The sequence below is a fragment of the Papaver somniferum genome, chromosome 7 (assembly GCF_003573695.1).
Source record: "Papaver somniferum cultivar HN1 chromosome 7, ASM357369v1, whole genome shotgun sequence".
NCBI lineage: Eukaryota > Viridiplantae > Streptophyta > Magnoliopsida > Ranunculales > Papaveraceae > Papaver > Papaver somniferum.
Window position 1 is genome coordinate 88,853,977 of NC_039364.1, and position 144,179 is coordinate 88,998,155.

Consider the following 144,179-nt stretch of genomic DNA (forward strand, 5'->3'; position numbering starts at 1 on the left):
TTTTAATTAGCTTAGCGTTGTCACCAGAGGAACGGACTTAACTAATCAACTTGTTGAAAGAGTATCAAGATATCTTTGCCTGGACATACGAAGAAATGCCTGGTCTATACGACAAATTAGTTACTCATCATCTGCACATCACTCCCGGCTCCAAAGGCGTCAAACAACCTCCTATGCAATTCAGACACGAAGTCGAGGAGAAAATCAAGATCGAGATCCAGAAGTTACTAACAACAGGGTTTATCAAACCCATTCAGCATCCAACATTGCTGGCGAATATTGTTCCTGACAAGAAGAAAAACGGTCAAATCAGATGCTGTGTTGATTTCAGGAACCTGAATAAATGCTGTCCAAAGGATGACTTTCCCCTGACCAATATTGATATGCTCGTCGATACAACCAGTGGTCACGATATGTTCTCATTCATGGATGGTTACAACGGATATAATCAGATCAAAATGTACGAACATGATGCCAACAAAACTGCATTTCGTACTCCCATCAGGAATTTTCACTACACTTTGATTCCCTTTGGTTTAAAGAACGCAGGTGCTACTTATCAGCGGGCTATGACGGCCATATTCCATGACATGATGCACAAGCAAGTGGAAGACTGTGTTGATGATGGTAGTAAAGTCGAAGACTCGAGCATCCCACCTGGAAGTCTTGAAGCAAGTTTTTGAAAGATGCAGAGAATACAAGTTAAAGATGAATCCTCTGAAATGTGCCTTTGGTGTCTCCTCTGGAAAGGTTCTAGGATTCCTGGTCACTGCAGAAGGAATCAAAGTCGATCCAGACAAGACGAAAGCCATTACTACCATGCCTCCTCCACGCACTGTGAAAGAACTTTAGAGTTTTATGGGCAAGGAAAATTATATTCGACGCTTCATTCCTAGACTGGCTCAACTCATTGCTTCGTTCACCCCTCTGTTGAAGAAAGGAGCAAGTTTTACATGGGAAACCGTCCAACAAGAAGCATTCCAGAAAATACAGCAGATATTGTTATCACCGGATGTCATGAAATATCTAGTGCAAGGACGACCACTAATACTTTACACAACTTCCGGTGATGCCGCTATCGGGGCACTTCTTGCTCAAGAAGACGAAGAAGGCATCGAATGTCCAATTTATTACTTCAGCCGTACAATGAGAGACGCTCAGCTTCGATACCCAAAAGCCGAAAGAGTATGTCTAGTGTTGGTACATGCAATCCAGAAATTCAGACACTATTTGCTATCCAACAAAGACGTGCTTGTCTCCAAGGCCGACCCTATAAAATTTCTACTATCAAAGCCATCCTTGATGGGGAGACCAGCAAAATGGCTACTGCAGATGTTGGAGTTTGACATAACATGTGTGCCACCCGAAGAAATCAAAGGACAAGAGGTTGCAGACTTGCTTGCTGCTTTTCCAGGGGAAGATGCAACAATGTTACATGAACATGTGCCCGGCGAGTTTCCAGAAATCTTAGTCATCAAAGAAGAGACATGTCTTTTATACTTTGACGGATCCGCCACCCCTAGAAATGATACTGGAGGAGCGTGTGTGGTGCTAGTATCTCCATCTGGTGAAGTCTTTTCACACTCATTCATGCTGGATTTCCATTGCACCAACAATTCAGCAGAATATGAAGCTTTTCTGCTAGGCCTGTCCTTGGCCAAGCAAGCAGTAGCAATACACCTTGAGATAAGAGGAGATTCAAAACTATTGGTCAATCAAATGAATGGTGTAGGATCAAAATCTCGCAACAATGATATCTTAGCGAAATTATCAACAACACAACACAACAGCGTCGCAGAACAATTTCAGAAATGATATAATAAACGACGTCAGCTAAAATCATGAGAAAGATGTGATGGTCCTGCGAAAATTAGAGAGTTTGCGAGATTAACATTTGTAAGGTTGCGAGAATGTCACAAGCCATATTCGAAAATAATGGACAGATTAGCTGTCATCCACTATATACTTCCCTATAAATAGTCGTTCAGTTGTAAAGGAAAAGAGAGATCTTTTTGAGTAAGAAACAAGTAAATAGGAGAGAGAAAGTCTAGAGCAGAGATCATTCTTGATTCCTTTATATTTTCTTGTAAGAACATTCAAAGATTGATCAATAAAATTAAGAGTGTAAATCTAAAAATGAATTGAGTAATAATGAAATCATATGAGGGGTGTAGTGTAGGATTTCCTGCAACTACATCAAAGGAAGAATACATAAACGAAATTTTGAAGGAAGGAAGGTTATGGCGGTAGAAAAGACATCACCCTTGAAAGATTGGGAAAATCAAAAAATTACATTCATGGCGGAAGAAATACCAAAAGAAAATTTGAACCACACATCTATGTTGGTTATTACAGTGCCTATTGCGCTAAAAGAGAAGGAGACAACAACAAAATCCATGGGAGAATGGATGTTGAACAGAACTTTAATCGATACAGGAAGTTCAGTGGATATAATATTTTATCATGCATTCCGGGGAATGGGATTTAAAGATGAAGAAATGTCCAGTTCAACATATTTTGTTCACGGCTATGGAAAATCCATAACAAAACCTAAAGGAGAAATAGTGGTACGAATTCCACTTGGAAAGATCGAAACACACGTAACACTGTGCGTGGTGGATATGGAATCACCATATAATATGTTATTAGGAAGACCATGGATACATGCGATAAAAGTTGTACTATCATCGTTGCCTCAATGTATTAAATTCCCCAAACCAAATGGAATAGGTGAAATCAGAGGAGATGTTGACAATGCGAAATTATGTCATCAAATTGAAGTAAAGCATTATGAAGGACAAACAAAAAAAGAAATAATTTCGCAGAAAATTGGCAAAGGAAGCAAAGAAAGAAGAAAAATTTAGAGTATATATGATAAGGGCAAAAAAAGGCAAAGGAATACCCAGCGAAATTTCGGAGGAAGGAGAAGGACCTGTGAAAACAATAAAAGAACCAACACCGATGGGAGAACCTAAACCCAGTTACACTGTCGCAGAACCAACAAAAGAAATAAACGTTGGGACTATAGAAGAACCTCTAATATTGAGAATTGGAACCAAAATGGATGTGGAAGAAGAAGAAAGAACTGTTAACCTGTTGCGAGAATATAAAGATGTTTTCGCAGGAAGCATGGATGAGATATCGGAAATAGATCCATCAATTGCATGCCACAAGTTGGAGATTAACAAAAATGTGAGACCATTTAAACAGAGAATAAGAAAAATTGCAACAACTTACCATTCCCAAATAGAAGAAGAACTACAGAAAATGCTTGATGCGAGAATCATAAGAGAAGCTAAATACCCAGAATGGATAGCGAATATGGTCATTGTCCCAAAGAAAAACAAAGGAATCAGGATTTGCATAGATTTCACCGATTTAAACAAAGATTGCCCCAAAGATAGTTTTTCGTTACCAGATATTCCTCAAATGGTGGAATCCGCAGCGGGAAACAATAGAGTATCATCTTTAGATGGGTCCAAAGTTATAACCAAATCCCTCTGAAGAAGATCAAGAACATACTGCTTTTTTCGCCCCTAGAGGTTTATATTGTTACACGAAAATGCCATTTGGTTTGCGAAATGCGGGAGCGACCTACCAAAGAATGGTAAAGAAGGTGTTCGCAAAATGGATACACAAAACATTAGAAGTATACGTGGATGACATGTTAGTAAAGAGTAAAGAAGCTAAAGACCATGTACAAGACCTGAGGGACATTTTTGAACAAATGCAGCAATATAACATTAAATTGAATCCTGAGAAGTGTACTATTGGAGTTGCATTCGTGACATGCCAACACCAGCAACAATAAAAGATGTACAGAATTTGAATGGGCTCCTAGCTTCGCTGGGGAGATTCATTTCGCGATCATCAGACAAATGCAAATATTTTTTCGATATACTCAAGAAGGGTGCGAAATTTAAATGGACTGATGAATGTGAAAAAGCTTTTCAAGGGATCAAAGAACATCTTATGAATACAACTATTTTACAAAAAGCATAATCAAGAGAAGAATTATTGATCTATCTTGCGACGACGTCACATGCATTAAGTGCTGTGTTATTGCGAGTAGACGCAGGAGTGGAGAAACCCATTTATTACATTAGCAAAACTTTTAATATTTTCGAGAAGAATTACTCAAAGATTGAGAAGTTAATCTTAGCATTAGTTTATGCATCGTTTAAGCTCCGCATATATTTTCAGGCGCATAAGATAAAGGTATTAACAAAAGTACCAACTGAATCAGTGATGAAGAATTCTAAAAGATCAGAAAGAGTGGAGAGATGGAATGCACAAGTAGGCCACTTTGATATTAAATATGAAATTTTGTCTTCACCAAAGTTACAAGTTGTTGCAAATTTCTTGGCAGAATTTCCTTTAGAAGAAGATGAAGCAGTAGAAGAAATGATGGATATAGAAGAAGAAAACGGAGATCCAAAAGATTTACTAACGGAACCAAATATATGGGAGATATTGGTAGATGGATCATCAAATGGAGAAGGAAATGGAGTTGGAATTGTTTTAATTTCGCCAGAAAGAATAAAGATGGCTTTTTCATTCAGATTGGAATTCGCATCCACTAATAATGAAACGGAATATGAAGTTGTTATACATGCCTTAAAATTCGCAATAGAAATGAAACTAGAAAATGCCAGGATCACTAGTGAGTCGCATCTAGTTATTCGCCAAATAAAGGGAGAGTATACTGCAAATGAACTATCCTTGAAGAAATACAAGAAGCTCGTTGAATAATTGTCAGCGAAAATCCCAAAAATAAAATGGAGGCACATTTCAAAAAAAGATAACAGACTCGCAGACGCATTTGCTTTCATCTCAAGCATGATGACAGATCCAACTGCGAGATGCATAAAAATACAAACACTTTTGTCACCATCAATCAATAAAGAAGAAGAAGAAGTGGACGTGATGATAATAGACAATGAAGAAGAAGAACAAACGAACAAAATCGCAGACTGGAGAATGGAACTTCATGCATATTTGGCGAAAGGAGAAACACTAAGAAATAGATTGGAAACACACAAATTAAAAAGTCGTGCAACGAATTATGAATTAAGAGATGGGTTGCTATACCGCAAATCCTTTAATTGACCACCATTCAGATGTTTGACACGAGAGGAAGGAGAAAAAGTGCTAAAAATGTTACATAGTGGGGATGCTGGCAATCATAGCGGGGGAAGATCTTTGGCACATAGAGCAAAAATGCAAGGCTATTACTGGCCATACATGCACGAAGATGCCAAACAAATATCAAGACGTTGCTAAGATTGTCAGCGGCATGGAAAGAAAATACATGCACCCGTAGGACCACTATCATCTTCAACCAGTGTGTGGCCTTTTGAAAAGTGGGGTTTAGATATTGTGGGACCATTTTTACCAGGTTCTTGACAAAGAAGATATTTAATAGTTGCAACAGATTATTTCACAAAATGGACAGAAGTGAAGGCAGTACAGCATATTCGCGACAAAGATATATTTACATTCATATTCGAAAATATCATTTGCAGATTCAGAATTCCTGCGCAGTTGGTATCTGATAATGGGAAACAGTTTGAAGGACAGAATATAGAAATGCTACTTAATGCATTCAAGATAAAATGTGGAAAGTCTACTCCTTTGTATCCACAAGCTAATGGGCAGGTAGAAGCAACAAACAAAACAATTGCAGATATATTAAAGAAGAAATTGGAAGGACATCACAGAGCATGGTACGAACAAGTACATAATGCAGTATGGGATTATAATACAACTAGAAGAGAAGCTACTGGAATGTCACCTTTTTGTTTAACATACGGAGTTGAAGCGGTGTTACCAACAAAAGTTGTTATTCCAACAACAAAAAGAGAAGCTTGGGAGAAAAATATTAGTGCAGGTTTGATCTTAAATAAACTTGATGAATTAGAAGAAAGAATAGAAAAAGCTTTACAACATATGGAGAATTATCAGCGAAGATTAGCCCGATAATATAATAAACGTGTCAAAGTACGCGAATTCCAACCAGGAGATTTAGTTTTGCGAGAGACACCAATATATCAGCGAGAAAATGGTGGAAAATTAGCGAAAAAATGGGATGGACCTTACATCATTAAGGAGATAGTTGGAACAGGAGCTTATAGATTAATGGATTCAGAAGGCAGAGATGTTGGTCATAGACTTGATAGACCAAGGAACAGGTTGTACTTAAAAAGATATTATCAATAAGAAGCTTTGAGAAGTTATGGATTATGAAAGAATAATTTCAAGATTTTTCATATCAAAACAAGACCATGATGTGCGAAATTTTCGCAGAGATAATCACAGAACAATGACATAAAAGAAAGGGGAGAACCTTTACGGCGTACACCCTAGTTCGGGAAAAATTTCGCAAGAGGAAAATGTAAGACCTAAAGTACGTCATATTAGGGGGTACCTGTTGCATGGCTCAGGGAAAGGCTACACCGACACCGGAACCTGAGTCATGGAGATTTGGGGTCAATAAATCCCATCCGGGAGAGGCACCTTAGATTCTCTGCTTAAGCATATGACTTGGGTTGGGCGACTAAGGTAATAAGGACTCTCCCAAGGAGTGCATATCTGATCAAGGCACCGAGGTACACGGTTGAGTCAAGAATGCCAGGGACGTTTGAAGTGTACCTTGCCATTCTTGACCAGTCTTGGCTTATACTGCACTCGGCCCGAAGAAAACCCCACTTAGGGTGCAGTCTCGTAACCATAAGCCCTATAGGTAAAAGGGATAAGAGGCTGCAAAACAACTGGTTGTTGTTAAGATTGGATGGGAGGAGCTAACCTTGTATGGTAGAAGTACGCCTCCTTGAAGGGGCAACCAGGGGGAAGATAAGGGCGGCACCCTCCATTAGGGAGCTGATAAGTGTCTTAAGACGCAACTGTCATGAGGATTTTTATTCGAAAGAGTATTAAGGCTTGTCATATTTGTGCAACAATCCTGAAGAGGCAATAATACAAAAGAAAAAGGTAAGACGAGGTCAATGGGTTTTCGCATGAAAGTGCGAAGACGTCCTGCGATTTCGTCACAAGACGGCAATGCCATGGGGCTTTATTTTCGCAAGAATATTTAGGCCTGTCATATTGTTACAACATTCCTGAAGAGGCCATAATACAAAAGAAAAAGTTAAGGCAAGATCAATGGGTTTTTGCATGAAAGTGCAAGGACGTCCTGCGATTTTGTCGCAATGACAAGAGGTGGCATAATAAGACCTTCAATTAGGAAGGAAAAATAAGACCACATGATAAAACAAAATATTTATAAGTATTCGTAACAGATTAGTTTTTGCAAGAAAGATAATGAGAGGCAAGTATGGGAATCAAAAAACAAGAAGCATTATCTTTCTCATCAGCAAAATACTAAAAGGAAAAATTGATTCCAAAGTTGGTTGAAGAATATTATTCGCAAAAGTGATAAAAGTAAAACAATTCAAGAAGATAATTCGCCAATGTTCTCAATATCGCAAGCCTCTCCTTCATTTCGGTTCTGATCTTCGCCTTGACTAGCACCTTGATTATCGCCAGCAATTACTTCTTAAGAAGAGATTTCTTTCTCATTTTGATTAACACCAGTAGATGCTTCCTTAGAAGGAATTTCTTCTTCACTTTCCAAGAGATCATCCTCTGCCCCACTTTCATAATCATAATCACTATCAGCAGGACGAGGAACTTCATCATCATCTACTTCCAAAGGTTCAATTGATGTAGGAGAAAGATATTTGGAAAATAAAATATCATTTACAAGGACTTCATCCCGGAGATGAACTTGACGAAGAAGAGCTCTCTGATGATTCCTATCTTGAATATCCTTAAAATAAGCAAGATAATCAAGTCTTCTTTCTGCTCGGTCGCGAGAACCAGTAAGGGAAGAGACGAGCAATGCATTTTCTTTGCGAATTTTGGCATATTTAGCCTCCAAAACAGAAATTGAGGAATGAAGATTCTTCTCAGACTCTACGAAAGGTAGAATACAAAATTTCAATAAGATGAAGAACTCAGAAAAATATGACAAAGAAAAGATAGTTAAGGCAGTCAAAATATTATGATTACCTTCCTTTTGCGAAATAAGGTGTTGAATCAAGGACAGACAACTATTCTCCCAACGGTCCATTGCGTCATCAAATTTATCTCCAACTAAACCTTTAAGTCGAGACTGAAGGTTTTTCTCTTTAGAAATAAGAAAGACATTTTTCTTCGCAAGAAAAGAATAAGATTCTTCTAATTTGGAATATTGTTCTTTAAGTTGATTCTCCTTTACACTTAAAGTTGTTCTACCTTGAATAAGTGTATCTCTTTCAGCGATAAATGACTGTTACTTCTTTAAGTTCATTTCTCAAAGAGCGAAGAGATTGCTCTTGGTCATCACATACTTTCTGAAGAATGCTAAGTTGTTGCGAAGATATCGCTATCTTGTTTAAACAAGTTTGCTTCTTTTGAGATAAGGTTTAATTCTCATCTCATAAAGTTTCCATCCCTAAATTAGCTTTAGTTAAAGAATAAGAAAGGCGAGATACTTCATTACTTAATAAATCTTGTCTCTGAACTAATTGGGTATTTTCATTGGTAAGATTATTTATATGATCAAGAGAATATGAATAGAGGTTATCTAATTGGTTATATTGATCCATCAAAATTTCTTTATCAACACGGGCTTCTTCAACAGCAGATTCAAATTGATATCTCTCCATTATTCGTTTTTGATTTAAGGCTTAACATGCGAAAGAGGGATTTCAAAGATAATTAAATATGGGAAGGATAAAACCATTAAAAAGGCAAATTGAAGACATGGGTAAGAAAATCATACCTCGCAATTCATCATTCTTCTTGCAAAGATTGTCACGATCCAACAAAACATTCTGAAGCTTTTGATTTTCGAGACGAAGAGCATTACACACTTTTTCCAAAGCTGACTGCGAAACAGCTCTGTCAGAACCTAAATGCTTATAGGATCAATAGAAGACTTCTTGCCATCATCCAGGACTTCAGATAAAACTTTAAAAGCAATATCTATTCCTTCCACGGTTTCTTTCGAAAGAGGAAGAGACTCAGGTAGAGAACTGGAAGTGATAGAAGGTTGAGAAACATTCTCAATAGAAAGAGAAGAAGTTTCATTCATAGAAGGATCAACAAGGGGGTATTCAATCATTGAAAGGTTAGCTGAAGAAATGAAGTCTGAGGAAGCTTTTTCGCGAATGGGAGATAAAGGTTTATCTTGCGAAGATGTCGCATAAGATTTAGAAGAGATGAGTAAGTGGAATGGAACGGAAGTTGGAACACTTTTAATGTGGCGAGATTTCTTGAGAGGTTTATTGACATCCTTATCACCCTGCGAATTACAATCCATATAAGAAACAGAGGCAACAATATTGTTATTAGAAAAGGATAGTGTTTCTTACTACCTTCTCATTCGCAAACTTTCTTTTATGTGCAACAACCTTATGCTGAGATTTGGGAATATTAGGGTTCTGAACTGTAAATTTAGTATTGGAGGCGCTTTTGCTGAAATAACAAGAGTATGGGAATCACATAAACAACATCAAATAAGGCAATAAACAAGATCAATTTCAGCAAAACCCATAAAGAAGAAAAAAGAAAACTAACCTTGATGAATCCATGGAAAAAAGTAGCAGGAATATTACTTCGAAGAAAATTACGAACGATGAAGATCTGTAGAAGAAATAGTATAAAGATGAAGAAGAACTTAAAAAGATTGAAGAAGAAAGAAGAAAAATTGCAATAACGGATTTGAAGAAGAACGATGAAGTTGCAGAGAAAATAAAAAGAAAGAAAAAGAGAGTGAGAAAGAATATATATAGAGGGAATTTTTCCTCGAGAAGATAAACACGATTAATACGGAAAAATATAAACGATTAAAAAACAGCGGTTACAAAAGACGTGTCAAGAAACAGATGGAAGAAAGAGTACGTGTGATAAATGCAGAATATGAAGAAATGAACAACTGCGACATTTCTCACATCATTCTCTACTTCGCAGAAAAGATATGAGAAGAGGCAAGATGTAGGATCAGAATCTCGCAACAGTGATATCTTAGCGAAATTATCAACAACACAACACAACAGCGTCGCAGAACAATTTCAGAAATGATATAATAAACGACGTCAGCTAAAATCATGAGAAAGATGTGATGGTCCTGCGAAAATTAGAGAGTTTGTGAGATTAACATTTGTAAGGTTGAGAGAATGTCGCAAGCCATATTCGAAAATAAAGGACAAATTAGCTGTCATCCACTATGTACTTCCCTATAAATAGTCGTTCAGTTGTAAAGGAAAAGAGAGATCTTTTTGAGTAAGAAACAAGTAAATAGGAGAGAGTAGGTCTAGAGCAGAGGTCATTCTTGATTCCTTTATCTTTTCTTGTAAGAACATTCAAAGATTGATCAATAAAATTAAGAGTGTAAATCTAAAAACGAATTGAGTAATAATGAAATCATATGAGGGGTGTAGTGTAGGATTTCCTGCAACTACAAACGGAGCATACTCTCTCAAAGAAATCACACTCGCCCCTTTCAGAGCTGAAGCTCAGCGGGTATTAGATCATTTTGCTGATGCAACAATTGTTCACACTGGACGAACTAACAACAAGCATGCTGATTGTCTAGCAACCCTCGCTTCCAAACTACAGTTCGAAGGAGCAGAGAAAACGATCACAGTACAAAGGCGCGCCGTGTCATCTACTTGGCTCGCTCAAGTCGAAGACATTCAAGCAAACGATTGGAGGGCGCCTATTATTCATGAACTGAGCAATTCTCTTTCAGAAGGGAAAGTCAGTCTCAAGGAACTAAAGAATTATTTCTTGCTTCATGGGGCGCTATATTATCGGAATCCTGATGGGTCTTTATCACGATGCCTTGGAAGCGACGAAACGGATGAACAACTCAAATGCATACATGAAGATATCTGCCGACAGACGTTGGTGGTAACACTTTACAGAAAGCTTCAAAGGATGGGATACTATTGGCCTTCCATGGAAGATCAGTCAAGAACTTTGCAAAGGTCTTGTCCCAATTGTCAGACGCCTCCTCATCACTTAGAAGCTTTTACAGTACACCACACTGGGGACTGGAGGGAACCTTACATCAAGTACCTTCGGGACAACGAGATGCCGTTGGAAAAGAAGGAAACAGTCAAACTCATTCAGAGAGCTAAAAGGTTTTCCTTTCTTGACGGAATCTTATACCACAAGAGCTTTGGTGGGAAGTTACTGAGATGCTTAGCTGAGCATGAAATCCCAACAATTTTAAAAGAAATGCATGACGGAGAACATCAAGGAAAAAGAAAACCATTTCTCCAGATTCATGATAAGTACTATTGGCCAACCATGGAAGACGATGCAGCTGCGTACGTCCAGAGATGTCACAAATGCCAAATCCATGGTAATCTCATCCACACTCCTTGTCTGACATTGAATTATGTTAATAGTCCATGGCCTTTCTACAGCTGGGGACTGGATATCATAGGAAAAATCAATCCAGCGTCTTCAAAACAGTATGAATACATCATCACTGCAACGGAGTACTTTACAAAGTGGGTTGAAGCTATCCCTCTTCGGAGCACCACTGGAGACACGATTGCAGCTTTCATCAAGGAATACATACTATGCAGGTTCAGCGTTCCTAAGCATATTATCATTGATAATGAAACTCCTTTTGCCGACAAACACGTGACAGAATTGCTCGAGGAATATGGCATCAAACAAGTTTTATCCATGTCATACTATCCCCAAGGAAACGGACAAGCAGAGAGCACCAACAAAACTTTGATCCGAATTTTCAGTCGAACAATTCATGATAATCCTCGAACGTGGCTTGAATAATTGCCTATGACTTTATGGGCCTACCGGACTGCACCAAGGAGTTCAATCGGAACTTCACCATACTCTCTTGTCTATGGAGCTGACGCCATACTCCTAACATAAATCAAGATTCCTTCAGCAAGGATCGTCACATCCATTGGAGTATAATGGGATGAAGCGGAAGTGTCCAACTCAAGGATCGCCGAACTGGACATGCTTGAGTCAAGGAGGGCTAAGGTAGAAAAATATGTGGAAGCATACAAACAAAGGATCTCCAGAGCTTACAACAAAATGGTAAGACCTCGAACTTTCCAAGTAGGAGATTTGGTGCTAAAGACAGCAAAACACATTCAACAAGATATGTCTGCTCCCAAGTTCTCTCCAAAATGGGAAGGACCATATGTGATCATCAAGGCAGTATCCAGTGGATATTACAAGATCTTAGCCGTTGATGGAGGAGTGGAAGGAAATATCATCAATGGTAAATGGCTCAAAGCATATTATGCCTGATCCACTGAAAACCATTACCTTTTCATTATTTCAAGCATTTCTCAAAATGTAATTTATATTCCTCCAAAGAGAATTAAAAAATACTCCTTTGTTCATTAAACATTTCATAAATGAACAAAAAATTCTTTCCATGATCAATCATTCTACCTGAGAAAAAATCCTAAACTTATTGGAAAATAACAATCATAAATGCTCACTCAGAGTAAGCCATCCAGCAAGGAGTAATTCTTAAAAACAACCATGTCAAGATTCTTTTGAAAGTTTCTGGTCTTCACTTTCAAGTCCTGGACATCCTTCTCGACTCTTGTTGATTCCAAGGCAAGTGCCTTCTCCTCTTCCAAGAAAGCAGTTGTGGTAGAAATCCCATCAGCAACAGCAATCGCCCTGTGAATTTTGATCATCTCAAGCCGACGACGAAGTCATCCTACGTTGAACCGCAAGGTTTCACAGTTTGAAATCATTTCATCTCACCTGTGCAGTTCATGATTCTTGACATCTCGCAGATTCATCTCGTTCATCTCTTCAATGATCGGTAACAATCCGGAAACCATAGTCAGAAGGGTTGGAAGAAATCCTCTCCATATTTCCGTCGTAGCAATGTGCCCATACCGTCTCCAAATTTGGTATACAGCGGTACGTGACATTTGGGAATGACGAATCCACTGACCACCTCATTATTTGGGGAAGTATTAGTCATGGGAGCTTCAAAGGGGAGTCCATCTATTGGATACTCATGAATGTGAGCTCTAACCCCAGCCTCCACGGAATCAGTAGAGTCTTCAACAACATGGTTGCTGCTATCGTCAACCACGACCACATACTTCCTATTCCTCCTCTTTCTAGCATCAACAACAACATGCACATCAACCTGCGATAAAGAAGTTTTCAATTTCATAAGAAGATTGGATAAACCGTCGAGTGAAGCTTCAATCAAAAAATTACTCACAGATGTGCCGGCTTCAGTATGAGCCGACTTATACCGGGAAGGGGCTCTAACAGTCCGCTTGGGTCTCGAATTATGAGAAGAAGAGGGATTCTTCTGATTATCCTGCAACAAATCATTTTCCTATGATCAATAACTCTGATCAAATGGAGATGAAGAAAATATACAACTTACTGAGATGGACGCTTCTACTTCATGCTTCGACTGAGGTTCGTTTCGAGAAGACATACTACTGCTGGACATAGCGATGAAAGGTATGATGATCAAAATTTCCTCTGCGCGATGAAACCAACTCAGGATCGGCAGAAGTATTTGCGTAAATGCTAAACCCTAAGTCTTAGAGATATATATGAGATATTATGCTTAGCTTCTGTGAATGGTCAATTTAGTTACGAGTTTTACTAAAACCCGAAGTTTCAAACAAGATCAATGCTAGAGACGCGGAGGAAAATAACGTACTGGGGACTGACCAAAGTTGGATACGATCAGAAAGCCACACGGTCTTGTGTGTGTTACATATTTTCTCAGTATGTGCGGCATATCCTAGTATTTTGCAGATGGAAACCGCCAAGGCAAGTCAAAAAGGATCATGATGGATTTTGGCGCATGAGCATTAACTCATTTTGGTTTGATTCAATCAAGAAGAACCAATATTAATTAAAGGGTTTCTCATTCAAAAGGAAAATCTTAATTATGAAGTGAAGTTGTTCAAATAATCAAAGAAAATGTTTACTACGAAGACTAAGAAAACATTCAAATGTTTAAACAAGATCAGGAGCAAAGATACTCGTCGGAATCATCAGAGTTGTCGGGATTATCAGAATCATCATCATTCTCTGTCGCGGAATCCTCTTCAAATTCTTCATCGGAATTACTATCAGGGCTATTGATGAAGTCTGGATGAATTTCAGGATCGCTGTACAAGGAATCCTAATACTCTTCTTTTTCACGCTCAGCTTCAAGGTCAGCTTTAACCAGTTTCTCGACCTCCCTAGTACGCCGGTCTGGCTTAATCTTGAGATCTCGCGGCACCCACACGGGTTCATCTTTTGAAGCATCAGAGTCAGAGGGTACACCGTCATCTCGAGATCGAAGTTTCTCCTCAGCTGTTAGCACTCTACGCTGGACCCGGTCCCTTCTTCGTCGATAATCATCCATCCTGTTATCCTCGGCTTTTCTATTAAGAGGCGCACTAGGATTTGCTTGATTCATCTCGGCTCGTGATTTGGATGCAGAAGATTTAAAATCCTCTTCAGAAGAGCTGGAAGAATAGCTATAATCATAATCGCTGCTGCTGGAAGTCACCATTTTCTGGAACCAGGAGCATAGAATCACAGATGTGCTGATAATAAATCCACTACAAAAATGGTAATCCTAAAATCTTACCTCTTTAAAATTCCACTAGCACGGTGATTGTGATATAAGTGTTAGCACTCCGAAATTGGTTTGTTTTTTGAAACCCGCAGTTTCGAACAAAGCCTTATCATTTGAAAATCGAAGTTGATTTTCATAAAATCATGAACACAATTTTCATAGTATAAACATCCACAACTGGGCTATGAAATTTACACCAAGGCAATATTTCATCATAAATAAATTTTCAAATTTCGAGGGTTACTCAAAACCCATGTTTTGATTTTACGAAATAATAATTAACGTGAATAACTCACGTAAATTTTCAATATTTTTTATCTAACGTGAGCAAACTCACGTAAATAAATATATGGCATCATATTTTATATAATATTTCACGGTTTCATAATAAAAAAAGAATATTTTCCTTCGTGTGAGCATTTTCTTTGAAACGAAGGTTTATTCCGGTTTTGTGAAAAGTTCACACCTTTTAAAATAAAGTTTTGGTTTCCATGAAAGCTCATAAAAAAAAATTTATCACTGGACACATGTCTATTTCAAAAGAAAAATCTCTCTAAGGTTAGGGATTATTGCTAGTCTCTTGAACTAATGATCGAACGAACATATGTTTAATAAAATAAGGGTTTTCAACAAAACTCACACTCATATATACACATGTATATAATTTTAACATGATCAAAGCATGAACATCTCATGAACTCAGCAAAAAAAAAAATAATAAAAAATAAAATAAAAAATAAAACTCACTTGGTCGGTGCCAGACGGTGGACGGACGGCACCGGCGATCAACAGCTCCGGCGAAAATCTCCCTTCTCTCTCATGTGCTCGGACGTGAGGATGAAGAAGGGATGAAGGTGGTGGACGGTTGTGTGGAGGAAAATTAAAAAGAAGGATTAATTCCCTTTTATATCAATTTTTATTTCCAAAACCTAATTTCACAAGGATTTCCTTATTTGGGCCCGACCCGCGAATCCTAAACCGACCAAGGTTCCACCATCAAATCAGCGGTTCTACACCGATTTATACTCGTTGGGTGACGCTCTATTATGAGGTTTTCATTCAAACCATGGTTTGCTCATTCAATCAAAATCCGGTAACGTCTTATCTTATGACTAAGTTCAATTACTTATTTTATTTGTAACTGGAAAATCACCATTTAGTGCTGACTGAGGAACATGACTGTCCCTCACTAAGCAGGGTACTTAATGTAGATGGTGTATTTTTGACAAGGTTTAAAATCGTAAACCATAATTATACATGCTCCTGATCCGGCAATCAGATGAGTATTGAGGCTCATGTCTCTCATTGAAGCATGAAAGCTCATGCCATAAAATCTCTGACTGAGAAGGCTGTCTCTCAGAGTATATGTAGATGTGTAGTCTCTCAGCTGAGGCAACGACACATCTCATGAATACTGAGCAATATCAGTAATTATTTCTATATAGAATCGAAAGATTGGACGGCTCCTAGACAGCATGCATGCTAGTATAGAGCAACAACGTCTTCAGGATGCAACAACGTTTTCCCTGACTATATAGGAGAGAAATGACGTTTCAACAAGCTCATATCTCTCAATCTTCAGATAATTAATGCTCCTAGACAGCATGCCTGCTAGTATAGAGCCATCAGTTAACTATCTATAATCGTTAACTGAATATTCAACAATATTCTACGATTCTTAATAATATTTCATCACTTCAATTTGTGGTTCTTCCCAGCAGAATTCCATGGGTTAGTGATAAATATTCAACTTACAGGCATCTGAGCAGCTATTGAGTAAGCCCTGATTAAAATGGTGCAATTGTACTTAGCAATAATGCACAAACGAGCACCTGAATGCGCAAACGAGAATTCCAAAACACGAAGGAATGATGAACCTATGCAAAATAGGAAGAAAACATTAAATATTAAAATATTAATTGAGGCGCTAGGGGACTGGGCCCACCGGCCGCCCGGTCGTGATGTGGCCAGTCCCACGCTCAATTTTACATTTTTATCATATTTTCATTATTTTCCTTGATTTCATGAAAATATCTTCATTTGAGCAAATATCCTTTGTTTCATGAAAACTTCCTGATTTCATGATATTTCCCTAAACCCGTGAAAAATAATATAAAATTAGGGAAAACTCATGGGACTGGCCCCTAGCCGGGTGGTCACGCCCTAGCCTGTCTCACACGTCCCTTACTTTATTATTATTATTATTTATGTTTCCCTCATCTCATGGAAACTCCTTGGTTTTATGATATTTCCCTAAAATCATGAAAAATATTATAAAATTGGGTAAAGTGCCTTGGGACGGGCACTTTGGCCGGCCGGCCATGCCTTGGCCATAGCAGGTCCCACACTTCATGACTCCCTAATATTTTATTATTATTTCCATGATCTCATGGAAATTCCCTAACTTCATGAAGTTCCGCAGTTTCATGATATTTCTCTCACATCATGAAAAATACATAAAATTATATAAAATTGGGAAATGTGTTGCGGGACTGAGCTTGCTAGATGGACGGACATGCCCTAGCCATGGTCGGTCCCACACCTTGCAATCCCTTATATTATTAATTATTTTCATCATCTCATGAATTTTTCCTAGTTTTAGCAAAACCCTGAATCCTTCATATTTTCTCGAAATATTGCTCAAACGTGAATCAGAAAATATCGAAACTCTCATGACTGAGACACTGACATTATGGTGACAGGGCATGTCTCCTTGACCGACCAAGGCCGGCCCTAAGGCTTTCAAATAGCCGGTCCCATATGTTTTAATAATTTTGACCTAATTTGCTCAATTGCTCATATTGGGTCCAAACTCTTCTCAAACAAATGGGAGTTTGCTCAAACGACCATCAGCTAGTCCCACGACCACCAAGAGCCGGTCCCATGACCCCTTGGTCGGTCCCTCATCTTTCCATAATCAGGTTTTACTACCTAACGCTCACACGAGCATTATTATAAAAAAATGATTAAACCAGCATTTAATCATCCTTTCACCAACTGGTCTTCAGGAGACTTTGGTATTTTGCTCATCCGAGCATCTGGGCGTTACATGGTCGACTCGTCATCCCGTGTAGCCGGTCCCTCCTTCACTCTGTGATCGATTGTCAATAAATCATCAATTGATAAAAATTAGGGTTTCAAATACAGAGCTCGCAACAACATAATTCTGAGCAGATTCAAACACTAATAATTTTATGTTGATCCCGTGATCAACACCTTTATTAATATTATGCTCGGCCTAGCCACCAGTATTTTAAATTAATATTTTATTTTGTCATGACATCAACAATTCATCTGATGAGCAACATTTGCTCAGATGAGCAATATTTCCTCAGACTAGCAATATTTACTCAGACTAAGGAATATTGGTTCAACTATCAATATTCAACAATTCAGCAGCACAGTTTGCTCGTCTTAGGTTATCAACATTTATTCAACAATGAAACCTTTGTCTCAACAGACATGTTCAATTATTGAGTCTCAGAACATTTCAAATCACGTTCAACTCAACAATACAAGGACTCATCGTCCCATAAAGTCACAACTGACTCCACAATCACGAGATGTCAATCGTGTCACATGGGGGATATTAATTAGGGTTTTTCCCTGGCGGTCTACGGCACGTGTGTTCATACACATGACGAGAATGTGAGCAAGTCGTGCAATCAGTTGGAGGAGTTAGCGAAGTAGTGGGTGGAAAATTAACCAAGTCTCTGCACGATGAGCAACTGGTTTTAACATGGTTTCCCACTTCCATACTCTTTGACTCCGGAAACTGTCACACTTCATGGGATCATGGTGTTTTCAATTCAGCAATATAAAGGCCTTTGAATTATGATTGAAAGGGACAACATTCTTCTACACAAGAATTTCTCGACAAGTTCATACAAACAATCTTTCGTCTACACGTACTCACCGTGTGACTACTCGTTTTCCCGTATTCTACTTAATGTATACAGCTCAGAGAATCAGATGCTAAGTAGTATCGATACCTCTGTTGAACTGATAATGGTAAGTAGTAAAAGATATTAAAGATCACAATAATAACAAAGAACTCAAATATAATGTAAAAGCTTCTAAGTTATCATGAGACACAAGAGATTACGTGGTTCGACATTTGTCTACGTCCACGGGGTAATGAGTGATTGTTTTATATTAAGTGTGGTGGTTACAAAGATCTTAAATGCTTCCCAAAGTAATAGAGAGAACTCAAGTTGAAGTAAATACTTAAGTTCTAAACATTAAAGAGGTATAAGCTTAAGACTAGATTTTCTCTCCTAGATATTGAATGCCTCTATTTTGTTGGTGAGGCTTGGTATTTATAGCCCCTTCTGCTCCAGGTATATCTTTGCTGCCTTTGGGTCCATCCTTTGTTGATATACCTTTCGTACACATTGTACCTTCGTTCACCGCTCTCCCTATCCAGTCGAACCTTGCCACCTCAGCTGACCCACGTTCCTTCGGGAACTCCCCAACCTTAGTATAGGTTGTACCTTCGTTCACCGCCAGCTTCTACCAATCGGGTTCTTCCACATAGTCTCTCTCCACGTGCTTTGGTTATGCGTGTAGATAAGGGATTTGGGAATTTAATGCTGATTAGATATCCCATCTACCTTTGTCCCTTCGCCAGCTTCCTCCTTGTACACTAGGCTTTTACTCTTCTGATCTCAACCGTCGAGGCATCCTTCCTTGGGACGAGATAAAGTAGATCTACGAAGGTATAGTTTGTAACTCAGGCTTCTCTGTATAGCGAGGGCTACACAGTTAACTTCTGAATGCGGCCACTAAGATCGTGACACGTGCCCTGCAGAATATTGGTATTCACAGTTTGCCCTTTTTCTTTCATATTCTACCGTTTAATAGGATTGGAAGAAAACTTCCGTTACGCCACCATTTTGTACGTACCGATTGGGTGGTCCCTTCATGTCCCTTCATGCAATAACTTCCCCTTGAATTTCGGGACATCCAAATTTTTGGATTCTTCAGCCGCCTATAAGAAGGAAACAAAGAGAAGGAATTTCATTAATTCCTTTTCTTTTACGTCGAACTGTCGCTCTCCATCTCTTTCACTGAGATTTTTCTCCTGCTGCTAACTGACCCATCTTCTCTTTGATTTCTCAAGACTCGGATTTAGCCTCTGGTTATACAAGTAAGTGATACTTTCTTTCCACTGTTGCCCTCATATTTATCCATGCATGATTCTGTTTCTCCTCTTTTAATTGTTTGGTGTTGCTGTGGTGCTTGCATGTAAGAATTGTAGTTCCCTTCCCTTTGTTCATGTTGTATGAGAACTTGGGTTTCATCCTGTTTCGCGTTTTGATGATAATTCTGCCATGATCGTTTTTCGTCTTCATCTTTGATTATGTGATGAATTATCTTCGATTTTGCCCTATGACGGGTTTAAATTTGCTTCCCTTGGTTGCTTTAGTAAAACCCATTCCCAAAGTACGCTGGTTTTTCCCCCCAATTTTCTTTTTAGTCGACTGTGATTTTCCATCCGCCATTGATGATGAACTGTTTTCCCTGTTGATGTTAGGACATATGAGACTTCCGAAGAAGCCTACGCGCAAGGGTCCGAGTATTGTGCCGAGAGATTCATATTGTTCCTCAAGGAATTCCAGGATCCGGCATCAGAAACGAAAAATAAACATTCAACGAAAGCTAATCCACATAGAACACACAAGACACAGAGATTTACGTGGTTCGGCAATGGCCTACGTCCACGGGCAGCAGAAATTCACTTTATTCATATATCGGAGAATACACAATTCATATGACACTCAGCACCCGTTCTTCTTCTTCACATTCTCAACCCTCCTTAAAATCTCCCCCAACTCTCCCATCCCCAAAGCCATGAGAGGATCTACATCTTGCTAATGGAGAGATTACTTCTCTTCTTTGTGAGGAAATGTCTACAACCTAAGGGTTTAGACAAGATTTATGTAGATGATGTTGATACCTATAACATAAGACTTATGACTTTATTTATAGGATTAAAATACTTCGATTAGGAAACCAAGATTTACTCTAGTTTAGGAAACCTAAACTAGCTAAGATAGGAAACCCTTGTTTAAATAGAATTCTAAACATAATTCTAAAAATCAGTCAAACCTGATTTAGGAAATCACACTGATGTTTCCTAAAATCGAGCCAATATCCAACAATTCTCCACCTTGGCAAGATTTTTAGGACAACTTCAACTTCACCATTCTCTGATTTCTCCACCTTGGCACGAAATCTCGACATTCACCTTCCACGCCTTCATACTCTACTACCTTTAATCACCTGAAGGTGCCAATCATCCGTAGATGCTTCAATTCCACTAAAGTACTTCAATACTTCACTCACCCGTAGGTGTCAATCATCCGAAGATGTTTAAATCCCTCAAAGGGCTTCAGTTCTCCAATCATCTAATGATGCTTTCATACTTAAATCATCCCAAGACGCTACAATGGTACAATTTCCAAAACCTTTGTGTAAGATTCGAATGTGTCAACTGACACCAATACACTGTATGGTGTTTCAAATTCCTTTTAAGGACGCAATGTGCTTCACAAATTCAATCCCATAGTAGGGATGCAACCGTGTCTTAGAAAAAACACCAACATACTAATGCACCTAAAGATGCTGCAAACGTAAGTCATTGATTTAGTTCAAGATGGCCAGTCCTAAAAATCACCAATTCTTTCATAACTTTGCTGATTTTTCATCAATTCCAGTTATCTATGAATTCCTGACGCGTCTTCGACTTCATAGATTTTCACATGCACATATTCTTCAAACTTGCAACATTCAATTCTTTGCACATTTACTTAAACTTGTAGGATATAGTCGTTGACTTCAACTTACCACTGCACTTGTCAAATTTGAACTCTTCCTCCATCATACTTCTTCAAATTCCAACACTTCGTCTTTCAATGCGGAGTTCAATATTTCATCACATGCAAATGTATAGTGTACCCCTATACCTACGAAGTTTTCTTCAAAGATGAAATAATTCACACCTTACAAAGTAAGTTCCCAAACATCTGTGTGAACACATTCCAGTATTCCATATGTGGTGATATTCATGATATTTTCATATCTTCATAAAACTAGAACTTTCTACTCCAACTCTAAGCTTGATTCTTTCTCCAACTTCATACAATGTTCACAAAATTCTAAACTGCGTGATTATACGTTCTTTAACTTCATTCCTTAGTTGCATGATTTAGTCTTCAAATGTATTAGCGCACTATCTAATACTTTTACTTCCATATTCAGCAATACAGATTTCCATTCTTCAATCCTTTCATCATTGCAACTGCATTGTAAAACTTCTTCAATACTCCACAGTTTAAACAACTTTAAACCCCACGGAGTTAAATGGTTCTAATGATTTCAGATTCTTATTCAAACTTTGGTACACACCGAACAACTGCAAACTTCTCGAGTTGCACCTAAGTACTTCAATCGAATGCTTAATATCTACAACTTCAAACTCCAACTCCTAAAAGTCAGAAACCATTCCCTAGAGGATGCACATGATATACAAACATTCAAACACTTAAAATTCCACATCCTCACTAGATCTGTGTTTTTCAATGTTCACGTCTGAACTTGAAACTTCATTCCTTATTTTCTAATGTGTTTCCTTATGACAAAAGGCAATTCAATTCACATACCGCGTTTTTCAAATAGTTATAGATTTATTCGCCTAACTATATACTTCACATGTAGTATCGTACCTTACGGTTGTGAAATGCCACAATGATACTTGTTCCTTGCAACTGAGTTTTCACCTCAAAAAACGAAAACATATCTTCAGGACTGTTTATGGGTGAAAACTATTTCTACTGGTTTTGGTAATTTGGGGTGTGTGGATGAGAAATGAATCTAAACCCTAAACAAATGCACTGCACGGGAGTGCTTTTGATTCAAGAAATCAATCTGTACAATTATGGCCTAAACTAAGAAATGGCCGTTCCAGACTTGATTCGGTCACAAAGTGAAGGAGATGGGGTTGATCTTAGGGAGGGAAGCGAAGAAGGTGTTGAGAATGTGGAGGTGTTGACTGTTTATGACTTGTATCAGAAAACTGAACTGTCTTGCAGAATGTAAGCTATCAGTTCTGGTGTTTGGATACGTTGTATCAACATTTGGTTTCTGTCTTGTCTTGTCTTGAAAAATAGGGAGGAGAACCTACTTATACAAGTCATTAAGCCTAACCCTCGTCTCTCGTGGGAAATAGAGGAAGTGGAGTGATTGAGTAGTGGAGTTGCGTGTGTTAGTGTCACACGATTAGTCTTGCCCACTTCTCCCATCATCACTAATCGTCCATGTCTTCTTGACACGTTCTTGTGATGGCGCGTTGTGCGCTGCACGCTGTAAAGCGCCAGACCAATACCCCAGTATATATGTATCCCCCAGTTTGTGACATGATAAATGTCTTGAGTGTGTGGATCGTGGGACCCACAAAAGGTAGCATGTGATTCTAGATTAAATAACTAAGTTATTTAGGAAGTCGATATTTGTGAAATATCGTGTGTATTCTATGCAGGTAATGCATCGAGTATAATCAGCATGTGTGAAGCATCGCTGTTTTAAGGCTTAACGGAGTAAGTCACGATTAAGCGTCTTAAAATAGATGCATGTCTAGCCATCTTCGAGTGATCGTTTGGAGGCTGTACATGTAATACTTGTCCGATCACTTTGTGTCGAGGTGGACGGTGATCCTGGTGATGCCTCACTGGTCGCCTAACTCCTGTCTTAGGTTGTCCGTCCAAGCTGGTGAAGTTGGACGGACGAGATTGCGACCCACATCTGCGACTGTTGGATTAGGGTTTAGGAGGTGCTCAAACACCAACCTTTAGCTTGGTCGAATCCAAAAATGGGAGACATATTTGGCAGGGCCGATCAGGCATGCGTGTAGACGACATGCTGGTGTAGGCGCCTATACCTCACTGTCTCATGAAGGTGCAATCTAGACCACTGAATTTGTCAGGCAAAGAGGAATGGCTGAGATTGATTTGCGATAGAAATCTCATGCCGCAAAGGCCGCGCGTCATGCCTACTTCGGGCGCGCGTTTCGAGACGACCAAGCCTAGTCGGTTTTGTCCGATCAGTCAGGCGTGCAGATGGTGGGCTGGTGTACACGTCTGTACCTTATTTTACCATAGAAACGTGATCTAAGCCACTCAATTTGTCCGGCGAAGTTGAGTGGTCGAGATTGGTTCGCAATTGGGAAGTGTGACCACGCCTAGTTTGGGCATGCGAATCGAGGCAACCAGCCATGGTATGGCTTGGCCGATCGGATGTGGAGATAGGTGGGTCCACAGTGATCGTGTTGATACTCACCGAACCTGCTTAATCTATTGCTGGACCCTCCATTCGAGCAGGAGAAAATGGACGCTCGTGATCGATTTGCGACACAAAACCCTAATTAGGGTTTTTGGCCGGCCGCGTGTTAGCTAGTTTGGCTAACCGAAAATACGTGTTATATACCTCACCTGGAGAGGCCGATTGTGTGGGGCACTTATTAGGCCGGTGCTGAGTGCGGTGGTATGTTTCCGACCATCTTAGGGTTAATCTAGGCCATCCAACCATGCTGGTGAGATCAATGCTCCCCCTCTGCGTAATCCAATTAGTTGTGATAAACTAAACGAATTACAAGAGGAGTTTAAATCTCAGCTTTTTGAGTGTATCACCTCAAACCATGAATTGATTCGTTGCTTAATTCCTAATACTTCCTATCAAGATAGTAGTATTGTCTTCTTTTATGAAGAATCTAGGACGTATCTTTTTATCAAAAGAGTTTCCCTTTGCAGTATTAAAAACTATCTACAGAAACTGTTTTTATAAGTTGGAAAACAAGAAATCAGAAACACAAATCTTTTTGGGTTCTCTTTAAGTTCTTCGATAGACTTATAAAAACAGTTCCTTGGGTGTTTCTCAACACTACAAGATTTAAGAGTTGTTGGAAAGAAACTCTTTCACGGTGCCATGGTGAGCAAGACATTGTTCACCTCAACATAACTTGTTTGTGTTGAAAGTGCATCCTCACCAAGAAATTCCCTGCTATGTATACGGTGAGGGAAGCACAACAATTGGGGCGCACAAATTATATTCGGTCGTCCTGTCCTTGGAGCATGTCACGTTCAAGAGGCGTATAGGCGAGCATTCCCCTAGCATGATGTCAGTCTTTCCTGCTTCGATCGACCTTGTTATGCCTGCTTCTGTCGAGAGCCTGCTTCGTCCTTGCTCCGCTCGAATGTGGGGCTGCTGTGGCTGCTTCGTTCGTGGGAGTACGCCAGGGGTGACGAAGAACTTAGTGGGACCGGTTTCCTTATTCGGGTATTCGAGCCAAGAAGGGAATATAACTTGTATGCTCCTCTTCCCATAGAAAACTGTGTATGTAACCATGGACGGATGTGGACCCCACCATGTATATGCTTCGACCAAACGTCACCTTGGTGCACCTGTTTGATAGGCATGTGGGTCCTCCTACTTCGCTCAACCGTGGGATACTCATCATGCGCCTGCTTGATCGGACGTGGGCTTGTTGTGCCTGCTTCGGTTAAACGTGGGTCCACTTTGTGCCTGCTTTGGTCGAATGTGGGACCCTATGTAAGCATGATTTCTTCGAACATGGGCAGATGTGCATGCTTCGATCAAACACGGGTCCACCGTGTACATGCTTCAAACGTCGGCCCTGTGCTTCGACTGAAAACCGGCCCTGCTGTGTGCGCCTACTTCATTCGAATACCAGCCTTATGACCTTGATCAACACCGGCTTCGTAGACTCGACCAACACCGGCCTTGTTTGCTGACGTGGCCCAATACCAGCCTTGTGACCTTGATCAGCCTTGACCAATACCGGTTTGACGTGACCCAATACAAGCCTACTTGCGTGACATGATATCAGTCTTGCTTGCGTGACGGGATATTAGCTTTGTGATCTCGACCAATACCAGCTTCGTGGACTTGAGCAACACCGGCCTTGTTTGCTGATGTGGTACAAGCCTTGCTTTCTTTGCCCGTACGGTTTATGTGCTTGCTCGAGTGTCATCCTTGCTACTTCGACCAAACACCGACCCAGCTAGCTTGACCAAACACCGGCCTTGCTGCAATGTGGGACTCACCACGTGCTTGCTTTGCTTAAAAATGAACTTTGTGTGCTCAAATGTGAATGTGGGTCCTGTAGAGAGCGTTAAAGAAGCTTCTGGAGTGAACGTGGATGCGGCTCCTGGAGATAGCATTGAAGCAGGATTCTGAAGCGAACGTGGGTCCCGAAGAGAGTGTTGAGGCGGCTCCTGAATATACCATTGAAGCAGCTTCTGATGGAGGGAGCGTTGAAGTATCTTCCTTTTCAATTTGATTTACCCTTGCGAATTCCATGTTTCTTGATTGACCATCTCTCTCGTGTTGAAGAAGTCCTTGACTGTCGATGAAGGAACTTCATGTCGAGCCTCAGTCCCCAAGCGTGGTTTACATGGTTTGTATGGTCGGTGGGTTTATCATAAAGATATCGCCATCTTGCCTCCGTAGATCTATTACTTCTCCATGGGAAAATAAAATATGCAGAAGTTCGGATTACCTATGTTCGTAGTAGTTGTTGATGTGGTGAAGCTCGTGCACTGGTATCAACAAACGACCAATGGTTCTTAGCTGCAGTTGTGATCAGAAGAGACTGGCAGGAAGAGGCGTGACAGCTACGGGCACGAACTTGGCGGTCTCTCGTTATTAGAGGGAGAAGCATGATGGAACCGATAACTTCTTGATGTTCATCCTGGAATGAAAAAGAGGGAGACAGTCTCCTGCCCACGAGTATCCACTGACCCTTCGACTTGATAGATGTTGTCACACTGGTTTCATGAGGCCGTTTTTACTAAGTTGTGTTTCATAGACATCTAGGAATATCACCGATCTTTGGCAATACGCCTGTTCTCTTGAGTGTATAATCGTATTTGAACATCTTGGAATCATAATGATAGCGTGCTTGCATCCATATTTGAAATGGACAACGCGCTAAGAAGTCCTCAGCCACACTCCTTTGGTAACGCAACTACTTCTTCTTTGGGAGACTGAAAGCGTCTCTTAATGTTTCTGTCGTCGATAGAGATATGGAATATCTTGGACGTTGTTTCATCATTATGGCAGTCGTGTATCCGGTACTGGAGTTGGAGTTGGCGTGTAGGATGTTGTATCTCGGTGGTTTTCCTCTTACTGCTTCAGCAAAACTGGTTCTTTCTAGCAAGGCAGATGCTGTTGTAGATGAGCGTTCAACAGCTCCAGAGGATGACCAAAAGCGCAGATTCTCCAACATAGCACGATAGACATGCACCACTGTCTTATAGAGTGACTCACCCGGATCTAGATCGACATGACGCGTGGACATCATTATCTCCTTGAAGCTGCTCCCTTGAGTTATCGGCTCCAGTGGAAGATTGTTGTTATAGAGCGTTGATACGTTGCACCGGCATTTTTTAAACCAAATGGCAGTACAGTATAATAAAAATTCCCGAGAGGAGTTCGAAAAGCTATCTTACTTGTGTCATGCTCGTACATCCTTATCTGGTTGTAGCCGCTACATCCATCCATGGAGGAGAACATGTCGTATCCGCTGGTTGCATCTACTAACATGTCGATGTTAGGTAGAGGAGGATCGTTTTTGGGGCAGCATCTGTTCAAGTCTCTGAAATCCATACAACACCTGATCTGTCCATTTTCCTCGTGTCTGAACTGCAACTGTTTAACCAGCTTGGATCCAGGTATGACATGTAGATGATGGGTGACCAATTTTCATCTAAATCCGGTATTTCTTCATACCTCCAAGAGAATATGTCCCGGTACTCTTTGAGAAGTTCCACGAGCTTCGTGCGTTCATCCGTACACAAGGTTGATCTGATGGAGATAGGCCTAGGAGATTCCTCAATGATTTTAATCTCATCAGTTATGGAGTTGGCGCCATCTTGCAGCTGTTGTGGAGCATCTAGCACTTGTTCTTGTGGTTCGTTGCTGTTGTAGCATTCCATTGGGTGGATAGACTGGGTAACAGTCTCTCCTGCTAATTGATAATGGTAGTGTCGGTATACCATTTTCCCTTTATGGTCACGACTCTCCACAAAATTCGTTCCCTCTTGGTGTGAACATGGGTTTCGGCTTCACCGCATGAAGAAGAATGTTTCTTCAGCAAAGATGCGTCGTGGGGCTTATCCCTCAATGATGCGAGTCGGTCCTCCTCTTGGATTGATGCCCATGTGGGGAGTGGGATGCAATGGTCCTTGTCTGATTCTTCATGTGGAGCCTCCCTCGGTTCGAACAGTTCCACCCCGCATATTGGTGCGTATGGAGACGATGATGTAAGAATACAGACGACTTCTTCATTCAACATAGTCTCCAGGCATTGGTGATATGTTGAAGGGACGATCCTGTATGTGCTAATCTGGTTTCCTTCAAAGTCTGTCATTGTGGTAGGATGTCTTACGATCTTGCATGGGAGGACCTTGGTTGTACTTAGAGTCTTGAAGGTAATCACATTCGAAGACGCTCCTGTGTCGATGGGGTCTCTCTTGAACTCTGAATCCTTGATGCGTGCAGTAATATGTAGGGCCCGGTTGTGACCTTCCTCTGGTTGATTGCAGCAAACGTCTCCGCCCGCTGATTCTTCGAGAGGTGTAAGAATTCGCATAAACCTTCCACTGAAGCCGCTTCCTGATCCACCGGTCTCTGGTTCATAGTGAAACTATTGACTTTAGGAGGATCGTTGTAAGGATCAGTCCCCAGTGTATGAGTCTCCATGACTTGACCGCTCAAATCTGATGTCATCTTGATGAGGAGATCGAGTATGTCGTTTATCGCTTCTTTGATCAGGTCCATGTAGGCTCGCGCCGCTGAAGTACCTTCTCCGGGTGCGTTGAATGTGTTCCTTGTTGGCTCCAGGGGCTATCGTGGCTCTTGTGGAAATCGATCAGTTAATTCTTTAAGAAAAGTGAGTACCTCTTTCTGAGTTGTAGTCATATCCGTTTGAGTCTTAGAAAGAACTTCCTGCCTCTCCATCAAGTCTGCGATGGTAATGGGAGATGGTCCTCCTCTCGTCCCTTCGGTTCCTTGTCCTGATGATGAAGGAGTAGAAGTTGTTGCCCTGGTGACTGCCGGAGGCGTTACACTTGAGGAGATGCCGGGATTTGTTGCTGCTCTGGCTCTGGTGATAGGAGGTGTTACACTTACAGGAACATCTCCTGCTTCGCTGGCATTCGTGGTAGAAGAGACGACTCCACGGATGTATTGACCACAGTAGCTCCACTGACAGGTACATCGATACCAAGAGTGTTATCCGCACTAGCTCCATCGGAATTGATTGCTTATCCTGACCTAAGTTCTACCATCTTGAAACAAGTTGATGATTGAATTGAATCTAAGATCTACCCCTTCGAAATTCATGAATTTGAATCGGATTTTGAAGAAATTGACTTTACAACCGAGAGATTAACCTCCCACTGTGGTCGCCAATTGTTTATGGGTGAAAACTATTTCTGCTGGTTTTGGTAATTTGGGGTGTGTGGATGAGAAATGAATCTAAACCCTAAACAAATGCACTGCACGGGAGTGCTTTTGATTCAAGAAATCAATATGTACAATTCGTCCTAAACCAAGAAATGGCCGTTCCAGACTTGCTTCGGTCACAAAGTGAAGGAGATGGGGTTGATCTTAGGGAGGGAAGCGAAGAAGGTGTTGAGAATTTGGAGGTGTTGACTGTTTATGACTTGTATCAGAAAGTTGAACTGGCTTGCAGAATGGAAGCTATCAGTTCTGGTGTTGGATACGTTGTATCAACACTTGGTTTCTGTCTTGTCTTGTCTTTAAAAATAGGGAGGAGAACCTATTTATACAAGTCATTAAGCCTAACCCTCGTCTCTCGTGGGAAGTGGAGGAAGTGGAGTGATGGAGTAGTGGAGTTGCGTGTGTTAGTGTCACACGATTAGTATTGCCCACTTCTCCCATCATCACTAATCGTCCATGTCTTCCTGACACGTTCTTGTGATGGCGCGTTGTGCGCTGCACGCTGTAAGCCGCCAGATCAATACCCCAGTATACGTATCCCCCAGTTTGTGACATGATTAATGTCTCGAGTGTGTGGATCGTGGGACCCACAAAAGGTAGCATGTGATGCTAGATTAAATAACTAAGCTATTTAGGAAGTCGATATTTGTGAAATATCGTGTGTATTCTATGAAGGTAATGCATCGAGTATAATCAGCATGTGTGAAGCATCGCTGTTTTAAGGCTTAACGGAGTAAGTCACGATTAAGCGTCTTAAAATAGATGCATGTCTAGCCATCTTCGAGTGATCGTTTAGAGGCTGTACAGGTAAGTCCTGACTTGGCCGATCACTTTGTGTGGAAGAGTGGTGGACGGTGATCGTGGTGATGCCTCACTGGTCGCCTAACTCCTGTCTTAGGTTGTCCGTCCAAGCTGGTGAAGTTGGACGGACGAGATGGATTGTGACCCACATCTGCGACCGTTGGATTAGGGTTTAGGAGGTGCTCAAACACCAACCTTTAGCTTGGTCGAATCCAAGCATGGGAGACATATTTGGCAGGGCCAATCGGGCATGCGTGTAGACGGCATGCTGGTGTAAGCGCCTATACCTCACTGTCTCATGAAGGTGCAATCTAGACCACTGAATTTGTCAGGCAAAGAGGAATGGCTGAGATTGATTTGCGACATAAATCTCATGCCGCAAAGGTCACGCGTCATGCCTACTTCGGGAGCGCGTTTCGAGACGACCAAGCCTAGTCGGTTTTGTCCGATCAGTCAGGCGTGCAGATGGTGGGCTGGTGTACACGTCTGTACCTTATTGTCCCATAGAAACGTGATCTAAGCCACTCAATTTATCCGGCAAAGTTGAGTGGTCGAGATTGGTTCGCAATTGGGAAGTGTGACCACGCCTAGTTTGGGCGTGCGAATCGAGGCAACCATCCATGGTATGCCTTGGAAGATCGGGTGTGGAGATAGGTGGGCCCACAATGATCGTGTTGATACTCACCGGACCTGCTTAGTTTATTCCTGGACCCTCCATTCGTGCAGGAGAAAATGGACGCTCGTGATCGATTTGCGACACAAAACCCTAATTAGGGTTTTTGGACGGACGCGTGTTAGCTAGTTTGGATAACCAAAAATACGTGTTATATACCTCACCTGGAGAGGCCGATTGTGTGGGGCACTTATTAGGCCGGTGCTGAGTGTGGCGGTATGTGTCCGACCATCTCAGGGTTAATCTAAGACATCCAACCATGCTGGTGAGGTTGGATGGTCGTGATCAATTTTAGGTTTTTAGTGGACTTTTCTGCGACCCTCAATTCTCCACGCTGACCCAACTTCGGACAATCGTATATTGCAATCTGGTCAGGTTAGGGAAGAGTCGGTCATGCAGGTAGGAAGAAGGTCCGCCGGTGTACAGGACAAGCTTTGCCTAACCGGTCATGGGATAATCTACGCCGTCCAACCATGCTGGTGAAGTTGGACGGTCATAATGAATTTGAGACTGCCATATGCGGTCTTGTGCGCACGAGATTTTCCAAGATGCTCCACACCAGTCTGGATATCCCATTCTGGGCCGGAGTTTGGTAATTATTTTGTCAGGAGTGACTTTGCACCTATGTGGCCGACTTGTGTGGTCGTGATTATTTCCAAGACTGACGTAGACAGTCCAGATGCTCGATCGGGTTAGTATAACACTCCGGGAATTGCATCCTGTACGGGTATTTCGTATATGCTTCATTATTAACGCTTGGAGATTCGTGTTGCTCTGCTGAGAGCAACACTTAGTCGTCATGCCGCACCAATAATGAGAGTGGAGCAGTACAGAAAATACAAGGCTGGTCATGCATTAGTTGATAATGCTATAAGTTTATAGTGAGGAAGTATTCACCATTTTATCAGTGGCTTTATCCTTTGCAGGATGTTAGCGCATAATTTCAGCCTTTACAATTTTAGGCCTGAACTAAAATCCGCCATCAACAACGACCTATCTGTTTTTCCACCACGGTCTTGCACTTCTTCACCTGATGACTTCAAAAGGTAAACACCATAATTTTGTTTTCAACGGTACCAAAAAACTCTGCTCCTACATTGTTGTGTAAACAACAAAAGCTTGCAGATATCCAATGCTCATAAGCCTACAAGTAAGCTTCAAACTCAACACACTCAAACAAACCCCTTTTCAATCATATGCCCAAGATACATATGCCAAAAAGTGTGTTGACTTCATCTTTAATTTCTTCTCTTCAAAACATAATAAGAAACTACAGCTCCACCACACACAATATCTCCATATAGGAAATCTAATTTACCAAGTCTCTTCAATCGATCATCAACAAAGCAATATGCTTATAGCCACTTGCCTCAAGCACTTTTTCGTGAAATCAAACTCTTCAACCATAATTTATCAACCTTCCACCAGTGCTCTCACAACACTAAGATATTCTAATAGTCGATAATTCTCACATGAAACCTACTAATACGTTTCTGCAATCGTCACTACACCATGCAATTGACGCAAACTTGAGTTTAACTTCTTCTTCAATTCCTTCGATTAAGTCGAGGGGACACATGATCGAACTAATGACAACTAGTAACATTCACAATTGTTCCCCTTGGTACTTCGAACAATTATAAGGATCTTTGCCGATTCAACTTTGCATCTTTACCCTTTTCAACGTACAAACATCCAACTTGTACTTCCAACACAAAACTCTTGTTTCTTTGCAACTTGACTTGCAAAACAAGCACATTCAAACGGAAAACCAACAAGTATTCCCAAACAGTCCACAAAAGTCTCAAACAAGCGAGGTAAAGACCAAAAACAACCAAACACCTTTATCAAACTAGTTAATAAGGTTATGGAATTACTTACCCAAAGCTATGCAAAATACATAGGGTTTATGCCTCAAGAAGTATGCTAACGTCAAATCCTCCCTTCAAGTAGAGCTTCACCTTCGAAAGTGTATCAATCAACAACCAACGAATATGAAACACTTCAAATATATTCGTTTATGAGTAATTGATACTTCAAACGGTGCTTGTCAAATCAGAAAATACACCTCTTCACCTTTATGCAATTCGAACGACCTTGTCTACAAGATTCTTCATATGAGGCTATACAACGACTTTCTGAATTCCAACTTAATTATGATCTTCAAACCGACATAACTTGATTCTACAACATGCCTATTTATGCATCTTCTTCTACGATTTTAATTCAATCTCCATGTATGTCTTCTTCCACAAATCCACTGCTAATTCAATACACCACGTTTTTCCGACGGAATGGCTGCAGCCTTGCACCACAGTTTCAGAACGGTACCAATCTTCACCACACTTATCAGAACTGCTACGATTCTTCTACCACAAATTTCAGTCAAAAAATTTCACCTTGTCTTTGTGTTCTTCTTCAAATTTTACATCTTCTTTGATATCTTCACATACCGTTTCTGACCCAATCCAAACGAGCAAGCCCTAGATTTCAAAAACCTAGACCTAAGCTCTGATACCAGTTTGTAGTGGCGAGAGGTTCATATTGTTCATCAAAGCATTCCAGGATCCGGCATTAGAAACGAAAACTAAACATTCAAAGAAAGCTAATGCACATAGAACACACAAGACACGGAGATTTACGTGGTTCGGCAATGCCCTACATCCACGGGCAGCAGAAATTCACTTTATTCATATATCGAAGAATACACAATTCACATGACACTCAACACCCGTTTTTCTTCTTCACATTCTCAACTCACCTTCAAATCTCCCCCAACTCCCCAGCCCCAAAGCCATGAGAGGATCTACATCTTGCTAATGGAGAGATTACTTCTCTTCTTTGTGAGGAGATGTCTACAATCTAAGGGTTTAGACAAGATTTATGTAGATGATGTTGATACCTATAATCTAAGACTTATGACTTTATTTATAGGATTACAATACTTCGATTAGGAAACCAGGATTTACTCTAATTTAGGAAACCTAAACTAGCTAAGATGGGAAACCCTTGTTTAGATAGAATTCTAAACATAATTCTAAAAATTAGTCAAACCTGATTTAGGAAATCAAACTGATGTTTCCTAAAATCGAGCCAATATCCAACACCGAGGACCTATTCGTCAATTGATCCGCCTCCGCGGATGGATCATCCTGATGCTACGCCATCTCCGCCTCCTGAGGACACTGAGATACCTGTTGGTACGGATGTGGCTCTGATTCCTGAGGATGCTGAGGATCCTGGGGTTGAAGAAGTTGTTGTTGAGGACCTTCCGGCTCCTCCTCCTCATTATGATCTTCATAGGCTTCAATTGTGTGACAAGGATATCTTTGCTCATTTGTACATAGCCGAGATCACCAAGTCTTTTCGTCTTCATAAGTTCGAGATCTCCTTTATCGATGGTCCTGATGTTCTCACCGATTCCTTGATCCGGAGTTTTCCTTATGATGAAAATAACCTCCTAATCAGTGTTAGTCAGTTGGATGATGGTATGCTCCTCCCTTTGTTCAGTATAAAGGATCCCTTCTACTATGACGTCTTGTCTTCCAGGGATGACTCATGTCCGAGGAGTTATGCAGTATAATAGAAATTTTTGGCGTACCCTTCGCGAAAGCTGGTACCGTAGCAAGGGTAAAACAACCCTGGAGTCCTATGATCCCTTTGCTGAGGGGAGATCTAAGCGAGAGGATTATACCCCCGCCAACTTCAATGCTACGTATGATGATGCTATCCAGAAGAGTAATCTTCTTCCTTGGAGTGTTGTCCCTCTTCGTATCCATGTTACTACCAGGAAAATCCGGGAAGGCAATAGCCTTCGTCTATTGGAAGAGATTGATAAGACTGGTTTGACTGTCATCCCTTACTCTGCCAAGCTACCTCTGCCGAAGTCTGATCGCATTCGTCTTAACCATGATGATCGCTGGGCCCGTACCCCTCTTCGTGTGGTGCGTCCCTGGACCTATGGTTTTACTACTGCTGATCGCCACGTTCCCCGCACATCTTTCGCTATACCCGAGAAGTATGATGGATATCAGACTTGGGTCTTCAACTCTGCTACTTCTCATGAGGTACCCTTCGTTTCTTCTTGAAGATTTTTGCTTTTGAAGGTTTTTTGCTTTAATAACTTTGCTTGATTTTCTGATGGCTTTCTTTTGTAGTCTTCCCCTACTGCCCCTGCTCCGTCTGCTGGAACTGGTCCGGGCTCTGCTGGTAACTCCGTGGCTACCAGGACTAGGAAGAGGAAGGCTTCAGTTGACGCATCTACACCAACACCTGTGGAGGTAAGGATTACTATCATACCTTTGTGCTTGTAAGTTCCTTAGTATCTTGACCCTGATCCTTAGCTGTCGCATGTGTTCTTCTATAGTTTTCCAAGAGGAAGGGAAAGTTGAAGGCTGTGATTGATTTTGAAGCTTCGGATGAGGATCTCAAGGCTTCCGCGGGGGTGCCGGAGAATGAAGTCATGGGGGATATTGAGAATACCGGCCTCAGCCCTCATTTGGATGATATTGAGGAAGATTTTTCCAAGGATATCCTCAGTCCTGTTCGTGCTGGTTCGGTGGAGGATATCCTAATTCCAGTATCCGGCATCAGAAACAAAAACTAAACATTCAAAGAAAGCTAATGCACATAGAACACACAAGACACGGAGATTTACGTGGTTCGGCAATGCCCTACATCCACGGGCAGCAGAAATTCACTTTATTCATATATCGAAGAATACACAATTCACATGACACTCAACACCCGTTCTTCTTCTTCACATTCTCAACTCACCTTCAAATCTCTCCCAACTCTCCCAGCCCCAAATCCATGAGAGGATCTACATCAGGCTAATGAAGAGATTACTTCTCTTCTTTGTGAGGAGATGTCTACAATCTAAGGGTTTAGACAAGATTTATGTAGATGATGTTGATACCTATAATCTAAGACTTATGACTTTATTTATAGGATTACAATACTTCGATTAGGAAACCAGGATTTACTCTAATTTAGGAAACCTAAACTAGCTAAGATGGGAAACCCTTGTTTAGATAGAATTCTAAACATAATTCTAAAAATTAGTCAAACCTGATTTAGGAAATCAAACTGATGTTTCCTAAAATCGAGCCAATATCCAACACCGAGGACCTATTCGTCAACTGATCCGCCTCCGCGGATGGATCATCCTGATGCTACGCCATCTCCGCCTCCTGAGGACACTGAGATACCTGTTGGTACGGATGTGGCTCTGATTCCTGAGGATGCTGAGGATCCTGGGGTTGAAGAAGTTGTTGTTGAGGACCTTCCGGCTCCTCCTCCTCATTATGATCTTCATAGGCTTCAATTGTGTGACAAGGATATCTTTGCTCATTTGTACATAGCCGAGATCACCAAGTCTTTTCGTCTTTATAAGTTCGAGATCTCCTTTATCGATGGTCCTGATGTTCTCACCGATTCCTTGATCCGGAGTTTTCCTTATGATGAAAATAACCTCCTAATCAGTGTTAGTCAGTTGGCTGCTGGTATGCTCCTCCCTTCGTTCAGTAGAAAGGATCCCTTCTACTATGACGTCTTGTCTTCCAGGGATGACCCGGTAAATAAGACTCATGTCCGAGGAGTTATGCAGTATACTGGAAATTTTTGGCATACCCTTCGCGAAAGCTATTACCGTAGCAAGGGTAAAATAACCCTGGAGTCCTATGATCCCTTTGCTGAGGGGAGATCTAAGCGAGAGGATTATACCCCCGCCAACTTCAATGCTACGTATGATGATGCTATCTAGAAGAGTAATCTTCTTCCTTGGAGTGTTGGCCCTCGTCGTATCCATGTTACTGCCAGGCAAATACGGGAAGGAAATAGCCTTCGTCTATTAAAGGAGATTGATAAGACTGGTTTGACTGTCATCCCTTACTCTGCCAATCTACCTCTGCCGAAGTCTGATCGCATTCGTCTTGACCATGATGATCGCTGGGCCCGTACCCCTCTTCGTGTGATGGGTCCCTGGGCCTATGGTTTTACTACTGCTGATCCTCACGTTCCCCGCCCAACTTTGTCTATACCCGAGAAGTATGATGGATATCAGCCTTGGGTCTTCAACTATGCTGCTTCTCACGAGGTACCCTTCGTTTCTTCTTGAAGATTTTTTTCTTTTGAAGGTTTTTGGTTTAATAACTTTGCTTGATTTTCTGATGGCTTTCTTTTGTAGTCTGCCCCTACTGCCCTTGCTTCGTCTGCTGGAACTGGTCTGGGCTCTGCTCGTAACTCCATGGCTACCAGGACTAGGAAGAGGAAGGCTTCAGTTGACGCAGCTACACCAACACCTGCGGCGGTAAGGATTACTATCATACCTTTGTGCTTGTAAGTTCCTTAGTATCTTGCCCCTGATCCTTAGCTGTCGCATGTGTTCTTCTATAGTTTTCCAAGAGGAAGGGAAAGTTGAAGGATGTGATTGATTTTGAAGCTTCGGATGAGGATCCCAAGGCTGCCGAGGGGGTGCCGGAGGATGAAGTCATGGGGGATATTGAGGATACCGGCCTCAGCCCTCATTTGGATGATATTGAGGAAGATTTTTCCAAGGATATCCTCAATCTTGTTCGTGCTGGTTCGGTGGAGGGTGAGAATCTCCTTGCTGGTAGTGGTGCTCAGTTGATCAACCCTATTAGCGTTCAAGCTCCTGTTCCTACTTCGTCTTTGAAGATGCCTTCATTTTCTGTCCCTAGCGGAACGTTGCATGTTGTCTCGGCTACTACTGAAGCTGTTGTCGTAGATTCCAAGAGCCTTTCTTCATCTCCCGCTACTTCTCTTCAGTGTAGTGGTTCATTTGCAAAGGTTGTTACCCCCGTGGTGAGGGTTAGTAGTTCAGACTCTCAACCGAAGAAGAAGGTTGTGATTTCCCTAATGCTACGCCAACTTCATTGGGGAATGCTCAGTCTGTTTATAATGCCCCTGTTAGCAAAGTTGTTGGACCTCCACCTTCGTCACCAGATTGGACTAGACTGAGTAATCTTCCTTCTGCTGGTGTATGGACTTAGGTGGTGCTCATGCTTTCCCTTTGGTTCCTAGATCATCCACCATGCCGTCTCTTCGTCGTGGTGAGGGCTCAGCAGTCGTGCCCCTTGTTCGTTCTCAAACATTTGAGGGAGTTGTTGTTGAGCCTAGCCAGGGTAAGCTGTCTGAGAACTTGAGCCTTGGTAGTTCTGATGATACCATTCTCGAAGACGTCTTGCGTAACTCTAAGGGTTTTTTTTTTTGGGTTGATCACCATCGTCTTTGTAGTTTTTTTGAGGTGGCTTCTCAGCTGGATGTGCTATCTGCTCAGTATCGTGCGGCTAAAGAGTTATTCTTTGACCCGGATTGCCTCGGCTCTAGTCAGAGCTTTGGTGAGATCCATAGGGGTAGCATCCAGGAGATGAAGGCTTTCATGGACACCTACACCGATTTCCTCCCTCTCCTCTCAGCATTTTCAGTAAGTAATTCTTGTCTTACTGTTTTGCTTCTCGATTTTGTCCTTCATCTGCTCTTATACTTCTTTCTTCGGCAACTTTGTAAGCAGATCGATGTTGGCCATACCTTATTTGTAGGATCAGAATCTCAGAACAATTACGTCTCAGCGAAATTATCAATGGTACAACATAATAGCGTCACAGAATAATTTCAGAAACGACGTCAGCAAGGAACATGAGAAAGATGTGATAGTCTTGCGAAAATTAGAGAGCTTGCGAAGTTAACATTTGTAAGGTTGCGAGAATGTCGCAAACCATATCCGAAAATAAAGGACAGATTAGTTGTCATCCACTATGTATTTCCTTATAAATAGTCATTCGAGTTGTAAAGAAGGAGAGATCTTTTTTGAGTAAGAAACAAGTAAATAGGAGAGAGAAAGTTCAAAGAAGAGATCATTCTTGACTTCTTTATCTTTCTTGTAAGAACATTCAAAAATTAATCAATAAAATTAAGAGTGTAAACCTAAAAATGAGTTGATCAACAATGAAATCATATGAGGGGTGTAGTGTAGGATTTCCTGCACTACATAATAGCGCTAGAAACAGAGAATTGAAGATCGAAAGTTGAAGATTGTTGATTGGGAATATTCAAATCAAGAAAGTGATTAAATAAATCAGTGAATCAGTTAAAAGAAAGATGAATAGAATTAATGAAAATGGCAAAAGATTGGAGTGTAATATGATAACAAAAAGCTTGATCAATGAATTTCATGAAAACGTCAAAGGAAGAATACATAAACGAAATTTTGAAGGAAATAAAGTTATAGCGGTAGAAAAAATATCACCCTTGAAAGAGTGGGAAAAGAAAAAAAATTGCATTCATGGCGGAAGAAATACCAAAAGAAAATTTGAACCATACATCTCTGTTGGTCATCACAGTGCCTATTACACGAAAAGAAAAGGATACAACAATAAAATCCACAGTAGAATGGATGTTGAACAGAACTTTAATCGATACAGGAAGTTCAGTTGATATAATATTTTATCATGCATTCCGGGGAATGGGATTTAAAGATGAAGAAATGTCCAGTTCAGCATATTTTGTTCACGGCTTTGGAAAATCCACAACAAAACCTAAAGGAGAAATAGTGGTGCGAATTCCACTTGGAGAAATCGAAACATATGTAACATTGTGCGTGGTGGATATGGAATCGCCATATAATATGTTATTAGGAAGATCATGGATACATGCGATAAAAGCTGTGGTATCAACGTTGCATCAATATATTAAATTACCCACTCCAAATGGAATAGGTGAAATTAGAGGAGATGTTGACAATGCGAAATTATGTCATCAAATTGAAGTAAAACGTTATGAAGAACAAGCAAAAAAGAAACAATTTCGCAGAAAATTGGCAAAGGAAGCAAAGAAGGAAGAAGAATTTAGAGTATATATGATAAGGGAAAAAGAAGGAAAAGGAATACCCAGCGAAATTTCGGAAGAAGGGGAAGGACCCATAAAAGCAATAAAAGAACTAATACCAATGGGAGAACCTAAACCCAGTTACACTGACGCAGAACCAACAAAAGAAATAAATGTTGGGACTGTAGAGGAGCCTCTACTGTTGAGAATTGGAACCAAAATGGATATTGAAGAAGAAGAAAGAACTGTCAACTTGTTGCGAGAATATAAAAAAAATTTCGCAGGAAACATGGATGAGATACCAGGAATAGATCCATCAATTGCTTGCCACAAATTGGAGATTAATAAAAATGTGAGACCATTTAAACAGAGAATAACAAAAATCGCAACAACTTACCATTCCCAAATAGAAGAAGAATTACAGAAAATGCTTGAGGCAGGAATTATAAGAGAATCTAAATACTCAGAATGGATAGCGAATATGGTCATTGTCCCAAAGAAAAACAAGGGAATCGGGATTTTCGTAGATTTCACTGATTTGAACAAAGCTTGCCCCAAAGATAGTTTTCCATTAACCGATATTCCTCAAATAGTGGAATTTGCAGCGGGAAATGATAGGGTATCATCTTTAGATGGGTACAAAGGGTATAACCAAATTCCCCTCGCTGAAGAATATCAAGAACATACTGCTTTCTTTGCCCCTAGAGGTTTATATTAATACACGAAAATGCCATTTGGTTTGCGAAATGCGGGAGCGACATATCAAAGAATGGTAGAGAAGGTGTTCGCAAAATGGATACATAAAACATTAGAAGTATACGTGGACAACATGTTAGTATATAGTAAAGAATCTAAAGACCATGTACAAGACTTGAGGGAGATTTTTGAAAAAATGCGGCAGTATAACATTAAATTGAATCCTGAGAAGTGTACTATTGGAGTTGCATCGGGAAAATTTTTAGGCTACATTGTATCAAAGGAAGGAATACAGGTTTATCCAGAAAAAGTGCAAGCAGTTCGTGACATGCCAAACACCAGCAACAATAAAAGATGTACAGAAGTTGAATGGGCTTCTAGCTTCGCCGGGGAGATTCATTTCGCGATCATCAGACAAATGCAAATATTTTTTCGATATACTCAAGAAAGGTGCAAAATTTAAATGGAGTGATGAATGTGAAAAGGCTTTTCAAGGAATCAAAGAACATCTTATGAATACAACTATTTTACAAAAGGCAGAACCAGGAGAAGAATTATTGATTTACCTTGCGACAACGTCGCATGCATTAAGTGTTGTGTTATTGCGAGTAGACACAGGAGTGGAGAAACCCATTTATTACATTAGCAAAACTTTTAATACTGCTGAGAAGAATTACTCAAAGATTGAAAAGTTAATCTTACCATTGGTTTATGCATCATTTAAGCTCCGCATATACTTTCAAGCACACAAGATAAAGGTATTAACAAAAGTACCAATTGAATCAGTGATGAAGAATTCTAAAAGATCAGGAAGGGTAGAGAGATGGAATGCACAAGTATGCCACTTTGATATTAAATATGAAATTTTGTCTTCACCAAAATCACAAGTTGTTGCGGATTTCTTGGCAGAATTTCCTTTAGAAGAAGATGAAGCAGTAGAAGAAATGATGGATGTAGAAGAAGAACATGGAGATCCAAAAGATTTATTAACAGAACCAAATAGATGGGAAATATTGGTAGATGGATCATCAAATGGAGAAGGAAATTGGAATTGTTTTAATTTCGCCAGAAGGAATAAAGATGGCTTTTTCATTCAGATTGGAATTTGCATCCACTAATAATGAAACAGAATATGAAGCTGTGATACATGCTTAAAATTCGCAATAGAAATGAAACTAGAAAATGCCAGGATCACTAGTGATTCGCAGCTAGTTATTCGCCAAATAAAAGGAGAGTATACTACAAATGAACCATCCTTGAAGAAATACAAGAAGCTGGTTGAAGAATTATCAGCGAAAATCCCAAAGATAAAATGGAGGCACATTTCAAGAAAGGATAATAGACTCGCAGACGCTTTTGCTTTCATCTCAAGCATGATGACAGATCCAACTGCGAGATGCATAAAAATACAAACACTTCTGTCACCATCAATAAATAAAGAAGAGGAAGATGTGGATGTGATGATGATAGATAATGAAAAAGAAGAACAAATGAACAATGTCGCAGACTGGAGAATGGAACTTCATGCATATTTGGCGAAAGGAGAAACACCAAGAAATAGATTGGAAACACACAAGTTAAAAAGCCGAGCAACGAATTATGAATTAAGAGATGGGTTGCTATACCGAAAATCCTTTAGTGGACCATCACTCAGATGTTTGACACGAGAGGAAGGAGAAAAGGTGCTGAAAATGTTACATAGTGGAGATGCTGGCAATCATAGTGGAGGAAGATCTTTGGCACATAGAGCAAAAATGCAAGGTTATTATGGCCATACATGCATGAAGATGCAAAACAAATATCAAGACGTTGCGAAGATTGTCAGCGACATGGAAAGAAAATACATGCACCAGGAGCACCATTGTCATCTTCAACCAGTGTATGGCCCTTTGGAAAATGGGGCTTAGACATTGTGGGGCCATTTTTACCAGGAACTGGACAAAGAAGATACTTAATAGTCGCAACAGATTATTTCACAAAATGGACAGAAGTGAAGGCAGTACAACATATTCGCGACAAAGATATCTTTACATTCATATTCGAAAATATCATTTGCAGATTTGGAATTCCTGCACAGTTGGTATCTGATAATGGGAAACAGTTTGAGGGGCAGAATATAGAAATGTTACTTAATGCATTCAAGATAAAATGTGGAAAGTCCACTCCTTTGTATCCACAAGCTAATGGGCAAGTAGAAGCAACAAATAAAACAATTGCAGATATATTAAAGAAGAAATTGGAAGGACATCACAGATCATGGTGCGAACAAGTACATAATGCAGTATGGGCTTATAATACAACTAGAAGAGAAGCTACTGGAATGTCACCTTTTTGTTTAACATACGGAGTTGAAGCGGTGTTACCAACAGAAGTTGTTATTCCGACAACAAAAAGAGAAGCTTGGGAGAAAAATCTTAGTGCGGGTTTAATTTTAAACAAACTTGATGAATTAGAAGAAAAAGAGAAAAAGCTTTACAACATATGGAGAATTATCAGCGAAGATTAGCTCGAGAATATAATAAACGTGTCAAAATACGTGAATTTCAACCAGGAGATTTAGTTCTGCGAGAAACACCAATATATCAGCGAGAAAATGGTGGAAAATTAGCGAAAAAATGGGATGGACCTTACATCATTAAGGAGATAGTTGGAACATGAGCTTATAGATTAATGGATCCAGAAGGGAGATGTTGGTCATAGATTAGACAGACCATGGAACAGGTTGTATTTGAAAAATATTATCAGTAAGAAGCTTTGAGAAGTTATGAATTCTGAAAAATAATTGCAGAATTACTCATATCAAAAGAAGATCATGATGTGCGAAATTGTCGCAGAGATAACACAGAACAATGACATAAAAGAAAGGGGCGAACCTTTATGGCGTACACCCTAGTTCGCGAATAAAATTTCGCAAGAGGCAAATGTAAGACCTAAAGTACGTCATATTAGGGGGTACCTGTTACATGGCTCAGGGAAAGGCTACACCGCCACCGGAACCTGAGTCATGGAGATTTGGGGTCAATAAAGCCCATCCGGGAGAGGCACCTTGGATTCTCAATTAAGCATATGACTTAGGTTGGGCGACTAAGGTAATAAGGACTCTCCCAAGGAGTGCATCTGATCAAGGCGCCGAGGTACACGGTTGAGTCAAGGGTGTCGGGGGCGTTTGAAGCGTCCTTGCCATTCTTGACAAGTCTTGGCTTATACTGCACTCGGCCTGAAGAAAACCCCACTTAGGGTGCAGTCTCGTAACCATAAGCCCTATAGGAAAAGGGATAAGAGGCTGCGAAAACAACTGGTTGTTGTTAAGACTGGATGGGAGGAGCTAACCTTGTATGGTAGAAGTACGCCTCCTTGAAGGGTAACCAGGGGGAGATAAGCGGCACCCTCCATTAGGGAGCTGATAAGTGTCTTAAGACGCAAATGTCATGAGGCTTTTTATTCGCAAGGATATTAAGGCTTGTCATATTTGTGCAACAATCCTGAAGAGGCAATAATACAAAAGAAAAGATAAGACGAGATCAATGGGTTTTCGCATGAAAGTGCGAAGACGTCCTGCGATTTCGTCGCAAGACGGCAATGTCATGGGGCTTTATTTTCGCAAGAATATTTAGGCCTGTCATATTGTCGCAACATTCCTGAAGAGGCCATAATACAAAAGAAAAGTTAAGACAAGATCAATGGGTTTTTGTATGAAAGTGCAAGGACGTCCTGCGATTTTGTCGCAATGACAAGAGATGGCATAATAAGACCTTTAATTAGGAAGGCAAAATAAGACCATATGATAAAACAAATTAATATAAGCATTCATAACAGATTATTTTTTGCAAGAAAGATAATGAGAGGCAAGTATGGGAATCGATACACAAGAAGCATTATCTTTCTTATCAACAAAATATTAAAAGGAAAAGTTGACTTCAAAGTTATTGAAAAATGTACTCTCAAAAGTGATAAAAATAAGACAGTTCAAGAAAACAAAGCTAGAAGAACTCAAGCTTCAATATTAATCAGTAGCAGGAGATGACAGAAATTCTTCGCCAACATTCTCGCAAGCTTCTCCTTCATTTCGGCTTTGATCTTCGCCATGACTAGCATTTGATTATCGCCAGCAATTACTTCTTCAGGAGAAATTTTTTCTCATTCTGATTAACACCAGCAGATACTTCTTTAGAAGGAACCTCTTCTTCATCTTCCAGGAAATTATCCTCTGCACCGCTTTCGTAATCATAATCACTATCAGCAGGACGAGGAACTTCATCATCATCTACTTCTAAGGATCAATTGATGTAGGAGGAAGAGAGTTGGACATAAGATGTCATTTACAAGGACTTCAGCCCGGAGATGAACTTGGCGAAGAAGTGCTCTTTGATGATTCCTATCTTGAATATCTTAAAATAAGCAAGATAATCAAGTCTTCTTTCTGCTCGGTCGCGAGAACCAGTAAGGGTAGAGACGAGCAAGGCATTCTCTTTGCGAATTTTAGCATATTTAGCCTCCAAATCAGAAATAGAAGAATGAAGATTCTTCTCAGACTCTGCGAAAAATAGAATACAAAATTTTGTTAAGATAAGGAATTCAGAGAGATATGACAAAGAAAAGATAATTAAGGCAGTCAAACTATTATGACTACCTTCCTTTTGCGAAATAAGGTGTTGAATCAAGGATAGACAACTATTCTCCCAATGGTCCATTGCGTCATCAAATTTATCTCCAACTAAACCTTTAAGTCGAGACTGAAGATTTTTCTCTTTAGAAACAAGGAAGGCATTTTTCTTCGCAAGAGAAGAATAAGATTCTTCTAATTTGGAATATTGTTCTTTAAGCTGATTTGCCTTCACACTTAAAGCTATTCTACCTTGAATGAGTGTATCTCTTTCAGCGATAGATGATTCTGTTACTTCTTTAAGTTCATTTCTAAAGAGCGAAGAGATTCTCTTGGTCAGCACATACTTTTTGGAGAATATTAAGTTGTTGCGAAGATATCGCCATCTTGTTTAAATAAGTTCGCTTCTCTTGAGATAAGGTTTTATTCTCATCTGATAAAGTTTCCATCCCTAAATTAGCTTTGGTTAAAGAATAAGAAAGACGAGATACTTCATTACTTAATAGATCTTGTCTTTGAACTAATTGGGTATTTTCATTGGTAAGATTATTTTTGATCAAGAGAATATGAATAGAGGTTATCTAATTGGTTATATTGATCCATCAAGATTTCTTTATCAACACGGGCTTCTTCAACAGCAGATTCAAATTGATATCTCTCCATTATTCGTTTCTGATTTAATGCTTAACATGCGAAAGAGGGATTTAAAGGATAATTAAACATGGGAAGGATAAAACCATCGAAAAGGCAAATTAAAGACATAGATGAGGAAATCATACCTCTTAATTCATCATTCTTCTTGCGAAGATTGTCACGATCCAGCAAAACATTCTGAAGTTTCTGATTTTCAAGACGAAGAGCATTACATTCTTTTTCTAAAGCTGTCTGCGAAGCAGCTTGTCAGAACCCAAATGCTTGCTCAGAATTTCGCAAACATTAGACTTGATGGGATCAGTAGAAGACTTCTTGCCATCATCCAGAATCTCAGATAAAACCTTGAAAGCAATATCTATCCCTTCCACGGTTTCTTTCGACAGAGGAAGAGACTTGGGTAGAGAACTAGTAGAGATAGAAGGTTGAGAAACATTCTCCATGGGAAGAGAAGACGTTTCATTCGCAGAAGGATCCACAAGGGGAATTTTAATCATTGAAAGATCAACTGGAGAAATGAAATCAGAGGCAGCATTTTCGCGAGTTGGAGATAAAGGTTTATCTTGCAAAGATGTCGCAGGAGATTTGGAAGAAATGAAATTAGAGGCAGCATTTTCACGAATTGGAGATAAAGGTTTATCTTGCGAAGATTTCGCAGGAGATTTGGAAGAAATGAGTAGGTGGAAGGGAACAGAAGTTGGAACAGTCTTGAGGTGGCGAGATTTCTTGTGAGGTTTATGAAGATCTTTATCACCCTGCGAATTACAATCTAGATAAGAAACAGAGGCAACAATATTGTTATTAGAAAAAGATAGTGTTCTTACTACCTTCTCATTCGCAGACTTTCTTTTATGTGCGACAACCTTATGCTGTGATTTGGGATTGTTAGGGTTCTGAACTGTAAATTTAGTGTTAGAGCCGCTTTTGCTGAAATAACAAGAGTATGGGAATCACATAAACAACATCAAATAAGGCAATAAACAAAATTAATTTCAAGTATATCAATTTCAGCAAAACTTATAAGGAAGAAAAGAGAAGACTAACCTTGATGAATCCATGAAAATGATATCAGGGAGATTGTCTCGAAGAAGATCACGAACTATGAAGATCTAGTTTGAAGATGAAGAAGAACTTAAAAAGATTGAAGAGGAAAGAAGAAAAGTTGCAATAATGGAATTTGCAGAAGAACGATGAAGTTGCAGAGAGAATAAAAGGAAAGAAGAAGAGAGTGAAAAGAAATATATATATAGGGAATTTTCCTCGAGAAAATAAACACGTTTAATACGGAAAGATTTAAGCGGTTAAAAAGTAACGGTTACAAAAGACGTGTCGAGAAATAAATGGAAGAAAGAATACGTGTGATAAATGCAGAATATGAGAAGATAAGCAGTTGCGGCATTTCTCACATCATTCTCTACTTTGCAGAGAAGATATGAGAAGAGGCAAGATGTAGGATCAGAATCTCGTAACAATTATGTCTCAACGAAATTATCAATGGTACAACACAATAGCATCGCAGAATAATTTCAGAAACAACGTCAGCAAGGAACATGAGAAAGATGTGATAGTCTTGCGAAAATTAGAGAGCTTGCGAAGTTAACATTTGTAAGGTTTTGGGAATGTCGCAAACCATATCCGAAAATAAAGGACAGATTCGCTGTCATCCACTATGTATTTCCTTATAAATAGTCATTCGAGTTGTAAAGAAGGAGAGATATTTTTTGAGTAAGAAACAAGTAAATAGGAGAGAGAAAGTTCAGAGCAGAGATCATTCTTGACTTCTTTATCTTTATTGTAAGAACATTTAAAAATTTATCAATAAAATTAAGAGCGTAAACCTAAAAATGAGCTGATCAACAATGAAATCATATGAGGGGTGTAGTGTAGGATTTCCTGCAACTACATTATTCAAGGTTTATAGAGCTAAGTGTACTCATTTGAGTGCTCTATTGGAACGTACCCGTCAAGAACATGCCCTTGTTGTCTCACAACAACCTTCGTCTAGTAATGCTGCTACTACTGCTAAGATATCTTCGTTGGAGGACGATCTCAGAAAGACTCAGAGATCCTTGGAGGCTTGTTTATTGGCTCTTGAAAGAGCCAATAATGCTGCCAAAGTCGCTGAGGATGGTCGTAAATCTGCCAAATCTGCGTTAGCTGCTGAATCTTCCAAAGTCATAGGTTCGTTTCTTCTTTACCTTAGCTTTTTCTTCATTCTTGCTTGGCTTCATAGTCCTAAGGTATCCTTCACCTGCCAGCTGGTAGTTCTAGTGAACTTAGATGCCTCCGGGATCAAGTAACCAAGTAAACCTCCGACGTATGGTATTATCAAAAGAAATCTGATAGACTGATGAATGTAACCGCTCACAATGAGGCCGAACTTTCCCTTGAGTCTGCTCATAATGCAGATTTAGTGAAGCATATGGCTTTACTTCGTAAGGAGTGTGACGAAGCCCTTAATTGTAAGGACAGTCTCATTTTAAATAAAAAGGAGGATATTGCCTTAGTCGAGAAACGTCTCTCAGACCAAGAAGTTATCCGTAAGAAGTATCATGCAGATTCTGAAGATGCCTGTGCTTTCTTAGCTAAGGTTACTGCAGAACGAAATGTCTTATCTTCTGAGGTCGGTTCTATTAAGAACAAACTTGTCGAGGCTGGCTCTATTTCTTCTTCCATGTCTTATGCATCTCTAGTAAAAAGGTTGGAAGAGTTAGAGAATGTTTACCAAGCTTTGTCCTCTGAGAATGCTTCGCTCCGGATTGATGTTGATGATCTCCGGACGGAACGAGATACCCTTGTGTAGGATCTCAACGCCGCTGAGGTGGATCTTGCTGAGGCTCAACATAATTTAGAAGAATCCCTGAGCCATGCAGGAGGTAGATTGGGACCCTTATTTTTCTGCAGCATCCTTTGTGTTTTTAACTATTTTTTTATTATTGCTGATACCCTTTGCTTCCGCAGGTCTCCAGGAGCAACTGATGGGTGTGAACGCCAAGATTACCCGTCTTGAAGGCCAGATATCCTCGTTGGAGATTTCTCGCCAATTTGATGTTGTTGCTAAGTTTAAGGCCGAGGCGCTTCAGCAAGCCAACGATCAGCTTAGTGCTCAGATGATGAAGCTTCGTCAAAAGTAGGCTTCGGGTCTGGAGGTTCAAGCTTCTCAGATGAAGGTGCAGTTCGAGCATTCGGCCATTGATTATATAAACAATGCCTTTACAGAGTCTAAGCTCCAAGCCGAAGGAGTTGTGTTTCCTCGTCTTCCTTATCCTTGATGTGTCCTGTTTATTTTTAACTGAACTATTTGTTGTGTTATGCCCCCAGCTGAGGGGCCTTTGTTATCTTCTTTCCTTGAAACAATGCTTTGTTACGATGTGAAACTTTGTTATATGCAACTTTTAAGACATGTTAGTCGTATTTCGGTAATATTATTATGGTACCCTTAGTATTGCATGAATATATATATATGTAGACGTGTTGTATCTAGTTATTCGCACATTCGAGTCATCACAAGGTGCTAAGGTCTTTTTGACCTTTGGTGGAACATTCATCATCCTACCCAAGTATCCTTTGGCCAGAAGGTACCGTGGTGGCGAGGGCTCCTATGTGGGTAATAATTTTCCTGTAACCCTATGCGTTTAGCACAATGGCTGCTTTACTTCGACAAGGTATCTCTATTGGGGATGTCTTACTTTTTCTTATTGCCTCATGAACGGAGCTATCACTCCGAGGATCCGAGTATTGACACATGAGCAGTTGTGCCTTGCCTTGTCTCATCGTCAATTCTGACGGAGGGTGTCTATTCTAACCCAATTTGTGTTTAATCAAAAATACATTTCTCTTAGAAAAAAAGTTTCTTTCATTGATTACTAAGGTCTATAATACCTTTGATCAGGGATAGAACATGGTGCGTCGTTGCCCCTTCCCTTCTTCTCCTGAGTAATAACCATTTACGGGTAGTACTTCTTTAGGTACATTGCGTTCCAGGGATGTTGTAATACTTCACCTTTTAGGTTCCTTAGGTAGTATGATCCTTTCCGGCAATGTCGTGTATGATGTAGGGTCCGTCCCATGTAGGAGATAGCTTGCTCCACTCCTTCTTTCTTTGATACGGTGGTATCTGTCGTAGCACATACTCTTCGAACACAAATTTTTTTGGGATAACCCGTTTGTTGTTTCACGTGCTAGCCTTCGTTGGTATTATACCATCTTTTGCAAAGCCACTTCTCGTCTTTCTTCGAGATCATCAAGCTTTTCGAGCATCAGGTCCGTCGTCAGGTTCTTTTCCCATGCCTCCGTTTTTGTTGTTGGCAGTATTATCTCCGTTGGGATGACTTCTTCGGCTCCATAGGTTAGCAAGAACGGAGTTTCTCCCATAGATGCTCTTCTTGTAGCTCGGTAGGCCCATAGGACATTGTGTAGCTGTTCACACTATCTTTTCTTGTATGCTCCTAGCTTCTTTTTCAAGTTCATCGCTATCGTCTTGTTAGTCGCCTCCGCTTGTCCATTGCTCTTAGGGTATATCGAAGTGGACTTGTTTTTCTGAATGTTGAAAGTGTTGAACAACATGTCTATATTCTTTCCCTCCAACAGCTTGCCATTGTCAGAGACTATGGCGGCTGGTATCCCGAACCTGCAGATAATTTGTTCAAACAAAAATTTAAAGACGTATGTGTCTCTAATTCTCTCCAAATCTCTTTCTTCCACCCACTTGGTGAAATAATCCGTAGCCACGCTAAGGTATTTTCTTTTTGATGTCGCTTCTATCAAAGGTCCAACAATATCAACCCCCCCCCCCCCCCCCCATTTGACGATGGCCATGGGATGATGACTGAGTTGAGCTCCGTTGATGGTGCCCTAATCTTCTGGCAAAGCGTTGGCATCTTTCTCAGCGCTTAGCCACATTTTTTGAATATTCGTCCATGCTCAGCCAATAGTATCCTTGCATCTTGGCTTTGATTGCTAAGGAATTTTTTCCGCTATGGTTGTCGGCTTCTCCGCTATGTATCTCATGCAGTATATTCCTGCCTTCGGTTTGTGAGAGGCACCACATCAGAGGTCCGAGAAATGACCTTCTGTACAGTATCCCATCACGTAGGTTGTACATAGCTGCCTTGGACTCGAGTTTACGAGCTTCTTTGACGTCTGTTGGTAAGGTACCTTTATCAAGATACTGGTGAATTGGGATTCTCCAATCATCTTCTGCTTCGTCTTCGTTGCTTTCGTCCGACATGGACATGTCTTTTTCAGACTGGTCAGCTTTGTTATATGGCTCTTATATCTCCTAGTCTTCTTTCTCCTTTTCTGCTTCCCTCATGGCCTGAGTTTGGACGACCATGGCTTCTCCAACGCCTGAGGTCGCCCCTTTTATCGAAGGTTCGTATATCCTCCCAATTTGCACGGAGGTGGTATTCCTGTACCTCAGCATTGATGATATAAATGCTAAGGCATCTGCGTGTCTGTTGTCTTTCCGACAGACGTGTCTGAATGTGACTTTTTCGATCTTTGATGCATGCTCCTGTGCTAACTTTAGGTATGAAGACAATATCGGATCCAGAGTTTGATATTTCAGCTCGATTTGTCTAATGACCAGCTGTGAGTCACTAGTCAGACGAACATCTGATAAGCCTAGCTCCTGTGCCAAGCGTAGACCGTGTATGACCGCCTCGTACTCCGTGATGTTGTTAGTTTATTGTTTGAATTCTAACCTGAATGCATAGATGAGTCGATCTCCAGTAGGGGTTGTTATCACAATCCCTATGCCTGCGCCTTCTCCGTTGGAGGAGCCATCTACGAATATCTCCCACCTTCGTGTATTTTGTGGTTCCAAGATGTCTTCTGGTTCCGGCTTATCATCCTCCATTCCTGGGATGTCGTCTATTTCTGCTTCGTCGTTGAGAGGTAGGTCCGCTAAGATTTGTGATTTCTCAGCTTTCCTTGTATCGAAGATTATGTGAAACTGTTTGATCATGGCACTCTATTTCGCTAACCTACCGATCTTTTCCGTGTTGTCCAGGGTTTGATTTATCTGAGCTTTTGTGAAGACTTGGATGGTATGTGCGTCGAAATATATCCTTAGTTTCTGTGTTGCCACTACTAAGGCATATATGACTTTCTCCACCTTGGTATAGTTACGCTCCACTGAACTGAGTGTCTTGCTAATGTAGTATACAGGCTTTTCTCCGTGCCCCTAGTCTCGTACCAATACTGCGCTCACAGCGTAGCTTGTTGCTGCTAAGTATAAGATGAGTATCTGACATGGCTCTGGTTTCTGCAGGATAGGTACTGATGTTAAGTACTCTTTGATATTGTGAAAGCCTTGTTCACATTCTTCGGTCCATGTAAACCTGTTTCCTTTCCTTAGCGTATCGAAAAATGCTTTCCATTTATCCGACGACCTTGCTATGAATCTTCCCATGGAAGCCAAGATTTCATTAAACTGAGATGGCTTCGGGAACTGAGAAGGCTCCGTCTTTCACCTCCATGGTGTTTGATTTTCGTCGTTTTCTTTCGTGCTATTGGGTAGCATCTCTTTCTTCGTTGAGTCTGACCTCTGCTAGATTGCATAGCCTTGCGTCTTGCTGGTCACCTTTGATTTCCATCTCACCCATGGGTGTACGGAATCGTAGGTATTGATGATATATCGAAGTTGTTCCTCGTAATCTATGGACCCATAATCTGCCCATAATTACATTGTAGGACGAAGGTGCTTCTACCACGCAGAACCGTGTATTGGTTATTAAGGGCTCTGCACGTACCTGCAAGACAATTTCTTCTTTTGGCCTAGAGATTGCTCCGTTGAAACCGTATATGGTGCAAGTGGAAGAATCCATTGGTTCCCCTCTCAAACCCATGCGTAGGTAGGGTTCATAAAATAATACATTTAACGAACTGTACCCGTCAACAAGGACCTTCGTAACGTTCCATCCGTGTATTGGAAGAGTGATCACTAATGGATCGTTGTGCATTTCGACCTCCTGGTTGACGTCTTTTGTTGAGAATGTCAATGGTGTGGCTATCCAATTCTCCCAAGTGCTAGTAGGTGGTCCACTTAGCTTGAACACCTCGTGGGATTCTAGCTTGTTTCTTTTTCGAGCTAATTCGAGGATATCTTCGAGTAGTTCTTCTTGACCTCCGCTGGAAAAGGTGATCATGTTGATATATTTCCCTTTTTGGGGTAATTCTACCCTTTTATTGGGGGTTTCCTCGGTTTTCAGCTGGTTGTATCTCTACGTACTCCATGAATTTTCCTTCGTCTATGAATCTCTGGATCACGTTTCGTAGATGGTAGCACGCGTCAGTTGTACGCCCGTAGTATTTGTGGTATGCATAATACTCCTTAGCCTGCTTCGTTTTGTCTGGCTGCTTTCCCCTAGTATTAGGGTAAGGAAAGCCCGGCTTTGCTCCCTCTTTGCTGAGAATGTGAGAGAACGTTGTATTCAGCTTCGCGTAGATTTTATCTACGAATTCTTCTCTTTCTTTGCCTCTTTTGCCATCTCCGTATTTGGATTGTTTGTCTCGAGAGCTGGTCCTAACCCCGGCTTCATTTTGTCGCTTAGGTATCTCCGGAATTGGTTCCAGGGAGTTGGTACGTTGTGGAGTTGTTGTCGTCTTTGCTTGTGCCATGGGGTTGTCCTTCTGAATTTCTTGGACAACCCTGAGCTCTCCTTCGGAATCGAGGGCTCTGTTGTGAAGCTCCACAAAGATGGCTGAGGTTCTATCAAGTCCATACTTATAGCAGTTAATGCTAATTTCGGGATTGACTTTTCCAATTGCTTGGCACATCTTTTTCCACCTGTTTGTGTACTGCATCAATGTTTCCCGGGGTCCGATAGCTAAAGCAAATAACTTATCTAACCCTGCCTTTGTTGATTTGTTGTACATGTATGTCTCCAAAATCACCGTGGACAATTGCTCAAAAGAGTCAATTGAGTTTGCTGGTAAATTTTCATACCAGGCTAGTGCTGATCCCGTCAAGCTTGCAGGGAAGTACCTACAAAGTACTACCTCATCTCTTTCCCAATGGGAAAGGACACGAGTGTAATACCGTAGGGGGGCTGCGGGATCTGAGGTACCGTTGTATGCTTGGAACGTAGGTATCGGGAATTTCGGAGGGATGGGCTCCCTCAAAATGCGAAAAGACAATGGGGATGTGGTTGCCTCTTGAAGCACTTCTTCTAGTCTTGCGCTTGCGTGGCCAGTTTTTAGGCCTTGTATCTCCTTCCGCATTTCTCCATTTGCTCCATAACCATGTTCACATTGTGAGCATCTTTGGAAAATGCTTCATCGTAGTAGGATTGAGAGGGATTGTATGTCGATTCCGTCTCGTCTGGATCGTGGTGCGCTCTCCTGGATCCCTTAGGTTGATTGGTCTTTGGTGGGTTGAGATCCAACCTTCGTCTTTCTGAGATAGCTCCGTTTTCACGCCTTTTGGTGGAGGGTGAGCCTGGGAGCCTTCGATCTGTATGTCCAGCATTCCTTTGAGGTTCTGGTTCTCTTGAGCCATCTTGTGCATTCCATCCTCGTTCTCTTTATTACGGAGTAGCAAGGCTGCCATTTGTGCTGCCATTTGGTCTTCGTATTGGACTCCACCTCCCTGAGGAGTGCTGTCGGCCGAATCTTCGGAGTTATCTGCTCCTTCTTATATAATTGGTGCGTATGGATCTATCTGAATTGGAGTTAGGTTTCCCAACCCTCGTCCCGTAGGAACTAAGGTTCTGGGTAACCCTGCGTATTGGTGGGATGCTCCGGTAACGGCATGTCATAAAGTGGTTGAGCTCCCGATGTTTGCCCCATCCCTTCGGCAGGAATAGGTGATTTTTTAGCAATCGTTTTTCTTGCTATTTCGCTTTGTCCGTCCTCTGCTTCGGTTCTTTGATTCGCTTGAGACGGCTTTTGAGATCTTCCACTGGTAAGTGCTGGTCGTGAGCTTGTTGGTACCTCATTTGATTTCTGCATGCCTTCGGCTTTCGTTATCCTGCGGTTACATAAAGTTGACAGAATCTTCTACTTGGGTACCTTCGCCAAAAGTAGCAATTAATGCTCTGACACAGAAGACGGCTGAGTAGCTTTTTCATAAAAGGACTGAAATAATATTTTTGAAAGACAGGTATTAAATACTTATGACACCCTTGGAAAAAACAACCTTAAATGTTGAAAATCAAATAAAAAGAGGTGTCAGATCTCGCGAAAAACAAGGTTATTGAATGCTTTAGAAGATCTTTCTTCCTTAAAATCTCACTGAGATTCCTCTGTCAGTCAAAGGTTCTCAGATCTAAAATATGCTTTGTTAAAAAAGGTTGTTTTAGTATAAAACAAAGATTTTAACGTTTTGTGAGTACGTTTTTGTAAAAGTTTTTGTAGATCTGTAACAAGGTACATCTTTAGAGGCTATGAACTCAAAAAACATACACAAATAACGGATGAACAAATCACTAGAGAGTGAGATTCATCGTTTTGGAACACAAATCCCTTCGTTTCAGAAGATACATAAGTTAAAGGTAAAACTATGTTTAAACTCAAGCTTGTGAGGAAAACACGGTGGGCGCCAAACTGTGACTACTCGTTTTCCCTTAGTCTACGCAATGTATACATCTCAGAGAATCAGATGCTAAGTAGTAGCGATACCTCTGTTGAACTGATAATGCTAAGTAGTAAAAGATATTAAAGATCACAATAATAACAAATTACTCAAATATAATGTAAAAGCTTCTAAGTTATCATGAGACACAAGAGATTACGTGGTTCGACATTTGTTTACGTCCACGAGGTAATGAGTGATTTTTTTGTATTAAGTATGGTGGATACAAAGATCTTAAACGCTTCCCAAAGTAATAGAGAGAACTCAAGTTGAAGTAAATACTTAAGTTCTAAACATTAAAGAGGTATAAGCTTAAGACTAGATCTTCTATCCTAGATATTGAATGCCTCTATTTTGTTGGTGAGGCTTGGTATTTATACCCCCTTCTGCTCCAGGTATATCTTTGCTGCCTTTGGGTCCATCGTCTGCTGATATACCTTCCGTACACATTGTACCTTCGTTCACCGCTCGCCTTATCCAGTCGAACCTTGCCACCTCAGCTGACCCACGTTCCTTCGGGAACTCCCCAACCTTAGTATAGGTTGTACCTTCGTTCACCGCCAGCTTCTACCAATCGGGTTCTGCCACATAGTCTCTCTCCACGTGCTTTGGTTATGCGTGTAGATAAGGGATTTGAGCATTTAATGCTGATTAGATATCCCATCTACCTTTGTCCCTTCGCCAGCTGCCTCCTTATAGATTAGGATTTTACTCTTCTAATCTCAACCGTCGAGGCATCCTTCCTTGGGACGAGATAAAGTAGATCTACGAAGGTATAGTTAGTAACTCATGCTTCTCTGTATAGCGAGGGCTACACAGTATAACTTCTGAATGCGACCACTAAGATCGTGACACGTGCCATGCAGAATATTGGTATTCACACACCGTCTGAGCAATCACTCTCAACTGAGTAAATTCAATCATTCAGAACTTTCCTACGCAGAATACACGACGCACCTATAATCTCAGATCACCATTGATCTCACACATTTCTCAGCTTCCGTCCTACAGATCAACCCATCCTCTCTTGTGACCGAATTGACTCTGGAATGACCATTGTCTTGGTTTAATCCGGAGTCCTACAGATTGATCTATCGAACTTAAAGCACTCCCTTATTGCAGTGCATCTGTGTGAGGTTCAACATTTCGCTCGGTTCAAGGAGTCTCCGCACGGTAGTCTCCTCAATTCCGTAAAAACAAGCAAATCGTTTTTCCCCATCTACAATGTGTAATAAGTTTCTGTCTCCAGAAGAACGAGTATCTAACATATCCAGTAGGTTTCAAAATTTACCCAAACTCCACTGCGCTCCTGGGATGGATGGATGAAATATATGTTCGGCAATGATCATGTCAGGGCTAATCTTGGAGAGTGTAGCTGCATTGTTGATCCGTCCTTGACTTTAAGTTATTTGGTGTATGGACTGCTGAGCCGGTGTTTGGAAGGCTTATTCTTTCCTTTCTGATTGCGATGATGATATGCTATGGATGCTTGTACTGTCGAAATCTTCCGGAGCCGTTGGGTGAAGTAGACGTGCTGAGAGGCGTTCCGTTGCCGACGTGCTACTATCAAGTCTTCAATAACTTCATTCCAAGCGACATCCTTCGGACCATCTTCTGCATCTTGGACTATTGTATCGAATGGGATGCGATGAGCAGTCCCCAGTTATACTTATGTATGGTCGTAGATCCGATGACGTGGCCGGATATGTGAATATCTCTGCGGCGTGCTTTTGGGAGTCTTTGATGCACGTGTACGGCTTCATGCTGAGAAATTCTTGCGGCTCGTAAAGCTTCGACAGTGACGATGTTGACATCAGAAAATAATCTGGTTGAGGTAAGTGAAGGAATCCCATGCTGGTAATCCCCATGTGTAATTATCCTGAGCCTATTTTCTCTTGGAAGATGTGCTTCTACTGCATTCACCGGTAAAGTGGTGACTGCGTTTAAAATTCTAAACCTGAAGGAGGCTTCAGTCGCAAAGTGTAGCCTACTTTGATTGTATCACCTTGAATCCACCCCTATGGGATTTGATACAAGCTTATTGTACTCTCCTGGATGCGATGCTGGGATGCTTGGAACATCACATGGACGAAATATACTGGATAACGAAGAGGTATAAGTGAGAGAGTTATGTTGTTAATAGTGGCTCCCCCTGTTTCTTTAAGAAAAATGTTTCATCCGTGTCTATGGAGTTATCTCATGAATCTTTGACTGTTGTCGGGGATAGACTGCGATGAGCAGCCCCCAGTCGCACTTCTCTTTAGTTACTGAAGTTGTTTTCTCTGAGTAGGTTTGGGATCCGTCGCGGCCTCGTAAAGTGTTGTAGGCGCCTTCCAAACATAGAGGTGATGATATCCTTGTGCTACACATTTGTAGAGTAGATGACCTTGTCGTGGCTATGAATTTTTGGTTGACCGTATCTTCTGAGCTTTGACAGTGAAGGGATTCCGTGTAGAGCCTCAGTCCCCAAGTGTGGTTTACATGTTTCTATCTTGTATGGCCAGTGGGTTGACCATGATAAAGATATCACCTTCTTGCATCTGTACAAGTGACTTTTTTACTTCTTCCATGTGAAACTAAAATATGGAGAAGTATGGATTACCTTTGTAGTGGTTGTTTCTATGGTGAAGCTCTGATTGGTATCAACAAAGGTAATCCGTACTTCTCCAAACGAGCAGCAAAGGTTCTTGGAAGCAGCTGTGATCAGAAGAGACTACATTGTCGTGGGAACAAAGTAGGTTGGTTGGAATTGCATGGGCGTCCATGGAATCAAAGGGATTGGTTGGATGTGTGAGCTAGTAAAACTTTCCACGACCATGAGCTTTTGCGGGATGGGACAAAAAGTGGCCACAACTACGAACCTTGGTTGGCTGCGATCAAGATCCTTGACATGAAGGAGTGTGGCGGATACGGCACGATTCTTGGCAGGAAGGAGTGGCGGCTACGACACGATCCTTTGCAGGAGGAAGTGGCGGCTACAGGCACGAACCTTGGTAGGAAGGAGTGGCGGCTACGACATGATCCTTGGCAGGAAGGAGTGGCGGCTACGGCACGATCCTTGGCATGAGGGAGTGGCGGCTACGGGCACGAACCTTGTAACGCGCAAGGATTTTCTCGGACATTATGGCCCAAAAGAAGGATTCCTCCTTTTAATATAACTCATGTCCGTGAGGTTATTTCTTCTTATCATTCTCTTTTCTTATTTCGGCGAAGTAGCTCTTCCATGATTCTCTGCGTGCAGCAGCTTGCCTATTGTTGCTTGCCTGCGACCTTGGTGTATTGACTTGATGAAAATTTCATATTCGTGTCTTCTTGCCAAAACGGCCGAAAAATCTTCGTACGATATCGGAATGAGGTGATTGACTTGTCATTCTTTTTCTAAGAGGAAAATCTAACTTTTGGAAAAATAATTTATTCATTCGGAGTCCGTTTGGTGGGTAAAAAGTACCTGACACCGAGAATTCAGAACTTTCCAGGAAGAATTATGAAGGTTTTTCAGCTGTCACATAGTCGAGAGTTTAGGCTTCTATTTATAGCTCATTCATAGGATTGATGTGCCTTTTTAGTATGTTGTATAAGACTTCCATACGAATCATTTGGTATATGTATCACTCCAAGATTCTTCACCAATTAGCACCAGTTTCAATTCTGGAGGGCAGTGTAAAAACGTTTCTGACGAAGTTCTTGCAAAACGACCCGTAACCTTTCTAAACCACATGCCATGTCCATGGGTGACGTTGCTGATGAGGTGTCTATCTTTGTGAGTTATCTGTTGATGTGTTAGTACCAGCAGTATACTTGGAAATCGAGGGCTTTAATTTTGGATCTCTTGACGCAGTCATCGAGATGCCTGTTATTTTGCTGGAACATCCCGGTGTAGGTTCTTCCGGTAGGCAATTTGAAGAACTCTTCAGCATTACCCGCTTCCCTGGGAAAAAGAAATATGGGAGACGTGGATCCTTTTGGTGCAGCAACTTCTCGAATCTTCTCTGCGTGAAGTTATATCGGTCGCGGATTCTTTCCTGACATGATGGTGTGGGCGTCGTTATGTTCTTGAGTCTTCTCTCTTGACGTGTCGACTCCAGTAGATCTGAAGATGTCCCGGTCTTGCTCTTGCTTGGGTCGGCATAATAGGCGAACCCCTTTGAATTCATTTGAAGATGTGTCAAGCCTCCTTTATTATTGTAGATGTACGAATTCCCAGAATTACGTCGTGTTCTGGATTTATACATTTTGCTGATGAAGTGATAGCGGATACTCCTGACCATAAAATGGTAGTAGTGGTGGAATGGAGATAGACCCTCGCTTTTGTGATCTCTGCAGGTGCCTTTCTAGGACTTCACTGGTGTTGAGATTTGTTGTCGACTATCTCCATAGTGGAACAACGGTTGTGCGAATATTCCTTTTATCTCCCTGAGTGTGGACTCTGGAGACATTAATATCGGTGATAACTTTGAGGCATTTCCGGCCTGCTCCATATAACACTTATGGTGTCGCAGATGTAGCTGCTCCATTCGGACCTCGAGAGAAGCTATTGCGCCTTCCTAAGTAGTAATCACGTCTTCATGTATCTTCACGTGACTTTATGGTTCTTTCATCTGGGAGATTTACTGGTGCTCAGCTATCCAAGGAATTTCCAGTAGTATTGCTTGAAATAGCATTTTTGTGAAGCTTCTTAGCGAATGGAACACCGGAATTGAAATTGGTTGTTGAACCTAAATTGAGTTTAATGATTGAACTGGATCTAAGATCCACCCTTTTGAAATTGAGAAAAATGGAATGAATCCTGAGAAACTGATTTTGCAACCGAGAGATTAATCTCCCACTGTGGTCGCCAATTGTTTATGGGTAAAAGCTGATTCTGCTGGTTTTGGTAAATTTGGGTGTGCAGCCGAGAAACGAATCTAAACCCTAAAAAAATGCACTGCACGAGAGTACATTAGATTCGAGAGATCAATCTGTACAATTTTTGCCTGAACCAAGATATGGCCATTCCAACCTTGCTTCGGTCACAAAGTGAAGGAGAAGGGTTGATCTTAGGGAGGGAAGCGAAGAAGGTGTTGAGATCATAATGGTTAACTCCGAAGGTGTGGCTATTTTTATAACTTGTATCAGAATATGGAACTGGCTTGCTGAATGTAAGCTATCAGTTCTTGGTATTTTTCTGGATACTTATGTTGTTAACCAAAACTCAGTTGTTAGTCGAAATAGGTTGAAAACCTATTTATACAAGTCATTGAGCACCCCTGATCTCGTAGGAAGTGGAGACTGTTAGAGCATTTCTCGGTCGAACTCGCATGCGTTGCTATCTCAAGCATGTTTTTCAATGTTAGTGGTCAAAACTATATGTCTTGATTTCTAGATTACTTATGACTAAGTCTTGGTCTAGGATAGTTAAGTATAGTTGATCTCCAGACTCCATGGCGATTATCTTACAAAGACGAAGAACTACTCAAGGAACCACTGGAACTTCATCCGACCAAAAGGTATGTGGAGACTTGAACTCATCTATCACTCAAAAGTCTATCTACTCTATCTCCTACTCTTGAGACAAAAGTCGTATAAGTATGATGGTTTTCATACATACACATTTGTTATTTCAAGACGAGTTTACTCGCCTATATTTTTCTCTAAACATGTGATGGTAAGCTTTTGCTTTAACCATTTTCATCTTTACCCGTGACGAAAGTCATGATGACGTTTCAATGTTGAAAATAGCTTTGATGACGATAGTCGTTTCTTTTTGTCTAACGACTATTATAACATCATAGAAGAATGTTTCAATGATTGAAATGTGGAGTTGAGATTACGTAACCAACTATGGATATAAGCATATATAGTGTGTTCGCACATTAGTGTATAAATCCATGTGCCGGAAACCAAGTGCATGCATATGTGTGCATGCGGTATTGGTGAAGGAGGCAGGTTAGGTACGCGTACCCGTACGCGTACTAGCGGAAGTTTTCATAACGAAATTTTTTGTTGTAGTTTGTGAAGTTTGCAAACTGAAAACCAGTCACCTTAGGTATGCGTACCCATAGGCGTACCCACGGAAGTTTTCAAACCGAAAATTTCTGCTGAGTTTCTAAAATCAAGTCCGGTAGCTATGGTACACGTACCCGTATGCGTACCTAAGCTGGTTATATTTCTCAAATCGGTAGTTTCATGAACTTAAACAATAAATCAATAAAGAATGCAATCATTGCAAACCGTGGCTACATTGTTCATGAATTGATTCAATTGAATCAAACCGATTTTGTTTCAATTGTGTCTATGTGTAAAGATCTAAGCAATTGAAAAACTCTTGAACTAGTTCATATGAGTCATTTGAACTAGTTATGAGAAAGATGAATACGGTTAATATGAAAGTGCTCATATGGCTAACCATTGGTTGACTATTCGTGAAACAACCCAATGTACACACTTAGGTACGGTTACTCAAACCTAAATGAATACATTTCATTTGTGTGGTGAGACAAGATATAACGGCTGAAAGATATTAGCTTGGATAAGTCAGGTTTTTCATCTAACGGTGAATATTGAACGCTTTATTACCAAGGTAACTTAGATTGCAAACCCTGATTTGAAAACTATATAAGGGAGACGTCTAGCAACTGGAAAAACTAATCCCCACACCTCCTGTGTGATACTAGTTGGTTTGCTAGAGTCGATTCTCCTTTAACCGTAGGTTTCTTCTCGAGACCCTATCGGTTAACGACTTAAAGACTTCATTGGGATTATGAAGCCAGACGAAACTACTTCTCTTGTTGTTGAGCGATCTGATCTTGCCATTGTCTATCGTACGAGTTCAATTGAATAATTGACTTGAGATTATATCTCCGATAACGCAAGATAAAAAGAAATCACAAACATCTTCGTCTCATCGTTTGTGATTCCGCAATATCTAGTTTCGCTACCATACGATTTAGATTATTGTGAGGTGATTGATAATACTAGGCTATTCTTCGGGAATATAAGTCTGGCTTATCAATTGGTTCATGTTCACCTTGATTTTTATCAAAAGACAGAAAAAACTTGTAGACTTTTCTGTGGGAGACAAATTTATCTATTATCGTAGACTTTTCTGTGTGATACAGATTTGTTTATTAAATTCTTCGACTTTGGGTCGTAGCAACTCTTGGTTGTGGGTGACATCAGCTAAGGGAATCAAGTGCGTAGTATCATGTTGGGATCAGAGACGTAAGGAGCGCAAATGTACCTTGAATCAGTGTGATATTGATTAGGGTTCAACTACAGTCCAGACCGAAGTTAGTTTGTCGTAGGCTAGTGTCTGTAGCGGCTTAATACAGTGTGGTGTTCAATCTGGAATAGGTCCCAGGGTTTTTCTGCATTTTCGGTTTCCTTGTTAATAAAATTTCTGGTGTCTGTGTTATTTCTATTCCGCATTATATTTTGTTATATAATTAAAATATCACAGGTTGTGCGTTAAGATCAATCAATTAGAATGTCCAACATTTGGTTGTTGAGTTAAATTGATTGACACTTGGATATTGGTCTTTGGTACCATCCAAGTTTATCTCTCTAGTATTTTATAAAGACTCGCAAATTTCCATTTGCTTGAGTAAAGATCAAATCGAGAGATTGAGATATTAACTCTTTGATATTATTTTATCTAGATTGAGTCTAACTGTTTAGTTGATTCTCTAGAAAGTATATTGGAGTTAGTCCAAACAGATTGCTAATCGAAATATTGGGTGAGGTTGTTAGACCCCCGTTTTTTCAATTGGTATCAGAGCAGGAAAACACGTTAAAGAACTTATAAGTCTGTGTTTGTAGCGATCTACTTATGGACGAGTCTATCTCTAATAACGTACCAGTTCAGAAATTACCAGATGATTCTAAAAGCTTGGATTCACCTAAGAGAACTGTCACATCTAAGTCAATATCTAAACATTCTCTTGATGTAAAAACTGTTGATTGGGATACTCTCCTAGAAGAACAGTTGGATGAACTTTCTGATGAAGGTGATTCAGATATTGATAGAGATGTTGATGAGGAAGTCTCATAGTATGTTAAGTTTTTGGATTCGTGGAATATGAAGAAGATTACAACTTCTCATGTCTCACCTATTCTGACTCCTCTCTGTCGAGAAAACAAGAAATTGAGATGATGTTACGCAGGTGTTTATTTTTCGAATCGTTCTAACGAATCGATCCTCAAGGATTCTGAGGAAAACCTACGTATGAAGTCACTTGAATGTGATAATCTTTATCAAAAGTACTTTTTGTTGGAAGAGAAACTTGCAGAATCTGAAGCAAGGTTTAACTCTCAACAAATTAGTTTTGATGACAGAGAAAGTGCTTGTCTCGCTCGAGAAAAATGCCTTGAGGATGATTTAGCTTCTGCTCTTGATAAAATCAAGATGTTGGAAGATGACTTGAAAAAGTTCAATACTAGTTCAAGCAAATTAACCACTATGCTAGAAGCAAGTAAAAATCATCGTGATACACGAGGATTGGGATATAAGGGAATAGATGCTCCAATTATTAGCAAAGAGGTAAAATTTGTCAAGGGTAGTGATTCTTCTCAACAAAAGGTTTCCACTGATGGAAAAAGTGAAATACCTTCACCGGCATTTAAGGTTCGAAAGAGAAAAGTACATCAACCTCCAAAGTCAGCACATACGGATCGAGGTAAGAACATTCCTTATGTTTGCCACTATTGCGGAAATAAAGGTCACCTGGAAAGGAGATGTCGTTTCCGTATAAGGAATGAGAAACTTCATGATGTTCTTGTTTGGGCATTACAAGAAGTTGTGAAACCAAGATCATATGTAAGGCTCATCCCCTTAATGCTACAGGTTGTAACTGTCCAACCTTTAGGCAAAGGAATCAGTGCTGTGATAAACCTATTTTTGCCTGTAAACGTCATACGAATCCTTTTCACAATCATAATGGTAATCAAAAGGATAACTTCGTAAAGACGAAGACAAGATCCAATGTTCCCAGTTGGAGAAAGACTAACTTGCAAAAGAATAGTCAATCCAATCCTCTTTCGAGAAATCTTGAAGAAAGTAATGGGAAGAAGTTCCGGTTGTTTCTAAACGCACTCATAAGTGGGTTCCAAAGAAAGTCAGTGACACTTTGAGTGTGAAAAGGAATGATCTCCCATAAAATTCCATGACTATGGAGAAGGCAGTATCCATGATGTTGGAACTTAAAGATTTCTTTGGAAAGATGGGTTTGGATGTGAAAGGTTCTAAAAGTGATATCTTTCATGATAATCCAAAAGTAATTTGTGGTGAGCAAGACATTGTTCACCTCAACACAACTTGAGCGTGTTTTAAGTGCATCCTCACCAAAGAATGCCCTGTTATGTATACGGTGACGGAAGCGCGAAAATTGGGGTGCACAGATTATGTTTGGTAAGGCTGTAGAATTCAATTGGATTCATCTAAAAAGGTATGTATATATACTTGAGAAACATTTGTGCTTTTATTTGCTTAGAGAACTTATAATGATTCATATACCTTTCTTATCGTTCTTTTCTACCTAACTTGATCTGTGTTTAAGGTTCTTAAATGTTTAGGTTTGAAAATAATAGTTCGGGATGTTTGGACTACATAGCACACATACCAGGTATGTATAACATCATTTAAAATGAAAATCCAGGGGTTTAGGTACGCATACCCGTTTGCATACTGCTCCAGGATACGAAAATTCGTTTGCAAACCCGTATGCATACTTGACGTCGATATTCGGTAAATTTGTTTTGGTCGTAACTTCTTCGTCTGAACTCGGAATGATCTCATTATTTTTGCATTCTCTTCCTATTTGAATTATCTTCAAAATGGTGATGAGAAATCCTAAATGTGAATGAGTAGAGGTTGGTCTTTGTCCCGTATCTTGTTTTTGAGTGTTTTGCTCCGTTTCGTCGCACTTGTTCTACTAGGACTTGGGCACTTGTATTCTTGGAGTAATTATCTTCTAAGCTCATTTGTATCTTTTACAAGAATTATGTTGGTGAATCACAAAGAAGGAAGTTCAAGAATGGGCAGTAGTACGCATTGCTATGGGATTCTTGAATGTTCACAATCATCTTATGTGAACTATGATGCATGGTCTTTAATGACTTTGTATGTTCTTCTTTGTTAAGAAAATATTTCTATACGATTTTGGTGACCACTCTTGGTGTAAATCCGTGCGAAAAAGATTTATTCTAGCTTCTAAGGACAAAGATTGATTTTTGCAGTATTAATCTTTATGGTTTTATATACTGCAATTTGTTATGGGATATGTGTGTTTGCGTCCGTGAACAATGATTGTCACATACCTTGTCAAAATATTAAGTTACTCATATGTCGCTATGCATGTATCGATAAAAGAATGAATGAACTTTTGACATTACAAAATTTAAAGCCTTTTATGTCATATTTTGATGGAAGAAAGGATAAAACTTTTGTTTACGAGGATTATATCTATTGTATGTCATTGTGCAAATAGTGATGGAAAATAGAATGTATCCTTGTATATTCCGCAGTATTGATCTTCCCTGATCCATATTTTATGTATATATACTGTGCGGCTTCATAAGTATTCTTATGTGAGCATCTCCAACTAAACTAATCATGAATTCGTTTATGGTTAACTTGGTTGAGTATTCCGATTAAATTAATCATGGGTTCTCTTATGATTAGTTTGATTGAGAATTTTTGGATACAAAATCATTTCCTTATGGTTTTTGGTGTCCAAAGAAATCCTTCTTTTCTTGCAAAAGTAAGGTCGCTCTTGTCGTTCTTTCGGGAATGACATCAAATGGGGGAGAGTTCTTTTGAACTTGCGCTTAATTTCCATATCTTTGTGGGGAGTGCGGCTGTGGAATTATTTAGGAGTTATCTTGTATCTTTATAAACTCCTTGATGAATGCATTTAGCTTCGGCTTTATGATTGCATCTAAATAAGTTGATATGTACTTTTCTTTGGTCTTGAAGCGTCTTCGTGGAAATTTCATTAGGATCCCGTTTTCGTATCTTTGCCAATTTTATTGATAAAAAGGGGGAGAATTAATATGTAGTTCACACTACAAATACATATGATTTACGTGTTTTACGGGTCATTATGTAAGGGGGAGTGGTTTTCATGTTGAGACGAAAGTATTGACTAAGGGGGAGTGATACATATCACCATAGTATTGTTGTCGAAGTTGTGATATAAGAACATTGATGTTGTGTAATAATACTATGACACTGTATAACAATGATCGAGAGCTTTTGTTTTCTCATTGTTATGGCTCCGAAACTTCAACAACTATGATGCTGAATTGAACATCTATGGAATCATGGGAGTACATGGAAAAGACGAAGTTTTCGAGTAATGTTGAAGCACCAAGGAGATCAAGCATGTGGACGAGAAGCTATAAAGTTTTATCTATTTTGTAATCCATATGTATTGATAGTTTTGTCACTAAAATTGACAAAGGGTAAGATTGTTAAAGCATTGTTGTGTCGAACTCTCATGCGTTGCTATCTCAAGAATGTTTTTCAATGTTAGTGGTCAAAACTATATGTCTTGATTTCTAGTTTACTTATGACTAAGTCTCGGTCTAGGATAGTTAGGTATAGTTGAGCTCCAGACTCCATGGCGATTATCTTACGAAGAAGAAGAACTACTCAAGGAACCAGTGGAACTTCATCCGACCAAAAGGTATGTGGAGACTTGAACTCATCTGTCACTCAAAAGTCTATCTACTCTATCTCCTACTCGTGAGACAAAATTCTTATAAGTATGATAGTTTTCATACATACACATTTGCTATTTCGAGCCGAGTTTACTCGCCTATCTTTTTCTCGAAATATGTGTTGGTAAGCTTTTGCTTTAACCATTTTCATCTTTACCCGTGACGAAAGTCATGATGACGTTTCAATCTTGAAAATAGCTTTGATGACGATAGTCGATTCTTTTTGTCTAACGACTATTATAACATTACAGAAGAACGTTTCAATGATTGAAATATGGAGTTGAGATTACATAACCAACTATGGATATAAGCATATATAGTGTGTTCGCAAATTAGTATATAAATCCATGTGTCGTAAACCAAGTGCGTGCATATGTGTGCATGCGGTATTGGTGAAGGAGACAGGTTAGTTACGCGTACGGGCGGAAGTTTTCATACCAAAAATTTCTGTTGTAGTTTGTGAAGTTTGCAAACTGAAAACCAGTCACCTTAGGTATGCATACCCATACACTTACCCACGGAAGTTTTCAAACCGAAAATTTCTGTCGAGTTTCCAAACTCAAGTCCGGTAGCTATGGTACACGTACCCGTACGCGTATCTAAGATGGTTATATTTCTCAATTCGGTAGTTTTATGAACTTAAACAATAAATCAATAAGGAATGCAATCATTGCAAACAGTGGCTATATTGTTCATGAATTGATTCAAGTGATTCAAACCGATTTTGTTTCAATTGTGTCTATGTGTAAAGATCTAAGCAATTGAACAACTCTTGAACTAGTTCTTATGAGTCATTTGAACTAGTTATGAGAAAGATGAATACGGTTAATATGAAAGTGCTCATATGGCTAACCATTGGTTGACTATTCGTGAACCAACCCAATGTACACACTTAGGTACGGTTACTCAAACCTAAATGAATACATTTCATTTGTGTGGTGAGACAAGATATAACGGTTGAAAGATATTAGCTTGGATAAGTCAGGTTTTTCATCTAACGGTGAATATTGAATGCTTTGTTACCAAGGTAACTTAGATTGCAAACCCTGATTTGAAAACTATATAAGGGAGACGTCTAGCAACTGGAAAAACTAATACCCACACCTATTGTATGATACTAGTTGGTTTGATAGAGTCGATTCTCCTTTAACCGTAGGTTTCTTCTCGAGACCCTATCGGTTAATGACTTAAAGACTTCATTGGGATTATGAAGCCAGGCGAAACTACTTCTCTCGTTGTTGAGCGATCTGATCTTGCCATTTTCTATCGTAAGAGTTCAATTGAATAATTGACTTGAGATGATATCTCCGATAGGGTAAGATAAAAAGAAATCACAAACATCTTCGTCTCATCGTTTGTGATTCCGCAATATCTAGTTTCGCTACCATACGATTTATATTATTGTGAGATGATTGATAATACTAGGCTGTTCTTCGGGAATATAAGTTCGGTTTGTCAATTGGTTCCTGTTAACCTTGTTTTTTATCAAAAGACGGAACAAACTTGTAGGTTTATCTGTGGGAGACAGATTTATCAATTATCGTAGACTTTTCTGTATGATACAAATTTGTTTAGTAAAGTCTTCGACTTTGGGTCGTAGCAACTCTTGGTTTTGGGTGAGATCAGCTAAGGGAATCAAGTGCGCAGTATCCTGTTGGGATCAGAGACGTAAGGAGCGCAAATGTACCTTGAATCAGTGTGATATTGATTAGGGCTCAACTACAGTCCAGACCGAAGTTAGTTTGTCATAGGCTAGTGTCTGTAGCGGCTTAATACAGTGTGGTGTTCAATCTGGAATAGGTCCCGGGGTTTTTCTGCATTTGCGGTTTCCTTGTTAACAAAATTTCTGGTGTCTGTGTTATTTCTATTCCGCATTATACTTTGTTATATAATTAAAATATCACAGGTTGTGCGTTAAGATCAATCAATTAGAATATCCAACCTTTGGTTGTTGAGTTAAATTGATTGATACTTGGATATTGGTCTTTGATACCATCCAAATTTATGTCTCTAGTATTTGATAAAGACTCGCAGATTTCAATTTGCTTGAGTAAAGATCAAATCGAGAGATTGAGATATTAACTCTTTGATATACTTTTATCTAAAGTCTGACTGTTTAGTTGATTTTCTAGAAAGTATATTGGAGTTAGTCCATACAGATTGCTAATCGAAATATTAGGTGAGGTTGTTGGACCCCCACTTTTTCAGAGACAATTAAGTAGTGGAGAAGTGGGGTTGTGTAAATGCAGTTACTATTATGTTCCCATCGTGAGGGTAAACTGATTAGCCTTACACCCACTATTCTCTTACTGCTATTAATCGTCCGCTCTTTCCTGACACTTTCTTGTAACGGACGCATTGCACGCCGCACGACGTAAACCGCCAGACCAATACCCTGATGAGCATCCCCCAGTTGGTGACATGTTCGATGTCTCGAGTGTTTCGTGGAAAAATGTGCGACAAGTTGTTGATTGGGTCTAATGTGCAAGACCTAGTTATTCTAACCAATCATACGCAAGCTAGGCGGCATAATGGCCTAGTGGCGCCTGCATAGTTCCATAATGGAAAAGTGGCAAAGTGGCGCCTACTAATGGCACGATGGAAGAGTGGCGCCTGCCAGTGGCATAGTGGCGAAGTGGCGCCTGCTATATCTTGGCGTATTGGTGTTAGATCCAAATATGGATCAATGATATTAGCTCTAGTTGCCACATCGAACTTACTGCCAAGGTGATGTTATTTGGCATAGGGCGACATCATGGCCCTGACCGAATTAGGGTTTGGCATGTCAAAACCCTAGATGGCGTATGCAGCTATGTGGCGCGGCGACATCTTGGCAAGTCCGGCCTTGGCCGTTTTGATCAAGGAAATCATGGCAAGGCCATGACTAGAAAATAGGGTTTCCTTTTGGTTTAACCAAAGCCATTAAAACAAGAATTTTATTCTGATCAGGATAGCCTGGTTAGAGTTTGAATATTACTCCATTAATGGTAAAGAGAGTATGAGCCAAATTGGACTCTTTTAGGTCGTTTGATTAGATTTAGCTATAAAGTTATTTTGGCCACGCTAGGATTTGGCCATGGGTTTCCAAGATCCTAAAACATCATACAAGGATCTGTTATGGCATTCTCCATGAACAAAGAGTGAGGTAGAAAGCAGCTGCGCCGCTGTGGCACGTTAGTATATCGCTGCCGCGGGATGGCATGGCCTACCAATTGGCACGCTCGAGCGATTTGGAAGGTTGGCTATCCAATTGTCATGGCGCCTGCGATGATCACTAGGCGCGGTTTGGGATGGCTTGTAGGCAATCTCAGCACCTTGGCGCGGATTGCAGCAGCGGTATTGGCACGTTGCTTGTGGAGGCATGGTGATGCCTATTTTGGAGCGTTAGGAGAGGCTAAGCTTAATAAATCAAGCGGCCAAATCGTGCGGTCGTGATTGTTTTTTGGAGACTGGCTTGGTCCGTCTAGATTAGGTTCCTAATGGAATTAGGCGCATCAACCAACCAGCTTCCAACTTTATTAAAAGTGTGTGTGGCGGGTTTTGAGCGATCTGATTGGTCGATGGAAAAAAGAGAGGGGTCGACAAGCAACATGGGGACGGCCTCATTCCAAATGTGTGTGGCGCATTTAGAGCGACCTGATTGGTCGATGGAAAGGGGGCCGGCAAGCATCATGGGGCCGACCTCATTCTAAATGCGTGTGGCACATTTAGAGCGACCTGATTGGTCAATGGGAGAGGGGGACGGCAAGAGAAATATGGAGCGTGGCCAACGGCCACAGGCGGCGCCTATTGGAGCGGATTGGCCGGCTATGTGGCGCGGCCGCGCCTCTTTTGTCATTGCATTTATTTGCCACAATTTCTCTTTTGTTTCTTGTTTACTGGTAGGACTTTGCTCCTACTAGCTCCATGGCGGATCAGTTTCCTAGTTTACCTAGGTTTGGCCTCGACCAATAGGGTTGAGATATTTGCACAAGGCGCAAAAGACCTAATTTTTGCAAATAGGTAAAATTAGGTTAGAAAATTGAATTTCGTGGGATGACACAAAATTAATCAGTTTTCGATAAGCTATTTGTGAGTTGGCACAAGAAATATGTTTATCAGAGAGCGGTACAACTTGCGTGTTCCTGAGTATTTTCATATAGATCTTAATACTGACACTTCGGGAAATTCATGCTACTCCGCTGCGAGTAAACATTAATTGTCATGTCATACCAATATTAAGAGTTCAGCTGGGGAACATGGCATAGGAAAATACTCGACCGGCTTTACATTAGTGAATAATGCAAGCGGGAGTTTAGTAAAATTTATAGAATATTTGGGATTGTTGTTACATGCACTATTCTGGATAAATTTTATATACATATACTGAATTGCTCAATATATATGTAAGCAAAGAGGCTTGGGCACTCATCACTCTTAAACGGCTCGGCTTCTTTGCAGAACGACGACGCATTTAATACAGGGTTTTACAATCTTAGCCCTGAACTAAAAACCTCCATAAACACCGCCATAATGAACATCCCCCAGTTTGTGACACGTTTGATGTCTCAAGTATTTTTGTAGAAAATATGGAGCAAGTTACACAAAGAATGTAACAAGTCTCACACGTTAATTTTTGAACGGGGTCTTACTTACGAGACCTAATTATTTCGACCAATCGCGCGCAAGCTAGGCGGCAGGTAGTCAGTCCTCATAGGAGGGGGATGACCGGTAGTCATCATGGCATCTCATTGGTCGACCCAAATTATATCTAAGCCGATTAAATCAGTATCCAAGTTGGATGGTTGAGATGATTTGCGGAAGTTTATGTTAACTCATGAAATTTTGTAATCAGAAAATTCAGATGTGAAACCCTCACTAAAACTGTTGTAGAATTCTCATAAGAACTCGGATTTTTATGATCCGCCCCTCCATTCTTATCAGAAAATTTCCTATCTTTATACGCGTGAATATTTAGGTTTTGAGTTCGTTTAGGAGGTGAAAACAGCCCGACGGTAAAAACTCAGGAAGAATTCATGAGAAATTCTGTCAGTTTTCAGCCATGACCTAGATCGCCTTTTAAGATGTATCTTTTAGCTCGTTAATCCGATTGATGTTATTTTTTTAGTATGTTATACTAGACATCCATACAAAACTTTTGGCATATAGTTCATGTCCATATTCTTTAGGAGTTGCTCCCAGATGTTCGGCCAACTTTGGGTGACCTTTTGGACGTCGTTCAACCTAGTTAAATCGATTTGATAGGTGAGAGCGGAGCATGTAAGATGTAAGCAGTAAGATACCATGGAGCTCGCAGCTTGGAAGCGATTTGATTAGCCGATGGGAAAGAGGTACCGACGGACAACCATCTTTAATTAAAAGTTTAGCTTACAGCTTTAGAGCGATCTTATTGGTCGATGGGAAAGAGGGGCCCGACAGACAACCATCTTTAATTGAAAGTGTTGGTTACAGATTTGGAGCATTCTGATTGGCCAATGGGAAAAAGGGACCGGAGGACAGCAACATGAGGGCATGACCGGTCGGTAAAGGGAGGTGCCAGTTAGGGAAAACCGACGTGCCAAGTTGCACGATCACGCCTCCTTTGCTACTTTCCAACTTGGCCGCGGTGTCCCTTTCTTCCTTATTTTCCAAATTTTGGTCGGATTCTAATCCTACTGGCTATATGATAGCCTAGTTTCCTAGATTTCCTAGGTTTGGTCTCGACCAATAAGGATCGAGATATCGTGTAGGCTCCGTTGTAGGGCAAAAACCTAATTTTTGTAGGTTGACACAAAATTAGGTTAAAAAGTGAAATTTTGCAAACTGATGCAAAATCAATCAATTTAGATATTTTGTATACTAACACAAAATTATTAACTTTTTACTCTTACGAACAACGCAGCTCACAACTTGCACTTTGATCAGGTACCTCCATGCATATCTCAACTTAGGCACTTCGGGAAATTAATGTCACTCAGCTAAGAATGAACATTAATCGTCATATCATGTCAAAATTGAGAGTTCAGCTAAGAACATAGCATATAATAGATACTCAGCAGGCTCAGACATTAGTGAATAATGCAGCTAGGAGCATATTATGCAGCAGGCTCCGGCATTAGTGAATAATGCAGCTAGGAGCTTATTATGCAGCAGGCTCCGGCATTAGTGAATAATGCATCTAGGAGATTATTGTTCAGCAGGCTCCGACATTAGTGAATAATGCAGCTAAGAGCTTATTATGCACCATGCTCCGGGATTAGTGAATAATGAAGCTAGGAGCTTATTATGCATCATGCTCCGACATTAGTCAATAATGCAATTAGGAGCTTAAATACTCATTAGGCTCTATACTAGTGAACAATTCATCTAGGAGATTGAGTTTTCAATAAAATTGGAAGAGTAGCATAGGCGCTCATCAGATTTTGATATATTCTTCAAATTCCTTGTGGAATATAGACATATCAAGGTCTACTACTTCAGATGCCAGGTCAGGGAGAAATACTTTTACTGTTTTCGCCATAAACTAGAAATTTCCATCAACATTAAGTCCCCTGCTTAGCACGTATCAGTGACATTGTTGCGGGGTAAGCGGTAGATGGTGACAAACGAAAAATAAACTTAACAAGGTGAATTAGATAGATGTTACCAGAGAATGTCAGCTAGTTTGAACTTCCTTGGAAATCGTACTGGTGAAGCAGCTACCATCAGGGCATACTAACAAATTACCTCTCTTTCCCATCGAATATCAATGGTAGGAAAAAAGAAAGAGAGCATGTCCGATCAAAGCCTTGGAGATCAAACAGGTTTCCCTAATCCCGTACGTGCGAGAGAGAGGAAGTAGCCCTTTCCAGACTTAGAAATTCGTCGGTTATAAAGGGAGTTTTTTCTCATTCTTGTTTTGAGCGAACAACAAGACCAACCCCGTTATCGTGTACACAAACCAGCAGCAAGGTAAGTTCATCTCGTCTTCGTCCTTTTTTTTTTTGCTGCAAGTCGTATTAACCTATCAACTCCATTAGCAGGTAGAAGCATCCCTCCCATTAATATTGTTGGTACCAGCAATTAGTTGAGTTCTGACAGTGGCAGCAGGACAAGTATCAGCAGCAAGGGCCAGCAGAGAGACGAACATAGCAGAAAGAGCTCGAGGTAGGTACTCTTCTTCTTCTTCGTATTTTTTTTCAAGGTATAAATCCTAGCTGTATCTTAGCCGTGAGTGTAATATCCACGAGTAGTTGATCAAACTTGAACATTTAGCTCAGTGTGAATGATTTTGTTTGTTAGCAGTGGTAAAGCGAGTATCAATGGCAACAAATCAATCTCCAATAGTTATGATCAGCGGCAAGGCGAGCAAGGAGAACTCAAGGTAGACGCTCTTTTCTGTTTTGCACATGTAGCCACCCAACAATAACTAGGAGCGCAAAAAATTTTGTTTGAATATGATGTCACCTGGAGATATTTTTGCTACTAAGCAAGGAGGCATTAATGATTCCAAAGACATGCCAAATATAAATGATGAATTCTTCGAAATGTCCCTGTTAGGACTCATCCTAATCACGTGACGACTCTTCTTCATGGACCAAAGGGTGTAGAAGCTGTACCATCGATCTCTCTGAAACGTGTAATAAGGTTCTGTCTCCGGAAGAATGAATATCCAACCTCTCCAGTGGATTTCAGAATTTTCCAAACTCCATTGCGCTCCTGGTATGGATGGATGAGATATATGTTGGCAATGATCATGTCAGGATTACTCTTGGAGAATGTAGCTGCGTTGTTGACCCTTCCGATTGCAGGATATCTTGACTTTAAGTTGTTTGGTGGGCGTCCGAGTGGTATCTTCTGGTACCGAAACCGAGACGAGACAAGGTGGAGGCAGTCCCCATGAGAGATAAGTTCAGTCAGAGAGGATTGCAGGTGGCACCCGAGCAGCTTCAGTGATCTTCAATTCTTCGGATGTACTGGTATGTACATGTTTTGTTCCATTTGACTGGCTGAATTATCTGGGTAACTTTGAACTTATCTTGCTCAACTTCTTTCGTAATTTTAGTGCTCTGGGAAGATGAATGCCTTTGTTAGACTTCCGCTAGTTGCAGGTATCCGGATGACAATGCGTTCAAGAAACCTCCAGAAGAAAATGAGAAATCTGGTGATACAGATTCGCTTCCATACGACGACGATGAAAACCGAACAAATTCAGAATCCAATGACAACGAAGGAAGCACTTCTGATTATAATAATAACCGACCTAGCTCTCCATTATTTGGGATGATGTTGCAGGAAGGACCGAGAGATAACCAAGGGATGGAGGCATCCAATGGTATTGAGAACGTGACTGCACCTTCTAGGGAAGATGAACGTATCAGTGTCATGACCGTGGACGTGAATATCCCCAATGGTCGTCCCCTCGGAACCGAAAAGGTAATAGTTGTTAATTTTGTTGCAGGTGTTATCTTCGACCCTCAATTTGATGCCCTTCTTCTAGATCATGTGTTAAAAAAATTCAACAAGATCTTGCTAAAACAAGGCTAGAGACAGCCACGAAAGAGACAGCCAGGCAACGTGAGGCTGATGCTGAAGTCGCCAAAATTCAACAAGATCTTGCTAAAACAAGGCTATAGAATTTAAGGAAGAAGGTTTTAGATTTGGAACATTCCCCAGTTAACAATCCGACTCCTATGGATGCTCATGATGAAGCTAGTTTTAGTGAAGCCACTAAAACTTCAAGAAGATCTACTCCATCTAAATCTTTAGAGAACTTAACACTTTCTAATAGGTTTGAAACTGGGACCGAAGAAATTGATAAGGGAGTTATTGAAACTGATGATGAAGTTGTAGATGAGGTGGATATGGTAGCAACAAATACGTCAAATATAGTTGAAGAGGATGCAAGAAATTTGGAGTTACTTGCTGATAAAGAACTAGATGAGCGTGAGAAGAAGTATTTGGCTTACAAAAAGAAAAAAATCAAGAGTTCCTAAGAAGAAGACTATTACTGTGGCAAATGTTAGTCAAGTTCAAACACGAGGCAGAAAATCTTCCAGACAGGGTTCGGCAAGCCCTTCGAAGAACAGAGTTAATTAATGCGTGTCTTTTATTGGAATGATCAAGGCTTGGCTAAAGATGGTGCAAGGGCCAAGTTGAGTGAGCTCTATCGCTTGCACAATCCTGATGTTATTTGTATTGCGGAGCCGCAGGTTCGTTGCACTACACGTTTTGTTAGGAACTTAAATTTGCTTGATTTCTGTGAAGATGTTATCACTAATGAGGTGCACGGTCAGAGAGGTAACATCTGGGTCTTTTGGAGGAATTCTCTAGCAAGGCCGAATGTTTTATCTTCTTCAAAACAGGCTATCACTTTGGATTTTTCTGGTAATTATATCACGGCTGTGCATGCTTCTTCTGATGCGGTGGCAAGGAGGTCTCTTTGGCGGCAACTGGGGCTGGGATTTATTTCCATTCCGTGGTTGGTGTTGGGTGATTTTAATTGTGTTTTTCATTTAGATGAAAAGAAGGGTGGAAGGCCGATCAAAGAAATATTTATGAATGAATTTCGAAGTTGGATCTCTGACAATGGTTTGGTGGAAGCAGATGCTATTGGGAAGAAATATACTTGGTCTAATTGTAAGAGTGGCATCCATAGAATTGTTTATAAACATGATAGGGCTGTTATTAATGATGCTTGGCATGATAAGTTTGCTAACTGGAGGTGTAAAGCTATGCCAAGAATTTGCTCTGATCATTCCCCTCTTTTTGGTTTTGCTTTTGATAGTCCAAGGCCAAATAAGGATCCCTTTAGAATTCAGAAAATGTGGCTTTATCACCCATCTTTTTTGGATCTTGTAAAGGATAATTGGAGTGCCAAGCTGGATGGTGCGCCTCCTTTTGTTTTCACGTCTAAGCTGAGGAGACTGAAAGATGCGTTGAAGATTTGGAATAGAACGGTGTTTGGAGATGTTCTGTTTCGCTTGAAACAAGCGGAATTGAATCTTGATAAGGAGAATGATATTTTGGATCAGAATGTTAGTTGTGAGCTGCAATTTTTGAAGGTTGCTGATGCTAGGAAAGCTGTTGATGAGGTGCAGACTGAGCTGGAAGTTATGCTTAAGCAAAAATCGAGAACTAGTTGGTTGGAAGATGGTGATCAAAACACTCGGTTTTTCCACAACTCCATTCGTATGAGGAGGAGCCAAAACACAATCTCTGAATTGAAGATTTCTACTAACTCTACTTTGTTTTTGCAGGATGAAATAAAAGATTACATTGTTGATCATTACCGTGCAAAATTCAATGGTGGAGCTGTGCACATTGATCCAAGGTTGTTTGATTATGAACATGAAAGCATCTCTGCTGCTGAAAGTGCTTTTATGGATGCTATTCCGTCTTTGGATGAAGTTAAGGAAGTTGTTTTTGACCTGGGCGCTGATTCTGCTCCTGTCCCTAATGGTTTTACAGGTTCTTTCTTTAGAGTTTGTTGGAACATTATTTCTAGAGATATTTTTAATGCTATTGCAAATTGTTGGGCGATGCGTAAAATTCCTAATGGAATTAACTCTAGTTTTATTATTCTAATCCCCAAGAATAATAAATCTGATGCTATTAGGGATTATAGGCCAATTGGTTTAAGCAACTTCTTCTTCAAGATCATTACAAAGATTATGGCTACCAGACTTGGTACAGTGTTGAATAAATTGATTTCTGAAGAACAAGTGGCGTTTATGAAGGGAAGAAACATTCATGAAAAACATAGCTTTGGCGTCGGAACTGATCAATGAGATTAGTGTGGAAAGGAAGCATGGTAATGTTGGCCTCAAACTGGATATAGCTCAAGCTTTTGACACGGTTAGTTGGGAGTTTGTTGTTGAAGTTTTTCGTCAATATGGTTTTTCTGATGCGTGGTGTTCGTGGCTGCTTAATATTCTTAACTCTTCTCGGATTTCTATTATGATTAATGGTAGTCCTGAAGGTTTTTTTAGTATCACTAGAGGGATGCGTCAAGGTGATCCTCTTTCACCTTTGATTTTTGTTCTTATTGAACATGTCTTGAGCCGCAATCTCTCTAAGTTGTTTGCAGCAAGAAGTATGCACCATATGGTGAGCAAGAAAGGTGTGGCGCCAACTCACTTACTCTTTGCGGATGATATTCTTATTTTCTGTAAAGGTAATCTTCACAGTTTACAGCATTTGAAGGAGATGCTTGGTATGTATCAACTGGCTTCTGGTCAATACGTTAGTTATGCCAAAAGAAAATTATATTATGGTGGAGATAGACTTTCTCGTGCTGTTGCTATTGCAAATTTTATGGGCATGGAAAGGGCGTTATTCCCATATAAATATTTGGGAATCCAATTAAAACCTGGTATTGTGCGTCATATTCATGTTCGACAAGTAATGGAGAAGATTATGGATAAACTGGCAGGTTGGAAGGGTAAGCTCTTGTCATTTCAGGCTCGGCTAGTTTTGATTAAATCAGTGATTTCTAATTATTTGCTTCATTCCATGGATGTGTATAAATGGCCATGCACGGCTATCAAGACAGTTGAACGAGCCATTCGAAATTTCTTGTGGTCTGGTGATGGTGAGAAGCGTAAATACTTTACGGTTCTTTATGATGATCTTTGCCGTTCTAGGCGTGAAGGTGGTCTTGGTCTTAAGAAATTGATCGATGTTAATAGGGCCATGCTTATGAAGTTGTGGGTTTCGATTCGTGACTCGGATAAGACTTGGGCAAGATTCTTGAATGAAAAGTATTTCAAGGTTAATCGCAACTTGATTGATTATAAGTTGGGTTCTTCGGTTTTTCCAGGAATCAGATTGGTGCATAATTTTGTGCAAAGGCATACACGCTCAATTATAGGTAATGGTGCTAATACTTCCTTATTTTTTGATAATTGGTGTGCTGATTTTTCAATTGCGCAAAGACTTGGCATCACTAAAAAAGGCCCTAATGATTTTAAGGCCAAGGTTAGTGATATTATTGTTGATGGCTCTTGGGTTATTCCTCCAAAGACTAAGGAATTGATAATAAGATGCAATATTGATGTTGATAATTTTCCTCTTATTGGTGGTGGATATGACTACAAAATTTTGGACTTGGACATCAAGGGCGTGTTTTCTGTTAAGTCGGCTAAGGCTGCCATTAGGGGGCCTGCAGAAATTTCGCCAGCTGCAGCTTTATTCTCGAGAAGTGTTGTGCATCCTACTTTAAGTGTTCAGTACTGGAAGCTATTTCATAAGAAATGTTGTGCTACTGATGATAATATTATGAGGAAGACAGGTAGGGAGATGCCTTCTATGTGTCACTTGTGCAGGGAGGATTGCGAAGATGTCAGCCATATTACTTGGCATTGCAAAATTTCTAAGAAGATTTGGAATTGGGCAGCTGATATTTTTAATCTACAACCGAAAGAAGATCTTGTGGCCTCTTACAAGGTTGCAAAAGGGCGGAATAGGATGATAAAGGATCTATGGCTTGTTGCAAATCTTGCAATAGTTACGAAATTATGGAAGTTGCGCAACAAGGCTTATTATGAGAACATGCGGGTCCGATGGCTTGAATTTAAGGGACGGGTTCATCAGGTAATTCGTGATAACTCAATTAGAATGAAGGGCCACATGTATAATGCCTTAGATGATTTGTGAATTTTGAATTTCTTTCGAGTGAAACATAGGTCTTGCAAACACTTAGTTCCAATTGAAGCTACTTGGACGCCACCTAATCCAGGTGAGCTTATGATCTGTTGTGATGGTGCATCACTTGGCAACCCAGGCCAAGATGGGTCTGGTATTGTTTTTCGTGATTCTAGCTCGGCAGTTTTGGGAGTTTTCTGTGTTGGGCTGGGCTGGCATACCAACTTCTATGAGGAAGTTTGTGCGGTTATTTACGGTGCAGTTTATGCTCAAAGATGGAATGTCAAAAATCTATGCGTCAGATCGGATTCGATGAGTTGCATTTTTGCTCTTCAAAAAGGACAGTTGCCGTGGCAGCTAATGCAGAAGTGGAGAATGGCGAAGAGTTTTTACAATAATATTAGTTATGTTCATAGCTACAGAGAGGCAAACTTTTCAGCTGATGAATTGGCCAAACAAGCTTGTTTGTTGGATGAGGACATTTATGAGTTTTATGAGGGTAGGACAGGTTTTATTCATTCTGTTGAATGGCCTGGAGAGGTTTACTTTCGTTTTAAATAGGTTCTATTAGCGTGCAGCCTTTTGGCTTAGCGCTAAGTTAGCCTAGTCCCTGTACATTTTCGTTTTTTTATTCTATTTTTGTTGACCGAGTAAAAAAAAAGTGTTAATTGGAGGGTTCAGTGTGTCAGCTAAGTATGATGAGTTGTACGCCTGAATATGGAAGAAGTATGTACACATTGCCACGACCAAGAAATACAGTAACGGTGTTGTATTAGAAGAACGCGTGGAGGAAGCCCTATCTTCCGTGGATGAGATGAGTGGTATGACCAAGCATGCTTCTTCTGAATGAGTGATTGCAAATCGGGAGTACCATCGAGACATGTGTGTAGATTTCGGGTTTAATGTTTCTTGGTTCTGTGAGGGGATTTCCAAAATACAAAATTCGCAAACTTAAATGAATGAACCTCCTTCCATGAATCTCATTAATCATAAAGAATCGCTTTCTCATGAGTTGAAGTGGAAGCAAGCTACTCTTCGAGATATGAATGGTGTTTTCTCTGAGAAAAATGAATTGTTGTTGCACGATTTCCCTTGAATGCCTTTATTTTCTTCCCAGAACTTTTCCCTTTAGGTGTTTTGGAAAGACGAGATGTTTATTTATGGTTTGATTTGACTTTGAAAAAGTTGATGATTGCTTTTGAAAGAATAGAGGTTGTTTTTTTGTGAATGAAATGATGCTTCACTTGGTTAACAGATTGAAATCCCAACTATGAATGCAGATTGGTGCAAACATTTTGGAGGAATTGTAAACATTGCATGAAAACAAGGGAAATACTAGGTAAATGATAACATAATGTTTTTATGCACTGAAAGGAGCCACCTAGAGCGTATTGCTACTCCTTCTTGCTTGTCAGTACCAAAGAGCTTATAATAGTCATCTTGTACGACTTCTGCAACTAGGTAAGGCTCCTGCTACTTGACCTCCAGACTCTTTATCCTCGATCGAGACTTCTTATAAACATTTGATAAAATATTAAAATGGATCAACTTCCCCTTCACATTGCCTACTCGCAGTTGGGTTGATGATTGGATCAAGTCCTAGTTCTTGATGAAATGAGGAATAACCGACTATAAAATAGGTTGTTCCATAAGACTTACTTGTGTACGGAGACTTTGGATGTATGATATTGCATTTTCTCCAGGAAGCTGCTTTACATCTGTTAATTAATGATACTCAGGAAACATGTAATCTTTTGGATCTGAAGGCTTGTTGGAGATTCTCGGAGATGTAGACATTGATAAAGGAGACACGCCTAGTCTAGCCTTGTTGTTATGTATCCACGAGCATCCCTGAGTCATGTCATAGTTTGGATATTCTTTGACAATATGGAACTTGACATGCGTCTGGATATCATTTATCTTCATTTCAGGAGTGATGCAGCCGTAGGCACTTCTGGACTTCCCTTTGTAGTCCCTGACTGTAGATGGACAATGAGTAGCTTCTCGCTTTGGAATCCCTGCACCCTTCAGACTATAGATAGTGACAATGTTGAGATTAGTGTCTGCGTCAATTAACGCCTTTCCAAACTCGACATCTCCATGATAAGCAATGGTGAAGAGTCCCCAGTCATACATGCCAATCATTTCTTCCAGAAGAGACTTAGTCTTGGGAGTAGCTTCATCAATCTAAGGTAGTCGCTTCCCCGATACAACACAATTTAGAGCGACAAATATATCTTGACGTTATGCTTTGGAGAAATGGAGAATTTCACATACATGCTCTATAGTTGACTGCACAGTTTTGTAGACGGAGTCCCCAGAAAACATGCAACAACTTCTAACAGGAATATGTTCATTATATACTCCTCCAGTGCCTAGTTGAAGTTCCCATGAGTCGATCTTCTCCTGTAAGATGCGCTTCAATCTGTTGCATTCACTTGTAGGATGGTTGACGAGCCTATGGAGGCGTTAGTACTTGTGATCTTCCATTTCTTGTTTGGTACGTCTGATAGGAGGTAACTTGATGACGCTATCTTGTATCCAGACCTCAACGAGTTCAATCACCTCTTCCATTGGAAGGGGAAAATCCGGGAATGATGAGGTCTCATTCGACCTGTTTGAAGTGGGATTCAGAAGCTTAGATTGTTGATAGTCGTTCCCCAGAAGCCTTCTCTTCCCACCCTCACTAGTGATTGATTGGAGGTTGGATCTGGAATGACGACTGCTTTCCTGTACATCTTTATGAGCTTTTTCATTTTGGGACAGTTCGGATCGACTGAGTAAAGCAACAACGGATCTCTTAGCAGCTTCCGATGCAATATGGGAATAAATATTTTCCAAGAAGGATGAATATAATGGAATCTCCCTTTCATCGTAAGGACTTTGATGAGAACGTGATAAATCCCACGAGTTTTCTTTCTGAATTTGAGGAAACATATCTTGATCTTCATGAGCAGACAAGTTAGGTTGGTGGTTACCCTTCCGTTTTGCGTGAGTATAGATTTCATCTTCCTTGCTAAGAATTTGAATCTTGGAAGAAGGACTACTACCATCAGTATTGATCCAAAATGAATTGTTGATAGTGTTTCCCTCAGAATGAATAAGTGTTGGTTCCTTTGATAGTTGATTCGTGAGGACTTTCAAAAGTGTGAATACTTCATCCTGCGTCTTGACAATGGTAGCTTGATTCCTAACAATTTCATTTAGGGTTTTCATCAAATCGTGATTAGTTGTTACATATTGAGAATCTATAGCCTCAACGAGGGTTTTAAATGAAAGAACGGATTCCATGTGAGGTATTTTCGTTGTTGGGAGAAGTAAAATTGGGATTAAGGGTTTCTGAACCATTCCTAAGATCAACCATATTAAGAAATTGAGAAAATCGAAAATGAATTTGGGAAATGATTTTTTGCAACCGAGAAATTAATCTCCCACTGTGGTCGCCAATTTGTAGTAGGGTAAAAACTGATTCTGCTGAAAATGGTAAATTGGGCGTGCCGCCGAGAAACAAATCTAAACCCTAAACAAATGTACTGCACAAGAGTACTTTAGATTCAAGAGATCATTCTGTACAATTCTGTCCTAAACCAAAAAATGGTTGTTCCAGTCTTGCTTCGGTCGGAAAATAAAAGAGAATGGTTGATCGTAGAGAGGGAAGAAAAGAAGGTATTGAGATCAAAATGATGAACTATGAAAGTGTGGTTGTTTTATGACTTGTATCAGAATGTAGAACCCTCTTGCATAATGTAAGCTGTAATTTCTTGGTGTTTTCTGGATACTTGTGTTAATGAACTCTCGTCGGTTTAAATAGATTGAAAATCTATTTATACAAGTCATAGTCAAACACACACTGATCTCATAGGAAGTGGAAGTAGTTGAGTGATGGAAAAGTGGAGATTGTGTAGAATGTAAAAAGGCGAGGGTACCCAAATATACCTCAAGCTAAAACTTTGCCTACATATAATTCCTTTCTCCGAAAGTGATTGTCTATAGACTGAGTCGAGACAATACAACTAATCGGATCACACTTCGTGTGATCGTCTATGGATACGAGATCGAGACAATACAACAACGAAGTATGTTACTTGATCAAAAGGTTCGGACTTAACCAAACACAATAGGATTCACATATCAAGTAAATATGAATTAACGTTTGTGTAATTTACTTTAATTATAATAAAACAATTATAATGCGGAAATATAAAGTAAATGACACAGATTTTGTTAACGAGGAAACCGCAAATGCAGAAAAACCCGGGACCTTGTCCAGAATTGAATACTCTTAGGATTAAGTCGTTACACAAAATTACACCTAACTTCGTATGGTTGAGACCAAGCAACTAAACCTATAGTTCACCTAGTTCCGTCTGTATTCCCACACCTCTGACCTTGGTCACGTACTTGGAACAATTCCTTTGGTTCTTATTCCAAACAGTAAAGGAACAACAAATCTTTTTGGTATCAATTCTATTCAACCAAGTGATATGAGTTGGACAAACGCTCTTCTGTTTATCTTAACATAAACTCCTTCGTCAGGTCCTTAGATTTATCTTATGTTCAATTACCGAAGTAATCGTTTAAGATTAAGCCAACAACACTATTAATCCAAAAAAATTGTTGATGCCGATATACTTAATTAATCAATCCACTCTATCACAAACATAAACCGATTATTAATTGGATCCTCTTTTACCGAAATTAGTATTGTGCACCAAAGATTATGAACTGACAAATCAGAAATCTTCAATATCTTCTTCGTCTTAAAATCTTCTTAGATCTTCAATAATAACCTGCACACAATCACTTGAATCTCTTGTGATCAATCACGCACAGAAGGAGTCTGTTAGCAATGATTATCATAAGATCGTCTTTAGAACTAACAACAGTCTAAAGATCCCTGTCGAAACTCTGAACTAGTTTGAGTGAATCTTATATCAGAAGAGAATATTTTCAAGCATAAACAAACTAGGTGCAATCAAAGTTCAACCACCGTTAGTCAATCAAATCAAGGAAAACAAAAGATAAACCACAATTATCTAGTTTCCCACTAACGGTACACGCTAGAGCTTCTCAATCCCAAAGGAGACTTTAAACTGAGCGGATGTAAGAGATTTCGCCTAATTAGGTTACTCTCCTCTCCGAATAGGCGGCTACACCAGTAACAACACAACAAATAGGAAGCTTGTTATTACGAAGGATTAGTTTGCTAGAAAGGAAAACTTCAAGTATTTATAGACAAGGAAGTTTGGACACCAAGGAATTTCCAAAACCGAAAATATTCTCAAGATATTCATTAAAGCACAAATTCGGTTTTCATAATTCCTGGAAATGCTCTGTCCAAAAATAATGATCGAAATCTCTCGGAAAATCTCTAATTAGTAAATGCACATTACTAATTCTTATTCCCCTACAAAATGAAGTTAAATACCTTAATTAAAAGATTCTTTACTTATTTATGTTTCGATCCTGGGATTCTCTTCCCTTATCTATTAAGGAATAACTTTGAACAATTAAATAATAAACATTCATAACACGTGTTCAAAGTATGTCGACATCCTTACTTTGTAAGTTCTCTTTCACAGTTACAACCTTGAAACCGATTTGCCACACTTCCAAACAAGTTTAGAATTGGTTCATCTGACTTTCAAGAACTATGCGATTGATCAAATAACATTCAATCACAATCATGGGTTTATCGGTTCTACCAAAACAAGTTTCGGTTCTACCTTCCATGTGAGTACTATGTATAGTCACACTAGCTTTCCAAAATTCGGTTGACTAGGTACTAGGATCGGTTCCCCACATATATATGGTATCTAACTTATATGTGTTGCACATGTCCATAGAATCGGTTCCCCTTTTCCTAAAAACGTGTTGCACATGTTCATAGGATCGATTCCCCTTTTTGTTATAAACCTTGCTGCACCTCATACAAGGATCGGTTCCCCTTTGTGATGTACTGATACATGTGTATCTTTCTCTCTCCGGGAACTCGTGATCCTCAAGCCGGATTGAGGATAAATTTCTACTTTGGGAAGGAATACTGATTTTTAGGCAGTATTCTTAGATAAAGAAATATTCTTAGACAAGGTAATACTCCTAGATAAGGAAATATACCTAGAAAAGGAATATTTCCTAGATAAGGTAATATTCCTAGATAAGGAAATATAACTAGACAAGGAATTCTTTCTAGAAAAGGAATTATTCCTAGATAAGGAAATATTCCTAAGACAAGATATTATTCCTAGATAAGGAAATATTTAGAAAAGGAATTATTCCTAGAAGGTTTGGGAAACCGTTAAAGCTATAAATAGAGATGTTTAGCTCATAGCTAAGACAATCTTGAGAGTGTGGTTTGACACCTAGAAAAGGAGGTTTAACACACATACCTAGAAACAAGTTTGTGAGGCAATTAATTATTGTAAAAGAAAACTTAAGGTTATTTACCTAGAGAGATTGTGAGCGTAACAAAGAGAGAATTGTAATAGTTTTCTTGCTCATAATCTAGAGAAGATAAATTTCTTCGAATTACTACTCTGTGTTCTGTTTTCTAGTTTTCGTCTATTATTATTCTGAATTCCGCCTCTATAATAATAGTCACCAAGGTACAAATATCAATACGTATCAAGTTGGTATCAGAGCAAAGTTCGTTACTTTTAGGGAAAATTCATTTGGTTTATGGTCTTCACTAGTGTTGATGGTGGATTTTAGTTCAGGGATAAAACTGTAAAACCTAATTTAATGCACTTGTAGGATCAGAATCTCGCGGCAATAATATCTCATCGAAATTATCAACAACACAACAGCGTCGCAGAACAATTTCAGAAATGATATAATAAACGGCGTCAGCTAAAATCATGAGAAAGATGTGATGGTCCTGCGAAAATTAGAGAGTTTGCGAGATTAACATTTGTAAGGTTGCGAGAATGTCGCAAACCATATCCGAAAATAAAGGACAGATTAGCTGTCATCCACTATGTATTTCCCTATAAATAGTCGTTCAGTTGTAAAGGAGAAAGAGAGATCTTTTTTTGAGTAAGAAACAAGTAAATAGGAAAGAGAAAATCTAGAGCAGTGGTTATTCTTGATTCCTTTATCTTTTCTTGTAAGATTTTTTAAATATTCATCAATAAAATTAAGATTGTTAATCGAAAAATGAGTTGAGTGTTAATGAAATCATATGAGGGGTGTAGTGTAGGATTTCCTGCAACTACATAATGGCGCTAGAAACAAGGAATCCCTCATATGATTTCATTGTGTAGTTGCAGGAAATCCTACACTACACCCCTCATATGATTTCATTAACACTTAACTCATTTTTAGATTAACAATCTTAATTTTATTGATGAATCTTGGAACAATCTTACAAGAAAAGATAAAGGAATCAAGAATAACCACTGCTCTAGATTTTCTCTCTCCTATTTACTTGTTTCTTACTCAAAAAATATCTCTCTCTTTTTTTTACAATTGAACGACTATTTATAGGGAAGTACCTAGTGGATGACAGCTAATCTGTCCTTTATTTTCGGATATGTCTTGCGACGTTCTCGCAACCTTACAAATGTTAATCTCGCAAACTCTCTTATTTTCGCAGAATCATTACATTTTTCTCATGATTTTAACTGATGTTGTTTATTATGTCACATCTAAAATTGTTCTGCGACGCTGTTGTGTTGTGTTGTTGATAATTTCGCTGAGGCATTATTTCTGCGAGATTCTGATCCTACATCTTCCCTCTTCTCATATCTTCTCTGCAAAGTAGAGAATGATGTGAGAAATGCCGCAGTTGTTCATCTCTTCATATTATGCATTTATCACACGTATTCTTTCTTCCATCTGTTTCTTGACACGTCTTCTGTAACCGCTGCTTTTCAACCGCTCATGTCTTTTCGTCTTAATGGTGTTTATTTCTTCGAGTAAAAAATCTTCTTTATATATTCTTCTTACTCTTCTTTCCACTTTCTTTTTACTTTCTCTTCTCTTTTTATTCTCTCATCTCTGCAACTCTATTATTCTTCCGTAAGTTCCGCTACTGTAATCCTTCCCTCTTCAATATTCTTACTTTTTATTCATTCCCATACTATATATTCAAATATGCCTCCAAGTGGCCATAAACATGGGAAAAACTTAAAAGACGTCCAAAAAGATCTTGCAGAGAAAGGTTTCACACTTTCTACCATTCCTGGTGAAAGTGCCAAATCATTGTTTCTATCAAACTTTTCTCTGATCAATATTGTGATGATCAATCAATCATAATTTCACTAGGTCAAATTCTCGCAGGTCTCCCCATTCCTCTTTATGACCCAGATATTCCTCTGTTCTTTGAAATTCTCGCTCACTCGGGATTTTCGCGAGCTATCTTCCAATTGAGTGGGGATTGCATCCGTCTGATGTTAGAGTTCGCTAACCGTGGTGCTGGTAAAGGATCTCTGTACTCCAAAGAACTTAGGGGTCCTAAATTCGCAGACTTGGAGATAATTGCTGAGAAATACACAGTAGCGAGTTTCTTTGAAAATTATGAATTGATCTCCATGAAGAAAGAGAATACTCGCTGGGGTATTCGTTTGAAAAGGAAAGATAACATTGATGAAGCTAAAATACTCATGCAAGACATTGATTGGCACTCTGGTAAAAACACAACTCCTCGCCAATCCAAAGATGATAAATGGTGTGTTTTTCCCTTGATGCTAAAAGGACCTTACATTGCTGGGTCAAATGTGCTTCCTAAGAATATCGCTACCTATCAACCTTGGGTATTCTCTTGGACCGAGAAGGAGAAATAGGTATGTTTCTTCCAGTTTCACTCACTTTATATTTTTTTATTTTTCTTTATTCTTTTGTTCGCTGACTCTTGCGACATTCTACAGATCCAAAAACTGAAAGATAGTTATAACAGGACTGGGAAGACTAATACCTTGTTAGCTCTTTGCTCATACACAGATGAGGTAAGAAATATTCTATTATGATTTTAAACAGTATACTGTTGCTTCCATTTCTTATTTCTATCTGTGTGTGAAGATTATTGCTGAAATAGAAGAACCTGCCAACATTGTGAAGACTTGTGATAAAGGTAAAGGTGTTCTTCGTAGGGAAAAACCAACTGCTCCTTCAAAGAAAATAAAAGTCCGTTCTTCCTCTCCTTCAAATATTCCTTCTCATGAAAAATCCGAGAATGATGAGGATAATGATGACCTTGCTGCAAATGAAGATTCTCCATATGAATCTTCTATGGCTAAGCTCTCTAGCCTCTTTTGTGATTCTTTGCAAGGAATGTGAGATAGTCAATTCGATAACACCTGTAAAGGTCTCGCTACAATTTACGCTGTTCCTTTGTTGGATGGTGATAATTCTCTTCGCGGAGTTTCTAGATCAGTAACTCCCAATTTCCTGCATTCTCTTAATAGTCTGGTATGCTTTCATCCTTTTACTTCTTCATTGTCGTAACTCAAAATCTCTTTCTATTTTAATACTTTTTATATTTTCTCGCAGGCTGGAAAAGCTTCTTTCGCTGTTGCCTCAGATCTAGAGAGGAGACGCGAAAATCTTGAAAAGAAGAATCTTCAATTTCTCACAAAGAATGACGAACTGGAAGCTGAAGTCAAATGTCTTCGCGAGAAAAATAGACAACTATAAATTGATTCTTCTTCGTATAAGAACAAAATCTCTAGTCTTCATCAAGCTAATAATCAGCTCTATGGTATGTTACTTTTCTCCTCTCCTTTCATTCATTCATCCTGTTGTTTTATCTTATTCAATTGATCCTTTTTGCAGACATTTATGGTCTTTCTGATGAAACTACCATTCTTCGTTCATTTCCTAATGCATTGGATAATGATACCCTTCTTGAGCGTCTTAATAAATCTGTAAATAGTTTCTCAAATGATAAAATTTCATCTCTTTCTCTGAATGAACTAAGATCCAAATTTCGCCTCTTAGAAATTGACCATAGATCTAGTTTAGGCTTAGCCAACCGATTTAAGCGTCTCCTCCTTAATTATAAAGAGAAAATCAATGAGTTGAGAATCAAAAATTAGCAGTCTCATAGATAATAAAGATCGCATCTCTGATCAAGGTGCTAAGGCTTTGGCGAAATTCCAAGAGACCCTTCTTGAAGTCCAACTTGAACGAGATGAAGCTAACCGCAAGAATACCGAGCTCTGTGAAAGAGAAAACCAAATTCGTTCTCGTCTTCTTATAAGTAATGAGGATGAATTCGCTTGGGTTGCGAAAATCTTAGACGATGCCAGAAAAGATTTAGGTGTAAATGTTAGTCTCCAAGTTGAGCATACAACCTTGATTAGAGATATGATTTCTGACAGAGAAGGTTATTAACTGTTCTCCAATACTATTCTTTTGTTTCTTACGAATTTTCATCAAGTTATTAATTGATTGCCTTTTGCTCGCAGATTCTGAAAGTAAATATCGCAAAAGGATTGAGGAACTTGAAGCTGAAAAAGTGGAACTCGCAAAGAATCTTTCTTCTCGTAACGACAAGTATTCTAGATTAAAGAATCAAATCAAGATCACTGTTGCGAACTTTAAGAATGATGCTATGCATTTTCGCAATCAAACTATTAAAATGGTTTGTGATGACCATAGTATTCCTCATTATGATTATCCTGGTCTCTTAGAGGAGATCCCAAAGAACATTCCCAGTCTAATTTTCGCAATGTTCATAATTTCTCTTCCATCAATATCTCTTGCGAACACTCTACTCAAAACATTGTCATGAAAATCTTCAATTGTCTTGTATGAATGTACGATAGAGTGACAAAATAGATTCTTTTCTTTTGCACCAAATTCTATGAAGAATATTTCCTTCTTTTTCATCGTGTTTACTTTGTGATGTTCTGGTGGTGGTGGCAATGGTTGAGATTGTGGGTGCCCTACCAAAAAGTGGTTTAGTTTTCCTTGATCTATCATTCTCAGAATAATTCTTTTTACATTTCTAATCATTTGTGTATGTCCATGAAAATGATGATAAGAACAAAACTCATGACTTCTGTGGTTTGGAGGTGGTTCCGTTCCCATGTTCCATGGTGTTGGTATATTCTCCATCAAAATTATAGCTTCCCATATTTTCTCCACACTTGCATTTAGAGGTGGCATCTTGATTTCTTCCCATACTACCTTGTGACCTCCTTGTCCTCTATTATAGTTTTGTCTTTGACCTCCATAAGTTTCTTGTGGTTGATCCAGTCTTTGAATCTTGTTATTTCCACCACGATTGTAGAAATTTCTTTATCCTTCATACTCCTCTTGATCTCGGCTTCCCATAGCCACCAGTTTCTGTTGATTGTTACCCGTCACCTTCTCTTGTTGTACTTGCGAAGTATTCGCTACTGTGTTTATTAGCTTGGGTAATAAGCTTGCATTCGCTGTTTGTGAACTGGTGTTCGCAATTGGGTATGATTCCATTTCATTTTGCCTTTCCTCTAGAGCAATATATTCTTCTTGAAGTTCTCGCAATTCAGTCATTGTGATCGTATTCTTGACTCTGAAAATTTGGACATACAATAGGTTGGTTGCAAACATAGCATTGATAAATGATAATATAAGATATCTATCATCTACACGGCCATCCATTTCTCTACACATAGTCCTCCATCTTTTAGTTAGGTGCTTCATCCTTTGTTTTAATCCAAACACGTCTTCAATACCAGGTCGCGAAGAATTATTACTTATATATGCCCCTAGGAATGTAGTCTGCAAATGATTGAAGGATGTTATTGTATTATTTGGTAGACCTTCGAACCATTTTAACGCCTCCCCTGTTAAGCTGGATAGGAAATACTTGCATAATACAACATCATGATTTTCCGATTGCAACATGCACCTCACGTAGGCTTTAATGTGTTTAATTGCACAAGTTGTTCCATAAAAAATGCTGGTTAATGCAGGAAAATTGCATTTCGGTGGTATTCCTCCTAATTATACTTCCCTTGTAAATGGAGTTTTCGCAGCTTCTTCTATAGCTTCATCCAATTGTCTTCTGCCTACTTCTCCTCTATTATTTAGCATTCCTCTCATTTCTTCTAACTCTTTCAAGATTTGTTTATTTACACCTGAATTTTGATCCATTGGTCTTTTTAATTTCGCCTCCCTCCTTCTATAAATAGGAGAGAGAAAATCTAGAGCAGTGGTTATTCTTGATTCCTTTATCATAAGAGAAGCTAAATACCCAGAATGGATAGTGAATATGGTCATTGTCCCAAAGAAAAACAAAGGAATAAGGATTTTCATAGATTTCACTGATTTAAACAAAGCTTTCCCTAAAGATAGTTTTCCGTTACCAGATATTCCTCAAATGGTGGAATCCGCAGCGGGAAATGATAGGGTATCCTCTTTAGATGGGTACAAAGGGTATAACCAAATCCCTCTCGCTGAAGAAGATCAAGAACATACTGTTTTCTTCGCCCCTAGAGGTTTATATTGTTACACGAAAATGCCATTTGGTTTGCGAAATGCGGGAGCGACATACCAAAGAATGGTAGAGAAGGTGTTCGCGAAATGGATACACAAAACATTAGAAGTATACGTGGACGACATGTTAGTAAAGAGTAAAGAAGCCAAAGACCATGTACAGGACCTGAGGGAGATTTTTGAACAAATGCGGCAATATAACATTAAACTAAATCCTGAGAAGTGTATTATTGGAGTTGCATCGGGAAAAAATTTAGGCTACATTGTATCAAAGGAAGGAATACAGGTTGATCCAGAAAAAGTGCAAGCAGTTCGTGACATGCCAACAACATCAACAATAAAAGATGTACATAAGTTGAATGGACTTATAGCTTCGCTGGGGAGATTCATTTCGCGATCATCAGAAAAATGCAAATATGTTTTCGATATACTCAAGAAGGGTGCGAAATTCAAATGGACTGATGAATGTGAAAAAACTTTTCAAGGGATCAAAGAACATCTTATGAATACAACTATTTTACAAAAAGAAGAATCAGGAGAAGAATTATTGATCTATCTTGCAACGACGTCACATGCATTAAGTGATGTGTTATTGCGAATAGACGCAGGAGTGGAGAAACCCATCTATTACATTAGCAAAACTTTTAATACTGCCGAGAAGAATTACTCAAAGATTGAGAAGATAATCTTAGCATTAGTTTATGCATCATTTAAGCTTCGCATGTATTTCCAAGGGCACAAGATAAAGGTATTAACAAAAGTACCAATTGAATCAGTGATGAAGAATTCTAAAAGATCAGGAAGAGTGGAGAGATGGAATGCACAAGTAGGCCACTTTGATATTAAATATGAAATTTTATCTTCACCAAAATCACAAGTTGTTGCAGATTTCTTGGCAGAATTTCCTTTAGAAGAAGATGAAGCGGTAGAAGAAATGATGGATATAAAAGAAGAACACGGAGATCCAAAATATTTATTAACAGAACCAAATAGATGGGAGATATTGGTAGATGTATCATCAAATGGATAAGGCAATGAAGTTGGAATTGTTTTAATTTCTCCAGAAGGAGTAAAGATGGCTTTTTCATTCAGATTGGAATTCACATCCACTAATAACGAAACGGAATATGAAGCTGTGATACATGCCTTAAAATTCGCAATAGAAATGAAATTAGAAAATGCCAGGATCGCTAGTTATTCGCCAAATAAAGGGAGAGTATACTACAAATGAACCATCCTTGAAGAAATACAAGAAGCTCGTTGGAGAATTGTCAGCGAAAATCCCAAAAATAAAATGGAGGCACATTTCAAGGAAGGATAACAGACTCGCATACGCTTTTGCTTTCATCTCAAGCATGATGATAGATCCAACTGCGAGATGCATAAAAATACAAACAATTCTGTCACCATCAATCAATAAAGAAGAAGAAGAAGAAGTGGACGTGATGATAATAGACGGTGAAGAAGAAGAACAAACGAACAATATCGCAGATTGGAGAACGGAACTTCATGCATATTTGGCGAAAGGAGAAACACCAAGAAATAGATTGGAAACACACAAGTTAAAAATCCGCGCAACGAATTATGAATTAAGAGATGGGGTGCTATACCGAAAATCCTTTAATAGACCATCACTTAGATGTTTGACACGAGAGAAAGGAGAAAAAGTGCTAAAAATGTTACATAATGGGGATGCTGGCAATCATAGCGGGGGAAGATCATTGGCACATAAAGCAAAAATGCAAGGCTATTACTGGCCATACATGCACGAAGATGAAAAACAAATATCAAGACGTTGCGAAGATTGTCAGCGGCATGGAAATAAAATACATGCACCTGGAGCACCATTGTCATCTTCAACCAGTGTGTGGCCTTTTGGAAAGTGGGTCTTAGATATTGTGGGGCCATTTTTACCAGGTTCTGGACAAAGAAGATACTTAATAGTCGCAACAGATTATTTCACAAAATGGACAGAAGTGAAGGCAGTACAGCATATTCGCGACAAAGATATCTTTACATTCATATTCTGAAATATCATTTGCATATTCGGAATTCCTGCGCAGTTGGTATCTGATAATGGGAAACAGTTTGAAGGACAGAACATAGAAATGTTACTTAATACATTTAAGATAAAATGTGGAAAGTCTACTCCTTTGTATCCACAAGCTAATGGGAAGGTAGAAGCAACAAACAAAACAATTGCAGATATATTAAAGAAGAAATTGGAAGGACATCACAGAGCATGGTGCGAACAAGTACATAATGCAATATGGGCTTATAATACAACTAGAAGAGAAGCTACTGGAATGTCACCTTTTTGTTTAACATACGGAGTTGAAGCGGTGTTACCAACAGAAGTTGTTATTCCGACAACAAAGAGAGAAGCTTGGGAGAAAAATCTAAGTGCGGGTTTGATCTTAAACAAACTTGATGAATTAGAAGAAAGAAGAGAAAAAGCTTTACAACATATGGAGAATTATCGGCGAATATTAGCCCGAGAATATAATAAACATGTCAAAGTACGCGAATTCCAAACAGGAGACTTAGTTCTGCGAGAGACACCAATATATCAGCGAGAAAATGGTGTAAAATTAACGAAAAAATGGGATGGACCTTACATCATTAAGGACATAGTTGGAACAAAAGCTTATAGATTAATGGATCCAGAAGGTAGAGATGTTGGTCACAGACTTGACAGACCATGAAACAGGTTGTACTTAAAAAAATATTATCCGTAAGAAACTTTGAGAAGTTATGGATTCTGAAAGAATATTTGCGAGATTATTCATATCAAAACAAGATCATGATGTGCGAAACTTTCGCAGAGATAATCACAGAACAATGACATAAAAGAAAGGGGCGAACCTTTATGGCGTACACCCTAGTTCGTGAATAAAATTTCGCAAGAGGAAAATGTAAGACCTAAAGTACGTCATATAAGGGGTACCTGTTGCATGGCTCAGGTAAAGGCTACACCGCCACCGGAACCTGAGTCATGGAGATTTGGGGTCAATAAAGCCCATCCGGGAGAGGCACCTTGGATTCTCAGCTTAAGCATATGACTTAGGTTGGGCGACTAAGGTAATAAGGACTCTCCCAAGGAGTGCAGATCTGATCAAGGCGCAGAGGTACACGGTTGAGTCAAGAGTTCCAGGGGCGTTTGAAGCGTACCTTTCCATTCTTGACAAGTCTTGGCTTATACTACACTCGGCCTGAAGAAAACCCCACTTAGGGTGCAGTCTCGTAACCATAAGCCCTATAGGTAAAAGGGATAAGAGGCTGAAAAAACAACTGGTTGTTGTTAAGACTGGATGGGAGGAGTTAACCTTGTATGGTAGAAGTACGCCTCCTTGAAGGGGAAACCAGGGGGGAGATAAGGGCGACACCCTCCATTAGGGAGATGATAAGTGTCTTAAGACGCAAATGTCATGAGGCTTTTTAATCGCAAGGGTATTAAGGCTTGTCATATTTGTGAAACAATCCTGAAGAGGCAATAATACAAAAGAAAAAGATAAGACGAGATCAATAGGTTTTCGCATGAAAGTGCGAAGACGTCCTGCGATTTCGTCGCAAGACGACAATGTCATGGGGATTTATTTTCGCAAGAATATTTAGGCCTGTCATATTGTCGCAACATTCCTGAAGAGGCCACAATACAAAAGAAAAATTTAAGGCAAGATCAATGGGTTTTTGCATGAAAGTGCAAGGACGTCCTGCGATTTTGTCGCCATGACAAGAGGTGGCATAATAAGACCTTTAATTAGGAAGGAAAAATAAGACCACATGACAAAACAAAATATTTATAAGTATTCATAACATATTATTTTTCGCAAGAAAGATAATGAGAGGAAAGTATGGGAATCAATAAACAAGAGGCATTATCTTTCTCACCAGCAAAATACTAAAAGGGAAAATTGATTCAAAAGTTGGTTGAAGAATATTATTCGCAAAAAAGTAATAAAGATAAGACAATTCAAGAAGATAGAACTAGATAAGAATCTCATGCTTCAGTATTAATTCCAGTAGAAGGAGATAATAGACGTTCTTCACCAATGTTCTCATTATCGCCAGCCTCTCCTTCATTTCGATTCTGATCTTCGCCTTGATTAGCACCTTGATTATCTCCAACAATTACTTCTTCAGAAGAGATTTCTTTTTCGTTTTCATTAACACCAGCAGTTGCTTCCTTAGAAGGAATTTCTTCTCCATCTTCCAAAAAATTATCCTTTGCACCACTTTCATAATCATAATCACTGTCAGCAGGACGAGGAACTTCATCATCATCTACTTCCAAAGGCTCGATTTATGTAGGAGGAAGAGATTTAGACAATAAAATATCATTTACAAGGACTTCTGCCCGGAGATGAACTTGACGAAGAAGTGCTCTCTGATGATTCCTATCTTGAATATCCTTAAAGTAAGCAAGATAATCAATTCTTCTTTCTGCTCGGTTGCGAGAACCAGTAAGGACAGAGACGAGTATTGCATTTTCTTTGCGAATTTTGGCATATTTAGCGTCTAAAACAGAAATGGAGGAATGAAGATTTTTCTCAGACTCTGCGAAAGGTAGAATACAAAATTTCAATAAGATGAAGAACTCAAAAAGATATGACAAAGAAAAAATAGTTAAGGAAGTCAAACTATTATGACTACCTTCCTTTTGCGAAATAAGGTGTTGAATCAAGGTCAGACAACTATTCTCACAACGGTCCATTGCGTCATCAAATTTATCTCCAACTAAACCTTTAAGTCGAGACTGGAGATTTTTCTCTTTAGAAATAAGAAAGGCATTTTTCTTCGCAAGAGAAGAATAAGATTCTTCTAATTTGGAATATTGTTCTTTAAGTTGATTCGCCTTTACACTTAAAGCTATTATACCTTGAATGAGTGTATCTCTTTCAGCAATAGATGACTCTGTTACTTCTTTAAGTTCATTTCTCAAAGAGCGAAGAGATTGTTCCTGGTCATCACATACTTTCTGAAGAATGCTAAGTTGTTGCGAAGATATCACCATCTTGTTTAAACAAGTTCGCTTCTCTTAAGATAAGGTTTTATTCTCATATGATAAAGTTTCCATCCCTAAATTAGCTTTAGTTAAAGAATAAGAAAGGCGAGATATTTCATTACTTAATAAATCTTGCCTATGAACTAATTGGGTATTTTCATTGGCAAGATTATTTATATGATCAACAAAATATGAATAGAGGTTATCTAATTGGTTATATTGATCCATCAAAATCTCTTTATTAACACGAGCTTCTTCAACAGCAGATTCAAATTGATATCTCTCCATTATTCTTTTCTGGTTTAAGGCTTAACATGCGAAAGAGGGATTTCAAGGATAATTAAATATGGGAAGGATAAAATCATTAGAAAGGCAAATTGAATACACGGATAAGGAAATCATACCTCTCAATTCATCATTCTTCTTGCGAAGGTTGTCACGATCCAACAAAACATTCTGAAGCTTTTTATTTTCGAGACGAAGAGCATTACACTCTTTTTCCAAAGCTGTTTGCGAAGCAGCTCTGTCAGAACCGAAAAACTTACTAAGAATTTCACAAATACCAGACTTGACAGGATCAATGGGAGACTTCTTTCCATCATCCGGGACTTCAGACAAAACTTTGAAAGCAATATTTATTCCTTCCACGGTTTCTTTCGAAAAGGGAAGAGGCTCAGGTAGAGAACTGGCAATGATATAAGGTTGAGAAACATTATCAATAGGAAGAGAAGAAGTTTCATTCACAGAAGGATCAATAATGGGGGTTTCAATCATTGAAAGGTCAGTTGAAGAAATGAAGTCTGGGGCAGCTTTTTCGCGCACTGGAGATAATGGTTTATCTTGCGAAGATTTCGCAGGAGATTTAGAAGAGATAAGTAAGTAGAATGGAACAGATGTTTCAACAATTTTAAGGTGGCGAGATTTCTTGAGAGGTTTATGGGCATCCTTATCACCCTGCGAATTACAACCCAGATAAGAAATAGAGGCAACAATATTGTTATTAGAAAAGAATAATGTTTCTTACTACCTTCTGATTCACAGACTTTCTTTTATGTACAACAATCTTATGCTGCGGTTTGGGAATATTAGGGTTCTGAACCGTAAATTTAGTGTTGGAGACGCTTTTGCTGAAATAACAACAGTATGGGAATCACATAAACATCATCAAATAAGGAAGTAAGCAAGATCAATTTCAGCAAAACCCATAAGGAAGAAAAAAGAAAACTAACCTTGATGAATCCATGGAAAACACTGGCAGGAAGATTATTTCGAAGAAAATTACGAATGACGAAGATCTACAGAGGGAACAGTATGAAGATGAAGAAGAACTTAAAAAGATTGAAAAAAGAAGAAAGAAGAAAAGTTGTAATAACGGAATTTGCAGAAGAACGATGAAGTTGTAGAGAAAATAAAAAGAAAGAAAAAGAGAGTGAGAAAGAGTATATATAGAGGAAATTTTTTCTCGAGAAGATAAACACGATTAATGCGGAAAGATATAAGCGGTTAAAAAGCAGCAGTTACAAAAGACGTGTAAAGAAACTGCGGCATTTCTCACATCATTCTCTACTTCGCAGAGAAGATATGAGAAGAGGCAAGATGTAGGATCAGAATCTCGCAGCAATAATTCTCAGCGAAATTATCAACAACACAACAGCGTCGCAGAACAATTTCAGAAATGATATAATAAACGACGTCAGCTAAAATAATGAGAAAGATGTGATGGTCCTGCGAAAATTAGAGAGTTTGCGAGATTAACATTTGTAAGGTTGTGAGATTGTCGCAACCCATATCCGAAAATAAAGGACAGATTAGCTGTCATCCACTATGTATTTCCCTATAAATAGTCGTTCAGTTGTAAAGGAAAGAGAGATCTTTTTTGAGTAAGAAACAAGTAAATAGGAGAGAGAAAATCTAGAGCAGTGGTTATTCTTGATTCCTTTATCTTTTCTTGTAAGATTGTTCAAAGATTCATCAATAAAATTAAGATTGTTAATCTAAAAATGAATTGAGTGTTAATGAAATCATATGAGGGGTGTAGTGTAGGATTTCCTGCAACTACAGCACTGACATCCTGCAAAGGGTAAAACTGGTTGACAAGTGATGAGTACCTATTCGCTTTATTCGAAGCAATTCAATGAATACATGAAATTCACCCAGAATGGTGCATATAGCAACGATCCCAAATATTCTGTGAATTTTTTAGCATTATTTAATGCATGATTAGCCTAGTATTTCATGTGTTGTTCCACGCCGATCTCTCATTATTAGCATGACATGACGAATGAGTGTTCACTCTCAGCAGAGTAGCATGAATCTCCAAGTGCCAAATTCGAGACATGCATGAAATACCCGTACAGACTACGTCACTCTCTAACAAATAAAATCTCACACAGCGTGCTTGTATTAGCCCGATCGAGCATGTTCAATTCCCTAAAGGGAAGCTAGACTGTCCATATCAGTCTCAGGAACGATCGCGGCCACACAAGTTGGCCGCGCAATTTAACAAGCCTAGCCAAACCGTGGCAAGAATAGGCGATTGTCATGATGACCACCGGCGGGCCCACTTATGCCCTAGCCAGTCGGACGTCACATGAAGTCTCTTAGCAACGTCAAACACTAACCCTAAGTAGTGTGGTCGTGCTGCTTTATAGAGATTCGATCGAGCATAGACTGTTCAGGGCAGTCTTAAAACGATCACGACTGTCCAACTTCGCAAGCATGGATGGACGGATTAGATCATCCCGCGATTTATCAGTGAAGCGCTAATGCATACATTAGCGGGCCCATTCCTCACTCACTTGATCGGTTTTCTCATGACCTAGACCTAGAGCAATGAACTCTTGCTCGAAGTGAGGCTGGCATAATGCTTAAAGGGTCGTGGAAACTCCACTAGCGTCTTAAATCGATCACAACCATCCAACTTCGCAAGCATACTTGGATGGATTAGATCGCGCCTAGGACCGTCAGGGAGGTGCACATATGTTCACCGCTAGCCCAATGTGGGCCCCACATGGTCGGCTTCCCCAAAGGAGGAGCATGGCCTGCCAAACCGTTTGGCCAAAGTTGCGCACGCGTGACTGTTCCAAAACCCTAATTAGGGTTTGCGGTATTGCATAACTGTCGTAGTTTGATCACGACCATCCATCTTCACAAGCCTGGATGGAGGGTGTAGATATAGACTTAAGAGGTCCCAAGAATATCAACGAGATCGCCGTGGCCCACCTATGCGCATGCAAGATCGTCCTAGGCTAACCATGACTGAACGCCTCGAAACGCGCTCCCATAGGAGCCATGTGGACACGCCTTCCAAATCCTTTGCAGAAATGGATTTATGTCGCAAATCAATCACAGCCACTCTTCTTTGCCAGACAAATTGAGTGGCCTAGATCTCACCTCCACAAGACGAAGTGGCATGGACTTGTACACCGGCAAGCCGTCTACACGCATGCCCGTTCGGTCCTACCAAAAGAGGTGTCCATGCTTGATTTCAGTCAAGCCAAAAAGTGATGCTTGCACACCTCTTTAAAACCCTAAAATCCATCAACGGTCGCAAATGAGAGTCCCAAATCATCTCGTCCGTCCAAATTTGCTACCTTGATTGGACAACCTAGGTTAAAAGCTAGACGACCAATAAAGCATCCCGATGATCACCATCCGCCACTCTTCCACAGGGAATGACCGACCAAAGCATGGCTCGCCCAAGCAGCCTCCAAACAATCACTCGAAGATGGTTGGACGTGATGTTATTTAAGGCGCTTGATCCGCGACTTATTCGGTCAAGCTTTAAAACAATCATGCTTCATACATATCGATTGTATTCGATGCATTACATGCATAGAGTATACACGATATTTCATGAATATCGATTTCCTAAATAACTCAGTTATTTAACCTAGCATCGTATGCTACTTCCTGTGGGTCCCACGATCCACTCATTTGAGGCATCAAGCATGTCACAAACTGGGGGATACTTACTGGGGTATTGGTCTGGCGGTTTACAACGTGCAGTGTGCAAAACGCCATTACAAGAACGTGTCAGTAAAAGGCGGACGGTTAACAGTGATAAGGAAAGTGGGCAAAGACGTGATCGTGTAACACTTCTACACGAACCCACTACTCCATCACTTCACTTCCTCCACTTCCTTTGAGATGAGGGTTGCGCTCAATGACTTGTATAAATAGGTTCCTCAACCTATTTCCAAAAACACAAGAGACAAGCACAAAAAAACCAAGTGTTGTCACAGTATCCAGAAAACACCAGAGCTGACAGCTTACATTGTGCAAGCCAGTTCAACATTCTGATACAAGTCATAAATAGCCAACACCTTCAGAATCTCAACACCTTCTTCGCTTTCCACCCTAAGATCAACCCCATCTCCTTCACTTTGTGACCGAAGCAAGGATGGAACGGCTATTTCTTGGTTTAGGACAGAATTGTATAGATTGATCTCTCGAATCAAAAGCACTCCCGTGCAGTGCATTTGTTTAGGGTTTAGATTCATTTCTCATCCACACACACCCAAAATTACCAAAACCAGCAGAAATAGTTTTCACCCATTGTTGATGGTGGATTTTAGTTCAGGGCTAAAATTGTAAAACTAAATTTATGCGTTGACATCCTGCAAAGGTAAAGCCACTGATAAGTAATGAATACTTCTTCACTTTACTAATTCACCTAGAATGGAGCATGTGGCAACATTCCCAGTATTCTGTGAATTAAATACACAAAAGTCATCCAGGTTGGAGCATGTAGAAACAATCCCATATACCCTGTGAATTTACAGCATTCTTAATTAATGAATGACTAGCCTTGTATTTCCTGTGTTGTTCCCGCAGAACTCTCATTATTAGTGCGGCATGACGACTGAGTGTTGCTCTCAGCAGAGTACAACGAATCTCCAAGTGTTAATAGTGAGGCATGCACAAAATATCCGTACAGGCCACATTTCTCGGTGTGTTATACTAGCACGATTGAGCATATTTGAATCTGGACTAACAGTCTCAGAAACAATCACGACCACGCAAGTTGGTCGCATGATTTAACCAGCCTAGACGATCCTCAGCAGGAGCCGGCTACCATCTTAATGACCACCAGCGGGCCCGTTTATGGTCGGTCGAATACATACCACGCCTCCCAAACAACCACTGAACATCAGCCTAGAGTAGGATGGTTGGGATGGTATGGAGAAGCTTGGAAAACATGTATGCACAAGACTGCCAATGTCGGTCTCAAACAGATCTCGTCCGTCCAACTTCACCGGCATGGTTGGACGACATAGATCGTCCTAGGGTCGGTTGGAAAAGCGTTGTCCTGTACACCGGCCGACCCCCTTCACGCCTGCATAATCGACCACCTCACGACCTAGTCAGGGAGAAGCAAACGCTCGCCCAAAGTTCGGCCGGCGTGATGCTTTAAGGGTCGCAGGAAATTCCACTAAAGGTCTTAAATTGATCACGACCATCCAACCTCACCAGCATGTTTGGATGGTTTAGATCAGACCCATAGCCGTCAGGCAGGTATTGGTATGTTCACCACCGGCCCAATGTGGGCCCCACATGGTCGGCCTCCCCAAAAGAGGAGCTTAGCTTGCCAATTCGTCCAGTCAAAGTAGCGTGGACATGAAACCCTAATTAGGGTTTGCGACATATCACATGTGTCGCAAATCAGTCGCGACCATCCATCTTCGCAGGCATAGATGGAGGGTGTATATGTAGACCCAAAGGGTCTCAAGCATGTCAACACAATCGTCGTGGGACCGTCGACAGGCATGACCAATCGGCCAAGGCCGACCATGGCTAGATGCCTCGATTCGTGCGCCCAAACTAAGCATGGTCTCGCGGTTCCAATTGCAAACCGATCTCGACCACTCAATTTTCCCGGACAAATCGAGTGGCTTACATCACATCTGCATGGGACAGTGAGGTACGGACGTGTACACAGGAAAGCCGTCTGCATGCATGCCCGATCGGTCTTGCCTAAAACATCTCCCATGCATGGATCCGACCAAGCTGAAAGAAGGTACTTGCGCACCTCCTAAACCCTTATCTGACGGTCGCATATGTGGGTCGCAAGTCATCTCGTCCGTCCAACTTCGCCAGCTTGGACGAACAGCCTAAGACATGAGTTAGGAAACCAGTGAGGCATCACCACGATCACCCTCCACCACTCTTCCACATGAGGTGATTGGCCAAATCAGGGCTTGCCTGTATAGCCTCTGTAGTTGCAGGAAATCCCACAACACACCCCTTGTATTATCATGACTATAATTTCTAGATCTACACTTATTTGATATGAAAATAAAGATAAAAATAATGAAAATAGAAAATAAGACACAATATTTACGTGGTTCGATCAATATGATCAACATCCACGGGGTTAGGGATCTTCACTATGATTGTTTGTAATTACATATGGATTACAATTGAGACTCCATTAATGAGTATTTGGAGCTCTCTAGATCTAGTTTTTGGGGAAGAAGATGAATACAAAAGAGAAGGTTGACCTCCCTTTCTCTCTCTACAAAACGTGTCTCTCTACAAAGTGTGTCTCTCTTTCTGATTATCTATATCTTTTCTCTCTCTTGCCTTTCTCTTTATATAGGTGTTTACATAGTGGATGACAACTAATGTACAACTAACATTTCCCCTAATTTCGGATCTGGCTTGCGGTATTTTCGCAAGCTTACAAATGTAACATTCGCAACATTCCTAATTTTCGCAAGATCATCACACTTTTCTCATGTTTAAGTTGATGTCATCTGTTATGTCGTTTCTGAAATCATCCTGCGATGTCTTTGCGATGTGTTGTTAATAATTTCGCAAGCATATTCTTCTGTGCGAGATTATGATCCTACAGCCTCCAAACAATCACTCGAAGATGGATGGACGTGATTCTATTTTAAGACGCTTAAATTCGTGACTTACTCTGTTAAGCCTTAAAACAGCGATGCTTCATACATGTTGAATATATTCGATGCATTACCTGCATAGAATACACACGATATTTCATAAATATCGACTTCCTAAATAACTTAGTTATTTAATCTAGCATTACATGCTACTTTCTGTGGGTTCCACATCCACACATTCGAGACATCAAGCATGTCACAAACTGGGGGATACATACTGGGGTATTGGTCTTGCTGTTTATAGCATGCAGCGTGCAACGCGCCATCACAAGAACGTGTCAGGAAGACATGGACGGTTAGTGATGATGGGAGAAGTGGGCAAGACTGGTCGTGTGACACTAACACACAACTCCACTACTCCATCACTCCACTTCCCATGAGAGACGTGGGTTAGGCTCAATGACTTGTATAAATAGGTTCTCCTCCCTATTTCCAAGGACAAGACAGAAACCTAGTGTTGATACAATCGTATTCAAACACCAGAACTGATAGCTTACATTCTGCAATCCAGTTCGTCTTTCTGATACAAGTCATACACAACCAACACCTTCTTCGCTTCTCTCCCTAAGATCAACCCTATCTCCTTCACTTTGTGACCGAAGCAAGTCCGGAACGGCCATTTCTTGGTTTAGGCCAGAGTTGTATAGATTGATTTCTCCAATCACAAGCACTCCCGTGCAGTGTATTTGTTTAGGGTTTAGATTCATTTCTCATCCACACACCCCAAATTACCAAAATCGGTAGAAATAGTTTTCACCCATAAAAAATTGGCAACCACGGTGGAAGATTAATCTCTTGGTTGCAAAATCAATTTTCAATTTCATTTTAATTTGTTCATATTGCAAAATGGTGGATCTTAGGTCTGAATCAGCAACCAATCCCGACGGAGCCAGTGCCGACAACACTCTCGGCATTGATATCCCGATTGGTGGTGTTACCTGTCAATGCAATCAATGTATCTCGTGGAATTACGTCCTCTACCACCAGCACCAGCGGAGCAGGAGGAGATATTCCATTGGGTGTGACGCCTCCTATCACCAGAGCCAAAGCAGCTGCAAATCCCGGCGTCTCATCGAGTATAACGCCTCCGTCCGTCACCAGGGCAACTACCACTCATGCCTCAGGATGAGGGGATGGAGGAGCCAGAGGAGGACAACCCCCTATTGATATGGTGGATTTGATAGAGATACAAGAAGTCCTTGCTAAGGCACAGACGAACATGGCTGCAACTCAGAAAGAGGTACTCACTTTTCTCAAGATATTAACTGATCAGTTGCCACAAGAGCCAAGATAGCCCCTAGAGCCAATAAGGAACGCCTTCAACGCACCCGGAGCAGGTACTTCAGTGGCGCGGGCCTACATGGACCTGATCAAAGAATCGATAAACGAAACCTCCTCATCAAGATGACATCAGATATGATCGGTCCTGTCATGGAGACTCCTACACTGGGGACTGATCCTCACAACGATCCTCCTCAAGTCAATAGTTTCACTACGAACCGGAGGCTAGTGGATCAGGAAGCGGCTTCTCTAGTAGAAAGTTTGTGTGAACTTTTACACCTCTCGAAGAATCAGCGGGCGGAGACGTTTGCTGCAATCAACCAGATAGCCCTGGACGTGCACCTAACTCCTCCACGTCCAGAAGTATCAAACGTACCAGAAATATTTGTGAATAATGTTACACTTACGTAGGACGACATGATGGAGAAAGAAGGTCACAACCGGACCCTACATGTTATTGCACGCATCAAGGATTCAGATTTCAAGAGAGCCCTCATCGACACAGGAGCGTCTTCGAATGTGATTACCCTCAAGACTCTCAGGACAGCCAAGATCCGCCCATGCAAGATCGTACAGCATCCTACCACAATGACAGACTTTAAAGAAAACCAGACTAGCACATACATGTATGTCAATCCGAATTTATCAGTAGGACCCGTTCAGTCAAAAGTGAAACTCGAAGTCATAGAGAAGGAGTCGGACTACCATATGATACTAGGGAGACCATGGCTTCATGACAATATGATCGTCCCTTCAACATATCACCAGTTCCTGAAGACTATGCTGAATGAAGAAGTCGTTCGTATTCCTGCATCATTGTCTCCATACACACCAATATGCGGAGTGGAACTGTTCGAACCGAGGGAAGCTTCGCAAGAAGAATCATACAAATTACATTGCATCCCACTCCCCACATGGGCGTAAATCCAGGAGGAGGACCGACTCGGATCATTGAGGGATAAGCCCCACGACGCATCTTTGCTGACGAAACATTCTTCTTCATCCGGTGAATCCGAAACCCATGTTCACACCAAGAGGGAATGAAATTTAGTGGCGAGTCGTGACCAGAAAGGGAAAACGGTATACCGACCCTGCTATTATCAATTAGCAAGGGATACTGTTACCCAGTCTCTCCACCCAATGGAATGCTACAACAACCACAAGAAGAAGTGCTAGATGCTCCGCAACAGCTGCAAGATGGCACCAACTCCACAACTGATGAGATTGAAATTGTTGAGGAATCTACTAGGCCTATCTCCATAAGCTTAACCTTGTGTACGGATGAACGCACGAAACTCATGGAACTTCTCAAAGAGTACCAGGACATATTCGCTTGGAGTCGCAGTTCAGACACGAGGAAAATAGACAGATAAGATGCTGTATGGACTTGAATAGATGCTGCCCTAAAACGATTCTCCTCTACCTATCATCGACATGTTAGTAGATGCAACCAGCAGACACAGCATGTTCTCCTCCATGGATGGATGTAGCGGCTACAACCAGATGAGGATGTACAAGCATGACGCAAGTAAGTTAGATTTTCGAACTCCTCTCCGAAAATTTATTATATTGTACTACCATTTGGTTTAAAGAATGCCGGTGCAACGTATCAACGCTCTATGACAGCAATCTTCCACTGAAGCCGATACCTCAAGGGAGCAGCCTCAAGAAGATAACGATGCCCACGCGTCATGTTGAGCAAGATCTGGGCTAGTCATTCTATCAGACGATGGTGCATGTCTATCGTGCTATGTTAGAGAATCTGCGCTTTTGGTCATCCTCTAGACTTCGTGAAGCTGTTGAATGCTCATCTACAACAGCATCCGCCCTGCTATAAAGAACCAGTTTCGCTGAAGCAGTAAGAGGAAAGCCACCGTGATACAACATCCTGTGCGTCCAAAATCGCCAACTCCAACTTCAGTACCACATGCACGGCTGCCACAGTGATGAAAAAACGTCCAAGATATTCCATGTATGGATCGACGACAACAACATCAATAAGGGACACTTTCATAATTTCGTCTCCCGTTCCAAGATGTCCAAAGACGAGGATATACTCAAGAGAGCAGATGTATTGTCGAAGGCCAGTGATATTCCTGGACGTCTGTGAAACGCAACGCAGACGTAAAGACGGCCTCATGAACCCAGTGTGACAACATCTATCAAGTCGAAGGCTCAGTAAAGACTCATGGGCAGGGGACTGTCTCTCTCTTTTTCGTTCCATGAGGAAGCATGAAGGAAGCTATCGGTTCCATCATTAGCTTCTCCCTCTAATGACGAGACAAGCTCTACCACTATATGATGACTGCCGAGTTCGAGCCCGGAGCTGTCACGCTTCTTCCTGCCAGTCTTTTCTGATCACAACTGCAGCTGAGAACCGTTGTTCTTTTGTTGATACCAGTGCCCGAGCTTCACCATAGCAACAACCACTACGGACAGAGATAGAACCATATAAGTCACGCTTGGGGACTGAGGATTAGCATGAAGTTCCTTAACCAGTCAAGGAATTCTTCAACAAGAAAGAGATGGTCAATCAAGAAGCATGGAATTCGCAAGGGTAAATCAAACTGAAGAGGAAGCCACTTCAACGCTCCCTCCAGCAGAAGCTGCTTCAATAGTCTATTCAAGAGCCGCCTCAACGCTCTCTCCGGGACCCACGTTCTCTTCAGAATCCTGCTTCAAATCTCTCTCCAGAAGCCACCTCCATATTCGCTTCAGAAGCTGCTTCAACGCTCTCTAGGAATTGATCGCTCCAGAAGCTGCTTCAACGCTCTCCAGGACTTGCTCACTCCAGAAGCTGCTTCAACGCTCTCCAGGACCTACTCGCTTCAGAAGCTGCTTCAACGTTCTCTGCAGGACCCACATTCACATTTGAGCACACATGGTTCATTTTTGAGCAAAGCAAGCACGCGGTGGGTCCCACGTTCGAGCAGGCATCAAGGTCGGTATTTGGTCAAGCTAGCTGGGTCGATGTTTAGTCGAAGTAACAAGGATGACACTAGAGCAAGCACATTAACCGTACGGGCAAAGCAGGCACAGGATAGGGCTGACATTTGAAACATGTACACGGTGGACCCGTGTTTGATCGAAGCATGCACAACTGCCCATGTTCGAAGCAAGCATGCTCACATCGGGTCCCACGTTCGACCAAACCAGGCACGCAGTGGACCCACGTTTAACCGAAGCATGCACAACTGCCTATGTTAGAAGCAAGCATGCATACATAGGGTCCCACGTTCGACCAAAGCAGGCACGCAGTGGACCCACGTTTAACCGAAGCAGTCATACCAAGCCCACGTTCGATCAAGCACGCACATGATGAGTCTCACGATCGAGCGAAGCATTCCGTCGAGCAGGCACATCAGCCCCACGTTCGAGCAGAGCAATCACGAAGCAGGCTCTCGACCGAAGCAGGCATAGAAAGGTCGATCAGAGAAGGCAAGACCGATATCATGCTAGGGGAACGCTCGCCTGGACGCCTCTTGAATGTGACATGCTCCAAGGACAGGACGACCCGTCTCTCCTGGTAACATCTAACTTTGTTTCATAAGTTTTATCTGTATATGTCACCATCTCATGCCTACCCCACAATGATGCAACCATTATGTGCTAGGCATGGGACTTAATGTTGATGGTGGATTTTAGTTCAGGGTTAAAATTGTAAAACCAAATTTATGCGCTGACATCCTGCAAAGGATAAAGCCACTGATAAGTAATGAATACTTCTTCACTTTACTAATTCACTTAGAATGGAGCATGTGGCAACAATCCCAGTATTCATTGAATTAAATACACAAAAGTCATCCAGGTTGGAGCATGTAGCAACAATCCCATATACCCTGTGAATTTACAGCATTATTAATTAATGCATGACTAGCCTTGTATTTCCTGTGTTGCTCCCGCATAACTCTCATTATTAGTGCGGCATGACGACTAAGTGTTTCTCTCAGCAGAGTAACACGAATCTCCAAGTGTTAATAGTAAGGCATGCACGAAATACCCGTACAAGCCACATATCTCGGTGTGTTATACTAGCCCGATTGAGCATATTTGAATATGGACTAACAATCTCAGAAACAATCACGACCACGCAAGTTGGCTGCATGATTTAACCAGCCTAGACGATCCCCAGCAGGAGCATGCTACCATCTTAATGACCACCAGCGGACCCGTTTATGCCCTGGTAGGTCGAATACATACCACACCTCACAAACAACCACCGAACACTAGCCTAGAGTAGGATGGTTGGGATGGTATGGAGCAGCTTGGAAAACATGTACGCACAAGACTTCCAATGTCGGTCTCAAACAGATCTCGGCCGTCCAACTTCACCGGCATGGTTGGACGGCATGGATCGTCCCATGTCCGGTTGGACAAGCGTTGTCCTGCACATCGGCGGGCCCCCTTCACGCCTGCATAATCGACCACCTCACAACCTAGCCATGGAGAAGCAAACGTTCTCCCAAAGTTCGGCCAGCGTGATGATTTAAGGGTCGTAGAAATTCCACTAAAGGTCTTAAATTGATCACGACCATCCAACCTCACCAGCATGTTTGGATGGTTTAGATCAGACCCATGGCCGTCAGGCAGGTATTGGTATGTTCACCACCGGCCCAATGTGGGTTCCACATGGTCGGCCTCCCCAAAAGAGGATCTTAGCTTTCCAATTCGTCCATCCAAAGTAGCGTGGACATGAAACCCTAATTAGGGTTTGCGGCATATCACATGTGTCGCAAATCAGTCGCGACCATCCATCTTCGCAGGTATAGATGGAGGGTGTAGATGTAGACTCAAAGGGTCCCAAGCATGTCAACACAATCATCGTGGGACCGTCTATATGGGTGACCAATCGGCCAAGGCCGACCATGGCTAGATGCCTCGATTCGTGCGCCCAAACTAGGCATGGTCGCGCGGTTCCAATTGCAAAGCGATCTCGACCACTCAACTTTGCCGGACAAATCGAGTGGCTTAGATCACATCTCCATGGGACAGTGAGGTACGGACGTGTACACCGGCAAGCCATCTACACGCATGCCCGGTCGGTCTTGCCTAAAACATCTCCCATGCATGGATTCGACTAAGCTGAAAGAAGGTACTTGCGCATCTCCTAAACCCTAATCTGACGGTCGCATATGTGGGTCGCAAGTCATCTCGTCCGTCCAACTTCTCCATCTTGGACGGACAGCCTAAGATAGGAGTTAGGAAACCAGTGAGGCATCACCACGATCACCGTCCACCACTCTTCCACATGGGGTGATCGGCCAAATCATGGCTTGCCTGTATAGCCTCCAAACGATCACTCGAAGATGGCTGGACGTGATGCTATTTTAAGACGCTTAAATTCGTGACTTACTCCGTTAAGCCTTAAAACAACGATGCTTCATATATGCTGAATATATTCGATGCATTACCTGCATAGAATACACACGATATTTTATGAATATCGACTTCCTAAATAACTTAGTTATTTAATCTAGCATCACATGCTACTTTCTGTGGGTCCCACATCCACACATTCGAGACATCAAGCATGTCACAAACTGGGGGATACATACTGGGGTATTGGTCTGGCGGTTTACAGCATGCAGCGTGCAACGCGCCATCAGAAGAACGTGTCAGGAAGACATGGACGGTTAGTGATGATGGGAGAAGTGGGCAAGACTGGTCGTGTGACACTAACACACAACTCCACTACTCCATCACTCCACTTCCCATGAGAGATGTGGGTTAGGCTCAATGACTTGTATAAATAGGTTCTCCTCCCTATTTCCAAAGACAAGACAGAAACCTAGTGTTGATACAATCGTATTCAAACACCATAACTGATAGCTTACATTCTGCAAGCCAGTTCGGCTTTCTGATACAAGTCATACACAACCAACACTTTCACAATATCAACACCTTCTTCGTTTCCCTCCCTAATATTAACCCTATCTCCTTCACTTTGTGACCGAAGCAAGTCTGGAACGCCCATTTCTTGGTTTAGGCCAGAGTTATACAGATTGATTTCTCAAATCACAAGCACTCCCGTGCAGTGCATTTGTTTAGGGTTTAGATTGATTTCTCATCCATACACCCCAAATTACCAAAACCGACAGAAATAATTTTCACCCATAAGCACCCATAAACAATTGGCGACCACAGTGAGAGATTAATCTCTCGGTTGTGAAGTCAATTTCTTCAATACCCAATCCCATTTGGTTGATTCCAAAATGGTTGGTCTTAGGACTGCCCCAACAGCTTCAAATCCTGGTCAAAGTTCCTCCAATGGAGACACTCCTCTTCTCAATGGTTTATCTGATGGTGTATCCAGAAGGATCCCAAAATTGACCGAGTTAGCACGGGTACATGAGATTCACACGAAGAACATGGAACTGATCAAAGAAGCGAAATGGCATACTCGATCTCCTCGTCAAGATAACATCAGAGATAAGCGGTCCTATCACGGAGACTTCTACACCGGGGACTGATCCTACTCAAATCAACAGTTTCACTATGAACCGAAGGTCAGTGGATCAGGAAGCGACTTCTCTAGTGGAAAGCTTGTGTGAACTTTTACACCTCTCGAAGAATCAGCGGGAGGAGACGTTTGCTGCAATCAACCAGATAGCCCTAGACGTGCATTTAACTCCCTCACATCCAGAAGCCTCAAAAACATCAGAGATGTTTGTGAATAATGTTACATTTACAGAGGAAGACATGATGGCGGAAGAGGGTCACAACCGGGCCCTACACATTACTGCACGCATCAAGGATTTAGAGTTCAAGAGATCCCTCATCGACACAGGAGCGTCTTCGAATGTGATTACTCTCAAGACACTAAAGACGGCTAAGGTCCGCCCAAGCAAGATCGTACGACAGCCTACCACAATGACAGACTTTGAAGGAAACCAAACCAACACATACGGGTATGTCAATCTGAATTTGTCTGTAGGGCCCGTTCAGTCAAAACTGAAATTCAAAGTCATAGAAAAGGAGCCGAACTACCATATGATACTAGTGAGACCGTGGCTTCATGAAAATAGGATTGTCCCTTCGAAGTATCACCAATGCCTGAAGACTATGCTGAATAAAGAAGTCGTTTGTATTCCTGCATCATTATCTCCTTACGCGCCGATATGTGGAGTGGAGTTATTTGAAACAAGAGAAGCTTCACGGGAAGGATCAGACAAAGTTCATTGCATCCCACTCCCCACGTGGGCGTCAATCCAGGAGGAAGACCGACTTACATCATTGAGGGATAGGCCCCACGACGCATCTTTGCTGACAAGACGTTCTTCTTCATCCGGTGAAGTAACAACCCACGTTCACACTAAGAGGGAGCGAACTTTTTTGGCGAGCTGTGACCAGAAGAAGAAAACTGTGTACCGACGCCGCTGTTAGCAATTAGCAGGGGAGACTGATTCCCAGTCTCTCCGCCCAGTTGAATGCTACAAAAACGATGAGCCACAAGAAGAGGTGTTGGATGCTTCACGACAGCTGCAAGACGACACCAACTCCACGATTGATGAGCTCGAAATCGTTAATATCGGGAATGAAGAATCTCCTAGGCCTATCTCCATCAGCTCAGCTTTGTCCATGGATGAACGCACAGAGCTCGTCCAACTTATGAGAGAACATCATGACATATTTGCTTGGAAATATGAAGAAATGCTCGGTTTAGATGAAAAATTGGTCAGCCATCATCTGCATGTCATACCCGGATCCAAGTCGATCAAACAATATCCGAGGAAATTCAGGCACGAGGTGGAAGAGAAAATCAAGACTGAGATTCAGAAGTTGTTAGTTGCTGGCTTCATCAAACCCATTCATCATCCGACCTGGCTCGCTAATGTGGTTCTAATGAAAAAGAAAAACAGACAGATCCGGTGCTGCGTGGATTTCAGAGACTTGAAAAAGTGCTGCCCCAAGGATGATTTTCCTCTACCTAACATCGACATGTTAGTAGATGCCACCAGCGGGCACGGCATGTTTTCCTTCATGGATGGGTATAGCGGTTACAATCAGATAAGGATGTATGAGCATGACGCAAGTAAGACAACTTTTTGAACTCCTCTCGGAAATTTTACTATACTGTTATGCCTTTTGGTTTAAAGAATGTCGGCGCAACGTATCAACGCGCTATGACGGAAATCTTCCATGACATGATGCATAAGCAAGTTGAAGACTACGTGGATAACATAGTAGACAAATCAAAAAGCAGACCATACAGGAGTCCTACGACAAGTGTTTGAAAGGTGCCGTGAATACAAATTGAAGATGAATCCTTTGAATTGCGCTTTTGGCGTTTCTTCGGGCAAATTTCCGGGATTCCAGGTAACTGTTGAGGGGATCAAGGTGGACCCATACAATACTTAAGATATCCTCACGATGCCGCCACCACGAACTGTGAAGGAACTCCAAAGCTTCATGGGAAAGGTGAACTACATTCGACGTTTTATAGCTGGTTTAGCCCAGCTTGTCGCTTCATTCACCCCCTTGCTGAAGAAAGGAGCGAGTTTTGTTTGGACTGCAGTACAACAGGAAGCATTTTAAAAGATTCAGCGAATATTATCATCTTCATCCATCATGAAGTCTCCCGTCCAAGGAAGACCGCTATGTCTCTACACCTCTTTCAGTGATACCGTCGTTGGGGCTTTACTCGCTCAAGAAGATGACGAGGGAATCAAACATCCTATATACTATTTCAGCCAAATATTGAGAGATGCTGAGCTCAGATACCCCAAGGCGGATAAGGAATGCTTATCCCTAATTTATTCCATTCAGAAGTTCAGACATTACCTGTTATCCAACAAGGTGATACTCATATCTAAATCTGATCCTGCGAAGTTTTTGCTTTAAAAATCGGTCCTGATGGGAAGGTCAGCTAAGTGGCTTCTCCAAATGTCGGAGTTAGAAATAACATGTGCATCGCCTAGAGCTATCAAGGGGCAAGCATTTGCAGATTTGCTAGCAGCATTCCCTGGGGAAGGCACTACTGCGCTACGTGAGGACCTCCCTGGAGAATTTCCAGACATCTCCGTTGTCGAAGAAGAAGCGTGGCTGTTATATTTTGAAGGATCTACCACTCCTAGCAATAACACTAGAGGGGAAGGCGTAGTCCTAGTATCTCCAACCGGTGAAGTCTTCTCACACTCCTTCAACCTAGACTTTCAGTGCACTAACAATTCAGCAGACTATGAAGCCTTCCTTATAGGACTGTCGTTAGCCAAGCAAGCAGGGGACACACGTCTGGAAATAAGAGGTGATTCTAAGATACTAATTAATAAGATGAATGGAGTATATGCAATAAAGGAGGTGACACTAGCTCCATACCGATCAGAAGCGCTGAGATTACTAAACTACTTTGATGATGCAACCATAACCCATGTTGGCCGCAACAACAATAGACACGCCGATTGTTTAGCAATGCTAGCCTCTAAATTACAGTTCGAAGGTTTAGAAGAAACCTTGAAGGTGAAGAGGAGAAAGGTAGAATCAACATGGCTTTCACAATGCAAAGACACTGTAACCTACGATTGGCGGACTCTGATCATTCAAGAGCTTAGCAGCTCGCTTTCTCAAGGAAAGGTCAGTCTCAAAACCTTGCAAAACTTCTTCATGCTTCAAGGTATGCTATATCATCGAAACCCGGATGGTTCCCTATCAAGATGTCCCGGAGATGATGAAGCACAGCTACTCCAAAAGTCTTGTTTGAATTATCAAGCGCCTCCACACCAACTGGAGGTTTTCAGCATAAGTCATGATGGGGACTGGAGAGAGCCGTATATTAGCTATCTCCGCGACGGAGTAATTCCCGCTAATCAAAAGAAGGCTGTCAAGATGAAACAAAAGGTGAAACGGTTCGTATTTTACGAAGGGATCCTGTATCGCAAAAGCTTTGGAGGCGATCTATTACGATGCCTGGATGAGGCCGAGGTCCCAATTATTTTGAAGGAAATGCATGAGGGGGAACATCAAGGGAAGAGGAAACTGTTTCTCCAGATATACGAGAAATATTATTGGCCGACCATGGAGGATGATGCAGTTGCATTTGTTCAAATCTTCCAAAAATGTCAAATTCATGGGAACCTTGTTCACGCATCTTCCACTCCTTTACACTCGATAAGCAGTCCATGGCCATTTTATAGCTGGGGACTTGACATTATTGGGAAGATCAATCCACCGTCATCGAAGCAGCACGAGTATGTCATAACCGCGACAGAGTACTTCACCAAATGGGTTGAAGCTATTCCTCTACGAAGGAATACGGTGGAAACGATTGCGGCTTTCATTAAAGAATACATCATTTGCCGTTTTGGTGTGCCTAAGCACATTATCACTGATAACGGCACCCCCTTCGCCGGACAAACAGGTACGAGAGATACTTGAAGAATATGGAATTAAACAGGTCTTCTCCAGCATCTACTATCCTCAAGGAAACGGACAGGCTGAGAGCACCAACAAAACATTAATTCGGATTCTCAGTCGAACAGTACATGAAATCCCCAGAGAGTAGCACAAATAGTTACCAATGGCGCTATGGGCATATCGGACGGCACCTAGAAGCTCCATTGGGGTTTCTCCATATTCACTTGTTTACGGTGCGGATGCGATCCTCCGAGCATAAATCAAGATCCCATCAGCCAGGATTGCAGCAGCAAGTGGAGTCCACTGGAGCGAGGCTGAAGCATCTAACTCAAGAATCGCTAAGTTGGACACTCTGGATTCCAGAAGAAGCAAGGCGGAGGAACGTACTCAGGTGTACAGAAGTAGGATTTCCAGGGCATATGACAAGACTGTGAAGCCACGTATTTCTAAAGTAGGAGATTTAGTCTTGAAGACAGCCAAGCACATTCAGCAAGTCATGTCTGCACCAAAATTCTCTCCGAAATTGGAAGGTCCCTACGTGATCACCAAGGCTTACATTACCGGCTACTACAAAATCATTAAGGTGGAGGGAGGCAAGTTAGAAGCAGTCATTAACGGAAAATGGCTCAAGGCGTACCATGCTTGATCAATGTCCCGCTACTGTCCCATGACATGACGATACATGCATTTTTCATTACGCATTTGAATTATCAATTTATTCAAAAAAAAAAAGTTAATGAAAAGACCTAATCCATCTATCAAAAACTAATGCAATTAATTTCTCAAGAATGTTCAAAAAAAAATGACAATAAGGAAGCATCGCTTAGAGGAGGCCATCCAGCAGATTGTAGTTCCTTGAGAGCATCATCTCCAGCCTAGTTTGGTACCTCTCCGTCCTATCCTTCAAGTTTTGAACTGCCTGTTCCACCTTCTATGATTCCGCAGCCAGGGCCTTCTCCTCCTCCAAGATAGATTTTTCACAAGGATACCATCTCGATCAACCTTGATGATGTCAAGACGCTTCCGCAACTAGCCCACTTTGACTCCATGGATTCGCATGTAGATACCATGTTCTCCCACTTTTGAAGATTTGATTCAGCAACGTTGCCAATAGAGATGTTCTCCGTCTCAGCAATCATGGGAAAAAGGAAGTTTACCGTGGTGACCAAAGAAGATGAACAGTGTCGAACTACATTCCTGGTTGCGATGTGGCCATACTTTCTCCATAGCTTTGTGTATAAAGGCACAAACTCCTTCTGCACTAAGAATCCACCGACAACTCGATAGCTGGAAGATAGGCATCTCATGTGGATATCAAATAAAAGACCCCGAGTTGGGGTATTCGTAAGATGAGATACCCAGATCAGCATCTTCAAGGTCCACGGGGGTAGGCGTGTTTGAGTTTGAAGGAAGAGGACTAGTTAAGTCATCGTCATCGATAACCGTCACGCATGTTCCAGTATGGTATCTCTGCAAAAAAGGGGAGATTATTCGCCTGATCATGAAGAACAAGAAACTGTTCGGAAAAAAATAAGGAAAAGAGGAACGAACCGGTATGATCTTCTTAACTCGGAGAACACGAGCAGGGGATTATTCATGAAGCTCAGGTTCACACTGAGATGCAGGTCGTGCACGTTTAGCAGAAGACCCTGGATGGTATGAAGAAGATGATCTACTATTACTTGACATGATGGAGTTTCTGCAAGAAAATCCTATCGCAAAACAGTAAAAGTGATTCAAAATCCCTACATATACATATATATCGAGGAAACCCTAACGGAAGGCTAAAAGCGAATGTGGCGAGGTATGCCCGATAGATAAGGATTCAACACCGACCGAGTCGTGCTCTCTTCCGAACGCTAATCAAGATCGGAAAGGCCGTTGGATATTTAAAAAGGAACGGACCATCTCCTGACGTTTGAAGCATAGTACGATGTTCATCTATGCAGTAAATATGTATTTACTTTAGCTTAATCGTTCTATTATTTGAATTGTCACCATCTCATGCCTACCCCAAAATAATGCAACCAGTATGTGCTACGCAGGGGACTTAATGTTGATGGTGGATTTTAGTTCAGGGATAAAATTGTAAAACCTAATTTAATGCACTGACATCCTGCAAAGGGTAAAGCTGGTTGACAAGTGATGAGTACCTCTTCGCTTTATTCGAAGAAATTCAATGAATACATGAAATTCACCCAGAATGGTGCATATAGCAACGATCCCAAATATTCTGTGAATTTTTTAGCATTATATAATGCATGATTAGCCTAGTATTTCATGTGTTGTTCCACGCCGAACTCTCATTATTAGCATGTCATGACGATTGAGTGTTCACTCTCAGCAGAGTAACATGAATCTCCAAGTGCCAAATTCGAGACATGCATGAAATACCCGTACAGGCTACGTCACTCTCTAACAAAGAGAATCTCACATCGGCGTGCTTGTATTAGCCCGATCGAGCATGTTCAATTCCCTAAAGGGAATCTAGACTGTCCATATCAGTCTCAGAAACGATCGCGGCCACACAGTTGGCCGCGCAATTTAACAAGCCTAGCCAAACCCTGGCAAGAATAGGCGATTGTCGGGCCCACTTATGCCCTAGCCGGTCGGACGTCACATGAACGTCACTTAGCAACGTCAAATGATAGACGCATTTATGTGTCTATTTTGTTCTCAATATTCTGTATTGTTAGACTCGATTAAGTACTTATTGTGTTATTTTGTGATTTTGTAGATGTTTTTAGAGAAATAATCCCTTGCGGCGAAATGGGATCAAAAAGTGGTGTTTTACACCCCGGAGAAATGTATGGAAGTACCCCGAAAGTATGCCGGAAGCGCCCCAGAAATACCCCGGAGGAACCCCGAAAAAAATGCGGAAAAAATCCCGGAAAAATTACTAAAGGCACCCAAGTTTTGGATGTTTCCACCCCAATAATTTTATTTCATCCCCAATTGATATTGGCACCCCATCAGAGGATAGGGGAAACCATCTTCAAAATTCAAATCATGCAAATTGGCGGGAAAAATTGCACACAGCGAACAGATTTTTGACTTGAATTCTTGGGCTGTTTTAACGAGATTCAATAGCTGGAAGCCATTGGGTTAGTCTTGAATGGAGTTAACAGGCCTGGTACGTCTGTTTTGATCGATGAACTTGGGCTAGAATAGCCGGACTGAGCTAAACAGAGAGACGGGAATATGGGTTCTGTTTTGGCAGTTATGTATGATAAAAGGAAAGATATGGGAGAAGATAACACTAGGTTTTGGTAGATATTCTCTCAGGATACTATACGACCATGTTGGGATAGTGTCGACATATACAGACGCGTGCAAGGGAAGAAAATCGAAATAAAATACTCGAGAATATTTTCTTTCACTGCCGAGTGATGACAGGATTTTTGGAGTTATTGCGCATGATTTATTCGCCCTGTTGAGTATAAATAGGTTTCCATGGTTGCTAAGAAGAGGGTCGAGAGTTGGGAGAAGAGAGGAGAGCGCAGGAAGCAGAAATCACGAGTTGAGTTTCTGCTGCTGCTGCCATTGATGAAGGCCAAGAACACGAAGAACGGACTTGCATAGACAGTCGTCCTCCAACATTGTTTACGACACAGGGTAGTGGGTCGTAGTTTGGGTCTTGCAACAACATAACATTTGTATCGTTCTTCTTGTAACAGTTGAACAGCGCCTTTGCAACAATTATTTCTGTTGCAATTTTTCTGCTCAATTGTTTTACTCCCTTTAATCAACTTTTGAGCTTTATACATGTATTTTGAGATTATGATTAATATGAGGAGCTAAACCCCAACACTGGAGCGACGGAGGAAGCCTTAATTCATCCATGTGGTAATTTTATTTAATTCTTTATTTACTTTTTGCACCAATTTTAATTGAATTAAGATTTTAATTAATTATTTGTGATTTCATTTGATGGTTTATGCTTAGTCCTAGGGATTTTTGATATGCCATGCTTTAGAAATACAAGTAATATTTTTTAAAATCTACTTTGGAAAAGAATAGAGTTAATATTCATTTTGTTTTGAATTATAATTTCCTAGAATTAATTTCTGAACCATTTAAGAAATGAATTTGGTCGAATCCTAAGCCTCAGTTTCTCGCACCAGTGTTAATATTTTTTGTATATATTTTTATTTTTAAATCCTTACAAGTCCGAGCAACGAACTTTTACTACCACTTTCAAAACTATAACATCAAACACCAACCATAAGTAGGGTGGTCGTGCTGCTTTATAAAGATTCGATCGAGCATAGACTGTTCAGGGAAGTCTTAAAACGATCACGACTGTCCAACTTCGCAAGCATGGATGGACGGATTAGATCATCCCGCGATTGATCAGTGAAGCGCTAATGCACACATTAGCGGGCCCACTCCTCACCCACTTGATCGGTTTTCTCACGACCTAGACCTAGAGCAATGAACGCTTGCTCGAAGTGAGGCTGGCGTAATGCTTAAAGGGTCGTGGAAACTCCATTAGCGTCTTAAATCGATCACAACCATCCAGCTTCGCAAGCATACTTGGATGTCTTAGATCGCGCCTAGGACCGTCAGGGAGGTGCACATATGTTCACCGCCAGCCCAATGTAGGCCCCACATGGTCGGTCTCCCCAAAGGAGGAGCATGGCCTGCCAAACCGTTTGGCCAAAGTTGCGCACGCCTGACTGTTCCAAAACCCTAATTAGGGTTAGCGGCATTGCATAACTGCCGTAGTTTGATCACGACCATCCATATTCACAAGCCTGGATGGAGGGTGTAGATATAGACTTAAGAGGTCCCGAGAGTATCAACGAGATCACCGTTGGCCCACCTATGCGCATGCAAGATCGGCCTAGGCCAACCATGGTTGAACGCCTCGAAACGCGCGCTCATATGAGCCATGTCGACACGGCTTCCAAATCCTTCGAGGCAATGGATTTATGTCGCAAATCGATCACGACCAATCATCTTTGCCAGACAAATTGAATGGCGTAGATCGCACCTCCACAAGACGAAGTGGCATGGACTTGTACACCGGCAAGCCTTCTACAGGCATGCTCGGTGGGTCCCACCAAAAGAGGTGTCCATGCTTGATTTAGGTCAAGCCAAAAATTGATGCTTGCGCACCTCTTTAAAACCCTAAAATCCATCAACGGTCGCAAATGAGAGTCGCAAATCATCTCGTCCGTCCAACTTTGCTAGCTTGATTGGACAACCTATGTTAAAATCTAGACGACCAATAAAGCATCCCGATGATCACCGTCCGCCACTCTTCCTCAGGGAGTGACCGACCAAAGCATGGCTCGCCCAAGCAGCCTCCAAATAATCGCTCGAAGATGGTTGGACGTGATGCTATTTTAAGGCGCTTGATCCGTGACTTATTCGGTCAAGCTTTAAAACAATGATGCTTCATACATATCGATTGTGTTCGATGTATTACACGCATAGAGTATACATGATATTTCATGAATATCGATTTCCTAAATAACTCAGTTATTTAACCTAGCATCGTATGCTACTTCCTGTGGGTCCCACGATCCGCTCATTCGAGACATCAAGCATGTCACAAACTGGGGGATACTTACTGGGGTATTGGTCTGGAGGTTTACAGTGTGCAGTGTGCAACGCGCCATTTCAAGAACATGTCGGGGAAAGACAGACGGTTAACAATGATAAGGGAAGTGGGCAAAGACGTGATCGTGTAACACTTCTACACGACCCCACTACTCCATCACTTCACTTACTTCACTTCCTATGAGATGAGGGTTGCGCTCAATGACTTGTATAAATAGGTTCCTCAACCTATTTCCAAAAACACAAGAGACAAGCATAGAAAAACCAAGTGTTGTCACAGTATCCAAAAAACACCAGAGCTGACAGCTTACATTGTGCAAGCCAGTTCAACATTCTGATACAAGTCATAAATAGCCAACACCTTCACAATCTCAACAGCTTCTTCACTTCCCTCCCTAAGATCAACCCCATCTCCTTCAGTTTGTGACTGAAGCAAGTCCGGATCGGACACTTCTTGGTTTAGGCCAGAATTGTATAGATTGATCTCTCGAATCAAAAGCACTCCCGTGCAGTGCATTTGTTTAGGGTTTAGATTCATTTCTCTTCCACACACACCGAAAATTACCAAAACCAGCAGAAATAGTTTTCACCCATAAACAACTATATCTTTCTACAAAAAGCTTGGCGAGGTACTCGAGAAGCAAGAAGACGTTTAAAGAACAAGGAAATCAAATATGGGAAAGTCAGTTGATGATCTTAAGCCAAGAGAACTACAAACTACGGAAGAGAAGGTGGTTTTGCTACAAACGGACATGAAGTCTTATACACCCAAGCCGAAGACGAAGAAAAAGACTACGTCTCCATCTGGTGTTTTTGAAGAAAAGAACGAAGAAGAAGAACTAGAACCACTCGAACAAGATTGCGTTATGGAGCAAAGATTGACTAAGACAAGACGAAGAGATATGGAAGATTTTCAAATTAGACGTCAAGATCCAGTTTCCAACAAAGAGAGATGGTTCAACAGGGTAAAAAGAACTCTCAGGTTCCCTAACTTCCAAATATAACTTTCACAGGAGTTCAAGTTCTTGAGTGGGGGCGCATGATACATGTGTATCTTTCTCTCTCTGGGAACTAGTGATTCTCAAGCCGGATTGAGGACAGATTTTTACTTTGGGAAGGAATACTGATTTTTAGGCAGTATTCTTAGATAAAGAAATATTCTTAGACAAGGTAATACTCCTAGGTAAGGAAATATACCTAGAAAAGGAATATTTCCTAGATAAGGTAATATTCCTAGATAAGGAAATATACCTAGACAAGGAATTATTTCTAGAAAACGAATTATTCCTAGATAAGGAAATATCTAGAAAAGGAATTATTCCTAGATAAGGAATTAGATTCCTAGAAGGTTTGGGATACCGTTAAAGCTATAAATAGAGATGTTTATCTCATAGCTAAGACAATCTAGAGAGTGTGGTTTGATACCTAGAAAAGGAGGTTTAACACACATACCTAGAAAGAAGTTTGTGAGGCAATTAATTATTGTAAAAGCAAGCTTAGAAAATATTTTAAGGTTAATTACCTAGAGAGATTGTGAGCGTAAGAAAGAGAGGATTGTAATAGTTTTCTTGTTCATAATCTAGAGAAGATAAATTTCTTCGAATTACTACTTTGTGTTATGTTTTCTAGTTTTCCTCTATTATTATTCTGAATTCCGCCTCTATAATAATAGTCACCAAGGTACAAAGATCAATACGTATCATGTATTGCACCTCTTACTAGGATCGATTTCCCTTTCCCATATTTGGTCAGACATAAAATCACAAACCCGATCATACCATCTCAGGTGATTACTTAAGATCGGTTTCACTAATAAAAGTCATACCAATACATAAGTCAAGCCTTTGTGAATAGTTCTACCAATAACACAACAAGTTGTGGGCGGTTATACTCAATCACACATATTGGTTGTTCATAAGATATGCAATGAATAACAAAACCAATAACGCCTGGCAATTTCCTTTTCGGTTCACAAACAAGTTGATGAACTTACTTTCTTAGAACATATGTAAAACATTGTTCCCTAGGATGAAATCCTCAACTCATACCCATACATAATCACAATAGCATTCAAATGATTATGTCTATGCTTTATCTACAAAGTTTAATGGTTAAGCAATAAACCTCGTATTGTATTCCTTAATACTATGTCTATCTAGAGTTCAAATATTCTTCACAGTTTTGTTTTCAATATGCACGACTTGAAAGATACGTTCGGGAATGAAACAGTTCAAGTCAAATATCACTAACCTCAAGTAGAAGGATGATTGTTGTCGTTGTAGCTCCTTGTTTCTTCACATCTTCAAGACTTCGCAATACTTGTAATGTCTCATATCCTAAGACTTTCAAGCTAACCTATACGAAGTTTACTCTAGTACATAATCAAGCGACTCTTAACATGAGTTTTGATTCACTAAAATATGACAACCAAACTTGACATTACACATACACTTGATTCCCGATTCAACAGCACAGTAAACTGCTTACATTCAATCCTTGAAAATGCCACTGTTGAACTTATAATTGAAAAAGCGGGGGTACAACAACCACACCCAATATTTATCTTAGCAATCTGTATGGACAAACTCAAATATACTTTTAAGAGAATGAATAAGACTCAATCTACAAAAAACTACATCAAAGAGTTTTATCTCTCTTTCTTGATTCAATTATTTCTCAAGCAAATAGAAATCTGCGAGTCTAATTGAATACAAGAGAAATCACTTGAGCGGTACCAAAGACCAATGTTCAAGGATCAATCAATTTCAATCAACAACCAAAGGTCGGATTTCCAATAGATTGATTCAAACGCACAACCTGTGATATTTCAATTATACAACAAAATATAATGCGGAATAGAAATAACACAAACACAAGAATTTTGTTAACAAGGAAACTGCAAATGCAGAAAAACCCCGGGATCTAGTCCAGATTGAACACCACAATGTATTAAGTCACTACAGACACTAGCCTACTACAAACTAACTTCCATCTGGACTGTATTTGAACCCCAATCAATCTCACACTGATTCAAGGTACAGTTGCGCTCCTTACGTCTTTGATCCCAGCAGGATAATACGCACTTGATTCCCTTAGCTGATCTCACCCACAACTAAGAGTTTCTACGACCCAAAGTCGAAGACTTTAATAAAAAAATCTGTAACACACTGAAAAGTATACAGAATAGATAAATATGTCTCCCACAGATAAACCTACAATTTTTGTTCCGTCTTTTCATAAATCAAGGTGAACATGAACCAATTGATAACCCGAACTTATATTCCCGAAGAACAACCTAGCATTATCAATCACGTCACAATAATCTTAATCGACGCGGCGAAAGAAGATATTGTGGAATCCCAAACGATGAGACGAAGATGTTTGTGATTACTTTTCTATCTTGCCTACCGGAGATAAAGATCTCAAGCCAATCGTTACGATTGTACTCAAAACGCTAGAATCAGCAAGATCAGATAACACAACTACGAGAAAGTAGTATCAGTTTGGCTTCACAATCCCAATGCAGTCTTTAAGTCGTTAACCTGGTTTTCAAGAAGAAACCAAATGTTAAAGGAGAATCGACTCTAGCTAATAAAACTAGTATCACACAAAAGGTGTGTGGATTATGTTTCCCAGTTGCTAGCGTTCTCCCTTATATAGTCTTTCAAATCAGGGTTTGCAAACAATGTTAGTTTGGTAACAAAGCATTCAATATTCACCGTTAGATGAAAACCTGATTAGATTCAAGCTAATATCTTTCAACCGTTGGATCGAAAACTTAGCTTGTTACACACAAATGAAATGTACTATTTTGGGTTTATGTAACTGTACCCAAACATGAACATTTGTTGGTACAACAATAGTTAACCAATGATTAGCCATATGATCACTTTCATATCAACCATGTTCTTCTTCACCATAACTAGTTCAAATGACTCAAACGAACTAGTTAGAGAGTTTTTCAATTGCAAGGAAATCTTATGTAACTACACAAGACACAATCAAAGCAAAAACGATTTGATTCACTCGAATCGGTTCATGAAGTATATAGCCACAAGTTTGCATTTAGCATTCCTTAGATAATATAAATAAGTTCACAAACGATCGTCTTTATGTATAACCAGCTTAAGGTCGCATACTTAGTTCGCGAACTTAAGTTCCCGAAAGGAGTTCTCAAACGCCAGCAGATTTTCTCGGGTCGAGAACTTCCGCCAGTTCGCGGACTGGGTTCGCGGACTGAGTTCACGGCTCTTGTTCCGGTTCTCTTGATCAACAAAGTTCGCAAACTTCGGTTAAAGGAAAAAAAATACTTATACATATATGTGTTGCCACACAATGCTTATATCCATCATTGGTTATTTAATCCAAACTCTCATTTAAACCATTGAAACATTCTTAGAGGACATTTCGTCAAAGTAAGCAATTTTCAAGGTGATTGAAACGTGTCATGAATTTCGTCACTAAGTAAAGATGAACTTGGCCAAAGCAAAAGATTACCAACACATATTTCGAGAAATAGATAGGCGAGATAAACTCGGCTCGAAATAGCAAATGTGTATAATCAAAGTCTATATAGCAAGACGACTTTTGACTCAAAATAGGAGATAGAGTAGATAGACTTTTGAGTGATAGATAAGTTCAAGTCTTCACATACCTTTTAGGCGATGAAGATCCACCAGTTCCTTGAGTAGTCCTTCGTCTTGTATGATGATTGTCATGGAGTTCTTTAGCTCATCTACACTTTTTATCCTAGTCCTAGACTTAGCTATAGTAGACTAGAAATCAAGACTTATAGTTTTGATCGCTAACATTCAAAAACATGATTGAAATAGCAACGCATGCGATCTCGACCGAGCAATGCTCTAACAATAATAACAAAGCTAATACCCCCCCTAAGGAAAATAGGTAGATATTCAATCTGCACGTCTTTTTTATACCACTTCATATGACATGTTACTCCTCCTTAGTATGTGCTTTCACTCTTTCGTTTAGATAAAACATTTAAGCACCAATGTTCTTTTCCTTAGTGATACTAATCAATATAAAATCAATGCCAGTATCACTTGTTTACTCCATATATTTCTCCCCCTTTTTGTCACAAAATGACAAAGAAACGAAAAAATAAAGGACAACACGAAAAGAATCTTACAAATCTCAAAAGACTTGCAACCTGTAGAGTTAGGCACGAGGGTTCCACACATCATGTTCTGATAACCAATATCAAAACCGAAACTAAAAGTAACTTAGATATGTTACAAAGGAAACAATTGTCCGAAACAATTTTTCCAATTTAGTTTAGCAAAACAAAAATCAACTAAGTACCTTAGTCCCTTTGCTAAAACGATTGTTCAAAAACAACCGCTTAATTCGATAAGACCAAAATAAAGATAACTCTATTTTTCTCATCAGGTTCTAATTATCCATAAACTTAAACCTTTCAATTTTAAACAAGACAAGTACTAGGTTAGTTAACTAGCATTTCTTGTTAAGGCATTCAATTAGACTTGAATAACCGAAACCTCACTTCGATAAGTCTAACTAAGATCAGAATTAACTTAGTTTCTCTTATCCGGAATCGAACTGGACTAAACAACTCATCCCAAACACCTTTTATTTCTTTAGGCCATAAATAATCCATTTAAACCAACATAAATCAACTTGCATAATTATTCACCTCAACCGAAAGCAATTGAAACAACATAAGCATTAAAACACCGCAATTGCACCGAAATTTTGTAAGCCTAAACAATTGATACCATACAATAAAGCAAGATAACAATAGTTTTTCTTAACCGGAACCAATTGAATCACACACATCCACACACACATCATGGAATAAACATCAATTGAACCGAAATTTTGTTAAGCAAAAGCAATAAATGTATATGATATAAACTCATGCTTTTCTTAAACAGGAAAACAATTAACTAACAAGATTGTTACCTCAAATTTCGCATCCACTTCTCCAATATGATTGCATCTTCATCCAGGGAGAATTGATATCGAAATATCATCATGTTGTCATCCTTATGCAAAAACAAAAGAATAACAACAACCAACCTTTACCAGAGAAAGGTTGAAAATCGGTAATAACAATTGCAAGCAAAAGTTGAAAACCCTCGAAACACATATACTTTTATGCTAAACCAAAACTGATTCAACGTATTGTGACTTTTTCACATATTGTTTCTACCAGAACCCCTCATGATTCTTTGATAAAGCCTACCAACATGGGCTATAACTTAATCCTGCTAAATCAAAAAGTCACCCAAACCACAAGGGTTCACAACATTATGAGATCGAATATTAAGGTTATGAAAACCGAAATCAAACATCCCATAAACTTATGTGCAATACACCATAAATATTCAACAAAGTATCAAGTATTGCAATTACCTCTATCTTGTAGGGAATTGAATTGTGAAACCAACGCAGAAAGAATGAGGTCATTCCGAGTTCGGACGAAGAAGTTATGAGCAAGACAGTTTTACACTTCTTTGTATGGGGACCTCTCACTAGGATCGGTTCCCCCATTGCACCTATCACTATGATCGGTACCCCAAGTGTTACTTGTGACGGATCACAACACTAAACTTTTTTTGACATAACTTTTGCATACGATGTCCGAATTTAGTGATTTTTGGCTCGTTTTAACCGTAAAAACAAGAGCTACACATATATGATCAATAGATATCAACATCATAAACTCACAATTACCGTTTATATCAAAATCTCAAATATAGGTAGAGAAAGTATGAGTATAGAGGAAAAGAAATCTCCTAAAGATGTTAATTAGTCATATAATAACCGAGAGATCATGTGCTCAGTTTTTCATGTGCTTTCTCACCTTTCAAAGGATTGAACACAAAGGTGAGCATGCACATTCTAACACAACTAGGTTGTGTTGAGTTGATCCTTGTCTTGTTCGTCACGAGTGACTAAGACAGAATCATCATTCTTGACCTCTTGCTTAATTTGTTTTCTATTGTTCCATCTCTTATTTTTCTTCTTTGACTTGTGATGAAGAGTGTCATTATCACAACCTTTACTAGTACAAGAGATTTCAGACATGATGTCTTTCTTTAGTCTTTCAAGAACACTCTTATAATTATTGTCATCAACAATTAACAGCTGAGAGTCATTCTTGTGACTAAATTTTGATCCCTTCTTGGATATGGAGGACTTAGGGACCCATTTAGAGTTGGGTTTCGCAGGAGCAGCTTTCTCCTTCATACCATTAGGATCATTGTCCTTTTGAATATTATGCGAAACACCCTTTCTCCAATTTGGAACATCAGATCTTGTCTTTGCATTTACAAAGTTATCTCTCTTTCTATATTCGGGTCCTTTATGAGATGACCTTGTTGGGTGATATGCAAAATTTGAACTATCATTATAATAATTCTTTTGCCTAAACTTAGGAAAATAATGATCTGAGTTCTTATGAGGAAAAACTTAGACAATTCGTTTGATACAAAAGAAAGTACATCTTGCATCTTACGAACTTTGCATCCCCATTGCAAGTGTCCTTTATTACCACAATAATAACAATGCTTAGTATAAATATACGAAGTATGAGTTTTAGTGTTACCTTTTTTTGGATCCTCTTGCATTGGAGCTCGACGAGTTTTCTTCTTCTTCTTGTATTTGTTCAAAGTTGTTGCTTTCTTGACATTAGCAGAAATGCCTTCTTTGCTTACTGCTAGTTGAACAATATTCTTAGGATTGACAGACTTTTCTTCTTTACAAGAAATATGAGCATCTTTGTCATCAGTGGAAGCCTCTGGTTGAGAAAAATTAGTAGATTTCATAAATTTTACCTTTTTGTTAATATTTGAAGCATCTATTCCCTTATAGCCCAATCCTCGTGCATCACGATGATTTCTACTTGCTTCTAACATTGAGGTTAAATTGTTTGAGCTAACATTGAACTTTTTAAGGTCCAAAATTTCTTCTTCCAATGTCTTGATTTTATCAAGAGCACCAGCTAGATCAGCCTTAAGATGTTTTTCTCGTGAGAGATATACACCTTTTTTCTCTTCAAAACTCTTTGGTTGAGAATTAACCCTTGCTTCAGATTCAGCAAGTTTCTTTTTCGACAAAAAGAGATCTCTTCGAAGATTTTCACATTCTAATTTCTTAGAATTTAGCTCGTCAGTACGATCTTTAAGAAGAGAAACACTGATTTGGTAACCAATATAATATCCTTGAAAAACCCTCCTCAGTTTCTTGTTCTCACGACAAAGAGGAGTCATAAAACCAATAAAATCCGAAGTTCTCAGTTTTTTATTATTCAAAGGATCCATAAGTTTAGAGTATTATGAGATATCCTCTTCTACTTCTTGTTCAAAATCTGAGTCATCATCATCAGAAATTTCATCTAACCCTTTTCGTAGACGTATTTTCCAGTCGTCATCGGTTTCTACATTATTAACAAGATTAACTTGTCTAGTAGAATCTCTAGAGATAATTTCTTCAGATATTGAATTGTAGATGCCATCATCAAGTGTTAATTCAAAACTCTTGATCTCTTGCTTTACGTTAACTGAATCATTCATTAGATTCAATTCTTATAGGTTGGATCGCACCAAACACAGATTGTTAGATCTTTTCGTGTTTGCCTGATCTGATACCAATTGAGAAACCTATAACTTTTCCTACCTATAAGTCATTTCTCCGAAAGTGATTGTCTATGGACTGAGTCGAGACAATACAACTAATCGGTTCACACTTCATGTGATCGTCTATGGATACGAGATTGAGACAATACAACAACGAAGTATTTTACTTGATAAAAAAGTTCGGACTTAACCAAAAACAATAGGATTCACTTATCAAGTAAATAGGAATTAACGTTTGTGTAATTTACTTTAATTATAATAAAACAATTATAATGCGGAAATATAAAGTAAATGACACAACAAGATTTTGTTAATGAGGAAACCGCAAATGCAGAAAAACCCTGGGACCTTGTCCAGAATTGAATACTCTCAGGATTAAGCCGCTACACAAAATTACACCTAACTTCGTATAGTTGAGACCAAGCAACTAAACCTATAGTTCACCTAGTTCCGTCTGTATTCCCACGCCTCCGACCTTAGTCACGTACTTGGAACAATTCCTTTGGTTCTTATTCCAAACAGTAATGGAACAACAAATCTGTTTGGTATCAACTATATTCAACCAAGTGATATGAGTTGGACAAAGGATCTTCTGTTTATCTTAACATAAACTCCTTCGTCAGGTCTTTAGATCTATCTTATGTTCAATTACCGAAGTAATCATTTAAAATTAAGCCAATAACACTATTAATCCAAAGAATTGTGTTGATGCCGATCTACTCAACTAATCAATCCAATCTATCACAAAGATAAACCGATTATTAATTGGATCCTCTTTTACTGAAACAAGTATTGTGCACACCAAAGATTATGAACCCACATATCAGAAATCTTCAATATCTTCTTCGTCTTCATATCTTCTTAGATCTTCAATAATAACCTGCACACAATCACTTGAATCTCTTGTAATAAATCACGCACAGAACGGAGTCTGTTAACAATGGATTATCACAAGATCGTCTTTAGAATTAAAAACAGTCTAAAGATCCCTGTCGAAACTCTGAACTAGTTTGAGTGAATCTTATATCAGAAGAGAAGATTCTCAAGCATAAACAAACTAGGTGCAATCAAAGTTCAACCACCGTTAGTCAATCAAATCAATGAAAACAAAATATAAACCGCAAATATCTAATTTCCCACCAACGGTACACGCTAGAGCTTATCAATCCCAAAGAAGACTTTAAACTGAGCGGCCGTAAGAGATTTCTCCTAATTAGGTTACTCTCCTCTCCGAATAGGTGGCTACACCAGTAACAACACAACAAAGAGGAAGCTTGTTGTTACGAAGGATTAGTTTGCTAGAAAGGCAAACTTCAAGTATTTATAGACAAGGAAGTTTGGACACCAAGGAATTTCCAAAACCGAAAATATTCTCAAGATATTCATTAAAGCACAAATTCGGTTTTCATAATTCCTGGAAATGCTCTGTCCAAAAATAATGATCGAAATCTCTCGGAAAATCTATAATTAGTAAATGCACATTACTAATTCTTATTTCCCTACAAAATGAAGTTAAATACCTTAATTAAAAGATTCTTAACTTATTTATGTTTCGATCCTAGGATTCTCTTCCTTTAGATATTAAGGAATAACTTTGAACAATTAAATAACAAACATTCATAGCACGTGTTCAAAGTATGTCGACATCCTTACTTTGTAAGTTCTCTTTTACACTTACAACCTTGAAACCGATTTTCCACACTTCCAAACAAGTTTAGAATTGGTTCATCTGACTTTCAAGAACTATGCGATTGATCAAATAACATTCAATCACAATCATGGGTTTATCGGTTCTACCAAAACAAGTTTCGGTTCTACCTTCCATGTGAGTATTGTGCATAGTCACACTAGCTTTCCAAAATTCGGTTGACTAGGTACTATGATTGGTTCCCCACATGTATATGGTATATAACTTATATGTGTTGCACATGTCCATAGGATCGGTTCCCCTTTGCCTAAAAACGTGTTCCACATGTTCATAGGATCGGTTCCCCTTTCTGCTATAAACCTTGCTGCACCTCATACAAGGATCGGTTCCCCTTTGTGATGTACTGCACCTCTTACTAGGATCAATTCCCCTTTCCCATATTTGGTCAGACATAAAATCACAAATCTGATCGTACCATCTTAGGTGATTACTTAAGATCGGTTTCACTAATAAAAGTCATACCAATACATAAGTCAGGCCTTTGTGAATAGTTCTGCCAAGAACACAACAAGTCGTGAACGGTTATACTCAATCACATATATTAGTTTTTCATAAGATATGCAATGAATAACAAAATCAATAACGCCTGGAAATTTCCTTTTCGGTTCACAAACAAGTTTATGAACTTACTTCCTTAGAACACATGTAAAACATTGTTCCCTAGGATGAAATCCTCACCTCATACCCATACATAATCACAATAGCATTCAAATGATTATGGCGATGTCTTATCTACAAAATTTAATGGTTAAGCAATAAACTTCGTATTGTATTCCTTAATACTATGTCTATCTAGAGTTCAAATATGCTTCGCAGTTTAGTTTTCAATATGCACGACTTGAAAGATACGTTAGGGAATGAAACAGTTCAAGTCAAATATCACTAACCTCAAGTGCAAGGATGATTGTTGTCGTTGTACCTCCTTGCTTCTTCACATCTTCAAGACTTTGTAATACTTGTAATGTCTCATATTTGATGAACATCCCCAAGTTTATGACATGTTTGATGTCTCGAGTATTTTTTTAGAAAATATGGATCAAGTTACACAAAGAATGTAACAAGTCTCACACGTTAATTTTTGAGTGGGTCTTACTTGCGAGACCTAATTATTTCGACCAATCGCGCACAAGCTAGGTGCCAGGTAGTCAGTCCTCATAGGAGGGGGATGATTGGTAGTCATCATGGCATCTCATTGGTCGACCAAAATTAGATCTAAGCCGATTAAATCAGCTAGCCAATTTTGATGGTTGAGATGATTTGCGGAAGTTTATGTTGATTCATGAAATTTCGCAATCAGAAAATTCAGATGTGAGACCCTCACTGAAACTGCTGTAGAATTCTCATACGAACTCGTATTTTGATGATTCTCCCCTCCATTCTTATCATAAAAGAATTTCCTATATTTAGATTTTGAGCTCGTTTAGGAGGTGAAAACATCCCGACGGTAAAAACTCAGGAAGAATTCATGAGAAATTATGTCAGTTTTCATCCATGACCTAGCTCGCCTTTTAAAATGTATCTTTTAGCTCATTAATCCGGTTGATGTTATTTTTTTAGTATGTTATACTAGACATCCATACGAAACTTTTGTCATATAGCTCATGTCCATATTCTTTAGGAGTTGCTCCCAGATGTTCGGCCAACTTTGGGTGACCTTTTGGATGTCGTTCAACCTAGTTAAATCGATCTGATTGGTGAGAGCGGAGCATGTAAGCTGTAAGAAGACAGATATCATAGATCTTGCAGCTTGAAGCGATTTGCGACGGACAACCATCTTTAATGAAAAGTGTAAATTACAGCTTTAGAGCGATCTGATTGGTCGATGGGAAAGAAGGGCCGACAAACAACCATCTTTAATTAAAAGTGCTGGTTACAACTTTGGAGCGTTCTGATTGGCCAATGGGAAAGAGGGACCGGCGGACATCAACATAGGGGCATGGTCGGTCGGTATAGGGAGGTGCCAATTAGGGAAAACCAATCGGCCAAGTTGCACGGTCACGCCTCCTTTGCTACTTTCCAACTTGTCTGCGGTTTCCATTTCTTCCTTATTTTCCAAATTTTGGTAGGATTCTAATCCTACTAGCTATATGATATCCTAGTTTCCTAACTTGCCTAGGTTTGGTCTCGATCAATAGGGATCGAGATATCGTGTAAGCTCAGTTTTAGGGCAAAAACCTAATTTTTGCAGGTTGACACAAAATTAGGTTAAAAATTGAAATTTTTCAAACTTATGCAAAATCAATCAATTTAGATATTTTGTATACTAATACAAAATTATTAACTTTTACTCTTACGAGCAGCGTAGCTCACAACTTGTACTTTGATCAGGAACCTCCATGCATATCTCAACTTAGGCACTTCGGGAAATTAATGCCACTCAGCTAAGAATAAACATTAATCGACATATCATGTCAAAATTGAGAGCTCATCTAAGAACATAGCATATAATAGATACTCAGCAGCCTCCAGCATTAGTGAATAATGCAGCTAGGAGCTTATTATGCAGCAGGCTCCGACATTAGTGAATAATGCAGCTAGAACACTAATGCAGTTAAGAGCTTATTATTCAGCAGGCTCCGGCATTAGTGAATAATGCATCTAGGAGCTTATTATGCAGCAGGCTCCGGCATTAGTGAATAATGCAGATAGGATCTTAAATACTCATTAGGCTCTATACTAGCGAACAATTCATCTAGGAGCTTGAGTTTTCAATACAATAGGAAGAGTGTCATAAGCACTCATCATATTTTGATATATTCTTCAAATTCCTTCTGGAATATATAGACATATCAAGGTCGACTACTTCTGATGCCAGGTCAGGTAGAAAGAATTTTACAATTTTCGCCCTAAACTAAAAACCACCATCAACAATTACGTAGACTACGGGAAAATTAGTAGTCACAGTTTGGCGCTAGAAAATATCGCTCACCATCTTGAGTTTTTACGTTCCTTTATTATTATTTACTTACATATCTTCTTTAACAGAAAGATCTAAGTATAAAAAGGGTAGACCTCAATTTCTAGTGATACGTTTATCTTTCCTTTGAGCAAGCTCTTTGAGTTCCTAGCCTCAAAAGACTTGCAATCTTACGGGTCTATAAAATTTTCTTCAAAAAAGTGTTCGAAAAACGTTAAAACTTTTGTTTTGTACCATAAAAAAACCTTTTCCGACAAAGTATCCTTTGGATCTGGGTATCTCTGAATACTAGGGAATCTCATTGAGAATTTAAGGAGAACAAATCTTACAAAGCATTTAAATAGCATCAAATCTTCATGGATATGACACCCTTTTTCAGTTGTTGTCAACATTTAATGTTTTTTTTCCAAGGGTGTCATAAGAAATTAAATACCCATCTTTTCAAACATCATTTTAGTCATTTTTATGAAAAAGATGCTTAGCGGTCCTCTGTGTCAAAGCATCAGTTGTTACTTTATGAAGGCACCAAAGTAGCAGACCTTGTCATTTTTCTCTGTGTTTTCAGGATAATGAAAGCCGAAGATATGCAAAAACCAAGTGATGTACCGTCAATTTCACGTCCCGCGGTTACAAGAGGAAGATCTCAAAACACATCTCGAACGAACCAAATGAATGAAGCAGAGGACGGACAAAGCGAGATAGCAAGAAGAACGGCTGCTAACAAACCACCTATTCCTGCTGAAGGAATGAGGCAAATATCTGGAGCACAACCACCTTACGGCATGTCGTTACCGGAACCTGCTCGTGTTACCAAGCCACCCACGTTAACAAAGTGTTTCCCAGAACCTTAGTTCCAGCTGGACGAGGGTTGGGAAACCTAACACCAATACAGATTGATCCAGACGCTCCAGTAATCGAAGAAGGAGTGGACGACTCTGAGGATTCTTCTGATAGTACTCCTCAGGGTGGAAGAATCCACAATGAAGAACAAATGGCAGTGCATTTAACATCTATGCTACTACACAACAAGGAGCATGAGAATGCGATGCACGTTATGGCTCAAGAAAACCAGAACCTAAAAGATTTGCTGGAAGTACAGATCTAAGGTTCCCAGACTCACCCTCCTTTACAGAGGCGTGATCAGGTAGCTAACTCCGGGAAATGAAGGGGTGGTCCTAACCCACCAAGGGATAACCCACCAGGGGGATCTAGAAGAACAAAACACGATTCAAATGAGGTGAATCCAACTTACAAGCCTTCACAGTCTTATTACGATGAGATATTTTCAAGGGATGCTCACAACGTGGGGATGGTCATGGAGTAAATGGAAAAGATGCGGAAATAAATACAAGGATTAAAGATTGGCCACGCAAGAGCGAGGCTAGAAGAGGTACTCCAAGAAGCAACAACATCTTTGTTGTCCTTTCGCATTTTGAGGTAGCCTATTCCTGCGAAATGCCCGGTACCTACGTTTCAGACATACACTGGTACCTCAGATCCCGCAGCTCACCTACGGTACTACACTCTTGTCCTTGCCTATTGGGAAGGAGATGAGATGGTTCTCTGTAGATACTTTTGTTTATGGGTGAAAACTATTTCTGCCGGTTTTGGAAATTTGGGGTGTGAGAAATGAATCTAAACCCTAAACAAATGCACTTCATGGGAGTGCTTGTGATTCGAGAAATCAATCTGTACAACTCTGGCCTAAACCAAGAAATGGTTGTTCCAGACTTGCTTCGGTCACAATGTGAAGAAGATGGGGTTGATCTTAGGGAGGGAAGCGAAGAAGGTGTTGAGATTGTGAAGGTGTTGGCTGTTTTATGACTTGTATCAGAAAGCTGAACTGGCTTGCAGAATGTAAGCTATCAGTTCTAGTATTTGGATACGATTGTATCAACACTTGGTTTTTGTCTTGTGTTGTTTTGAAATAGGGAGGAGAACCTATTTATATAAGTCATTGAGCCTTACCCACGTCTCTCATGGGAAGTGGAGAAAGTGGAGTGATGGAGTAGTGGAGTTGCGTGTGTTAGTGTCACACGATTAGTCTTTCCCACTTCTCCCATCATCACTAACCGTCCATGTCTTCCTGACACATTCTTGTGATGGCACGTTGTGCGCTGCACGCTGTAAAACGGTAGACCAATACCCCAGTATGTATCCCCCAGTTTGTGACAAGATTAATGTCTCGAGTGTGTGGATCGTGGGACCCACAAAATGTAGCATGTGATGCTAGATTAAATAACTAAGTTATTTAGGAAGTCGATATTTGTGAAATATCGTGTGTATTCTATGCAGGTAATGCATCGAATATAATTAGCATGTGTGAAGCATCGTTGTTTTAAGGCTTAACGGAGTAAGTCACGATTAAGCGTCTTAAAATAGATGCATGTCTAGCCGTCTTCGAGTGATCGTTTGGAGGTTGTACAGGTAAGTCCTGACTTGGCCGATCACTTTGTGCGGAAGAGTGGTGGACGGTGATTGTGGTGATGCCTCGTTGGCCGCCTAATTTCTGTCTTAGGTTGTCCGTCCAAGCTGGTGAAGGTGGGCGGACAAGATGATTGCGAGCCACATCTGCGACCGTTGGATTAGGGTTTAGGAGGTGCTCAAACACCAACCTTTAGCTTAATCGAATCCAAGCGTGGGAGACACATTAGGCAGGGATGATCGGGCATGTGTGTAGACGGCATGCTGGTGTAGGCGCCTATACCTCACTGTCTCATGAAGGTGCAATCTAGACCACTAAATTTGTCAGGCAAAGAGGAACGGTTGAGATTGATTTGCGACAGAAATCTCATGCTGCAAAGGCCGTGCGTCATGCCTTCTTCGGACGCGTGTTTCGAGACGACCAAGCCTGGTCGGTCTTGGCCGATCAGTCAGGCGTGCGGACGGCGGGCTGGTGTACACTATGTACCTTATTGTCCCATAGAAACGTGATCTAAGCCACTCAATTTGTCCGGAGAAGTTGAGTGGTCGAGATTGGTTTGCAATTGGGAAGTGTGACCACGCCTAGTTTGGGTGTGCGAATCGAGGAAACCAGTCATGGTATGCCTTGGCCAATCGGGTGTGGAGATAGATGGGACCATAGTGATCGTGTTGATACTCACCGGACCTGCTTATTCTATTCCTGGACCCTTCATTCGAGAAGGAGAAAATGGACGCTCGTGATCGATTTGCGACACAAACCCTAATTAGGGTTTTTGGCCGGCCGCGTGTTAGCTAGTTTGGATAACCGAAAATACGTGTTATTGTGAATGCGGAAAAACGATTTGCTGGTTTTTACGGAATTGAAGAGTCGGCCATGTGGAGACACCTTGAACCAAGCGAAATATTGAACCTCACACAGATGCACTGCAAGAAGGGAGTGCTTTAAGTTCGAGAGATCAATCTGTAAGACCCAGGCCTAAACCAAGAACAGTGGCCGTTCTAGAGTCAATTCGGTCACAAGAGAGGATGGGTTGATCTGTAGGAGGGAAGCTGAGAAATGCGTGAGATCAATGATGATCTGAGATTGTAGGTGTGTTGTGAATTCAGCGTGAAAATGCTCTGAATGATTAAATTTTGCTCAATTGAGAGGAATTTCTGTGAGTTTGTGTAGACGAAAGATTGTCTGTATGAACTTTGATGAGAAATTGCTCGATTTGGCGAATGTTGTTCGATTGTTCGAAAAACCTCTCTTTTCTTCAATCAGGGTTCAGAGACATTTTATAATGCCGGAGTTGAAAACACCATGATCCCATGAAGTGTGACAGTTGCTGGAATCAGAGAGTGGGAAATGGGGAAATTGTGTTAAAACCAATTACTCATCGTGCGGAGACTTGGTTAACTTTCCACCCATTACTTTGCTAACTCTTCCAACTGATTGCACGACTTGCTCACATTCTCGTCGCGGGTGAACACACGTGCCGTAGACCGCCAGACCAAAACCCTAGTTAGTATCCCCCATGTGACACGATTGAAATATCGTGATTGTGGAGTCAGTTGCTGACTTCATGGGACGATGAGTCAATGTAGCGCTGAGTTGAACATGATTAGCGAATGTTTCGAAACTCATGAATTTAATGTGTCTGCTGAGACGAGGTATCATTATAACCTAAGACGAGCAAAACTGTGTTGCTAAATTGTTGAATATTGGTAGTTGAACCAATATTCTTTGATTTGAGCAAATATTGCTAGTCTGACCGAATATTGCTAATTGAATAAATATTGCCGGTTCGAGCGAATATTGCTAGTTCGAGCAAATATTGTTCTTTTGATGAATTGTTGGTAGCTGGACCAAATAAAATATTAATTTAAGTTACTGACTGCTGGGTCGAGCAAAATAAATATGAATATCAATCATGGAATCAACATAAAATTATCAGAGTGTTCGAATTTGCACAGAATCACGTTTCTGCAGAGCTCTGGATTCAAAACCCTAATTTTACCGAAATGATGATTTATTGCAAATCAACACGGGACCGGCTATATGGGATGACGGGTTCACCATATAACGCCCAGATGCTCGAATGAGCAAAAAATACCAAAGTCTCTTGAGGACCAGTTGGTGAAAGAATGATTAAATGCTGGTTTAATCATTTACTGAAATAATGCTCGTGTGACCAACAAATCATAAAACCTGATGTAGAAAATATGAGGGGCATACCAATATGTCATGAGACCGGATCTTTATGGTCGTGGGACCAGTAGATGGTCGTTTGAGCGAACTTCCAATTGTTTGGAAAGAGTTCGAACCTAATATGAGCAACTGAGCAAATTAGGTTAAAATCAGTAAAACATGCGGGACCAGCTGTTTGCAAGCCTCAGGGTCACCCTTGGTCGGTCAAGGGGATGTTCCCGTGTCTTCATAGTGTTCGTGCTTCAGTCCTGAGAATTTTGATATTTTCTGATGCACGTTTGAGCAACATTTGGAGAAAATATGCAAAATCCATGGTTTTGCTGAAACCGGCAAAAATACATGAGATGATGAAAATAATAAATAAACAAGGAATCACAAGGTATGGGACCGGCCACGGCTAGGGCATGTCCGGCAAGATGACACGCGGTCGCACATACTTTTCCCAGTTTTATGTGATTTTATGTATTTTTCTCTGATTTAAGGGAAATTCCATGAAACTGGAGAGTTTGGCGAAATTAGGGAACTTCCATGAGATGAGAGACATAAATTAAAATATAAAATAGGGAATGGGAGTGTGGGACCGGCAATGGTCGTGGCATGGCCGGCCGGCCAATGGGCGCGGACCCCAATGCACTCTTCCCAATTTTATGTAATTTTGATGATTTTAGATAATTTTTCATAAAATCAAAGGGATTTGTTGAAAACCAAGATATTTTGTTGAAATCAGGGAGTTTTCATGAAATCAGGAAACCAAACACCAAATAATAATAAAATAATGGGCATGTGGGACCGGCTAGGGCATGGCCGGCCGGCTAGAGCCCAGTCCCACAAGTTTTCCTAATTTTTTTTAATATTTTCCATGATTTTAGAGAAAATACATGAAATTAGGTAATTTTAGGGAAAATTCATAAAATCAAGGAATTTTCATAATTTGAGAAGGAATAATAAAATAATGGGACGTGAGGTGTGGGACCGTCCACGGCCAAGGCATGACCGGCCGGCCGGCGGTCCCGCGACACCTTTCCCTAATTTTATTATTTTTTGATAAAATCATGTGATTTAGATAAAAAATACATGAAATTAGGTAATTTTCATGATTTTAGGGAAAATTCATAAAATCAAGGAATTTTCATAATTTGAGAGAAATAATAAAAATAATGGAGACGTGAGGTGTGGGGCCGTCCACGGCCAAGATATGGTCGGCTGGTGCTCGGTCCCGCGAAACCTTTCCCTAATTTTATTATTTTTTTGATAAAATCATGTGATTTAGATAATTTCTTTGAAATAAAGGAAATTTGCTCGAACGAGAGGATTTTCATGAGATCGTGAAAATAGTAAAAATATGGTAAAATATAAAATTGGGCGCGGGACTAGTCAAGACATGACTGGCCAGCTGGTGAGCCTAGTCCCCTGGCGCTTTTGTTTAATATTTTATTATTATTATTTTCCCTTCCTATTTTGCATAGGTTCCTCGTTCGTTCGTATTTTTAAAATGCTCGTTCGTGCATTCAAAATGCTGGTCTGTGTATTATCTTCTAATTACACTTGCACCATTTTTTCAGGGCTTATTCGATGCCCAGATGCCTTTTTCGTTGAATATTTATTACTAACCTGTGGAATTCTGCTGGGAAGAACCACAGATTGAAGTAACGAAATATAACGAGGAATCGTAGAATATTGTTGAATATTTAGGCGATTAATTGACGGCTCGTAGAATATTGCTGGATATTCAGACGATGGCTCGTAGAATATTGTTGGATATTCAGACGATTTAAGATAATTAATTGTTGGCTCTGTACTAGAAGGGCTTCCTACCTAGGAGCATTAATTATCTGAGGGTTGAGCAATATGAACTTGCTGGAGTGTCATATTCCTCTTGCATAGTCGGGGAAAATCTGGTTACATCCCGAAGACGTTGTCGCTCTATACTAGCAGACATGCTGTCTAGGAGCCGCCCAATCTTTCGGTTCTATACAGTATGAGATGTGTCGTGGCCTCAGCTGAGAGACTGCACATCTTCATCTTCTCTGAGAGACTTTCTCCATCAGAGGTGGCATGAGCTTTCATGCATAGAGACATGAGTCTCGATACTCATCCGATTGCCGGATCCGGAGTAATTACTGAAATTGCTCAGTATTCATGAGATGTGTCGTGGCCCCAGCTTAGAGACTACACATATACACGTACTCTGAGAGACAGCCTTCTCAGTCAGAGATTTATGACATGAGCTTTCATGCTTTAATGAGAGACATGAGTCTCAGTACTCATCCGATTGCCAAATCTGGAGTATATTTTTATAATTCTACCCTTTGTCGAAAATCCACCATCTACATTAAGTCCCCTGCTTAGTGAGGAACAGTCATGTTCCTCAGTAAGCATTGAATGGTGATTTTCTAGGTACAGACAAAAATAAGTAATTGAACTTAGTCATAAGATTAGACATTACCGGATTTCGACTGAATGAGCAAACCATGGTTTGAGCGGAACCCTAGTGGCATAATAGAGCATCATCCAGTGAGCATAAATTTGTGTAGAACCGTTGATTCGATGGTGGAACCTTGGTCGATTTAGGATTCACTGGTCCGGGACCAAGAAAGGGAATCCGCGGACGTTCGTTTGTTAGTTTAAGAAACAAACAAGATAGATCTGAGTCTAATGATAAAAAAATTTCTATGAGCTTTCACGAAAAACAAAATTTTATTCTTTTTAAAATATGTGAGATTTCACAAAGTGGAATAAACTCTCGTTTCAAAGGTGAATGCTCGTACGAGAGAAAAGTTTTTTTTTTTTTTTAATAGACTTGCGTCTGTTAGTAATAAAATTTTGTTTATGAGCTTTCATGAAAATTTTATCTTCGAGCTTTCAGAAATATTTGAAAATATACTCTCGCTTCAAAGACAGATGCTCGTGCGAGGGAGCAAAATATACAGACGTATTTTTTCAAATTTACGTGAGTTTCACGTTAAATATTTATATATTTTGTAAAATCGTGTTTTGATTTTGAACAACTGTTGAAAGTAGACAATTATATATGATGAAATAATGTTTTTATATGAGTTTTCACAATTGTAAAATGGACGTCTGTCCAATTTTTGAAAAACCAGTGAATGTTAAAATTCACGTGGGTGGTTCACGGTTTGATGAAAATCAAGTCATGATTTTGAATAATGAATTTTGCTCGACTTTGCATGTTTGAAGGAACGAGAAAATTTTCGAAATTTTGACGTTATAATCACTACAGCTAGTGAAATTGTAAATAGGTAAGAGTTGGATTGTTACCATTTCAACGTGTGCTTGTTGTTGGTATATCCATGACTCCATGTATTTCGCCTCAGATAGTGATGACTTCTGGTTACAACCACCCTTCTGGATCTTCCGGCGAACACTCCATAAATATCAAGTCAAACATGAAGACGTTTGCAGAGATGTTCATCCTGGGATGAATCAACCTTTCAGAGACGCTGGAAAGCTGGTACTTTGTATGTCTCTAGATCATCTGTGAGTCGTCCCTTATCAGCATAAGCACCGCCGACTTCAGCAAATGAGACTATCGGCTGAAGATGAAGTTCTTCTTTGTGTTGATGGTGTAGCTCCTGATTCAGATGTGGATGAACGAAGAATTTCGCCATAACTCGTCATCAGAAAATTCAGAAATTAGGTCTTCATTGAAATTATTGTAGAATCTTCGTTCGATGTTGAATTTTCGCGGTCTAACCATGTATCCTCATGCCCAGGAAATTTCCAAACTTTATAAAAGAAGCTTTTTGGGTTCCGAGCATGTTTAGGATCCGAAATCGACGAAACAGTAAACTTCCAGGAGACCTTCAGAAAATTTTCAGCTGGCATGTGGTCCAATACTTTGGCCACAACTCTTCGCTCGTTTCTTCAATTGCTATGAATTTTGGATATGTTGAAGAGGACATCCATACGAAGATAATGGTGTACGACCCATCCACAAATTCTTCACCAATTGCTCCAGCTCGTCGGTTTGTACAAGGAAGTGTAAAATCATCTCAGAAGAGCTTGTTGTAAAACATTCATGTTGTATCTTTAGACCATTCGCTTGTGTCTTGAACGGTTGGTGAAGGATTTTAATGTAATTGATTCCTTTGAGATCAGGACCCTTTGATTGATACATGAGCATGGTGCTTGCAGCGCCATCTTGCTTCTGTCAGTCGTAGAACATCACTTCTGAAACCCTGGTCACGAGACCGTAGCTGAGGTTGCTCTCGAGACGGGATGATGTAATGACGATGGTTTCACGTCCCGGTGGTAGCATTGCTTTTATGATGAATGATTAGCACATGAGAGTCTGGTGTCACGAGTCTTGGACTGTAAAACTGATCGTCATGATCAGTGGATCGTCAGTCCCCAGTATTTTTTCAAATATCTCCTTTTCGTTTCCTCTTCTTCTGGCAAGACTTGGATAGAGGACCCAGGTAGAAAATTGATGTAAAGACCCAGGTGTTCGAAGTTGGAGGTACCTTGATGAAGGACTTAGCGAAAAGACCTGGTGGACACCGATCGACTGTGGAAGTTATGAATCCCGTCTAAGAATTGCTGCATGCATGTTGTACGCTCTAGAAGCTGTAGGAACCTCATACGACGTCGGAATTTGATGATTGACCCTAACTTTTGAAGATAAGAGACTGAGTTGTCTAATAAGACAAGAATCACTCAATTTTTAGTTGTAGAGGTCATCCAAAGAAGCGTGCACATTTGTAATTTGTAATCCCGTACAAATTTTTCAGATTTCGTAGACCTGACGATAAAGGCCATATCTTTCATCTCGTATGTACGATTGATGCACCCTTTTGGTATGTTGTATAAGAGACATAGACGAACATCTTTCGTTGAGGAAACATTGTCCCATTCCTCACCTATTGGTACGTTTTTGCAAACCCATGGCCTGAAGTGTGTTGTATCTCATTTGTAGAGGTGATGAGAACATCTTGTAGAAGACTCTGGATTATGCCCACCAGTCGTGCCAGCTTTGGGAAGACTTTCATGTGAGCATGTTATTAGGTCTAAACATCTTGATATGAATCATTGGTTCTTAGAGAAGTCTGCTTCATATGTAACACTTCAGAGAATGATTAGTTGATGAAGCCCTGAGGATGTTGCTCCTGAGACCGTTGTTGGTGCTGAAACCATGAATGATTACACTCCAGAGATCTTTGTCGAAGCTGAGATCATGGATTGTGTTCCTCTAGAGATTATTGTTGATGCTGATACCATGGTTGAAGTTGCTCCAAAGACCGAAAAGGCAAGAATCATGATTATAGATATAATCTTTGCTCCTTCATCCAGTGAGCCTTTTACATTCACGAATTAGTTGATGAGTTGAGCGTCCATAAGATGAAGGTGTACTAAGAGTTCAACTTGAATGCTCCTGAAAGCATAACTTTATCATGAACTGGCTTTGTCAATAAGTC